Source organism: Impatiens glandulifera, chromosome 5 (assembly GCF_907164915.1).
Source record: "Impatiens glandulifera chromosome 5, dImpGla2.1, whole genome shotgun sequence".
NCBI lineage: Eukaryota > Viridiplantae > Streptophyta > Magnoliopsida > Ericales > Balsaminaceae > Impatiens > Impatiens glandulifera.
The window spans coordinates 52,357,448-52,475,099 of NC_061866.1; the positions used below are offsets into that span (position 1 = coordinate 52,357,448).

General features: G+C 31.6%; 18 protein-coding genes and 5 non-coding genes across 25 annotated transcripts; 9 read left to right on the forward strand and 14 right to left on the reverse strand.

Annotated features, from left to right (window-relative positions):
• The first annotated feature begins 2,459 nt into the window (after positions 1 to 2,459).
• Positions 2,460 to 3,959, forward strand: LOC124938265 (molybdate transporter 1-like). Its single transcript, XM_047478682.1, has one exon. The coding sequence runs from the start codon at positions 2,602 to 2,604 to the stop codon at positions 3,841 to 3,843; it is 1,242 nt and encodes a 413-aa protein (XP_047334638.1). The 5' UTR covers positions 2,460 to 2,601; the 3' UTR covers positions 3,844 to 3,959.
• A 2,714-nt stretch (positions 3,960 to 6,673) lies between these two features.
• On the forward strand, positions 6,674 to 9,944 carry LOC124938581 (ADP-ribosylation factor GTPase-activating protein AGD10-like). Of its 2 annotated transcripts, XM_047479048.1 has the most exons (7): positions 6,674 to 6,830; positions 6,984 to 7,102; positions 8,280 to 8,628; positions 8,721 to 8,897; positions 9,103 to 9,177; positions 9,466 to 9,561; positions 9,644 to 9,944. In XM_047479048.1, the coding sequence occupies exons 1-7, from the start codon at positions 6,759 to 6,761 to the stop codon at positions 9,767 to 9,769; spliced, it is 1,014 nt and encodes a 337-aa protein (XP_047335004.1). In that variant the 5' UTR covers positions 6,674 to 6,758; the 3' UTR covers positions 9,770 to 9,944. The 2 variants fall into 2 exon arrangements, with proteins under 2 accessions (XP_047335004.1, XP_047335005.1); XM_047479049.1 differs by lacking the exon at positions 9,103 to 9,177.
• A 3,692-nt stretch (positions 9,945 to 13,636) lies between these two features.
• Positions 13,637 to 19,995, reverse strand: LOC124938508 (protein SCAI). Its single transcript, XM_047478951.1, has 10 exons — positions 19,696 to 19,995; positions 19,038 to 19,425; positions 18,014 to 18,214; positions 17,703 to 17,924; positions 16,566 to 16,632; positions 16,418 to 16,480; positions 16,125 to 16,210; positions 14,741 to 14,926; positions 14,522 to 14,658; positions 13,637 to 14,035 (listed from the first exon to the last, which is right to left on the reverse strand). The coding sequence occupies exons 1-10, from the start codon at positions 19,803 to 19,805 to the stop codon at positions 13,798 to 13,800; spliced, it is 1,698 nt and encodes a 565-aa protein (XP_047334907.1). The 5' UTR covers positions 19,806 to 19,995; the 3' UTR covers positions 13,637 to 13,797.
• A 1,707-nt stretch (positions 19,996 to 21,702) lies between these two features.
• LOC124939673 (non-specific phospholipase C3-like) lies at positions 21,703 to 26,134 on the forward strand. Its single transcript, XM_047480127.1, has 6 exons — positions 21,703 to 22,022; positions 22,350 to 22,685; positions 24,024 to 24,433; positions 24,528 to 24,698; positions 24,795 to 25,093; positions 25,985 to 26,134. Exons 1-6 carry the CDS (start codon positions 21,703 to 21,705, stop codon positions 26,132 to 26,134), a joined length of 1,686 nt encoding a protein of 561 aa, XP_047336083.1.
• Positions 25,997 to 34,067, forward strand: LOC124937706 (protein transport protein SEC23). Its single transcript, XM_047478015.1, has 12 exons — positions 25,997 to 26,867; positions 27,526 to 27,699; positions 29,003 to 29,164; positions 29,715 to 29,857; positions 30,874 to 30,949; positions 31,029 to 31,204; positions 31,290 to 31,371; positions 31,712 to 31,789; positions 32,389 to 32,550; positions 32,660 to 32,923; positions 33,084 to 33,188; positions 33,726 to 34,067. Exons 1-12 carry the CDS (start codon positions 26,145 to 26,147, stop codon positions 33,864 to 33,866), a joined length of 2,286 nt encoding a protein of 761 aa, XP_047333971.1. The 5' UTR covers positions 25,997 to 26,144; the 3' UTR covers positions 33,867 to 34,067.
• Positions 34,068 to 35,273: 1,206 nt separating this feature from the next.
• On the reverse strand, positions 35,274 to 37,842 carry LOC124939674 (replication factor C subunit 5-like). Its single transcript, XM_047480128.1, has 10 exons — positions 37,690 to 37,842; positions 37,576 to 37,608; positions 37,225 to 37,396; positions 36,948 to 37,126; positions 36,634 to 36,770; positions 36,198 to 36,293; positions 36,028 to 36,097; positions 35,882 to 35,959; positions 35,704 to 35,779; positions 35,274 to 35,508 (listed from the first exon to the last, which is right to left on the reverse strand). Exons 1-10 carry the CDS (start codon positions 37,840 to 37,842, stop codon positions 35,450 to 35,452), a joined length of 1,053 nt encoding a protein of 350 aa, XP_047336084.1. The 3' UTR covers positions 35,274 to 35,449.
• Positions 37,843 to 39,695: 1,853 nt separating this feature from the next.
• On the reverse strand, positions 39,696 to 40,332 carry LOC124940374. The gene has a single exon (XM_047480887.1). The coding sequence runs from the start codon at positions 40,192 to 40,194 to the stop codon at positions 39,916 to 39,918; it is 279 nt and encodes a 92-aa protein (XP_047336843.1). The 5' UTR covers positions 40,195 to 40,332; the 3' UTR covers positions 39,696 to 39,915.
• A 2,209-nt stretch (positions 40,333 to 42,541) lies between these two features.
• On the reverse strand, positions 42,542 to 43,951 carry LOC124938828 (molybdate transporter 1-like). Its single transcript, XM_047479346.1, has one exon. The coding sequence runs from the start codon at positions 43,937 to 43,939 to the stop codon at positions 42,557 to 42,559; it is 1,383 nt and encodes a 460-aa protein (XP_047335302.1). The 5' UTR covers positions 43,940 to 43,951; the 3' UTR covers positions 42,542 to 42,556.
• A 2,722-nt stretch (positions 43,952 to 46,673) lies between these two features.
• LOC124939861 lies at positions 46,674 to 47,958 on the reverse strand. Its single transcript, XM_047480317.1, has 6 exons — positions 47,813 to 47,958; positions 47,513 to 47,701; positions 47,369 to 47,418; positions 47,188 to 47,293; positions 47,040 to 47,098; positions 46,674 to 46,947 (listed from the first exon to the last, which is right to left on the reverse strand). The coding sequence occupies exons 2-6, from the start codon at positions 47,636 to 47,638 to the stop codon at positions 46,896 to 46,898; spliced, it is 393 nt and encodes a 130-aa protein (XP_047336273.1). The 5' UTR covers positions 47,639 to 47,701; positions 47,813 to 47,958; the 3' UTR covers positions 46,674 to 46,895.
• A 2,367-nt stretch (positions 47,959 to 50,325) lies between these two features.
• Positions 50,326 to 51,699, forward strand: LOC124939675 (fasciclin-like arabinogalactan protein 21). Its single transcript, XM_047480129.1, has one exon. The coding sequence runs from the start codon at positions 50,326 to 50,328 to the stop codon at positions 51,697 to 51,699; it is 1,374 nt and encodes a 457-aa protein (XP_047336085.1).
• Positions 51,700 to 52,959: 1,260 nt separating this feature from the next.
• On the reverse strand, positions 52,960 to 59,010 carry LOC124940760 (protein EMBRYO SAC DEVELOPMENT ARREST 30-like). Its single transcript, XM_047481300.1, has 10 exons — positions 58,395 to 59,010; positions 58,208 to 58,292; positions 57,645 to 57,715; positions 57,477 to 57,565; positions 57,132 to 57,375; positions 56,601 to 56,713; positions 55,706 to 55,796; positions 55,433 to 55,558; positions 53,818 to 54,371; positions 52,960 to 53,748 (listed from the first exon to the last, which is right to left on the reverse strand). Exons 1-10 carry the CDS (start codon positions 58,563 to 58,565, stop codon positions 53,343 to 53,345), a joined length of 1,950 nt encoding a protein of 649 aa, XP_047337256.1. The 5' UTR covers positions 58,566 to 59,010; the 3' UTR covers positions 52,960 to 53,342.
• Positions 59,011 to 60,338: 1,328 nt separating this feature from the next.
• Positions 60,339 to 63,179, forward strand: LOC124937819 (RNA polymerase sigma factor sigB). Its single transcript, XM_047478149.1, has 6 exons — positions 60,339 to 60,603; positions 60,949 to 61,136; positions 61,252 to 61,815; positions 62,031 to 62,402; positions 62,497 to 62,697; positions 62,775 to 63,179. Exons 1-6 carry the CDS (start codon positions 60,516 to 60,518, stop codon positions 63,054 to 63,056), a joined length of 1,695 nt encoding a protein of 564 aa, XP_047334105.1. The 5' UTR covers positions 60,339 to 60,515; the 3' UTR covers positions 63,057 to 63,179.
• A 1,129-nt stretch (positions 63,180 to 64,308) lies between these two features.
• On the reverse strand, positions 64,309 to 72,817 carry LOC124937838 (UTP--glucose-1-phosphate uridylyltransferase-like). Of its 2 annotated transcripts, none has more exons than XM_047478167.1 (20): positions 72,014 to 72,817; positions 71,811 to 71,893; positions 71,591 to 71,681; positions 70,453 to 70,513; positions 70,125 to 70,202; positions 69,993 to 70,043; positions 69,431 to 69,477; positions 68,971 to 69,043; positions 68,681 to 68,738; positions 68,526 to 68,572; positions 68,391 to 68,453; positions 66,689 to 66,721; positions 66,553 to 66,590; positions 66,423 to 66,477; positions 65,524 to 65,583; positions 65,363 to 65,446; positions 65,172 to 65,270; positions 64,986 to 65,090; positions 64,665 to 64,736; positions 64,309 to 64,526 (listed from the first exon to the last, which is right to left on the reverse strand). In XM_047478167.1, exons 1-20 carry the CDS (start codon positions 72,643 to 72,645, stop codon positions 64,488 to 64,490), a joined length of 1,869 nt encoding a protein of 622 aa, XP_047334123.1. In that variant the 5' UTR covers positions 72,646 to 72,817; the 3' UTR covers positions 64,309 to 64,487. The 2 variants fall into 2 exon arrangements, with proteins under 2 accessions (XP_047334123.1, XP_047334122.1); XM_047478166.1 differs by having other exon boundaries at positions 71,591 to 71,693; positions 72,014 to 72,816.
• A 2,719-nt stretch (positions 72,818 to 75,536) lies between these two features.
• On the reverse strand, positions 75,537 to 75,698 carry LOC124940854. The gene has a single exon (XR_007099581.1). It is a non-coding gene; the product is annotated as a U1 spliceosomal RNA (small nuclear RNA).
• Positions 75,699 to 76,439: 741 nt separating this feature from the next.
• On the reverse strand, positions 76,440 to 76,601 carry LOC124940851. Its single transcript, XR_007099578.1, has one exon. It is a non-coding gene; the product is annotated as a U1 spliceosomal RNA (small nuclear RNA).
• A 2,062-nt stretch (positions 76,602 to 78,663) lies between these two features.
• LOC124940853 lies at positions 78,664 to 78,826 on the reverse strand. The gene has a single exon (XR_007099580.1). It is a non-coding gene; the product is annotated as a U1 spliceosomal RNA (small nuclear RNA).
• Positions 78,827 to 80,560: 1,734 nt separating this feature from the next.
• LOC124940850 lies at positions 80,561 to 80,722 on the reverse strand. The gene has a single exon (XR_007099577.1). It is a non-coding gene; the product is annotated as a U1 spliceosomal RNA (small nuclear RNA).
• Positions 80,723 to 80,837: 115 nt separating this feature from the next.
• TRNAS-GCU lies at positions 80,838 to 80,919 on the reverse strand. Its single transcript has one exon. It is a non-coding gene; the product is annotated as a tRNA-Ser (tRNA).
• A 1,581-nt stretch (positions 80,920 to 82,500) lies between these two features.
• On the forward strand, positions 82,501 to 83,027 carry LOC124938702. The gene has a single exon (XM_047479197.1). The coding sequence runs from the start codon at positions 82,570 to 82,572 to the stop codon at positions 82,900 to 82,902; it is 333 nt and encodes a 110-aa protein (XP_047335153.1). The 5' UTR covers positions 82,501 to 82,569; the 3' UTR covers positions 82,903 to 83,027.
• Positions 83,028 to 83,119: 92 nt separating this feature from the next.
• LOC124938701 (protein YLS7-like) lies at positions 83,120 to 86,646 on the reverse strand. Its single transcript, XM_047479196.1, has 4 exons — positions 86,507 to 86,646; positions 85,515 to 86,033; positions 84,449 to 84,723; positions 83,120 to 84,067 (listed from the first exon to the last, which is right to left on the reverse strand). The coding sequence occupies exons 2-4, from the start codon at positions 85,858 to 85,860 to the stop codon at positions 83,273 to 83,275; spliced, it is 1,416 nt and encodes a 471-aa protein (XP_047335152.1). The 5' UTR covers positions 85,861 to 86,033; positions 86,507 to 86,646; the 3' UTR covers positions 83,120 to 83,272.
• An 8,579-nt stretch (positions 86,647 to 95,225) lies between these two features.
• LOC124939676 (citrate synthase, mitochondrial-like) lies at positions 95,226 to 102,842 on the forward strand. Its single transcript, XM_047480130.1, has 19 exons — positions 95,226 to 95,276; positions 95,386 to 95,457; positions 96,070 to 96,111; positions 96,355 to 96,420; positions 96,515 to 96,580; positions 96,748 to 96,861; positions 96,963 to 97,026; positions 97,554 to 97,636; positions 98,363 to 98,412; positions 98,853 to 98,930; positions 99,055 to 99,183; positions 99,267 to 99,309; positions 99,477 to 99,563; positions 100,496 to 100,597; positions 101,247 to 101,354; positions 101,447 to 101,497; positions 102,193 to 102,266; positions 102,347 to 102,398; positions 102,479 to 102,842. Exons 1-19 carry the CDS (start codon positions 95,226 to 95,228, stop codon positions 102,569 to 102,571), a joined length of 1,425 nt encoding a protein of 474 aa, XP_047336086.1. The 3' UTR covers positions 102,572 to 102,842.
• A 1,372-nt stretch (positions 102,843 to 104,214) lies between these two features.
• LOC124940171 lies at positions 104,215 to 105,601 on the reverse strand. The gene is made up of 3 exons (XM_047480656.1): positions 105,447 to 105,601; positions 104,712 to 104,819; positions 104,215 to 104,633 (listed from the first exon to the last, which is right to left on the reverse strand). Exons 1-3 carry the CDS (start codon positions 105,516 to 105,518, stop codon positions 104,421 to 104,423), a joined length of 393 nt encoding a protein of 130 aa, XP_047336612.1. The 5' UTR covers positions 105,519 to 105,601; the 3' UTR covers positions 104,215 to 104,420.
• A 4,531-nt stretch (positions 105,602 to 110,132) lies between these two features.
• Positions 110,133 to 111,754, forward strand: LOC124939677. The gene is made up of 3 exons (XM_047480131.1): positions 110,133 to 110,282; positions 110,352 to 110,882; positions 111,083 to 111,754. The coding sequence occupies exons 1-3, from the start codon at positions 110,133 to 110,135 to the stop codon at positions 111,752 to 111,754; spliced, it is 1,353 nt and encodes a 450-aa protein (XP_047336087.1).
• Positions 111,755 to 117,652: the final 5,898 nt, after the last annotated feature.

Here is a 117,652-nt window from a genome sequence, read left to right on the forward strand (position 1 = left end):
ATTTTAAATATTAATAGCAGTTTTTTAATAATACAAATGCTATTTAATTGATGATGATGTGAGAAGTGTGAATTGGGTAATGAAATAGGAGAATGATAAGAAGAAATAATATTACGAAATATACCTTAAGAAAAATTAATATTTAAATTTAATAATAATTTTTTAAAATTAAAAAGAAACCCTACCATTATATAAGTACTGAATCGTCCCACACCATATTTCAATGTTTATTTCCTTCTTCAAAATATTTTGAAAGAAATATCAATTTTAAAATGTTTTGAAGAAGGAGACAGACATTTGAGACATGCACGGTGAGAAATAGATCCGGCCCTCAACCATAGGCCGAGGCGAATCTATGTAGAGAGTCGGGTGAACTTCAACCCACCTCGAAAAAAATAAAAATAAATTATTTCTTTTTCTTGACATTACCTCTAAATTTTTTAATTTTTTAATTTAATACAATATTTTTTTTATCTATTTTTTTTTTTAAAAAAAAGACAAAACCTACCTCTATCTATTATAGTTTTATTCATAATTTTCTCGTTATTCTTATAAGTTAACCCTATTTTTTTCAAACTCATCCCAATTTGAATTCCTGAATCCGTCTATGACCATGCCACCTCGCTTTCGTAAAGAGTCGAACACTTAACATTTTAACCTCTTATGTATACTCTTTTTAATCTAACTCAGTATTTAATAACATTTTTTATACCTCAACTTCATGTGTTTTCAATCACTATTATAAAAGGCATTAAAAAGATTAAATATATATATATATATATATATATATATATATATATATATATATTTAGATTTTCAAAGCTAAATCCGGTTTCACATCCGCGGGTTTCGGCCCAGTATTAATAGTTGTAGTGGGGCCCATAATAAAAAGGGCCTAAAACTATATATAGAAAAAGACTAAAAATTGGGCCTTTTAAAATTTCTAAAGGGCACAATCCCTTAAACTCCCATTAGTTATAAATTAATATTTTAAATTTATAATTCTTCCTTAATATTTAACATTATCTCTTTCAATCATAAATTAGTTATAATATCAAAAGAAATAATTATTAATAACTGTTACTAATAAATAAGTGTGAAAAAATATTTACAAAAAACAGGTTCTATATACCATGAGATTACAAACGGCTATCTAAACTTCTTGTTTAAATAATTTGGATAAATCAAAAACCCTAAAACCCAACACAAACTAAACATAATCCAATTATTAATTTCGGATTGATTAGAGTTTAAATTTGAATAAACTTATTATTTGCTCACACAAATGAATAACATATGCATAATAACACAAAAAATTAATTACAAATACATTAGTCCAAAATTAAAATGATCGTTAATCAATTTCATTCATATGCATAATAATAACATGAAATATTATTAATTAGGTTAGATTGACTTGAATTAATGGTTGGTTATTCTATAATTCTTTTCATGATTATAAAATATAATCACTTTTTAAAGCATTCAATTAAGCCTAGACTTTAGTCTATTCAAGCATTATTTGATACTAAATATTTTGGTTGTTCGATTTTATTCTTAATGAGGAACGGTCATTAATTAAACTAGACCTACATCTAGATTCTAATACCTAAGAAAAAGGTTGAAATAATTCCACCTGTTTTGTAATGTCAAATTACAACGTTATGTGGCGCACATTAAATGGCCCTGTTTTGCCCTCTTCTAACCGCCACTATTAATGTAAAGGAGGGCATCAATAAAAGCTTAAATGCAAGGTGTTTCATGACACAACCATTTTAATAAAATATTGTTAAATAAATGCATTGTGTTTCAGAAAACACGACACTTTTAATAAATATTGTTGTTAAGACATTGACTAAGACTGAATTTATCACTTTTAAACAATGGTGTCAATCAACTTATTTTTAATCAGTTTCAAGTACTTTATCGATGAAACTTCTTTGCCATAATAAAAATACATGCAAATTAAAAATTAAAAATTATAATAAGTTAAAAAAATGGGTTTAAAATAATTTGAGAATTATTTACAATATTGAAATAAAAAATAAAATACTCATCAATGAACATTTATGTCATTTTATGAACTTATCTACATGGTGTAAGATTAACACTTTTTTTATATAAATATATATTTTGTAAATAAACCTTTTATAATTCACATAATCTTAATAAAGTGATATGTCACTAATCATTATAATATATATAATAAATTTGAAAATTTTATTTATATTTATGTAATTTATTTATAATAAATAAAGATTGTTATATATATGGAAAAGTCAAATCAAATAGCTTTAATTTTACGAATTCAAAGTGAATCTTTCTTTTGTTATATTGTTAGAATTTATTTATTTATTTATTTAGAGTGGACGGACATAAATAACTCAAAATAAATTCCATTGCGTTATTTAAATCACCAACGACCGCTTCTTCAACAAATGAAACCTCAACAGTCTCATGGATCTCCAGACCAACCAAACCCTAAACCCATCTCCGGCGCCGGCGCCGGCAACGATTCCCGGCGGTTTCTTGACTACAATCCTAAGGAAAGTAAAAACCAATTTGACATTTCGATCGAAATGGGCCGAACTGAACGGTGCTATGGGCGACTTAGGCACGTACATTCCGATCATATTAGCTCTAACACTAGCCAAGGACTTGAATCTAGGAACCACACTCATCTTCACTGGCTTATACAACATCGTGACCGGAGTTATCTATGGTGTACCCATGCCGGTCCAACCCATGAAGTCAATAGCCGCAGTGGGTATTTCTGATGCTAGTTTTGGGATACCGGAGGTCATGGCGGCCGGAATCTGCACCGGAGCAATTGTGTTTATTCTGGGTGTGACAGGGTTGATGCAGTTGGTTTATAGGTTCATACCCATTTCGGTTGTTAGAGGGATTCAATTGGCTCAAGGGTTATCCTTTTCCATGACAGCAGTGAAATACATTAAGAATGAGCAGAACATTTCGAAATCGAAATCAATTGGGGAGAGGCATTGGTTAGGTCTTGATGGACTTCTCTTGGCTCTAATTTGCGGGTTTTTCATCTTATTAGTTAATGGAGCTGGAGATGATAACTATGATGGTGATGATGAGAAATGCGAATTGGGTAACGAAGGGAGAAGGATGATCAAAAGGAGGAGAATTAAGAAGATAATTTCTTCACTTCCTTCTGCTTTTATAATATTTGTAGTGGGTTTATTGTTAGCTATAATAAGAGTACCTCAAATTATCAAAGGGTTGAAAATTGGACCATCATCTATAGAGATGATTAAAATTTCAAAACATGCATGGAAAGAAGGGTTCATAAAGGGGACAATCCCTCAACTACCATTGTCCATACTAAACTCTGTGATTGCGGTTTGCAATTTATCATCGGATCTTTTTCCGGGTAAGGATTTTTCTGCAACATCATTGTCGGTTTCGGTTGGACTTATGAACTTGATTGGTTGTTGGTTTGGTGCCATGCCATGCTGTCATGGGGCGGGTGGGCTTGCGGGTCAATACAAGTTTGGGGGGAGGAGTGGCGGTTGTGTGGCTTTACTTGGGGCCATAAAACTTATATTGGGCCTGCTCTTTGGGAGTTCTTTAGTGAAGATTTTGGCCCAATTTCCAATTGGAGTGTTGGGGATTCTTCTATTGTTTGCTGGGATTGAATTGGCTATGTGTTCGAGAGATATGAACACCAAGGAACAGTCGTTTGTGATGCTCTTATGCACTACTGTGTCTCTTGTGGGCTCGAGTGCGACTTTGGGCTTTGTTTGTGGAATTGTGGCCCATTTTCTTCTCAAATTTCGTGAATTGGGCCGAGGTAGAGACCCTAGACCTAGAGTATAGAGACCATGTTAATAATTGACTTGTGTTTGTACTTTGGGAAATTAGCACTTGGGTATTGAATCATGGCTTGAGCTTGACCTTGTTTTATGCAAATTTATTTTCAGAATGTTTATTTACTTCCTAGTTCCTATATTATTAGTGGTTTGTACAATTTCCATTTTCTAAGTTAGAGGATTGGATCGTCTGTTCCCACATATATCTCTTGTTCCCTCGACAAGAACAGACAACCCCAAGTGCTAGGTTAAGAAACGGGTTAAGAATCGAAAATAGCTTCTATAATAGTTATTTAGGTGTTTATGTATATTGTCCATTCGGCTTAATAAAATTTATAGGAGTTCATGAATATAATGTTGCCTGACAAATTCAATAATATTAGTGTGTACCCATGGAATATATTTATCATGTCATGGAATTATTCTTGAGAAAATGCATTATTCATGACAATTGGTACAAATTGTACCAAAAAAAAAGAGAGTAAAGGATACTTACAAGAAGCTCTTATTCAATGAAACATTTTTAATGGATAACTCATGCATTCAACCTTTGAAATAATAAAAATCAATGTCAACCACAAATTAAATATCAATATTATTATAAAATCAAACAATTTTGAATCAACATCAGACAATTATATATATAATATAGCACCATCTAGAACACTAATTGTCATTGTCACTCTCAATTCTATTTTTTGTTTTTTATTGTTACAATAATTGTTCATTTCTTTACCACTCACTCTATTTTCTAACCTTTTTTTTTTTATTTTATCCCCTAAAACCCACTATATTTGTTTTATTATTAACATGTTTAAAATTAAATTCAATATTAGCTATAAATATTTATCAAGAGAAATATAAGATAAAGAATTTGGAAGAGAATCTGAAAAAATAAAAAATAAATTATCTCTCTTTTCTCTCGTTTTTATTTATATATTTTTTTTTCAACCAATGACACAATAATACAATATTATTTCTCATATTTTTTTCCCCAAATTCATTTATTTTAAATAAGTTGATTTTTAATAATAATTTTTTTTTTTTGAATAAGTATAAACGGGTCTAGAATATGATTAGTAGTTTTCAAATAAAATAGACAATACAATCTTTATGCAAAAAATTATATGGCCCTTAAAAACTTTTGTATTGGGAGATGACGAGATAAGCTTATAACTTGAACCTCTGTTTTTTTTCTGGCAGAACTTAAATGTATATATTTTGATAGAAATTTATATAAATTCAATGCAAATTGATAATCGATCATCTTTAACTCATTTTAAATGATAATAGTTTTAGTGTGAGTCTAGTTCACAATATTTTATAATTTCTCCTACCAATTTTAAGAGCTAGTTTGATGTAGGTTTTTCTAGATTATTTTAGGATGTTATTCGATTTTCTTTTATAAATTCTTTCAATCACATTACAATATTATAACTATTAAAACACTCATTTTATTAATTAAAATATTACTTACTTATTTAAATTTTAAATACAAAACAACATTAGAGTAATTTAACAAATTAAATTGTTTAATAACTTATTTTTCCATTAAAAAAATTTGCAGAAAATTCTAAAAAACACTCCAATAACCAATATTAAACAAGCGTTTATGAATAAAAATAATTAGAAATAAATAAATTCTATAACAAAGAATTTATTTTTTTCATAAATTTTAATATTTTGACATATTAAGGGCTTGTATATATTATAGAAATTTCTGGAAAAAATAAATATATGCTACTTCCAAGTTTGGTATTTAAGGATGAGATGATAAAGAATTGATCCACATATTAACTCGAAGAAAGACAAAATCATCAATCGATAAGAACACGTGGTTGGTTTATAAAATAAATTCACTATCCCCTAATTAAATTAAATAAAGTTTGAATTATTATATTATTATTTTGTGGTCTTTAAAATTAATATGTTCCAGACTTCTTGGTCCAAAAACCGACCAAATATGGTCCAACTTTAGCTCGTAATTGATTAGTTTATTTTTCTCAGTAACTTCCAACATATAAACAAAACTAATAAATTTGTAAAAAAATTATTGCGTAGACAAAATATGAATAGTTTCTACGTGTGCATTAATACGAGTTATTCGTTAAGATGATTACATATAATTTTTGTTGAGAAAAATTTTGGAAGTCAAAAATTTAATCTAAGATCTCGTTTTTTTGGATGAAGTGTTATTCATGGTGAAATTCTAATGGATGATATGTCATATGTGCATGAAAAAATGTTGTATTATAGTTAGTCGTTATCGTATTTGTCATGAAGAGATTGAATCGATAACTCACTTACTTTTTGCATCGTCGATGGTGACTAGTATCTTAAGTCTTTTGTGGAGTATTACTTGGATTCATTGGGTGATGTCCGAGTCTTTAGGTAATTGCTAGAAAGTTTAAATTGATACGGCTGATATGATAGTGCTACATATTTGGGTTACTATCCCAGTTATTTTTTTTTGGTGAATTATATAGTTTTAGAGAAATTGACCAACTTTCAATTATCGTAATCGTTCGATGCGTATCATTCATAGTGTTATTATTATCACGTTTTTTTTATATTCATTCAGGAAATACAGGAGAGTTAAATCGTTTTCTCGAGAATTTACGAGATCGATAACTTATTGATTACCATTTTTTTTAATTTTTAATTTTTTTCTTTTCATTTAATTTTTTCTTACTTTTTTATTTAAACAATTTTTTCATGTTTAATATTTATGGACCTTTCAAAACAAAAACTTGTAAAACGATTTTAATATTTTTTTTATTATTTATGAACAATTTAAAAGATATAGAATATGGATTTTTATAATAATTTTAGAGTAATATATATTTTAGATTGGTTCGTCCTGCTTGTGGCGCCATTTTCCTTCAACTCGCTTCGTAACAAACTCTCTCAGATCTCTCATTCATGGCGGATTCTGATAGCTTCACAGTTAAGGACTCTCTGCTTTCCAAGCTTACCTCCAAGCCGGAGAATCAGGTTATACTTCCCTTCCCTTTCTCTCTCTCTCTCTCTCTCTCACACACACACACACACACAACGGATGCACATACAGTCACTTTCGATCTCTCTTTTCAAGGATCTGAATTGATAAAATGATATCTGTTGATCTGTTGAACGCATATATATCAGGTTTGTTTCGATTGTAATGCTAAGAACCCTACATGGACGTCGGTTACGTACGGTGTGTTCGTCTGCACCGCTTGTTCTGCTCACCACCACAATTTCCGATCTCAGATCTGCTTCTACAGGTATCGCACTTCTAATTAGTTATCGGATCGGATTAATAGTCATTATGTATTTCGATTCTGTCAGAATCTGTATTTTAGCTAGGAGTATATGGAATCGATCATTCTGTTTTTTTGAAAAGCAGATCAACAAATTAATTTGATCTGCCATATTATAATTAAAGTGTTCTTCAAACCTTCTTTAAAGAGAAGAAGAAATTGAAGAAGCTTTGACGATGAGGTTTTGGCGTTCTTCTTTGTCTTCTCCTTCCAAATTTACATACAGAGCAAAATAAATAAATAATAATAATAAAATGTATATGATGAATAATTTATTTATTAAATTCAAATGGGTAAAAGTATTTGATTATTGCAAACAAGTCATATGTATGCATTTGATTTTATTTATTTTTCAAATAAGATTGTTAAGTATTTTGGTTCATAATTTAGTTGTAAAGCACAAATCTTTACAACGATCAAACTATTTAATAAAAAATAGAATGAATTAAACTTGAAAATAACAATTTAGTAAATTAATTGGTAGTGATAGTTTAATCTCATTAAGACTTATTTGTTATAGGTTTAGTTAAATAGGGTTGATATCATTACAATCTCAATTTAAGATTAATTCCTTTTTTAAACTTAGAAATATATATATATATATATATATATATATATATATATATATATTATAGATAAAGTGACTCGATAAATTAACCGGACAAATAAAATATTTGTTTGAAGTTCAGTCACACTTTTTTTTTTTTTTATTTAAGAACGTTGGTTGGGTTCCGCTTCTTTTATGGGATGCGACTAATTCCCGGATTAAACATATAACCCGTAGTTTGACACTCTTATGTTTTATTATTTGAGATTAAAAATCAAACGAGCTCTAACTGTTTAAAAAAATGAAAAAAGAAATTATGAATAGTTAGGTAGTCAATCATTTCTCCGTGTGTATTTTATATTTGTATTAAATTTTTTGACAGATCATAATAAATAATTTCTTTCTTGATTTTAACTCTAAATATAAGTATAGTGTCACCCTAAACTGGTTTGCAATCTACATTGCTTACTTAACACAATGTAAGTAAGGGTTAACCATATTATAGGAAATCTTTTATGTTTTAGAGAATATATGATCTTTCAAAACAGTAAAAATTCTCTGATCTTTCAATAATTATTGGGTGTTGGCATGCAGGTGTACAAACAGGGATCCATGGAGCGATGAGCAGCTGAAGAGGATGAGTTTGGGTGGAAACAAACGTGCAAAAGATTTCTTCAAGGAAAATGGATGGGTTAATAATGATGAAGGAGATTTTGAAGAGAAATACTCATCAAAAGCTGCTAAATTGTACAAGAACTTGCTGTCTGAAGAAGTAGCCAAATCCAAGGACAAGGATTTGTTTGATGTTGATGTTGGTAAACTCTCCTCTGCCTTTGCCTCTCTAAAGACTAAATCTGAAGCCAATTATGAACTAGTTCCAAATGGAAAGAATGATGAAACTCATGACACTTCAACTAATGGAGTGCACAAGCTTTCTGCAAAGGTTTAATTAGACATTCAACCTTCTTTGATTTTCTTCTTCTTCTTGAATTATTATTTATTATTTTATCTTGTGCATCTTTTTACCACAAACAGACAAATGGTACTGATATTTATGAAGATCAACCTCAAGAATCAGTAGTTAATTCAACCGAGAATGGAAATCAGAAAACTAAAGTTGGAACTGAAATCACCGAAGAAGAAGATATTGGTTTGGTGGGAGACAAGACAAACAAAATGGATGGGATTATTAACTTTGCTCTGAAAAAAAAGGTATTTTTTTTTTTACTGCTTTTGGGTATTGATCAGTAATCAAAATCATCATCAGTTCCTTTACCATGACTTTTTCCATCTTGGCCAAGACAATTTGCAATTCGTTATATCTATATGGATTTCGTATTCTAGGATATATATTGAAGGGTTTTTGTTGGTTGTTTTAGTTTGGTACTTGAGTAGTTGATTGTAAAATCCATATCAGGTATTTGAATATGGGAACAAGGAAAGGACCAATGCACAGTACATGAACGCACTTGAATTATTGCACAAGTATCGTGTATGTACAAACTAATTAGCCATTAATTGTTCTCTGTTTTTTTTCCTCTGTTTTTTTGAATGAACACTTAGTTTTCGAAAATATAGGAAATGGGTAGGAGAGGCGAAAACAAAGCTCACTTTACTCGAACTTTTATCTATATGTTTGTGTTTGCTTATTTATATATATATAGTGCAGTTGCATGTAGTTACAATTAATTATTAGTTGTGCAAGTATTTAATTTGTAATCTAGCTAACTCCATGTGTTATTAATTAGTTAATGTTTATGGTTTCATGTTTTTGATGAAGGAATCGTATGTGATTCGTAGTTCAGACATGTTCGGGGGAAATGATGTTGTTACGTTTAGGGACATGAATCATTTCATGGAAGTATTGCATGCCCAGGTAATTAATTATTAATTAGTGAGTTTGAAGAATTGATTAATTATGAGTAACGGGGAATCGGGGATATGAATTGATTATTTAGGCGTTGGAGGACATAAAAGGTCTGGTTTCGGGTGCATTTGGGGCGAAAAAACTATTGCGAAGAATGATATATGATATTATTATGTCGAATGCACTTATGGGCAGGTTCTTCTCTTTTAAAATGTGATGCATTTAAATGCAATTCAATTGTATTACATATGTATGTGCAATCAATTAATGACCAAACTATATAATGTTTGCTAATATGCTATATATATTGTTGAATTGTACTTGGAATAAATCGGTAATAGTTTGGTAGTTATATTCTATATTAATGACATTAAATATCAAATTGTAGTTTATTTTTCATGGATATTAAAGGATTTTATGGAGAAAATACACTATATATTTCCATTTATGCATGTAATTTTGTCTGTGAGGACGTATTAACTCGATAAAGACATGTGCTAACGTAGTTTTTGTCTTTAAGGAGAAGGACTTTGTACAATTTAGATTTTCCATCATAATTGACTTGTCTGTTTTTGTTCGTTTTTATATAATCATGATCTTTAATTTACTAGTATACAAGCACAATGATTCTACTTTAATTTATTAGCTAGCTTACATGCATTTTGATAAGGTTTTTTAGTTTCTTAGAAAGAAAGAAAAATTTATAAATACTTATATGGTAACTATTTGAATTGACGAAAATAGTAAATATTATTTGTAAATGTAGTTGAGTAATATAAGAGAGAAATGGAACTTGTAAATATTGATATGCCTTACTTCAATTGGACTATGGTATTATCCACATTCATGGTAATCTTGATGAAATAATGAAGGATGGATTTCCAATTCAAGACTATAACTAGGTATAGTTTTATATTGGTATTGCATAATTTGCATTAATGGGTGACTTTTATAAGAAACAACATTAAGTTTTTTTTTATGGGTGACTTACAATAAAAAAAAATATGTATTTATTTAAAAGTAATCTGAAAATTTTATATATTTGTCTATTTAAACCACTTATAATCATAATTCTCCACTTAAATTTAAAATATTTTAAGTTAATCAAATATATACATTTTTTTACTTTACTTAAATTTGAATGAAAAATATCAATAAATGTATTTGATTTTTTTCGTTAAGTATCTTATTCCATTGTTGATTTTAATAAAATAACTCTTTAAATTTTTTTTTTTGAGTTAGGTATAGACTTATGAAGTTCTTGTATAGTTGAATAGGTGAGGAGAAGATTAAGTAAGAGTATATAGTTACGAAAAATGGGTAAATTGATCGTATTGTAAAGAAATCATCTGATATGAATGACATAACGATCAAATATATTGAGAAAATTAAAAAATTCTAAAAAAAACGAAAGAAAAATAATAATAATAATAATAATAATGAAATAAATCCAACAAGAATTATGAAACTTGTAAAAAATGAAAGAAAATTATATATATTATATTAAATTAAATAATAAATTAATGAACAATAAATAATTATATTTGACATCCATTGTTTTGTTTTGCGTCCATCATGTTTTTTAGTTATCGGATCAGATTAATAGTCATTATGTATTTTAGCTAGGAGTATATGGAATCTTCTAGAAACACAGTAAGTTCTGTAGGAGGAGAAGGATGAGGTTTTGGCCTTCTTCTTCGTCATCTCCTTCTCTGAAAACATTCACTGACTTTTTTTCCTTTCTTACCCTTAGGGTGTGTTTGATAATCGGTATAAAGTGGTATAACATTATTGATATTATTGATATAGTATAAATTATACCAATAATATTTTAATATGGTGTTTTGTTAGAATTTTATTATTGATATAATTATACCTCTATATAATTTATACCTTATATTTAGTATAAAATTTTAATTAGTCCCTCTAAGTATAATATTTTTTTATATCACTTAATTTTTAATTTCTCATTATAAGCTTTATTAATATCATATATAACTTATTATTATATAATATATTAAATATATTTTATTTAGTTTTAATATTATTATTATATTTAATTATTTTTAATATATAATTTTAAATAGTTCAATATTTTAGTTAAAAAATATTTATTTATTTTTATAATGATAATTTTATTAATTATTAATTTATATATTTACTTATATTATAAATAATAATTTTATTTTATTACAAATTTTAATAATATTTAAATTAAATAAATATAATTTATCGTTTATATTATAATTAACTTTTTTATATGTTAATTAAATTTACATTAATTATTAAATAATAGTACAATAATTTCTAATAATAAACAATATTATTTATAATATAAATAAATATAAAATAATTAAAATAATAATAATAATTAAAATTTTAAATTAATATCTATACAATTTATACTACATTTTTATACTAGTATCCCGTGCATTTGCACGAGTAATAATATAAAAAATTGTGAAAAAATATTACGGTAAAAATTTTATGGGCGGGTCAACCCACAATCCGACCCAAGTATCAATTTACTCTCAAATATATTCAAATTAACTACAGCTCTCTCGACCCGGCAATCCCAGACACTTTAAAAATTAAGCATCATTATATATATATAGTTTAGTTAGTTAAAAAGTTGAACTTATATTGTTAAAATGTCACGCGTTTATCAAATTTTGGGTTGAATTAAAAATATAAAGTGTTATTAGCTTAGTTGGTTAAAAGGTTGTACTTGTTTTGTTAGGTTGCAAGATCGAATCATACATATAGTATTTTTAATTTTATTTTTAACCGTTTTAAGTTTATGGGCAAGTCAATCTACAATTCACCCAAGTATCCATTTACTCTCACATATATCCAAATTAACCACATCTCTCGACCCGGCAATCCGGACACTTTAAAAATTAAGCATCATTATATAGATACAAAACACAAAATTATAAAACATATAAAACTTATACTATTTCTTATAATTTATACCAAACATCAATAACCTATACAATTTATACTAACTTATATTATTTATACTTCGTTACAATTTATATTTCTATACAATTTATACTCTATAATATTTATATAGGGTAACAAACGCTACCTTAGAGTTTGTTTGTTTTTCGGTCTTATAACGGTACTACTAAATAAGTAAATAAGACTTCAATCTGATAATGGGTCTAATTCGAAAAATGACTCACACTATTCATAAACCTTGCAAAAATGAGACTTTTTTCATGCGAAATGTCCGTCGTCTTGTTTCTCTTGCACCCACTTACCTCATTAACAGGGACTTGGCAAAAATGACTTCTTCTTCTTCGTCATCTCCGTCTTGGCATGCAGGTGTACAGGGATCCATGGAGAGGTGAGCAGGTGAAGAGGATGAGTTTGGGTGGAAACAAACGTGCAAAAGATTTTTTCAAGGAAAATGGATGGGATAGTATTAATTATGAAGAGAAATACTCATCAAAAGCTGCTAAATTGTACAAGAACTTGCTATCTGAAGAAGTAGCCAGTTCCAATTCCAAGGACTTGTTTATTAATGAATGTTGATGATGATATAATCTCCTCTGCCTTTGCTGAATCCAATGAAATAGTTCCAAATGGTAAGAATGATCATATCACCACCACCACCACAGAGAAGAAGAAGAGATTGGTTTGGTGAATAACTTTGCTGTGAAAAAGAAGGTATATACCTACCCTATTGGCCAATAATGATTAATTTCTTTAACTATGATATGTATGATGATTATTATATATAATGATTTTGTGTTGATGAAGATATCGGAAGTGATTCGTAGTTCAGACATGTTAGGGGGGATTGATGTTGTTACCTTTAAGGACATGAATCACTTCATGGAATTATTGTATGCCCAGGTACTATATGATTCATGTTGTAATTAATGATCATCTGATGCATGTTCCATTAATTAATATAATGATGAAATTGAAGGCATTGGAAGGAATGCAAGATGTAGTAGGAGGCATGGTGAAATCATTATTAAGGATATTTGATATCATTATTATTATTATTATTATTATTATTATGTCAAATCCACTTTTAATAAAAATATATTGATTAACTTGTAAGGGAACAAGAGCAAATCAGACTATATATCATATCATCAATTCATCTTTTGCAAATACCTAGTTGTTTGTTTACACATCGCAATTTCAGACCCAAAATATTCAACAAGAAAAAGAAATGAAAAGGTAATTGACCATCATCTTACAACTTAAAACACAAATTCGACACGATCAGGAAGCTGGCACGGAGTCCTCTTCGGAGGATCTGACTTCACGAACTGTAAGACCTTGAGAGAAAATAAAACTATGAGTTACACCAAACACATCAGCTATCTTCTTAACCACAGATTGAACCGAATCAGCCATTGGTCGGACGCACTCTGGAAGCGCAGGTACACATTCAGGAATTACGTCATTCTTCTCGTAAGTCAATCCATATAGTGTAAGGATCGCCTCACAAAATATGTATCTGCCAACACATATATTCAGCCATCAACAACATATATTCTACCTATAACCAGATCAATGTTCTATTCTTTTCTTTTGATCTTTAATAGCATGTAAATTGTCTGATTAAAGAATTACCAACTGAATACAAACTATAAGAAAGCTTATTTTGATTGAAGCAAGATCAAAGTTAATCTCAATAAATGCTTATCTTATCAACAAACCACCTTCCTTCCGAAAAAAGTAGAGTAAACCCATATATAAGGACCTTCCAAGTATTCGTCGATTTTGAAATTATTGGTTTATGGTACCACCACTACATAATGAAAATGAATTCATAGGGCAGATCCAAAATTGGCATATTTATGGGTTTATTCAAAAGTAAATACTATTAAGCTAACTATGCTTGGGTACTTGTATGTTTTATCAACATTAAACTATTTTCATACATTATGTTGAATTTCATAACTTGAGATTTTTTATTTTTCGGTAAGAAGATAAATGGTACCTTAAAAGAAGCCGCCTCAAGAATGGATCAAATAAAACTTGAGCCCAAGCAGGATGAAGGGTGTTTGATGTAGTCAGCAATTCCCCCCACTCATTGAAAGATGAAGTGAGTATCTTCTCAGCCTTGTTGAACAAGTCCTAAAGAAGATTTTCTTACTTGTAAAAATTTGAACAACTGACGAAGAGAGAAATGAAAAAGAGAGGTCCCGATTTCACTCACCATGTCCATATTATTACCAGACATGCCAATCAAAAGACAGAAAGCCTGTAAAGGGGCAGTGAGGAAACAGGTGAACAAGCTTCTACTTATTTGCTGAGAAGAATCTACAGTTCCGTGCATAGGAGGTGAAGAAGAAGGAGATAACAGCATTGCCACCGGCTCTCCTTTCTCCGTTCCACTTATGGTCTGCAAAAATTATAAGAAATAAAACTAAGATTTCTAGAATTGAACCACAGGTAGCAGGAAAATAATAAATTCATATTTCTGAACAGAATTGGGTTGTTTTGTTATGCATTTTGTTTTATGTTGATGAAATCTACATTTGTTATGTTTGTCAAGAAAACTCACAATGGTTTAAGAAATAATATGGATCAGGATCCATAAAATAATCTCTATACCAAATTAAGAAAAAAATTACACAATATTTGGATCATGATATAAAAGAATTTGTATACCAGCAACAAAAATCACAATATAATCATCATCAAGAAAATAAATTGGATCATCATCCAGAATAAATCTTAAACCAAACAAAAAAATACCACCACTCATTCTATACTCCCTCTCAAAGATCTCAAACAACTTGAATTTGCAACATTAGCGTCCATTTCAAAGAGCTCGTGAATGCCAGCAACAAATTAAGGGTTAAAGGCCAACAAATGGAATAAATGGGACAAATCATTATCATTGCTGAGCTATGTTACATGGATACGGGTAATGTATCAAATACAATACAGAAAATTCAGTATACATGGAAATTCAAGCAAATTTGGTTTTTTTCTGATTTTTTATCCTTTAAACTTGAAGGGTTTTTCATATAAATTATATGGTTAGCATCGTCACAATTCATAATACCAAATGTGCTCAGGTGTCTGAACATTTATGTATAGTAAGATTATTATATGAGCTCCTAACATATTATAATCAACATATATTTTCACCATCGACACGAAATAGCACCAGCCACTCTTGAAGAGGCTAACCAAGAAAACCTAGATCACGATCTAAAGTTCTAATATCCAAAGAGACCTATTCTATTGACTGAAATTTGATTAGAGTGAGAATCATTTATAGGTTACATAATGATCTTAAATCGAATCAAATCCATGTATACTTAAGTGGGTCATTTATTCCAATATCTAACATTATTCATGCCTTGGGTATTTAGTAGTTCCTTTAAGTATTCAAGCAGAGAGTTTATTGTCTTCTATTCTAACCAGAAGTCTAAGCAAATAAATAGATCTATAATTTAGGGTAATCTGCTTCTCCATTTCTGCTAAAAAAGGACTTGAAAGAGAAAATCCAGATGAACAGAGTCAATGAAAACAATTATATATATAAAGAGAGAAAAGAAGAAAGAAAAGAGAGGCTAGCAGCCACTTGCCTTGAATGCTTTGCTACTATCACTGTCAATAATGAAAAACAGTGGCCTTCTAGTAAAAGGAATAAAATCACAAGGATATATGCAATCTGAAACAAAAGAAAGTCATGTTAGAGCATATGTGCAACTGAAGAAGGAAGAGACGAGAATGAAACAAGCATCAAAATTGTGAAGGCCGCATCATTACAAATGAATGCCTAAAACAAATAGCATCGGTTGGATCAGCAGCTGTTAGTAAATGTTTAACATACATCACTTCCTCATTTATTAACACTTCCATGCCTATCCATTGTTACCTCCAGTTCCACGGGTGCCAATATGCAAGCAACTATTCTGATAACTTAAGCCATCACCTTTACCTGGTTCAGAAAGGTTACTCAGTTCTAGAACAAATTATTCTGAAAATTCTTATGGAGAAATAGAAAAAAGGAATAGATAGATTACCCATAGCAGACAAATATACTAACAATATACCGTCAGGAGGGAGCTCCTCACATATGGTGGCAAGAACCTGTCATGAGAAGAAGTACATTTTATATCTGGAAGCTTTAAGATTTAATGATCTGCAGTCTGGTTAAGAAGGCATGTAAAATGACATAATAGCATATGGACCAACAGATATAAATAGAGTGGAAATGCGTCCCCATGTATATCCATGCAGAAATAATTTTTCTCTAAATTATGTTAGACCAGGATGATGTGCAACTGGAAACCGGGAAGATAATCGAAGCCACCCTTAATGAGTATAAGAATATGAAGAGCAAAAGTTAAATAAAACACAAAATCCAACACGAAAAAGGCTCGAATCGAAGATGAATGATGTTACACAATGAGGAAAAAGAACTCCACATGAAGGCCTTAGTAAGATATTGAGCGATGTTGAGATATAGAGGATTAGTGGGCTGCGAGTTTATGATCGTCAAGTCCGTTTTCAAACGAGATCTTCATTTTACTAATGACTGTGAACTGCTTGATTAGCGACTTTTATGAGAGGTGAAACCTATTTTAATGCTTACATATTGTTTACTGTAGTTGTATGAAACTTTCTTTTTCCAAGAGAAAAAAAGTTCTATCTGGTTAGAATATCTATCAGGCAAGAGGATGATCTTCTCAATGCTTTTCTAAAGACCAATCTCATCTAGATTTGGAAATCCAGGTTACTGATTTGTTACTGAAGTAGAAAAAAGGGCATTGACTACTTTAACATGAGATATAAACCAGCATCCCCAGCCTCCTAATTACCTAACGTAATTGTAGCTATGTAATTCACCTAGACAGAAGATAAACTTACAACCTCAAATATCAGGCTAGATTTTGACAGATTATGACATGTCTAACTTTATACAGAACAAATTTCAGCTTACTCATATGAGTTGCTTGGAAATAGTGGAAAAGTAAATCAAAAACACAGAAAGAATGGTGAAAGAATCATGAGGATCCTATTAAAGTGAATAACTGATAGAGATTATAAGCATTACTTGATAATTCCTAGAGTAGATATTTTAAAGGTCGCACGATTTTTTTGAGAAGTTAGATTATGATTAGGAAATCTTGCAAGTAATATAGCAGATAGGCACTCACAGCAATGAACTGTGTGATTGATGGACGATATAAGACCGCTTTGCGTGGGTTGGGTGGCAAAGTAGGATCAGTAATATCTTGCATATTAATACGACCAGGCCCGGGGGGCCCATTTGTGTTATATGAAAGATCACCATTTGGCTTGTAAAATGAGCCACTTGGATCCCATTCCAAAGACTGAAGCAATCTGAAAGTGTCAAGTGTAAGCTCTGAAAATTTGACCTGATTGTGGAAATACAAGGAAGAATGAATGAGACCGCATAGTGTTGCTAAACATCACTGAAGAAAAAAAAACAAAGAATAGTGAAAACCTCATTAGGATAACAGCTGGTCAGTATTGCATCTCTTAATCGTAGTTTTCTCTTGCTTGCAACAACTTGGGATAGTAAATCAGGATGAAGGTCCAAGACCAGACTATATCTCAAAGGCCTGATATTCATAAAAGGTGTGTCAGCTTTAAGAAACTTAACAATTTCCTGAACTACCAGCTTCCATTCTTTAAAGTCCGTTTCCTGAAAATAAGACCATTCAAGATCAATTAATCTGGCCAGAAAGTGAAACAATTCAAAATAAGTTTCACAAACACAGAAGCCACAATTTGAAATAACGCATTCAATAAAATGAAAATAAGTACACCACATTCTTAAGACATGACACTACAAATTCCAATAGTTGATTTATAGTAAAGCAGGCAACACATTCCAGAAGGTATTTGTGGGTGTATGATCTGGAGAGAACTCCAAGGAAATCATGTCACAACTTGATTTATAAATGATTTCATTTCCCCACGAAAAGTGTGACATTCGCGCCTATCGTGGACAAATGAAAAGTTCGCCACTATTCCAGAAAACAATGAACATCTAATTCATCTGTATCATGCTAATGAAAATACATGGGTTATACTTATGACTAACCTTCAAAACCGACTTTTAAATACAAGACGATTTGAGTTATGGTTTTATAGACTTTTGACAATAATGCAAATATCATTCATTAGTGTTATAACAACTGCTTAGTTTGCATCCATATGATAAAATTTTCAGTTACTATGTGATATTTTAGCCTACTTCCAGAAGCAATCCCCGTTCCAATTTCTCATGCAAGTTCAAAAGTATTTATCGTGTTACAAAACGTCCAAGCCCTGATTTGAATTTCTAATGCAAGTATACAAGCTCCAATTAGGTTAAGCCCCTCTTCCAGATGCACCAAAAACAATCACATATATTAGACAACCATTTAAAGTAGAGTAAATAAAATAATAAATCATAGTCATACATAAAGAACATAACAATCTAATCCCCATACTAAAGTCAAAGAACGGGTTAGCTAACTGACCACAAAATTCCTCTTGCATTCATCGATCAACATCTTAAGCTGATTTACCAATTGGTAGACCATTTCTCGCCTGTTCAAGACTAGACAAACCATCAGAAACCTTGCTAGAAATCTGAGCTGTTTGTTAGCAAGATTGACATCTTGAGCCAATCCATCCTTAAAATACTCTCTAGACAACACTGCTTCATAGAATATATATGATTCAGACAGATAACTGGCATCACTTGTCCTCATATACTGTCCAAAATAAAGTTGGCCAATTCGTGAAGCAATATCACCAATCTCCCATCTCTTCAGTCCAGCTTCCACAAGTTTCTGTCTATTCTCTTGCTGAAACTTCCATAGTTGTGTGTAGACCTTAAATACCTTGGAGAAGTATGTATCATACCTATAAAATAATCAAAATATACACATTTTTTAACATCGAGTACAAAACATTCACCTCCTATCTCCATCCATCTAAATTTTCCAGGAAAATGCAGTGAAAATGTAGCATAAAGCATCAATTAGCTTCAATAATTCAAATAGTGAGACCATAAGTAAACAATTTTTCTGTAATTCACTATAATTGAACTCCAAACTATATCAATTGGCAATTTCTACTTCCATTTCTAATTCAAATGTAGAAATGAGAGAGGAGGAGGCAAGTGTAGTTGACCTATTTCGTTCGTAGAAAGGCAAGTCTCTGATCTTCGAGAATTTCTTGTCTGCTTTGTCAACGAGAGACCAATAGACTTCGCTGACTGGAATGTTAGTCATCTGCGGCATAAGAAAGCTTTGAAAGCTCAAATTTCTTCGATATGACTACAGTTACGGCACAGCTCTATCCACGCAGTTGTTGTTCATGTAAAGGAAGATCGGTGATCGGAAAGACGTTCTCCGGTGATCGGAATGGTCAGAATCTCACAGATCCGAACGACATAAAAGCAAATGATACAAGAGAAAGTGAGCTGCTTCTTTGCAGTCAATACAAATGAGACTAATTTCAATGTTTTAATTCATTTATATATTATTATGGTTCTTTTGTAAGATAAATAAATAATATATTTAATTATTAAAAACATATTAAATATAAGTTTTTACTTATACTTAGTTTTTTTATAAGATTAAAATAATAAATATAATTCAGCTAAATATTACATAAAACAAAAATAAAATAAATAAAATTCATCAAAAAATTAGTTAATGAACTCCCAAACCATTTTTAGTATGCTTTTATATATATATATATATATATATATATATATATATATATATATATATATATATATATATATATATATATATATATATATATATATATATATATATATTTAAAGTTTATTCTTAAAAATAAACTAAACATAATATAAGATGTGACAGTAATATAAGCTGATAAAACAGTGACACTTGTCAAGATAATTAAGTAAAAAAATAGATTAAAATCTTAATATTTATTTCTATTGAAAAAATGTATAAATTAACGTGGAGACAATAAGGGTGAAATATTGCTTAAAAATCAATGAGTAAAATTATCTTTATACAATAAAAAAATATATATAAATATATAAATATATTTTTTTTTAAGTAATTACATTTTGAGGAATGGAAGATTTATTTTATAAAAAAAAATTATTAATATATAATAATTAAAAATAAATATTATTTTGATTAATAAATTAAAAAGTTAACTTATCATCGTAATAGTAAAATAATAATTAATATGATTATTTAAATAATTCCAACCTGTTTTTGCTAAATAATAATTAATTTGATTATTTAAATAAATTTAACCTGTTTTTGCTAGTTATATTTTTAAATAATTTAACATGAAGTTAACACTATTAATTTTAGCTATTAAAATATCCATCTTAAAAAATGATGGTTAACAAACTTTTGTTATTAATTAATGTTAGGAATAGGACTTAAATGGAATTAAGTTTATCTATTTTCTACTCAAGACCCTAGAGTAGACAATGATGGTTTTCTTTTTCTAGATTTGTCTATATCTCTAGCTTTTTACAATTTAATGAAGAATAGACAACTAACTGCAAATAATAATAAAATTATGCATCTAAACAATTTTTTTTATAAATAACTTCTATATATTTAATAAAAATATCATTTATCATATATTCTGATTTAAATAAAAAATAAATCAAATAAATTTAATTTAAAAAATTCCCAACTTGTAAAAGAAATTTTAAATTACTTAAATTAACCAAAACTAAATTACTTTCCGTCATTTTTTTTGGTTAGTATATCTCTAGTTTTTTAGAAATAAAATTATACATCCTCACTGTTATAATAATTAAACCAAATAAAAATAAAAATAATTTGTTTTTTATTAAATAAGTTTTTATTATTATATATTTTTTATTGAAAAAAACTTATTTGATAAATAAATACATTTATTTACATTTTTAAATAATTAAATTATTAAAATGAAATTTATATTTAAAATTAAAATTTAATAAAAATAAATTTAAAATGTTTTAGTGGACGAAATATTTTAATCATTAAAAGGATAACTATATAAAAAAAAAACTAATACAAATCTTGAAAGTAAAAAACAAAAACAAATCCAACTACTCTTTTGAATAATATATATAAATGATTCTAATCAGTGTTATGCTATTGTATTCTTCCTTTCTATTTCTTGGCCAAAGCATATCTCAACTTGGAAATGGCAATTGAAGAGACGACATCATCTTCAATGGCTAGCCCACCGTGCCCCATCAAAACGGTGGTGGTTCTGGTTCAAGAGAATCGTTCCTTCGACCACATGCTCGGCTGGATGAAATCCCTTAACCCGGAAATTAACGGAGTCACCGGAGCCGAATCCAACCTCATCTCCACCTCAGATCCATCCTCGGCCCGTCTCTTCTTTGGGGACAGGTCCGTCTACGTCGAGCCAGACCCGGGCCACTCCATTCAGGAGATCTATGAACAGGTCTTTGGTCAGCCTTGGAGCCAAGATTCCGCCACTACTGCCAGCCAGCTGAGGTAAGTAACTAGCAAGAGGCCAGCACCGTCAGGTCAGATCTGGGTCGGGTCAGCTCAGAGTCGTGTATTGACCCAGACTCGTGTCGCGACCCGACCTTTTGATGCATACAACATTTCATGTAAAAAATAAATCAACTATCTTATTTTTATTAATTTTAACATTAAACTATCATACAAATATATATATATATATATTTTATAAAATAAAATGGTTACATAAAATCCATGAATATCAATTTTCAATTGAGTCTTCATATTCTTATATTATTTTTGTATTTTGTTTAGTAGTAGATGATTAAGAATATGATCTTATAATGTTTGTTTAAGGCAACCCAATATGGGAGGTTTTGCTCAGGACGCAGAGGCGAAAATGAAAGGTATGTCGGAGGCAGTGATGAATGGATACAAACCAGATGCAGTGCCGGTGTACAAGGAGCTGGTGGAGGAGTTCGGAGTGTGCGACCGGTGGTTCGCTTCGGTTCCAGCGTCGACACAACCGAACCGACTGTTTGTGCACTCTGCCACCTCGCATGGCGCCACGGGCAATGACACAAAGTTGTTGATAAAAGGGTTTCCTCAGAAAACAATTTTTGAGTCATTGGATCAACATGGATATACCTTTGGCATATACTATCAATATCCTCCTGCCACTCTGTTCTACAGGTATTTTTTATTTTCAAATAAATCATCACACTTTTTGTTGTTGTTTTATATTCTTTTAGAGATAAATTATTGGTAGTTTATAATTTTGATATTTTGATATCACATGTGGAATTAAACCATTGACCTATCATATAGTTGATTTATCCAATCTTAATTAATTGGATTATAATATATATATATATATATATATATATATATATATATAAATGATAGATAATGATGTTGATTTTATATAAATTAATTAACTTTTTATTATGATTTTTTTGTTGTTTGTTTAAATATCTAAATCAAATTTCATTGATATATATAACCCATATTCTAACTTTTAAAAATATTATTTTTTTATCTATAAATATTCTTTTATTTTTGTGTTGTTCTTATAAGTGAGTTCAAATAAATTGTTATAACTTTCTTTTGATATTTGATAATATTTATGAGATTATTCTAATAACTTTCTAAGAATATTTATATAAATATTCAATTAAACCTAAAAAATGACTAATGAACTTATATTTTGTTCTGAACAGATCTTTTGGGTATAAGGTATATATGAATATTGTATGACTATTTTATTTTTCCTTTAACTAAAATTTTGTATAAATCTAACACACCCTTATATTTTTACTTTGTGGTTTTCTTGATGTAATTACTACTCTATCTTCTTGGTTGACCTTTAGACAACAATTATTTTAAATAGCTGTATATTATAAATATCATAATATAAAACAGTAGCACTATTTAAAATACATGAATAAAAAAAGTATGTAAAGACTTGTTGGGTCTTTAAATAATTCATTAATTTTATTTATTTATCTCCACGTTCATAAAATTATTAATTAAAAAATATTTTTTTTTTAAAACTCAAGAATTTCGATACTTTCATAATCATTTTAGGAGGTCTTACTAACTTTCACAAGAGTTTTTTTTAAAATAAATTAAAAATTCAGATTTATTTTTTATTAAAAATATCTTAAATTAAAGTGTTATAAAATGTTTTGGAGGTCTCGTTAACTTTGTTAAAATAATAATAATAATAATAATGATTTCATACTAATATATATATATATATATATATATATATATATATATATATATATATATATATCTAAATCAATATTCAGAAACTATTTATTAATTTCTCAATTAGATATAGAAACATTTAAACACTGTATTTAGTTTCTCAATTATATCCAAATTCTCAATTAATATTTAAACTAATTATTCAATTGCATAATTACATTTACACCTTACTATTGAACAAGTTTTGAAATGGACTAAATATATATTTTTTATACTACAAATTTAATTTTTATTGCTTATTAATTTATTTATGTATAGGAATCTAAGGAAATTGAAGTATATTAAGAACTTCCATGCATTTGACTTGCACTTCAAGCACCATTGCAAGGAAGGAAAGCTACCTAACTATGTGGTGATTGAACAAAGGTTTTACGACCTTCCTTTATTTCCTGGAAACGACGATCACCCATCTCACGACGTTTTCCAAGGCCAAAAGTTTATAAAGGAAGTGTACGAGGCATTAAGATCGAGTCCCCAATGGAACGAAATATTGTTCGTCATAATTTACGATGAGCATGGGGGATTTTATGATCACGTGCCAACACCAATGTCTGATGTGCCGAGCCCTGATGGTCTTGTTGGGCCCGAACCGTATAACTTTAAGTTCGATCGACTTGGAGTAAGAGTACCTGCTATCTTCATTTCTCCCTGGATTGAACGTGGTACAGGTACTATTGTCACACTTACATTTATTTTATTTTATTTAACAATTACATTTTGTATTAATCGACGAAACTTGTATCATGTGGTGCGGGTGCACAGTGATGCATGGACCTTCAGGGCCTTATTCTTCTTCTGAGTTTGAGCATTCATCCATTCCTGCTACTGTGAAGAAAATTTTCAACTTAAATGAGTTCTTGACCAAAAGAGATGCATGGGCTGGAACTTTTGATATTATCTTAAATAGGCAAACTCCAAGAACAGATTGCCCAGGTAATTTGTTCAATAATTTATGTAAAATTTTAAAATCATCCATTTTTCTATTGACCGATTTTCATTTGGTTGAAAATTTAAATATGTTCGATGTAGTTACACTATCTCAACCAGTTCCATTGAGACAAGCCGAAGCAAGAGATAATGCAAAATTGAATGATTTTCAAGCAGAAATGATACAAATGAGTGCAGTCTTGTGCGGAGATCATAGAAAGGATATTTACCCACATAAAATTGTGGAAGGTATGACGGTTTCTCAAGCTGTCGAGTATGTCAATTCTTCGTTCATGAAGTTCTTGAATGAATGTGAAAAGGCTGAGAAGAATGGTGCTGATGATTCACATATTTGCATTCTAGAAGATGATACACCATCATTGTCGTCGCACAAATCATTTGTTTCTAAGTTATTTTCTTACATAACTTGCAGTAAATAAATTTGTTTCGTAATAATGAATATTTTCGTATGGATTATAAGTTGATTTATTATGTTTTAATTAGTATTCTTGTCTGATTGTTAGTAATTTTAATTTGACAATAGTTGTATTGTTTTTTTAATCTTATTTGAATTATTTTTTAGTAAAAATGTTGACGAAAAAATGTGTCCATATTTTATTTAGTTTTTTTTTTTTTTATTCTCATTGTTTTTTCAATAGAGTTTAAATGACTAATATTTTTATTTCTTAAGTCATAAGCAAATTATTTCCAAAATAAAAAACTGAAATTCTTTGTTTCTTTATAAAAAAATAAATAAAAATATTTGTGCACCATCTTAATTCATTTTTAAATGTTTGAGAACTAATTTGAACACCTTTTAAAATATAAAGGACTTTTTTTATCAATAGTTTGTCATTACTATGTGCAGCTAGAGATTACATTGTAGTTTATATTGTTTGAATCAATTAAATATTTTATAAATATATGATGAATATGTAATAAATAGAAGATACAAATTATATAAAATATAAATAAATATATCCTATTTTATAATTTTTTTTGTTTAAATTATAAAAAATTACATAAATTATATATAATTTATAAATTTGAATAATTTATAATTTTTGTGTTTGAGGTAGGGTATAAGAATTAATATAAGAATAAAAAGGTATTTTTTATTATTTTATTTAATTAAAATAAAAATTTAAAATTATTTTTTATATTATTAATATTATTATCTTAATTTATTATATCATCATTATTTAATATTTTACTTAATAATAATTAATAAAATTTTAATTAAAATATAAAAATTATAAAAATGTTAAAATGGAAAGCTAAAACATTTACAGGGGAAATACAGAGGCCGATTTCACCAGTGCAGTGTAAACAGCAGTTGCCGATCTTCAAGGCAGCAATCCACCATTAGAGACGACGATCGTCAAGGCAGCAATCCGCCATTAGAGACGACGATCTTCTGCAGCAGCTGCAATTTCTTCTAGTGACACTTTCATGGCGGAATTCCTTGACCTGGAGGCCCAAGACTCCGTACGCATGCCATGGAACGTTATACCAGGAACCAAGCAAGAATCAGCCAACTGCGTCGTTCCCGTTGCCGCAATTTACACCGTTATAAAGTCATTCCCTTCGATGCCTGTCCTCCCTTACTCCCCTCTCCGTTGTCGTAATTGCCGATCGGTTCTCAATCCATTCTCCATCGTTGATTTCCCCGCTAAGATCTGGATCTGTCCTTTCTGTCTCCAACGTAATCATTTCCCTCCTCATTACCACTCAATCTCCGATGAAAACCTTCCCGCGGAGCTCTTCCCTCAGTACACCACGATCGAGTATGAATCCCCTTCGGAAAAAGCAACTGTCCCGCCGGTTTTTCTCTTTGTTGTGGATACATGTATGATCGAGGAGGAAATTGGGTTTCTCAAGTCTGCTTTGTCACAGGCAGTTGGACTTTTGCCAGAGAATTCGCTTCTCGGTCTGATAACATTCGGGGCTTATGTGTGTGTTCATGAATTGGGTTTTAGTCAGATTCCCAAAGTATATGTGTTTAGGGGGTCTAAGGAGATCACTAAAGATCAAGTGTTGGAACAGATGAATTTCTTTGTAAAGAAACCGAAGCCAGTGACTGGTGTGGTTGCTGGCGTGAGGGATGGGCTCTCGCCGGAGACAATTGCACGATTCTTGTTGCCTGCTTCCGAGAGTGAGTTCACCATCAATACGGTAGGTCTTATACCCTGATGAATTATTATAGCACCTCTTGGAAAATGTGTGATTTGTTGGGTATCAGTTTATTCTTTTTCAATTTGAGATGATGATGTCCCTAAATGTGAACTTCTCAGTTTCTCCAATGCAGTGTGCTCTATGTTGGTATTCTTGGTTTGGCAAGTGAATTATAATATTCTCGCTTTTATGTGGATATTATTAGCTCATTTGGTTAGTGAGTATCGACAAAGATTTTCTAAATAATAGTTGAACATTGATTTAATTGAGAACTTTTATGTTAATTCAATATGTGCAAGACAAATTTATTCGTTAGTTTTGATGCATGGCAGCTGATGAATAGTGAAAAATTGTGAATTAGTTTCATGGAGTTAGTTGAATATAGATTGCAATATGCTTGTTGGGTGTTGAACTTTTGGCATGCGGGGTCTTTTTTAACTCTGGTTCTAAACGAAGAAGTGTATTTTTTTGTTAGTTATTGCTGAACTATTGAAGAATTGTTAACTTTTGTTCATTGTTTGCTGTGGGATTATTGATAGAGCTAAGGTGAGAATAAATCCCAGTATGTGCCTTTTAGAGAATGAAAATAATGTATTCTGGTGATTCGTATCTTATTCTAGGTACACAGTCTTCATAATGACTTCTGTACTTTGTTTAGGTATTGGAAGAACTTCAGAAAGATCCTTGGCCTGTTCCAGCAGACCAGAGGGCCACAAGGTGCACTGGCACAGCATTAAGTGTGGCTGCACATTTGTTGGGGGCATGTGTCCCAGGTTCTGGGGCTAGAATAATGGCATTTGTGGGCGGTCCATCCACTGAGGGGCCTGGTTCTGTAAGTTTTTTAAACCATACTTGGATTATGTAAATATGTTTATATAATTTGTCTTGATGATAATAGTTCTACAGGTTTTAAATATGCAACCCTATTTGGTTACAATGATTATTACTTTGATTGCTATGTTGATATATGTAAGTGTTTTATATATAATTATATATTGATTGAAACATAATAATCATTGATGAGAAAAAACATAATAATCCTTGTTTATAATACGATAAGATCTTCATTTTTTTTAAAAGGTCACTCTTCATTAAAAAGAACACGCAAAATGCGTTTATTGATGGAAGGGAGAAGAGAAACAAAAGCAAAAGAATAGAAGAAGAGAAAAAATATTAAATGTCAATAAGATAAAAAAAAATTATCAACCCGTACAATAAGATCTTCATGCCCTCCAATGCAATGCAGTATTTAGGAAAATATTTTTGTTTGTTGGAAATTTGGGATATAATTAGCAGTCATAAGAACAGCTGATCGTAAGAACATGAGAGGCCCTGGCTTGCTTAAACCTAGTGACCTCTGGGACTTGCATTGGCTATTAATTTGCCAAGGGACCTAATTTGTACAGAGTTTGCTTTTAGTGATATTAAGGTCATTAATATGTTAAATCTATTTCTTTATTGGAATCTTCACTCCTTATCAATTGACCTCTATTGACACTTAACTAAGGCTAACATGGTTGTACTTTGTGGTGGGGATTCCATGAATTAAGTATTGGGCCTATTTGAAATATATATATATATATATATATATTTTTTTTTTTTCCAACATAGAAATACCCACAATATTTTTTAAATCAACATATCACACTATTATCCCTAATAGTAATCTAATCTGGATCTGTTTCTAGATGAGAACCAGAGAAAATACTCGTTTTCGTTTCTGGATTAGATATTTGCTTAGCCTTCAGCATTGGGAACAGGAAGCTTCATCCATCCATCCAGTACTTTACCTGACTATGTTCTATGAAGACATCCACCTCCCCTTGATTCTCTTTTCCTAAATCAAACATTATCTTATTGAGTTATAGCAAGATAAGGCTGCTTCTCAGTAAAAAATGAATAAGACCACGTTTCTTCTTTTGCATGATTAGGCCTGTTTTGGTTAGAACTGATGTTTCTGTGTGCTTTTCTTTGCTCTTGGATTTTGTAACTCCTATCTTGCATAAGGAGAGTCCAGATTCCCTTCTCCTCTCTTTGATTTTAAAAAAATTATCTTGCTGTAAAACATAACATTTCTTGTTATATTAGAGGATAACACACTTCACTGTCTCTTGTTTGCACCCTGAAATTGTCAGATTGTGTCAAAAAGTTTGTCTGAACCCATCCGATCGCACAAAGACCTTGATAAAGATTCTGCTCCCAACTATCACAAAGCTGTAAAGTTTTATGAAGGGCTTAGTAGACAGCTTGTACATCAAGGGCATGTATTGGATCTCTTTGCTTGTGCACTTGACCAGGTATTATTTTTTCCAACCATTTGTTGGTTTCTTATTGTTTAGTCATTTCATTTTTCAATATCTTCCACTTACTATTTATTTTTCATTTTCTTTTCTTTTTACATGCTAAAGATCGAAATGCTTTCGTTTCTCCTCGTCTACTGCTCATTTTGATATGTTTTAAGTAATATCTGTGGAGCTGTATAGGGAGAGTTAAAGGAGGATAGTGTTTGATATAGAATTTTGTTGAATATGTTTTCACTTGGTTAAATTATCTATGCACAAAGGAATAAAGTGATGTCACCAACAATTTTTACACAAAGCAACCAAATCACCTATATATAATTATAATTATATATTGAGGTCATCTGCAAAAAAAAAAGAAGAAAAATAAAAAGGAAGAGCAGACTTAGACATTGCCATCACACCAAGAGAAGAAATTTATGCAGCAAGGGAGATTTGAAATGAAATGATTTGTAACCCTGTCAGAAACATTCTTTCTTTTTCCTTTTACAAATTAATAACTTTTAGATCTATGCATGAGCATCCATACTTCTTTCTTGTTTCCTAGGTTGGGGTGGCCGAACTTAAGATAGCTGTAGAAAGAACTGGAGGATTAGTGGTGCTTGCAGAAAGCTTTGGCCATTCAGTCTTCAAGGATTCACTTAGACATGTTTTCCAAAGTGGTGATTATGATCTTGGTCTGTCATCAAAGTAAGGTTTGATTGATATTTTGCTCTACTTTTATTATAGCAGGCTATTAAACTGAACTTTATGAAGAAAAAATAACATGATACACAAAGCAGCTTTGTCTAGTTTCTTCAAAAGTTTGTCATTTGGTTTCTTATTAATTCCACGCTTCTATTAGTCTATTTTGGTGTAGCATAATTAACCTTCCATGAACTGACTTCTGGTGGTTTACTTTCACTGAGACATGTTTGTCATTCCATCTACAAGTAGGTAACTCAGAGATGAATAAGTAGCTCCAAAAGTACTGCTTGTTATTTTTGTAAAGTATTGCTCTCTTGTGCTTTGGATTTTGTTTCCCTTCCAAAGAAAAGTCAGATATGCCAAGTGAATTCATGCATATATGTTTTCTTGGGTGCTAGATGCTTAACATTGATTGTGCATGCCATATTATCATTGTTTGATCAAAATTCATTGATTCTATAAGAATTTTAGGTGAAAATATTGTTTAAGTTGGAATAGGCATAAATGGATTGGACGTTCTGCTTGTTGGCCCAATCTGAGGTTATCCAGCTTTCTTGAAATGCATAAAGGACCTTTAGAGGCGACTTACTAAGTTGTAGGTCTTTAGGGGGATAAAGTTTAAAGGGAAAAAATGCAAATTTCTTACATGAACCTTTTCATTTGGGGTAAAAATACCCATACGCTTGGTCTCCGTGACATCGGAGACTAATGGAAAAGCATCTCAATTTAAAATAAAATTAATACCCATATACTTAAATAAGAAAAATTACCCATGAACTTTATTAATAATGTACGCCTGTTTTTGGAATGGTAGACCTGTTGATTTAATAAAGCTTCATAGTGCTGTTGGATCTTGTGATTACCTGATCGTTTTGCTTCAATCTTCTCATATTTTCTCACAACTCTATGCTTGATATGATGTTTTACAATATGGTTGGGTTTCCCATGTACAATCATGTTTCAAACTTGAACTGTCTTACTTGCTGGCCTGGTTTTGTAATCACTATAACTTTTATCAGTGGTATTTTTGAGGTCAATTGCTCGAAGGATATCAAGATTCAAGGAGTTGTTGGTCCTTGTGCTTCTCTTGAAAAGGTACTATCAAGATATAAGGGAAAATCGTAGTTCTGCAATATTAAAAAAGGAATACAAATTGATATGCTGTAATGTGCAGAAGGGTTCTTTATCCTCTGAAACCGTCATTGGTCAAGGTAACACAACAGCATGGAAGATGTGTGGACTTGACAAAAGCACATCTTTGTGCCTATTCTTTGAGATTGTGAAAAAGGACAACCCAGATGTTACTGGCCAAGTTACAAGCAACCAGTTCTACTTCCAATTTCTAACATAGTAGGGACTCTTTGCTTTAGCTTCTTTGGAAATGCTTTTATTCTCTGGCCTTATTTGACGTTCTGACTTAGATATTCTACCATAGTTATCAGCATCCAAATGGTCTAATGCGACTTCGTGCCACTACACTTTCCAGAAGATGGGTTGCTGGGCCTGGAAGTACACAGGCAAGTGCATTATGATCTGTCATGAGCTTGTTTTCAGCTATGTAAAATTAGCTCTTTTTACTAGTTGCTACTTGGCTTCTGGAAGCATATATCTCTAATATCATTTGCCTATGTTATTTTTTGTTTCCATTTTGTATTTGACATTGGGTAGGAAGGATTTTTGATAAATGTCAAAGTATTATCTATCATTGCAAACTTGCATGTTTTCACTAGTTAATACTACTACTAGGTGTCTATTTGATGCCATTTTCTTTCTATTTTGTGTTTTATATTCCATATGTATTTGGTTGTTGCTTTGTTCTCAATTATGTGTAGCCAATAATTTTATTGTATGTTACAGGAGTTGATTGCTGGGTTTGATCAAGAAGCCGCTGCTGTAGTCATGGCACGTCTAGTTTCTTTCAAAATGGAATCTGAGGTAATCACAAATGCCTTTAGAAGTTATGATGATATAATAAACTATTTACATTGACATTCTTTTTATTATTATTATTTTTGGGTTGAATGTTATCACTAATGCATGACATAACCAACAGAGTTAAAAGAGCTAATAGATTAGCCAGCTATTTTCATTATGTGCATGGTTACTGTGTTTTGGAGTTATTGTGCTTTGGTGTGTTTATTGGAGTGCAAGTTTATTGAATATATAGGAAGGGTAATGTTCTTTAATTGGAATATATTTTTCCTGTCTCATTCTATCTGCTTTTGGTTTCCTAATCATATTATCTTCCTCTTTTTACTAAGTAACAACTTTTTTCTTCCCTGCACCTTGCCTGAATAACCAGGGTTATGTGCTACCAGTATGCTCAACAGGAAGCTTCCATCGGACCATTGTTGAGGCTGTCTCATCTGCTTACTTGATGTCATTATGTTCTTTCAGTATCTAGTCTAGGTCTAATTGTAGACCGCCTGATCTGTCTAGTTTATTTGACACTGAAGATGTCTATTGTCATATGTTCCTTTTCTTGTGAATGCTATACCTTCTATTGTCTTCTTACTGATATAGACTGTCTGCAGGCAGAGTTTGACCCAATTAGATGGCTGGATAAGTCATTGATACATTTATGTTCTCGATTTGGTGACTACCAAAAGGATCACCCATCTTCATTCAGCTTATCTCCCCGCTTTTCAATATATCCACAGTTTATGTTCCATTTGCGGCGTTCTCAGTTTGTGCAGGTACTATTAGTATTGATTATTTTGCTGATTTTTAACATTATTAAGAGGTATGTGCACTTTGCCACTTTTTCATTGGTCAATGTTCGTAATGCTTTATTTTGTTGACCAGGTTTTCAATAATAGCCCAGATGAGACGGCATACTTTAGGATAATTCTGAACCATGAAAATGTCACTAACTCGGTTGTGATGATTCAGCCTTCATTGATTTCATATTCTTTTCATTCTGGCCCTGAACCCGCTATGCTAGATGTCGCAGCCATTGCAGCAGACAGGATCCTACTTTTGGACTCTTATTTTACAGTAGTTGTATTTCATGGAGCAACTGTCGCCCAATGGCGAAAAGCAGGATATCATAATCAGCCGGAGCACGCGGTAATCCATTCTGGAGTACCTCACAGATGATGGGGGAAATATATACATTATTATAGATTCTTAGAAGTCACATTTATATAATGATCTTGTCAACTTTCAGTTTCTTGCTTTCTATAGTCCTTTTTTTCTTGCCTTTGTGACACATAACCTATTTTTGCAGCCATTTGCGCAATTGCTTCTGCTCCCTCTAGATGATGCAGATGCTATAATTAAGGAGAGATTTCCTGTACCTCGTCTCGTCATTTGTGATCAACATGGCTCACAGGTATTACTGATTAATTCCTTTTGTAATGAACTTGTCAAGGCATATGCGTGCTACATGTACTGCATAATTTACTCTCATTTTGTTTTTGGTAAAATTATAGAACTAACTCATATTACTGAATATAAGTTATGGAATTAAAGATTCTGAATATGTGAAGTACATTGACAGTAGTTTATATGTCAAGTATTAATGGATGACTTGGTCTGTAAAGAAATTAAATTAAATTATGTGAAGTACATTGACAATATGGAAGAAAAATGAATTTTGAACATTATTCACGAATTGTCCTGAAGATTGGGATATACTATTGCATTGAGTATCTACTCTTCATAGATGATCCCTCTGCCACCCCCACCCCACTTAACACACACACAAATGTATGTTTTGCATTTATTTTGTGGTTACATAGACAGTTCTTGAGCTCTTTTTTTGGGAAGTTAGTGGACGCGGTGTGCATGCCTCCAATTTTCCTCATTTAATTGCTGTAAGCAACATGAAAGATGCATAAATGTTTATATATTTACTTTATCTGTGCAGGCTCGTTTCCTGTTGGCAAAATTGAACCCTTCTGCTACATACACTTCTGACATGCCTTCTCATGAAAGGGAAATAATCTTCACGGATGATGTTAGCTTTGAGGTCTTTATGGATCATCTTCAGAGGTTAGCAGTTCAGTAGAGTTCTTCAGTGACCCTTCTCAGAGGTTAGCTGACAAATAGAGTACAACTTGGCCATGAATTTTGTAAAACTCGTGTTACCTAAATGGTTGTACAGTAATAGTCTATTTTATTTTGTTCTTTTGAGATTCTTTTTTATATTTTGGTTTGTATGCAAAAGCTATTGCTTTGATAATCAATAATTTGACATTGTTTCATACAATATTTTTTCACAGAATTTTCTTGACCTGGCCAAGCCAGATGTTAATGCTTTTTCTTGGACTCCAAATCATGAAGCTCTTGTTACATCATTGTTGAAATTATTGAAGCTCAATAAATTCAATTTGAATCTCATTTCTATGTAAAATTTGCTTATTTATCTATTGGAATTACACTCAAAGCAGTGTACTAGCATTAGGACTTCGTGAAGCTGCATTGTTGAATGATTATGATTCTAAACAATGAAGGGTCATTCTCTGACCAAGGTTATCTCTATTTTTTTTGTCATTCCAACATCTAGTTAGTGAAGAAGATCCCACAGCTAAAATTTGATTAATTTATTTATTGTGTTGAGGGAGGGATTATGGATGGGTGAGAGGTACATCATCTATTAACATTGAAATTTATTTGCTATGATGGGAAAATGTTCTAGAACTACCTCTCTTAAGTGACACGCACTTACAATTTTTGTTAAAAGATTAATTTTTGTTAGAAGATTAATTCATACATGTATGTTGTTCTATTATAAGAAACTTTTCTGGAGTCCTTTCTATTATGCCTCTTATGAAGTCATAGTACATGATGTGCTTAATTAGACATATATTAAGTTCATCCAGCCTAAAACATATATTCTATGAAGTGCCAATGAAAAGAATGTATGAGCTGCATAAGTTATGCCAAATTCTTTGTGTGAGGTTCTCCCCCTGAACTTATAGCTCAAGATCAAATAAGTCCCTAAATTTTCAAGAGGATCGTGTAAGACATCAATTATTTGTACATACTGGATTACATAAGCTCTCTGACACGTTATTATGTATTACATTTAAAAGTTGTCCATTTCAGCCATGTATACACTGCGGTCTTTTACATATGTGTCATTTCTAACATGATGACATATAACAGCTAGTTGACGGAAGGTTTGTTTGATCAGATATGTACAAGTTAAGAGCTTATTTGGTAACTTGGCCTAGTTGGCTACAAGTTTAGGGTGCTATTTTGATCTTCTTTTCAAAGGTGAAAGGTTCTTATGTCACCTGCGGTTTTTTCCTCTCTGATACCTTGGGGGATATCTAACTTTGTGTATTGTGGTCTTTCGTCTCCCTCCCTCTTTTGTCTTTTCCTTGCTTCTAGCTTGTATGTAATGACGAAAAAAACAGGTTTACAAGGCTATATGCATGGTTTTATTTGCAGAATGTAACAATAGAGAGTATTGATGAACATTTATTGTTATTTGACATTTATTATTGAGTTGGCTTTCCAAGTCACAAGGAGTAGCTTGACCAATCAAACGAAATAGTCCAATACTACTATATCATAAGTACTTTACTTCAAGAGTATTTTGAAGATACTGCAAGGAGTCTCTTTTAAAAGGAACAATCTAATCAATCAGATCCTTCTGTTCACTGCTGTAGCCTTGTACCAGCTCATGAATTTTGCTATGAACGCTGAAAGAAGTTGAGAAATAAATTAGTTTAGTTTGATTATGGAACATACAAAAAAAATGGATTGCTGGAGGATTTCTTATTAGCTGGTTATTCTTGTATCTTTCTTGAAGCTTATGTTGGTTGACTGAATCCTCATTTTATTTCTTGAACAGGATTTTAAAAACGATAAATACCATATGATATAATTATGTTTACCTTCAATCCTGAGGAAATGCTGAGCATTCCTTCTGATGGGATCTTTTTGTCTTTTGTTCATTTCCTCAAGTCGATCCTGGTACATGATAAAGTGGCTTGTCAATTATCTGGGTTACCTTGTGTTATAGTGGCATGCCAAAAAATAGATAAACTGAAGTTGAGAGTGTTGAATTTGTACAATATAATCTTTGTGCATTTTCTCCATTTGTGTTTGTAACTGGTCTGGCAAATGTTTCATCAGTTCTCTCATTAGAGTCTGCACATAAGAGACTTAAGTTAGCTAATAAGCACTTTTATCCATGTTAGAGAAGAATTACGTTTTACCATGAAGAAGAACTCCAGAGAAACATTGTGCTCCAAAATATTTTGTAGTTTCCTCCTTATGATATACAACCTATAGAGAATTATTAGCATCTGAGGAGTCTAGATTGTTTCGGGTATACTCTATTTGTATTGTAATTGTTATGCAAGATTGATTATACTGAAATACTTACTGTTTTGGGCTCTGCTCTTCTATTATGCTTCTTGCGATATCTTCAATATCATCTTCCCAACCCGTCTTAATTTCTTGGTCTTCCTTTAATTGAGGACTATAAGATGAATCAACACAAGCAAAGAAAGAAATATATCACAAGCAACAAAAAGCATGAAACATTTTTTCTTCTTCTTTAGAGCAAGGTTTATTTCCTGGAGTAGGCTAACACAACATCTTACTGTCATGAACCCACTCCAATCAAGGTGCTTTCAGTGAGATTTGAGCTTGAGACCTTACTTTTCAAGCCTTATCATGACCCCCACTTCAATCAAGGTGCTTTCAGTGAGATTTGAGTTTGAGACCTTATTTTTCAAGTTCAAGACTCTTTTCACTTGAGCTTTCATGGTGGGTGCATGCAAACTTATTATCTTAGTAATAGAATGGAAAATGGTTACCTGCAATTCCACGTGGCTTCAAATGAACGAATGGCTTGCCTTAGGTTGTTCTTTGAGTTATTAGCAATCCTTACAGCCAAATTGAGGGGCAAATCAATCCCTTCTTTCTTTGCTATGAATTTCAGAACATCAACTATCTGAAATTGCAAGAGAAAATGCTCAATTTTGTAGGGATGAAGTTTTAATAGATGTAATATAGGTTTGTACTTTGTGGGAAGTCATGGTGTTCATGAGTCACATATATCCCATATACATCTTTTGATCCAAAATATTAGTATCTCTGTGTTTCCAAATAGGGAGTAGCATGTTCTTACATTTTCAATGGAAGGTGCATTAAGTTGAACAACTGTACAAAGTGATGTTAGAGATTGAAGCTTTGAAGCTTTTGTGCAACAGAAAAACAAGGAATTGCGGCCTCTGTACTTCTCAAGTAGCCACCTGATATACGGTAGGACATCAGCAGAAATCTGATCTGCTTCATATAGGACAATAGCTGCACAGATGTTGGAAAAACAATTTTGTGGGTTTATTATACTGTCATACACACTAGTATTTCTTTGCTTTTTGAAAGTGGAAAAAAGACTATAATACCCCGGCGTTCTTCTCTCCTGCATTTCATTGATACATTTGGAAGCCTGTTGGAGTTCTCTTTGATAAGATCAATGATAACATGCTTTTCATATCCCTTCACTTTATCAATATTTACTTCAACATGTTGAGATGATACCTTTGCCTTTACTTCAATACTTCCTATGGCTTCCCCCTACAGCCAAAGGTTGGATATTGGTTTTCGCCACTAACTTATCTGAAGACTGTTAGTAGAATCTGTTTCTATTTTTGATTTTGCAATATCTTTTTTTAGTAAGATTTTATTCTTGTTATCTATGGTATTATAAGTTGCTAAACTGAACAAGTCAACTATCCTGGATTTATTTAACTTACCTTTAACAGAAATGTAATGGGTTGTTCGGTTGCCTGTAAGAAAAACGAGAAGAAGACATTAATAAACATGATTTGCTGTTATTTTACAGCTTGTTCATATGTGCTAGTTAGTACCTGTACTTTATCTTGGCCAAAAGTATCTCGAAGCAGGGCAGTGATCATGGTTCTCTTTCCCACTCCAGGTGGTCCTTCGAATATGAAATGACCACAATGATGTTCTTCTTTATTCTGTAATAAGAGAGATTGGTTGTTCAACAATACATTCATGAGATATACTCAATATTCCATTTTATACCATTGCCTGCAGAAGCTCCAAAGCTTTATCCCTGTTACAGATGAATTTTTCTAAAGTCTCTGGTCGATACTTGTCTGCCCAAAGAAAAACACTTCCAAGAGGTGCTTGCAAATTTTGCGGGGATGGTTTGGAAGTTTTTCCCGGGTATTGAGCTTGTAGGACTCCCTCGTCCCTTGATGGCTGTTTTTCGCTGTTGATGCGTATTTCTGGCATAATTATTTCTGTTGTTGCTGAAATTGGTAGTTGTGGCGGTTGTACAACGGATGGTTGCTGATCGGACGATGGAGGTGGTGGTTGTAATGATGGTGATGATGTTCTCTCCCTCAATGGCTTCCTCTTGTTGTTGGCTCCTGTTCCAAGTTTCCTATCTTTTCCAAGTTCTTGAGCTAATGTTGTTGTAGACGAGTTGAGTGCAAATATTTGTTGAGAATGTTGGATTGTAGTAGTTGTGGGTCTTTCTTTGACAAAAGACTTGAACCAAAAGGACCATTCGTTCAACCTAATAGCAGATTTAGATCTTGGCCTGGTGGTTGAGTCGCTTTCCATCCCATGGCTCGTGTCTAAATCCCTTAATCGTCTGTTGATGTCAAGAGAAGAGTCGGTTAGGCCTCTGTAGTAAGGGCTGTAGCCTCCACTGCCACTGCCACTCTTCTTCTTAATATAAATTGCTTCATTGACTCTTCTTTCGAATTCTAAACCTCGGAGACTTGGTGCGGTTAGGCCATGGTTTGAGGATAAAGCAGCTCTCTTTCTCGTCACATGGGCGTTGTTTAGCCATGGGGGATCCTTTAAGGACTCGTTTGGTGAAGAAGCCTGTGATCGAGATCTAGAGTGTCGAGTCTTGTATATTTGGATTGCAGGGCTCGGCATTCTCCCTCTTTTTTTGAAGGAGAAGAAATCCACCAACTAACTAATGGAATATAAACTTCTTCATTAATTCCCGTTTGATTTAACTTATTCCCAATGAATAAGTTTGTATATTAGCACTGTCGCAAATAAGCTGAATCAATCTAACCCTTTGCTGTGGGGTATATGGTATTATTATTAATTACCACAAATATCGGTAAGTACTATGAAAAGAAAGTGACAAATGGGAGAAGGAAACAATGTTGTGTGTTTGCTGTCTGACAGTGAGGTAAAATAACAGTCAAATAATTACAAAATTTGATAACAAAAAAAAAACACAATTGGGTTATATTTTGCTTATTTGAAAATTAATTATTTTTTGTCGAGAAATCATGAAACAATACTGAGTATCAAAACAGTCTTATATTCATTCATCTCAGTGAATACCTTCAAAATTCGAGACGATTACAAAAGGTATTAGTTTAAAAGGCTCTCGTTGGAATTGAGTAATGAATAAATAGTTTGATCCAGTTCCTATTCGAATTCCCCTCTTATTGTTTTATTTGAATAGTCTAGTATAATAAAATCAATCTTTGTATTCTATTAGTAGGTCATATCATCATCAGAAGAGACCAAAAAGTTAAAATTCTTTAATATCAACATGGCAATTCTTTACTTAAGTTTAACTTATAGGTCAAAAATATCTCTCAGGACAAAGTGTTTCTAGAATCATGATAAGTCCAAATATTGGTTTCTTTTTATTAACACAATTTTCTTTCTTTCTTTCTTTCTATTTCATCAATAATTGTATCATTAAGTTTAATTTTTGGTATTGAAAGAAAACTTGAAAGAATATGAAGTCAGTTCAATTGAAAGGAAGGAGCAAGATATCAAAATTTATAGATCCAATTCTCACTAAAATAAAAAAATACCCTAAATTGAATTGTGGGTCATTTTCAAATCAGACAAAAAAGTGAAATGAAAGTTTGGGAATTCTGAAAGATGCTCTCAATAACAACAAAAGGAACAACCAACAAGAACAAGTGACTCTCACAGATTTTGACATAAAACATGTTGCAAAATTCATGAGATAGAGATAACCCAGATAGATCCAAGATTAGAGAATGAAATTATTCAAGTTTTTGATTCAATCTGTAGTAGTAGTAGTAGATGATATACATTGTTATATTAAGAATTGATCAGAGATATTGTCTCCGTTTAGGGATTTGACCTTTCTTCAACACAGATAGCGAGTAATCTGCAGCATCAATGAGGTCTTTGATGTTGGAAAGGGATTGCTCCTCAGAACCCAGCATGAAAATGGCACGTACCTCAGCTTTCTTCGCAAGTCTTGCTGCCAAATTCAGATCCAAATCAGGATTGTTGAAGCTTCGCAGTAATTGGCGATACAGGGATAACACACGACCTCTGTTCTTTGCTAGATCTTCTGCCGATGCCCATATCAAACCTTTCCCCATTAAACAATCAATCCTATTGAGATTCGTTGCAGAGGAGGATGATGAAGAGGAAAGGGAGAGATCCTGTTCGTTTCGTCTTAGTCGCCGCTTTTCCGTTTGGGAGAGAAGGGGGAAGACGAAACAGAGTAAGGTTCTGCAATTAATCGGCACCGGGTCAGGCGACCCGCAAACTCATTAACCAAATTACCTCGTGACCCGACCCGGGTCTTTAATATCACACAACACAATCAAAAACTACATCTCATATTATTATTATTATTATTATTATATATTTAAATTAAATATTTATAGATCAAATGTCATTTTAAATTTGAATATTTGTTTAACATTAAAACTAACTTAAAGAATTTATTTAAATATTTATAATTTATAATATGTTTGTGTCCATGACTACCTGAGGTTGAGAAATTTGACGAAATATCCTAATAACTGCTTCAAATGAGCGGGTGATCGGCGCATAAATTATATTGAGCGGGTGATCACTTAAAATTTTTTGGATGAAATTGTCCCGTTGCAAGACACAAGTCCTTTCACGAATGCGTCTCGCAAATACATCTCGGGAATGCATCTCGCGAATGCATCACGCGATTGTGGACTTTTCAAAATAAAAATAAAAATTGTGTCTCGCGATTGTCGGTTGCTTCTTGCAACCGGGGTTGTATCTCACATGCCATATGGTTGCGTCTCGCGACATGGGTAATTTCGTCAAAAAAAAATATGAATTGGTCATCAACACATTTAAAATTATGCGCTGGTCATCAGCTCATTTACTCCTATTATGAGGGCCTCATTTCGTCAAATTTCTCTTTTTATTGGTTTTTTTTTAAAATTTGTTTGATAAACAAAGTAGGTTATTTAGGTTATTAATATATTTTTTATATTTTAAATTTATAAAAATAAAATAACAATTATTTTAATATTTTAATATTTTAATTAATAAATTAAATTATAAAATAATTAAAACAAATATAATATATTTGACCATTTTTATTTTTTAAAACCAATTATAGTTAGTTTGGTATATATATATATATATATATATATATATATATATATATATATATATATATATATATATATATATATATATATATATATATATATATATATATATATATATATATGATAGGTAAGGGAATTTGGTGAGGAAATTAGGTAAGGGAATTTGGTGAGGAAATTTGGTGATTGAATGACTTGGCATAATCTTATTATTCGCTAAAAAAATCAAATAATTTCTTTCTTTTCTCTCTTTCCTCCCACTTTTACATTTTCCAACCAACGCGATTCCAAGTCATTCCCTCTCTCTATCACTCATATATATATATATATAACAAATAATTAAAACAAATTAAATTTTATTGTATGGATTTTTTTTTAAATGAGTTCTTAAAATATAGATTGCACAAATAAATCAACTATAAATTTAATCAAATCAAAATAATAAATATATATATATATCAAATAACAAATAATTAAAACAAATTAAAATTATGTTCTTAAAATATATATTGTATGAATTTTTTTCAAAAAAATGTTCTTAAAATTTAGATTGCATAAATAAATAAACTATAAATCAAATCAAAATAATAAAAAAGAAAAATATAATTTCTTATTTCGGGGTTTGACATGTTTTTATTTCTTTTATGTTTGGAGGCAGAAAACCAAACAAGACCGAACGAACAAACAGGTTCTCTCCCTGTCGAGTGTTATAGGACTGCTCGCAATAACCTAATGGGGAAAGGTTTGATATGGGCATCAGCGGAAGATCTATCGAAGAACAGAGGACGCGTGCTCTCCCTGTATCGCCAATTACTGCGAAGCTTCAACAATCCTGATTTGGAACTGAATTTGGCAACAAGACTTGCGAAGAAAGCAGAGGTACGTGCCATTTTCATGTTGGGTTCTGAGGAGCAATCCCTTCCCAACATCAAAGACCTCATTCATGCTGCAGATTACTCGCTATCTCTGTTGAACAAAGGTCAAATCCCTAAACGGAGACAATATCTCTGATCGTTTCATTCTCTAATCTTGGATCTTTCTTCTGGGTTATATCTATCTCATGAATTTTGGGACATTTTTGGTCAATTTCTTGTAAAATGATTTGTTATTGAGCATCTTCTGAATGCCCAGTATTAACCCAATTAACACATTTACAATCATGGTCAATATTCATTGTAAGTGATCATCAACAATTTACTTGGTAGTGATTATCAGACTTCAATTTGAGCTTTTGTTTTAGGTAGCACGCCCACAATACATTTACATTCCTCAACAATGAGTTGAAGAACACATTTAATGAAAAAAAAAAGATCAAGCTGTATGCACTTTCACACGATAAAGAAACACAAGCAGTCTTCATTTGTTAGCATTGGCTAGGGACATCCCTACTACCTCGGCCCAATTCACGGAGTTTGAGAAGTAAATGGACCAACATTCCACAAACAAACCCCATAGCCGCACTCGAGCCCACAAGAGACACTGCAGTGCACATGAGCATCACAAACGACTGTTCCTTCGTGTTCATATCTCTCGAGCACATGGCCAATTCAATCCCAGCAAATAGTAAAAGTATCCCCAACAATCCAACCGGAAATTGAGACAAAATCTTAACCAACGAACTACCCAATACTAGACCCAATATAAGTTTTGCAGCCCCAAGTAGGGCCACACAACCGCCACTCCTTCCGCCAAACTTGTATTGACCCGCGAGCCCACCCGCTCCGTGGCAGCAAGGCATGGCCCCAAACCAACAACCCACCAAGTTCATAAGCCCAACTGAAATCGACAATGAAGTCGCGGAGAATTCCTTACCCGGGAAGAGATCAGACGATAGATTGCAAACAGCGATCACCGAGTTTAATATGGACAATGGGAGTTGAGGTATGGTCCCCTTTATGAACCCTTCTTTCCATTCATGTTTGGATATTTTAATGATCTCTATAGATGATGGACCAATTTTTATCCCTTTTAAAATCTTAGGCTCTCTTATTATGGCTAAGATTAAACCCAATATAAAGATTATAAAAGCAGAGGGAATTGAAGAAATTATCTTCCTAAATCGAACCCTCCTCCTCCTTTCATTACCCAATTCACAGTTCTGATTCACATCATCACCATTTTCATCTCCAGCTCCATTAACTAAGAGGATGAAACCAGCACAGATTAGTGCCAAGACAAGTCCATCAAGGCCTAACCAATGCCTTTGCCCAAGTGATTTCGACTTTGAAAGGTTCTGCTCATACCTAATATACTTCACGGCTGTCATGGAAAAAGATAATCCTTGCGCCAATTGAATCCCCCTAACAACCGAAATGGGTATGAGTTTATAAGCCAATTGCATCAACCCTGTCACACCCAAAACGAACAGAATTCCTCCGGTGCAGATTCCGGCCGCCATGACTTCAGGGATACCAAAGTTAGCATCGGAAATACCCACTGCGGCTATGGACTTCATGGGTTGAACCGGCATGGGTACACCATAGATGGCTCCGGTTATGATGTTGTAGATTCCAGTGAATATGAGTGTGGTGCCGAGGTTCAAGTCCTTGGCTAGCGTTAGAGCCAGTATGATCGGAATGTAGGTGCCTAAGTCACCCATTGCTCCGTTCAGTTCACCCCATTTTGACCGGAATGTTAGATTGTTTTTTGCTTTCCCGACTATTGTAGTCAAGAAACCACCTCTGGCCGCCTCCGCCGGCTTTGATTCGGTCGGGCTTAGAGTTTGGTTGGTCTGGAGATCCATCATGAGAATATCTAGTTAACGTTGTTGTTGGGTTTCAATTGTTGAGAATTAACTAGGCCTAAGGCTTTGCTTTAAATAAGCTAACCATTTTTTTTCTTATTTGACTTTTTGTTCAAATTCAACATTTTTTAAGAATAAACTGATTTATATATATATATAAAATAATTTACTTTTGTGTCTTTTTCAATCCAGGTCTAAAATGGATAAATTATCAAATTAAAATTTCAGAAATCTTTTTTCAAACATCACAATTTTGAACTTACAGTTAAAGTTATATCCTATTAAAATAATTTCATTAGAGTAGTTTAAGTAGTATGAGTTGGCTTAAGAGACCATAAAGTCATGAGTTCAATTCTAACCTGAAACGCTTTAAATGAAAATTCTAATTCTCTTTAATTAAAAAAAGTTTTATAACATTAATATTTTGTTTAATTATTTATAAATATCCTGTACATAATAAATTATTGGCGTTTGAAATCTTTAAGATAAAAATCGTTTAGTATAACTTTAATAATAAAAAGTTTCAAATTGTGAGTTTTGAAAAAAAATATGTATGCAATCCAAATTGACTTCTTAGGAGCCCCAAATTATGAATTTTGAAAAAAATCCTCCAAAACTCTAAATTTTCTCCGTAAAGAGTCTATTTGATAATTTGATCCAAACAAAATATATAATATGAAAACAACTATTTTTTCTAATTAGTTCACATTTCATTTGAATAAATATTATACAATATATATACAATATTAAATTAATTTATGTACCACTAATTCATTTGAAATAAATTTGTAGTATTGAAAAACAATTATAAACTTACTAGTATCAAAGAGTTACTATTTAAAAAATGTTTATTTCGTATCAAGATTTACTATTTAAAAAGATACTTACTTCATATAAAAAAAAATACTATTTTAAAATACTTGCTTCCTATCAAAGATTTAATATTAAAAAAGATGAATTGTTTCGTCTATTTTCTCGTCACTTTCTCTAATTCAATATGTTTTCTTTTAACTTCTTCCTTTTACAAATTTTCGACCATTATAATTTAAACTATGATGTGAGTTTTTATTTTATTTGAAATAAAAAATATTTAATATAATTATTTACTAGAAGAAAAGTTATTTTTCTAAAAGATAAACTAATTTTGATTGATTAATATTTTTACAAGAATAATTAAAGTTTTGTTAAGGAATCATAAAGATCACTCAACTTAATTACTATAAAAGATTGAAAACTTAATTTATAGCCCAAAACAAATTTGTCCTTATATGCCCTTTCCAGTAAGAAGGGGGCATTATAACTAGATATAGCAGTGAGCTTAATGTAAACAATATTACCTAAAATCATAAAATTTGTGGAATTATTCCACTATTAGATTACATAATTATTATTAGTTATAATGTCAAAGGTTGCTATCTAGGAGGACTAATTTTCTATCCTTTTAATTTCATTATATATTCTTATTATTTTGTATTGAGATCCAATTAAAGAAGGAGGTTTAACTTAGTGTATGATACTGGGGAAATGAATATCCAGTTATTTAAATCTTGTTTCTATTTCTAAGTTCATGAGAATTGGACTTTTTTTGTTATTGAGGTTGACTTTTGAATTATCTCCTAAAGAAAGCATAAAGCTTGGTGTATTGGTGTTTTAATCCTAACACATACAAACTTGTTTATATATTTTCTTATTGAAACTTGTTGGCATGGATATGATTATATATATTATATACATGGATGTGATTATATTAAAAATTATATAGTGTTAAATTTTTATTTTTTTTATTAAAACAATTTTAAAGTCATAACTTCTACTTCAATTTAAGGTTTTCTAAGGGAGAATTGAACCAGTAAATTTTGTTCTTTTAAAAACCATTTTATCCCTTAACTATCTTAATAAGTTTATATCAATCTTTCACCTTAACGAGTTTCCATATGTTTAATTTTAGAATGCTAGATATGCTTGTTATGTTTTTAGATAGCCAAATGGTCATATTGGAGTGTTTCTTATTGAATTATAATTGAGATTTTATACATATTTTTTTAAATCTCATAATTTTAAGCTTTTTATTATTTATATATGTTTAATTTTATACAAAAACAAACTTTTGTCTTTAACGATTTAAAATGTCGTTAACTTATTTTTTGGAGAAAAAAATAATAAGACAACAGATTAAGTATGTAGTCCGCAAACACATTTAACCATTTAACTAGACGCAGAACTTGCCGTAATGAAACAACATATTAAGTATGTAGCCCGCAAACATTTATATCACTAATTTAACTATCGAATTTCAGTGAATCGAAAGTTTTGACTACTAAATTTTAGAGAATCGATAGTCAAAACCTCGATTCGCTGAAATTCGATAGTTAAATTAGTGAAATTGATCTTTTATTTATTTATATATAAATACAATGTAAATAATAAATTAACGGCGTTTCAAATCGTTAAAAACTAAAATCTAATTTGTATAAATTTAACCATAAGAGTCAACTGGGATTCAAAATCTCAATTATTTGACTCGATCTCTGCAATAGCAATAGAAGAGCAAAGTCTAAGCTTAGAAAGTATTACAGCAAATATTAGTAGCATAACAAAAATACCTTCATATATTTTGTTTTTCAGAAATTGTGACCGCTTATGAGAATTTTTAATGGACTAGTTTGAAATAGCCTCAGGGCTATCTCTTAATGGTCAAACACAACAAAGAAGGAAGCTAAAATAGAGTACATATATGTAAACAAAGGCAAACAAAAACATACGCATAGCAGTAAATCGACAAGGTAACATAATATCATAAATAGTTAGGACTAAATACAATTTTGCGATTGTCCTAAAACGTTAACAAAGAAGAGGAATATAACCAACCAAATAACAAACCTCGTATCCAAATCCAAATCCAAAAGCATAAGTTATGAATAAATAACACCAATTTGATAATTACATGTTTTTACAAATCCTAGACGTCAAAAGAACCTTTGATGTTCTCCAGACTTTCTCCCAATGATAACCTGCAACAATACCAAACAAACTTAAATGATAACAGCAAAGAACTACTCACGATGAAGCAGCTTAAGCTAGCAAGTAGCAAAGACCTACTTACCGATGCATACAATACTTATACTCAGCACTTCTCGCAAAATCCTTCTCTCCTTCCTCCAGCTGATTCAGAGAAAAACAATCACAATTCACAAATAAGAAAATGCAAAACAAGCTTTTCCATATCTCAACTGATTCAAATCAATACTAACAGGATCAGTCTCATATATTAGCTCAAAACAGGTTGGTGAAAGACACTTTAAAGCACAATTTTCCTTTGCTATAGTGGAAGACTTGCAATCCCAACCCCATAATCCACTGTTTCATAATAAACACAACACATTAGAAAAAACCCTAAAGTCTGTTTTACATTTTCAAATTTGAACAAGAAACCTTTCTATATCTGCATAACACTGGTTCTTCAGTTCTCTAACTTCAGCTTCCTGTTAGTTGAATCATCATAACACAAGTGCAGCAATTATATAAAAGGTTGTAAACTGTATAGAGACTGACACAAATTGATTCCAAAAAACTTACAGAGATAGGCTGGCGAGACTTTGCAAGAACATCAAGAGGAGCAATCAAAAGGAAAAGTAGCATCCAAAATACACAATTGGGTAAAATTGCAATTAGGGTTTGATTCATTCTTCTGCAATCAGCCATCTGGTTCAAACCTATAGTAGCTAGACTGATGAAGAACGATACTGTACTAATTCAATATGAAACCTATTACCAAACAAATCAAGCATTGGTCTTTCTTAGATCTATCTCGAAATCAATCAAAATACGATGAAATTATGAATACCCAGATCAAATTAGCACTATAGTTTTACTTACCTTGGTTCAAAGCTATGATTTGATTCCGATTTCCGACACCGGAAACAGGCAGACGAAAGCGAAGGCGGCGAAGCTAACACACAGGTGAGAAAAGTAATTATCAGATTTATTTTCAACAAGAAAATATGTATATATATATTTTAATAATAAATAAATTTGTTTAATTAAAAAGAAATAAATTTGTTTGGAGTGAATGAAGGCAAACGAAAATAGGAAAAAAGGTTCCGTTTTTAACGGTTGAAATCTCTCTCTTCCTCGTACGAAGTTTCTACCATCCCGTTCATGGTAGGGAACCTGCAAATCCAGCCTCAATTCGACACCCACACAAATGAAAAATAGTCAAGAGAGAGAAAAGAATCAAAATTCCTTTCACCCACTGAGAAAAAAAAGGGACGAAACCGCCGGAGGGAGGCCAGAGAATCAATTCTTGCCGGAAAATCAAATTAACCAAATACCCACAAACCCAAAAAGGGAAGAAGTTATTAAGGAGAAAGGAAGGGAGGATAAAATCATCAATGGACGTCGGAGAGAGACAGGGGGATCCAAGGGTCCCACTAATCTCCGGCCTGTTCTTTCTCTTAACCCTCTCCGGCGGAATTCTTCTTTGTTTATGGGTGTTCGATTTCGTGGTGGTGGAATGGGCACCCGTGGCTGCTTTTACACTTATCGGACTTCCATGGTTCTTTTGGCTCATCGTTTACATCTACGCCCTAACTAAAGTTTGCTTCTGTCGCGACCCAGGTGGCTACGCCGCTGCTCCTCCCAACGATCGACAGGTTTCGAAGCGTTCGTCTGGAACCGCTGCATCTTCTTCTATTACTTAATAACAACGTTAATGGTAGCAATATTGAGAAAGAACGAAAGAAAACAAGATTCAGAAAAACTAATTGTTCTAATGTTCATGTAAAACTAATGATTATTGATCATGATTTTTATGTTTTTCTAATTTTTGTATTAAAGTTCATGTTTCTGTAATTAATTAACTTTATTATTATTATTATTAATAGGTAGTTTAATATTGTTTATTATTTAATCTTCAATTTGATTTTATTTATCAATCTATTTATCCTAGTATGTTCTATTTTCTTCTATTTTCTTTCTTTATATTGTCAATGTAAATTTTGGTGTTGCTCAAGATGAACTCAAAGGTCTTTAATTAGTTTACCAATAAATGTTTGATAAACAACATGTCATCCAATTTTTGAATTGGATTCTAAGATACTTAGACTTGTTTAATTTTATTTTAAATAGTTTCTATAGTAAGAAAAAAAAATGAGAGTAGAAAAAAAAAATTGAAATGATTCTTTATACATTTTTTTTTATTATTTTACCTAATAAATATTTAAAATATTTTTAGATAGGTAACCTGATAAATTTTATTTTTTTCTAAATTCTATTATCTCTAGTTCGAAATAACGATGTTGTCGACTAAAATGATAATGAGATTGTTGTTTATTTGGCTCCTCAATATTCTTTTGATTGTTTAGAGATAATTTTGAGAACTAAACAAAAATAAAACATTTAGATATGGAATAAACAAATAAACAACATTCTTGTCGTCATTTCAATATGTAACATCGTTAAATGAAGCGGAACAGTTACATCGTCGTTGAGAATAGAGTTGAAAATTTATTAAAATTACCTAAAGACGGAGGTGAGAAATTTATATGGTGTCAAAAATGAACTCGACCCGCCAACTTGAAAAATATTGGGTTAAGATTGAGGGTTTTCAGGTCTGGGTAAGGACGATTAAACCCAATATCTGACCTAAAAAAAAAAAATACCTGGTTGACCTAATTTGATAAACATAACCCTAACTAATATGTATATCTATATTTCTTTCATTTTGCTCCCATTTCTCATATCCTTCAATCTCCTATCTCTTCAACTCCATCAATAACTCCAAAGGTGGAATTGGCAAACTAAAAAGACCTTTCAAATCAAAGTGGTGACTTAAAATAGAGGTGGAAGATTATTATGGTCAGTTTTGTTATTTTGTTTTTAAATTAAATTATTATTATTATGTATTTTTATTTATTATATAATTATTTTATTAAATAATAAAAGAATAAATTTAATAGTAAAATAATCATTTCAGGTTGGTCAGGTTGTTCGAGTTCATGTTCGGGTTGGTTCGAATTGAGATTTTTTTTGTAATGCACCTACTTTAATCCCACCTGAATTGACACCCCTAAAAATTTGTTCTTATGATTAAAAAAAAATGTGTATATTTTCAACATAAATAAATAAATAAAAATGTCTCAATTTCAAACTAGATATATTTCACACTCTTAGATGGCCCAATGTACTTATTTAAAAAAAAATGAAATATTAAAATTCATCGAAATCAAGATTGCAAGAAAGAAAGTAAAGCCCAATAGAAAATGGGCTTCAAGCTTAACCCATTGTTCTGTATATATTAATAAGTTCAGTATAACAGTTAATCTCCCGCCAGATTTGATTCTCTCTTCTTCATTCTACTCTCTTGAAACCAAGAAACAGAGATTACAGAAATGACGATTTCCATTATCACCTTCTTCTTCAAGCAATTCACGTTTTCTGCCTTCATCTTCCTCTGCATCACCATTCACCCCTCCTCCTCTTCCATTTCCCCTTCTCCTTCACCTGCTGCCGCTCCGCCACCCTCAGCCATAGCCGCTTCAGAATTCCTAAAGAAACACGGTTATTCAATCTTCGCATCAATCATCTCTCTAACATCCAGTCTCAATTCAGATACCTGGAATACAACCGGAACAATCTTCGCACCGCCGGACTTCGCCTTCTCATTTACTACCGAGAAATTCACCGATCACCGTTGTTCATTACTCCCCCGTCCTTCTTCTTGGCTATTACTACTCCACACTCTGAAACAAACGCTCACCTGGAACACTCTCATCCGTCAACCAGTCGATGAAGTTCTCCATTCTTGGCTCGACGATCGGACTATCTTCTTGTACAGAGGAGTAAATGGAGAAACATTTATCGCTACAGATGGAAATCCTGTTTCATCTGTAAGAATCTTGCATCCAGATTTGTATATAAGCGATAACATCGTAATCCATGGCGTAGATGGAGTTTTAGATCCTGCATCTGTTTCTAACTGTTTATCTGTAAATCCGAATTCAGTTGTTAGATCTGAAATCGAGCGTTATTATCTCGATCATGCGGTTAGGGTTTTACGAAAGAAGGGATTCAGTGTTGTCGCTAATGCATTGAGTGCTAAACGGTTTAATCTAACTAGGTTTCCGGCGATTACAGTCTTCGCTCCATCCGATTCGAATTTCAACTCAGATACTGACGGATTGAACTACGATGTACTCCGTCATGTCGTGCCGAGAAGAATGCGATTGAAGGATATGGAGAAGATACCGCCGGGGACATCGATCGAGACAATGGCGACTGATAGAAAGATTGTTATAAGATCGGTTGAACATCATCGCGGTAGCTTGACTGCAAATGGATTTGCAATTGATGGATTGGAAGTTTATCATAATAAATGGGTGACGGTTTTAGGTATTTCACAGCGGCTAGATCAATGGAAGACGGATATTCTTACAGTTCAATCTCCGGGTACTGCCGCCATGAATTCTGACCAATCGTTGGTGAAGTCTCCGGCACCGGAATCGGAGCATGCTGGTTATAGTCCGGCAAGTTCGCCGAGGTCGAGTAACAGAGGGCGACGGGATATGGAGGCGATGGTGAAAGTGATTGTGGGTGAACGTTTACCGTCGGATTGGTATACAAAACTTTCAGAGAAGTTTGTTCAATCTGGACCATCACATGAATCTAATAGACCTCTTGCTGTTGCAGAGTCAAAAGTATCATCATCTAATGGTGATGATCGAATGGATCATCATCTTGCAGGTGATCTTTTCTTCTACACTTGAGAGATTTTGCTTTGCATTCTTCACTCTTGATTCTTACCCTTTTGGGTTTTGTAAAAATCTGAATTTTGTAAATGAAATTCCAATGTTCATCTTCATCTGTCATTTCTATGAATATTTCCTTCTTCTCACTACTTCAAAATACATAAGAAAAGAATTTAAATGATTGAAAATCAAAGAGATTAACAATTTGGTAGGTAGCAATAATGAAAACATAAACAAACATGAGTTCGTCCATCATCTCCACCGGTTTTTAAAAGGATCTCTCATATTGTCATAATAATAATATAATGGATTATATGCAATCGCGATCACTAGAAGTTTTACGGCTTCTTTCGAGCCAAAGAATCCACCATAAAATAATCCGGATAGGAACTCATCGACTCAATCCAACCGAACTCGCGATTTTTATCCAAACTTGAACTTTTTTTAAATTAGTAATTAGAGATCAACATTTATTTTTCCATGATTAATTTGGGCTTTTTAGTGTTTTTTTCTTCTAAGTAGCTAAATATAATCAGATTTTTGATGAGTTAATATCAAAATCCCTAATTAGTTAACATAATCAGATATTTTGTGACATTAATATTGAAATCCCACATATATGTATTTTATCTTCTTATTTTTGTAATTTTTATGTGAATGAACAATCTATTATCTATATAGTAAAAAGCTTAGGATTATAACAATTATTTTAATTATGTAATACTTACTTTTTATATAAATTTTCAGATTACTCTTTAAAGTATTAATAAATATATAAAATGAAATAATAATTGATATTTTGTGTCATTTCTCATATTACTTTTTTAAAGTATTAATAAATACATTTTATAAAATTTAGAAATTAATTTATTTTTTCTTTTTTTAAGTTATTTTCTTGTAGTTTTTTTCTAATTTATTTTTATTAAACTTTTTTTATTCAGTATTAAATTAAATAATTTTAAAAAGTATATAATTACTTTTATTTTTGGTTAAACAATAACATTATAAATTAAAATAATATAATAAATGTTAATTAATTAATTAAAATGTCAAAATTTTATCCTAAATAAACTAGCAAGATTAAGCAATTTAAACCCAACTATATAAACTTGATATGAAAGAAAATAAAATAAAAATAATAATAAATAACAATTATCCTTCTAATTAAACTATAAGAATTTGAATTCAATTTCAACAAAAATCTGTCATTCTAACAAGTGTGAATAACAGATTCTATACTATTATAATGTGTTCATTTTTTTTTTGTATACAATGAATAAATGAAATATAATTAAAACTCATCTTAAAATAAATTCAATTTCTATGATCTAAACCTCAAAGAAACTTGTACAAGTATTACATAAAAAAAAAGGTGTAAAACAAAAAGAACCTGTTTATAAACAAAACTTTTTACCAATCTCGGCTAGAAGAACCACAATGTGCTAGATCTCCTTCACGGTGTCTTTCTTCTCGGTTATACTCTCGTCTCAATTGTGCCGAAGATTCAAAGAATGATCCGTAGTATGATAAAATCGCTACTCGAATCATAAAAAAGATGAAACAGAAAACCTCCCTCGAGAATTTGCATGAACTAATCATAACAAATCGAAGAGGAGAACCAAAAAAATATTAAAAAATATTGTGATGTATTATATAATTTCCTAGTCATTGGGATCCATCTCCTCGTCTTCTTCGATGGATGGGATTGTTCCATTTCTAACATCCTCTTGTTCTGACTGCCCTTCCATAATATCTATGTTATCTTCTTCAACTTCATTATCTTCCCTTAAGTTTTGCTGAACTTTATTCTTGAAATCAGTTACCATCCATTTTGGGCACTCATCAACCCCTTCAAATGGAGCTTCATTTGATCTTTTCACCATTGTGCATGCACATTCAGGAATCGGGTGAGAAAGGAATGATTTCGGTTTCGATGATATAAATTCCCTTCTAAGCCCTTCCTCATCCATGCTTTTATTCAAATGAGCTCGAATTAACAGAGTCCAATTCCTCTTTGGATGATAAATACTATCTTTCGTACTATTGAGAAGCTCCACAAGATATTTCCTTTTAAAGAAGAATAATACCGATGTCAGATAGTTGAGATGGAAAATAAGTACAAACTACTTTTTTTACCTGTCTGGTCGATAAGTTCTAGCAGATGCCATCTCATAAAGACGATGTCCCATAATCATGCTCGAGAAATCAGGCCAACCACTTCCATCATTATTGAAACCGGGAAAGAAAGCATCTGCTTCAACTGAAACAATATAATCAACTGCAGCCCACAACAAGCGATGTGCTTCCATTCTTAATTCGTAAAGAGATGGATTAGCCTCAAACTCCTTTTCATTAACCCAACCATACCAGCCTTCTTTCTCGTGTTGATAAATAGGTCGGTCTGGAGGTGGACGAAGGGGTCTTGGACGTGGACCAGCCTTGTCCCATTCTTCTTTAAGTTGCTTTTCAGTTTTTGTTGGAGGAAATTGAAAATGGGTTTCGGGAAGGTCCAATTCTGGTCCAACTAAACTCATCAGCTCTTGTTTGCTGCATAAGGAGGTACAGTCAACTAAGTTTGTGAACATAGCACGTAATGGAATTAAAACCCTTTGGCCACCAAACATCTCGGAACCTGCCAAGTATATTCTGGTGTTAGGAGGATAACCCATTGCCCGAAGGAGGAGGCCTACCTACATATTTCAAAAGAAATTAATTAGTGGAAGATCAGATCAGATCAGATTCAGGATACTTAACTAGCTTCTATCATGTAAGAAATGAATACCTCCAAAGCTGCTACTTAAATCAGAATTGAATTGAACTATGTTTTTTGCAATTACATTAAAAAGGCTCAGAGAATACCACAAAAGACAGGAACAACAAAGAACTCAAACCGAAAACCAAATCACTGTCTAGGCCCTATTTGGAAACATGTAGGGGTTCTTTGATGTAGGGTTTCCTTGAAATAATCTGTTCTTTTGTAAAAAGAAATTATTATTTGGGGTTATTTGGGTTAAATGACTAAAATATGCAATTATTTAATGTTATAAAATATAAAGTAAGAGTATTTTAGTTAATGATTTGATTGATGAAGTGATTGGAGATAGAACAATGAGTTATTTGTATTAAATGCAAATAATGATTCATCAAATAAGACCTTGTTTTTGTTTTTGTATGTGGATCCGATTCCACGTACAGAAACAAAATAAATTTCTAAATGTGTTTCTCACTAAATTTAGTTTCCATACGCTTATGTATCTGGAAAAGGATCCAGATACGTGTTTTCAAATGGATCCCACACGGAGAAGGTTGCAGGTGAAAGTTTGTGCACTAAGGAAACTGCTCTGCAAATGTGATTATGAAAATATCAACCTAGGCCCATCCAAGGGCCATTTACTTCAATTGGTTAGAGTTGTTTGTCTTCCCAACAAAAGCTCTTTTGTTCTTATCTAGGAAAAGATTTTTGGACGACAAAAAAAAAACACTATGAAATAACAAGAACAAGCCTCATGTACCATAAAATATATAAAATAGGAACCTCATTGATTCATGGGCAGAGATTAACAAAGGATTAAATTTTTCGTATTGTGTTCAAATTAGACTAGTATAACCTGAAATTGATGTGCAAAATAAGAAAGTAAATCATCGCAATCTCTTGCCAAATGCCATTTTAACCTGACAGTAAATAGAAGTACTGGTCTTCTAAATGAAATGGAAACGCATACAGATAAAATAAGAGTATGACTAGTTATACCTCTTCAGGCATGAGGGGGCATGATCCATTTGCCTTTCTAACATGTGAATCAATATCCATTTCTTTAATTATTCCTTCCTTGATCATCTGTTTTCTTCGGTATTGTATAAGCTCGGTGTGGACATCCTATGAGAAATTAACAATGAGGATGTTGAAACAGAAAAGTACCAGAAATATAAAACTAAGCAGCAGTGCTATATTTATATATATATTTTTATTTACCACCAACCAGGGTACAAATACAGGTCACTGTTAAACTTTGTAGTAACTGACCTGAAAAATCTGAGCACAACCATGGTAAGCTAATGTATCTCGCACAAGACCAGGATGAAAAACAATGTAATGTTGGCCAGAAACTCTTAACCTGTGGAAGAGAGGTATACTTAGAATTTTATATTGCTCTAGAAGGCAACACAAAGAATATCTATGAATCAAAAGACAACTTGCGCCATAGACAAATCTTCGCTCTCCACCTTCACTAGAAATTATTTGGTACTCCACTCAACTTAGCACCAAATGAGCCTATTTGAAAACTATTACTTTGCCACAATCACGAATCCAATAAAATCACCTACGTGAAATTGAAAGTGATTTTTTTTGGGTATGTAATTGTTTTCTGGATCATGATCCATATATATTTTAATCAAGATTTTATAGTGTAATTTTTGTTTCATTTTCTATGAAAATCATGATCTACTTTATTTGCTACATGATTGTGATTTTTTGAAAAATATAACAAATGTATATTATTTTTGTATCATGATACTGAATAGTTTATCTGAGACTATTACGGGTCAACCTTTTGTTGCATTAAATATCTTTGAATAAGTTAGGTTGCAACTAAAATATAGCGGAACTGGAACTAAGAAGAAGAAATTGAAAACGTACATTTGACAACTGAGGGTCATTGATACTCGGGTAAGCCAATGTGAAGAAGCTGAATAAACCAAATTATTTTTCATAACTAAACACTTTGACAAGCAAAAAATGAGATATGTCTACTAATTTCTTAGATCTATCTGTAATCTGATCAAGGCATTAATCAATACATAATAAGATACTGAGTTTAGTTTCCAAATATAATCTCATCTAGATACAAAAACTTTGCTTCATGCATCATGAAATCCTATCATAAAATCCTAGATTGAGTAGTCAGAGATTGTCATACCTTTTAACCATCAGTTGTCCAAGAGCCAAAATTTCTGATCGGAATTGAAGTGCATGGAAGGCCACTCGACATCTAAGCCTCTGATATTCAGCCATGCTAGGAGGAAGAATAGCCTTGAGGGGTAAAAAAGAGACAACTTTAGAATTATATTTTTCAGAGTTCAGGCTGCATATTGAAATACCATATTTTATTTCCATTTTATAGTTCAGGTATGTTAAGAAGCATAAATATATTACAAGAAAAACAATTTTTTGTTCAACTTAGACATGCAATGATATCATCTCAAAATTCTAAACACACTCTCCCCAACCAACAATTGCAGTGAAACAAAGCAGTAATTAACCGGTTAAAGCTCTTGAGTACCATCAAATGAGTCAAATGACATAGCATGCCAGTTTAATTAATTCTAAAGGGAATAATGTAGCTCTACACCTTAAGCATGTAAGCGTAAAAGATGAATGTGTTGATGGATATGACACATTTTGCAGAAGCAGTTGCTTAAAAAAGATAAGCACGGAGAAAATAAATTACCTCCAGACAACTTCCGCCTCTAATCACAAATCCAATAACCTTTGATTTTTTTAACTTCGGCAAGACTTCTTTAATGTAGAAACTAACAGATGTTGAACCTTTCGGTCTAAAGATTGGAAACAGTTTTCTTTTTCTGGCTTTCTGAAATTCGGGAGGAAGGCTACTTATGATATTGATATCATTCTTTAGCCCATCTATGAACTGATCCACATCGTAGAGATATGAAAAACTCTTGAATTTTGAACTGCACAGAACATTCAATAGTTAAATATTAGTGCGGGAAAGCCAAAAATAAAAAAATACACAAGTACTGCAATGTCAACTTCATGGAAGAGTGAGCAAAACCTAATGCCTTTTGACTGGGTGCATTCTTGAATTTCAGGAATGACCAGGGTGGCATTAAGAAGCCTGGAAATGGCAACAAGATCACATATCTAACAAATTGAAACTCCGTTAGAACTTTTAGCAGGTAGTTATAACATGTAGAAACTCTTCTTGACAACTAGAATATACCGTCGTTCTTATTTTCTCAAATCCACCATACACTTTTGCATAAATGAAACCATTATTCTGCTCCACTGGAACTGAAACAAGCAAATGAAGATGAAAGTCATGATTTTAGCTTCGTCTAAAGCCAAATCACTCAATTCCTGTACAATCTCTAACTCAAAGAAAGAAAATAGACTGTACACTTCGAAGTGCAGGATGCAAACCCTAATCTGTTGCCTCCACCACCAACAAAATTTGAAAGTTAATAAAATAAACTGTCAGAACACTGTCTTACAAAGAATCTAGAATGACTGCTTGAGGTTTTCAGATCATTCCTGATATTCACCATTGTATAAGGTGTTTTGTGAAGTGAACTTTAAGCCAGGTGTAATTGTTTATCCAAGATTTAAGGCATAAATTTCATTATTCCAGTAGCTATGAATCATAGATACAACGATGATGTTTGATGAACAAACGAGATTAAAAATCATATGAGTTGCTACGTTCTATTGTCCTTTACCTAATTTTTGAAGTTAGAAAAAATAACCCAAAGATGATTAGAGATAAGCTATGTTCTAACACATCACCTGAATATTCGGTTCGAGGATTTGCATGAGGTTGCAATGCATCCAAAGATATAACATTTTTCCACAAATTCTTGTAGCCAGAGACCTGTATGAATTAAATGCAAAAACAAAAGTGAAGCATAAGGGCATTGATAATTGATCCCATAAAAAAAACTGTATCATAAGAAAGAAAAAACAAAAGTGTTACCTGCCTACCCTGAATATTAAGATTAAGATCTTCTGAAAAACCCGCAAGTGCACTATACAGAACTAGATCAGTACTTGAATATTTGGCAAGAAGTAAGTGAACAAACAAAGAGAAAAGGGACAAGATTAATCCTCCAAAGGCAGCCCATTTTATACTGGATTTGAAGATCATCTTGTTTCACACCAAAACATCCCTCTAGAGAGTAGTAGCATGCAACATTTACCCCCACCCAGCAATAAGATTCTAGCAGCTGAAACAACAACATATACTTTATTAATAACATGAGTATTTATATAAATAAATAAAATTGATTTCATAAACTCATGATAGATGATAGTACAATTATTTCTTCTATAAACTGATAATCTCCTTTACTAAAACCTAGAAGAATCCTAAAAGTGAACTGATTGGCAAATGGGTTCTCAGTAATTGAACAGTAGACCAACGATTGCCTAATTTGCACGCATACATTCATTGAGTATTCGAGAGATTGAGAGATACAGAATGGCACCTTAGAAATCAATACGAAGAACAAGGAGGAATTTAAAAGGTTTTCGACTGCTCCACCGACGTCCGTTGAGAAGCCGATGATCGTTAAAAATTTGATCTTTATGCTCGCTCGACCACTACAGACAAACTACGTACCAAAAGTGCAGATCTGGCATGTCTCTACTTTCAATTTATCAGTTTTATTCAGAAAAAAAAAATAATCAGTTATTTATTATTAACTTTCAAATTACTAGTTTTTTTGGTATTTTTTTCGATAACCTTTTGATTAATCCAAATAATCTAATTTCCATATATTATTAGTTGTGAAACCTTCAGATCATGTGGCAATAGAGAATAAAAATATTTAACAAGTTTTTACAAACAAGATCATTTGCAATTCTACATTTTAAAAGAAAAAATATTTACCTACTTAAAAATAAGAATAGGCATGACAAAATGTCTAAGGACAGATTAATTTGAATCTATCAAAAATTATACGAGTTTGTGTATCTCTTAAATAAGTAACGCTACTTATACAAAGAAAAAAAATGAAAAATAAGAAGGGTGATGCTTCACTTTTGTGTATAAGTGTCATTTTATGAGTAAGATACAAATCGTGATTATAAGGAATCGATAGTTGGGTGAATCATATTATAAAATTTATTTATTAGTTTTTTTTAATTTATATATAATTAAATATCATTATCAATACTTGGGTGAATCATATTACAAAATTTATTTATTAAAATATATTTTATTTATTTTTAATATATATATATATATTATTATTATTATTAAATATTAATATTTTATATTTTTTTTAATATTCTTAAAATCAACATTAATCAAGATTTTTTTAACTAATTTAATGTTTAATAAACAAAATTCTACTAAAATATTAGTTTTGATTCTCACTATAAATAATATATATTTAAGTTAAAGTTGGATAATAAATATATTATTTCAAGTCACTAAATAATTTGTAAAAATAATTCTCTAAGAATAAAATTTCACAAATTATTTAAAATGTATTAGGTTGAAAGGTAAGTCATGACTATGATTAAGAATCTCAATATGGCCAGATCTGGTTATTTTTCGTCTATTCTACTTTGGAGATTGTTTTATTATCATCTTTGTCCCGTTTGATTTTGGAGAATTATCGCGGGGCACCGTTATATCATCCTTACCCATCTCAATCAACTACCGATTAAGGGGATAAAAAACCGTCTCCGACAGAATAATTCAAATAAAAACCGCATAATAAAAAATTAAAATTATCATCATTGAGTTAGGCTAGTTCCAAACTTTCAAAAAATATATATATATAATTAAAAAAATGTAAATAAAAAAAAAAGAATGTTTTTCTCGAAATGGGCTTGAAGCCTTTAAACTTGGAAGCCCAAAACTAAATCTGTTCAGACAGACAATCTCTCTTATAGTTTCTCCATGTTTGACTCTCCTCCTCAGGATTCATGAACAGACCCTTATCCCCTTCATTATCGCAATCTCTCACTCTCTCTTAAGACTTTCCATTTCAATCCTATGAACCACTAAACAACTGTATAATTCTTTCTCGATCAATTCTATAGTCATACATAAATCTTTCTATGTCGGTTCGTAAATGATAGAGAAATGTCTTTCTTGCTTCCACCATTCAAATGTCCACCCGAAGCCTTCTCCATAACTCTCAGAACTCACCACAACCCCTGCACTCAATTATGTTAGTTCCTATCACTCCCTCAATTGCTTCATTCTATAAACTGATCTGTTAGTATGTAATTGACTCCTTATGAACGCAATGCAAGCTAAATGTATATCTGTTGAGATTCATTTTTCTGTTTAATGTTCATACTATGTGTTATCATTACCAGCTAGGGTATTTTTTAGTTGGGTTGGAGAAAAAACTGATCTTGCTTATTGATAGAAGTTTTATGGCGGTTTGGTTTAATTTTCCCTATTTTCATGTTGAACTAGATAAAGGGTGTCCATTTGTGGGATTCATTTGCATTAATATGAAAAGTTATCTTATATGTTCTTCTGATAATGTCTACAAAACAAATTGCAGCAAAAGGTAAAGAGCCTACATGTCTCCGAACACAATGTGTTTTCTCCACGGTAGCTCCAGTAGCATCAGCTACAATGACCTCGGTTCTTGATATGGAAAAGTTATGGGTTTCATTGGAAAGTCAGTCTCGCCATGTTGTTGCAGATAAACCTTTGACATACATTGGGATAACAGGGCCACCTTCTCAGGTAAGAAGTAATATCAGGATTTTATTGAGTTTTGCTTCATAGTATTCAAGCTAAATTCCAACAGTTGGTTCCTTTGGGGCCTTTGTTGAATCTGAGATTAGAGTATAATGTGCAGGTAAACCTTGATGCAACTCTTGCTAGTGAAGAAGCTACTATAGCAGCTGCAGCTGCAGAAGCAGTTGCTCTAGCGAAAGCGGCTCTTAGAGTTGCAAAAGATGCAGCTTTGATGGTTGGAAACAAATCCAAAATATCTGGAGAACATACTGTGGATTTTGATAGAGTTCATCCAAAAACAACACATGAAATTGCTGTTTTAGGTGATCCCATTTCATCTGAACATGTATGGTGGAAGGACAGTCTGCTTCAAATTCCCATTAAAGAATCTCACAATGGGTTGGAACCTACTGAAAAAGAGCTTGAACATCTTGAGGAGCAAATGTCTGAAAGCAAAACTGTCAGGTCCTCACGTCAAACTGAAAGAAAGGAAAGAAGAACTAGAGCAGTTGGAAAAGCGTCCGTTAATGTTGTGTCTGTAAAGAGCGGCTCTTCAAGCAGAAGAAAGCGTGCTCCAGCTCAAGAAATAGACTACTCTGACCCTTTACGTTACTTGAGAGCTACTACAGGTAGCTCTAAACTTCTAACAGCTACTGAAGAACACGATTTGTCAGAAGGAATTCAGGTACATGCCATTATTGTACAAAATAAAGGATCGATTAACGATTTGTGTATTTTTTGTTTGATCTTATTTCTTTTGTTGATTATAGACTTTATATTTACATAACAGAGATTTCATGATATATTTTATTGTTGGCTTTGGTTATATTTGAAAACACTTTCATTTTTTTCTCTCTGGTTAATGCTATACTTATGTTGTTTCCATGATATGATTTGTAGGTACTATTGAAATTGGAAAAACTGCAAGAAGAACTTGTAGAACGATTTGGGGGGCAACCCACATTTGCACAATGGGCTGCAGCAGCTGGCATTGATCAAAAAACATTGAGAGAGCGTTTAAGCTATGGTGTTCTTTGCAAAGATAAAATGATCAAAAGCAACATACGGCTCGTTATTTCCATTGCTAAAAACTATCAAGGAGTTGGGATGAATCTTCAAGATCTTGTTCAGGAAGGATGTCGAGGCCTTCTTAGAGGTGCAGAAAAATTCGATGCTTCAAGAGGTTTTAAGTTCTCTACCTATGCTCATTGGTGGATCAAACAAGCTGTTCGGAAATCCCTCTCCGATCAGTCCAGAACTATTCGCCTACCAGTAAGTTTGTTGCATCCGATTATCTGGATCTGTGTCCATATACAGAAACGTAAAAATAATAATAATTCATGTGTTTTTTTATGCGATTCTGCAGTTCCACATGGTTGAGGCAACTTACAGAGTGAAGGAAGCGCGAAAACAATTGTTTAGCGAAAATGGAAGATATCCTGCTAATGAAGAGGTTGCAGAAGCAACCGGCCTCTCAATGAAGAGGCTCGAAGCCGTACTAATGACCCCTAAAGCTCCAAGATCGCTTGACCAAAAGATAGGCATCAACATGGATCTCAAGCCTTCGGTCTGTCCATTTTTTTTTTCATTAATGTAACAAAAACTATTTATTAAATTTGCGTTAATGTATAAATTTGCTTTCAGGAAGTGATTTCAGATCCAGAGGCGGAAACATCTGAGGAAATATTGATAAAGCAGTTTATGAGGGAGGATCTGAAAAAAGTACTCGACACCCTGAACCCTAGGGAGAAGCAGGTGGTTAGATGGCGGTTTGGACTTGAAGATGGAAGGATGAAGACATTGCAGGAGATTGGGGAACTGATGGGGATAAGCAGAGAAAGAGTAAGACAAATAGAATCATGTGCATTCAGAAAGTTGAAGAACAAGAGGAGAACTAAACAATTGCAGCAATATTTGGTTTCATAAACTGTTGTTGTTTGCGCAAAGTTTATGCATTCATTCCTCCCCTATTAAATGTTATGGTTTACTTCTCAGGGTTAAAAAACAACACATTTTGTTTGTGCATAAAATACATTTTTTTTTACTTAATTGTATCATCTATGTAGTTAAGTTCTCAATTTTCCTATATCAAAGATAATAAATTATTCGAATTTGAGCCTATTTGAAAAACTGTATTGTGTTGGCAATAACTAAAATTTTGTTATTTTTTGTGGCAATACGAAGATAATCTTTCTATTAATTATAGAATTTTTCAAGAGAAAAAATATGACATTGTTAAGATCCGAAGTTTCATTTTCTTTTACTCTCGCAATTATCCAGAAGAAAGGAATATGCATAGTATGTTATTTTATTTGTTATAAAGATTATTTTTTGAATTATTATTCAGATTAATTTTTGAATTATTATATACATTATTTTTTAATGATTTGAACATTACATTTGTTTTTTGTTATAAGCAATTAATTATTTTTTTTCAACAATAAAAAGCATGATCCTAACACCTAATACATTTTTAAGTGAGAATTTTATAAGCAATTATTTTCTTTTAGATCAACTTTTTTTAAGCAAATATTTTTTTTTTAGAAGATGTTTTAACAATATCTCACATCACCTTAATTACATCATTTTAATAAAGGGAAAAATCAAACTTTAGATTAGGGGATACCTGTCAAGGCACATTGAACTTATAAGAATTGTTTTTTTTTCATATTTTGTTATGTCAATAAAATTAGACAATGGAACATATATTCTTCCATCTTAGACTAATCAGATAATCAAAACAACTAATATTGTAACTGACATGGTGTGTTTTCTTTTGCCCAAACTCCATAGTCTTATCCAAAACAAATATGTCCAGAAAAGAGAATAAAGATGCTTCTAGTGATTTCAGCCTGCACCCAAATACTCTAGTTTTGTTCTTATTATATGTGAATACTAGTATAAAAATCACTCAACTTCATAACAAATATTAATTAGAAAAAGAGAAGAAAATAGAAAATGGGAATTAGAAGAGATCATCCAACACCTCTTATTCCTTGTCTATTAATTGGAGTCCTCAGTTTGGTGATATTTGGGCCAACAATAATGTCCATTTTTGAAGTGGTTCTTCCTCTGTTTCAGTGGACATATGAACAAGGCATCCTCAGATTCATCTTGTCTCTTATCCCAATTGGCTTGCTACTGTTACTACATATTCTCACTAACAACAATTGTAGTGTATAGAGAGAATAAAAAACCCCTATCATTTCGGTTTGTTTGCTAAGCTTTCAATAACTCAACAATTCTGTCATAAGAGTAGGTTTTATTGCGATCTTTTGACTTGAAAACCAAAAATAAACATGTTCTTTGACTAAGTATTCCATACAAGAATTGCTATTTTAACAAATTCTCATGCCTTCAAGATTCCTCTTGAATATCCTTTAACTCGCGGATCACCTGATCACGGAAATAGAAATGCCAACAATGTGAAGGGGTTGTTATTGATAGATAATTTAGAAACTTGACTATAAAAAACATCTCCAAAGAAATTTCTTGAATACTAAAAGTATAATCAGAGGTTTTGTTCAATGTTACCTTGTTTTGAAGGACTGTTCCGTCAGGTATTTCGAGTCTCATCCCTGGCCTTGCAACAATTATCACTTTTCCCTACAAGGATGAAACCAACAAAGGATACGGTATGTCACATACATGTCATACAAAGAAAGTCTATCTGATACAGAAACAAAAAAAATAAGTGTTTCCGTATGGGGCTTTATAAGAAGAATTCTCAATCTGCGGTTGAGGTAGCTTTTTGAGAGTATTTAACAATAAACTATTTTTTTCACAATGAAGTCCTTTGTAATGAACTATCACAAGGATGGCATGTTCAAATGCAAAAAAAATAAAATATCCCACCTTAAGGATTATATCAGCCCCAAACCAAACATCACCCATCACTCTCAAACTATCCAGCTCGATGATACTTGGGATGGACTTGAAACGACTCTGAAAATCATCAAGCTGAAAAAGAAAAGGGAAGATATTTTGAGAGTAGTAAAAATCACAAGACACCCAGCTGTTATAAGAAAAATAAAAGTTAACCTTCTTGAATTCAGGCCCTAATACAATATGGGGATTAGCAGGATTCTTTCTATCAGTGTTCCGGACAAGAATCCCTTCAGAGTGAGTGTAGAGATCGGACTGCGAAGAAATAAAATACAGTAATATTAATACGATGTCTTAATTCAAACTAAGTGAACATGATATTAAGCTAAAAACAATAGTTAAGTAACCTGGACAAGAAGTAAATCTGATGTTTCAGTCAATGGTAAGAACCGAGATTGTGGAACATTAATGGCAAGGACACGGTCAAAAAGCTGGCAAGAAAAAGAGGTGAATATTGATCTTAATAGAGAGCCTACAAGAAGATTTTACAATAATGATTGTTAAATACCTTTATAGTTGAACTCAATCTAGTCCCATCTGCAAGCCTTTCATTATCACCAGCGTGCTTCTGAAATCAGGAAAAATTCCATTGACAATAGTATATACTTTTCATCTCTCTTTTTTTCTTTTTATTTCTGGAGGCGGCTAGCACAATATCCTATAAATATGACCTCCCACTTCAATCAAGGTGCTTTTAGTGGGAATCAAACTTGAGACATCAGCCTCTTAATTCAAGACTCTTACCATTTGAGCTACCATGAATGGGGGAAAGTGTATGTACTTATCATTTAACAAATTGTTCATATATTGGCACATAAGAGTTGTAAAGAAATGCAAAAGAGCTGAGAGCTCCAATGGGCTTCGTTTGTAATTCATGAATTTGAGACTTATCAAACCAGTCTTTTTCAAATCACCTCTCTTTAAAATAGGCTCGTGAGTTTGTTTTGGTTATACCATTTAAAGCAATTATATTAATGTTACAAAACTTATGGAAATTGGCTTCTTAAGTACACATTTATAAGATTAAACATATAACTAAATTCCCTCAAAGAATATTATATCAAAAATTACACATATTAATTGCCAGTATATTTTTTTAATCTAACAAAGTATCCTCTATTTAAGAAATATATATTTATATCCCTCATGTCTTTGTACTCACAAATAAATTAAAATAACGTGGTTTTTCATAGCCTACATCAAACGGGGTTATTTGAAAACGACCACCTGGTTATTCAAAGAAAAGTGGATCAAACAAGGCCTTGAAGGTTCAAACACTATTTAGGTAGATTGAGTATTCACCCGTGACCACTTCAGGTCACCAAAAAGTTGTACCCTCTCATTTTCAAACCAAAGGGGGAAAAAACCGTTTTAGAAAATGTATTACAATAGTATCAGGATACTTACTTCAGTTAATATACCAGAATCAACAATCTTCTTTAAAGACTTCAGATTCAGCCACCTATAAAAAATCAGCTATCTATAGTTTACCAATATTGGGATGATTGCACAAGGATGAGTAAATAAGAGAACTTACAAGCTCCTTGTATCAATGAGTTTGTACTTCTCCATAGACTTGAAATTATAAATGATGACAAAGAAAATTACTTCATTAGACCCCACTCAAACAACTAACTTTAAGTTCAATCACATTGAAGTCAACTGCATCTTACCTCTTTGGAAGGTAGATCTGCTATTTCCGAAAGCTGCATAATGCAAGGACAATCACATTCAAGCCCGTGAACAAATACAGAAAAAAGAAAAAAGCTATGAAGAGACTTGACAAAACGATCACCAACAGATTTCATTTAGATGGATAAACCTCGGATTTGGAAAAATGGATTCTATGACGATAATTTAAAAATAACTCTACATGGATTGAATTTTCGAAAGAGACCAAATCTGCTCTAGTGCTTTGACATATATTTTGTAGATATGCACTGTCAAACTCACTTTTACATCAGGTCCAAAAGATAGTAGCTTCCTTGTAAATATTGTTGAGAATTTATGTGTGTACTCTGAAACTAAGAGCCTATTTGAGAACAGTATTTTGTCACAATCTTTAGAGAATATCATGACCTTGAAAAATCGTCAAAGTTAAAACTGAAAGTGATCTTTTTTTTGGGTTATGATCCATGTGTGATTTTTTGGTTTCATTAGATATATAGAGATTGTTTTGGGATCATGATCCAAATATGTGATTTTTTGCTTTGATTGGTATAAAAATTATTTTATGGGATCATGATCCAGATTATTTTGTAAATTTTTTGGATCATGATTCGGATGATAAAATGTGATAGCAAATATACCCTTAGATGTTCTCAGTGTCTTGAAATTTCAAACAGAAAAACTCTACCTTTGTAATAGAATATGTGCTCACTAATAACAACATAAGAACTGTCAACAAAGAAAATATTTTTTTCTTTCATTTCCCAAATTAAAAATATATATATATATATAGAGAGAGAGAGAGAACAACATCTAAAACATATTAGAATTAGGAAAGTGAACCCATGTCCCATATAATAAAACCCTTGGACTCTAAACTAGAAAAAAGATAAATCACTAGGAACATCCTACAATAATATCCTTTATAGTCAATGCTGAAAGACACGATACTATTGTATCACAATAACCCCATTTTTCTCTTCTCAAAATGTGGTTTAATGAAATGTTTTATCCTTTCAAAAAAATAACCCCACTTTTCTCAATTGATACCTCAACTAAGAACAAATGAAATGTAACTAACTGTCCTTATAAACAACAAATACATCAAGAAAAACTTTGATGATACAGCAATAAAGGAAGAGTAAAGATACATTTAACCACATAATTCAGCACCTTGTTAATTTTCTTTTTGGATCACAAAGCAATATAAATTGGGTTGCCAACCTAACCCCAACCTTTATTAACAAATCCAATTTGTTTTTACAAAAAAGAAGCTACTCTAAAACAACGTTAATCACACATAGGTTACCGAGAATTAAAACTATGTTACCTCCGGGTTCAAGCAACACGTGAAAAGTATATTCAATTTATTGTCCGAGTCAAGATTCAACCATATAAAATTTATATTTATCATAGGAAATCAACAATATCTTCTTTGACATTACTTTGAATAATATTCTTCTATACATTCCCATCTATTTATTATTATCAAACCAAGTGTTAATAGATTTTATTAGATCAAATTGCTCGTATAGTTGAATAAAACAAAAAAAAAAATTGTATCCAAAGAGAGGCCAAAATATTATGAGAGGAAGAAAATGTTGTCTTAAAAGGTGATGATATATTAAAAAAGTATACACTTAGTTGATAAGTGTTATCATAAAAAAAAGTAAATGACACTGATAAATGTAAATAACCGTAAGTTACCTGAACCTTCTCTTCCTGAGAAGTACTTTTCTCACTAGAATCATAATGAACATTCGGCGTCACCTATAAAAAACCGTGATTTTTCAGAAACAACATGCAGTCACATGCAAGTGATTAGCAATAATGCTATGTTACCTCCAAACAGCATTGTATCCTGTTTTCAATAACATGATTTATGATTTCTAAGAGCCTTTTAAGGAGAACAATAAGTAGGAAAATGAAGAAGAAAACTGACAGGGAACTCCATTAATGTCAATTTCAAACTAAAATGCCCACTCAGAAAAGGATACTTGGGTCAAGAACTGAAGCAAGATTATCTGATCTCAATACAAGGATGTACTCCTTCCCCTGAAAATAAATCACGATAATATCATCACAAACCATGATAGAACTCGAAGCCGTAAAATATGAAACCCTCAATTATCATTAATTAGCAACTCTAGAATCAGATCAACATATTTTTCAATTAGCAAAGAATAGAATGTTGATTTAGGTTATTCAGGAGAAACATATATTTCCAATTATATACATTAAAGAAAGGAAATTGCAATTATCAAATAAAGGCAACAAAAATGTCTACCTGTGACAGCAATGCATCCAGTGTGCCACTGGTCTTCAAGGACAAAAATACCTCACGGTCTTCCAAATGATACCTTCACATTGAACAAGGTCAGAAAGGCATAAATTAGTATGAAATTTTAATTTCAGGATATCAGTTTGGATCAATTAGTTAAGAGACCGGACTTGGATCTCCAATCAAGATTCTAATATGGAGAAACAACTTTAGGCTCTCCCCAAAGCCTAAAAAAACTTCAAGATGACTGAGCGCATTTTATTATACTTGACAACCATACAACCACAGATCACCTTTTCACCTCTAGCCATTGTACACATTTAGGTTGAAATGCGTATATACTTAGAAGACAAAAAAATTAATAAATAATTATATATAATACACTAAAAGAGAACATGTCAGCTCTCAACATCGTCAATGCAGTTGATACATAGTATGAAGAATCATCCAGTTTCAGAGGGCATACCCTTCATCGTCATCGTCATCAGCTCTCCTTGCTGAATACTTTTGATTCTGCCAAAAACATATCAAGTTCTCTGAAGATATTCAGTGGAATATGTAATTGATGCCAATAAATCTTTCTACCAAATTATTTGAAGATGGCTATAAATAACAGTAGGAAATCTTAATTATAACTAGAAACGTGGATCAGATTAAAATTACCAAGTGCACACTCTTGCTTCTTAAGGCTTGATTATTTTAATTCAAAGGATAACACTATGCTTTTTGTGTTTCGAACTTCCATATTTTTAGACTAAGGCTTTTCTTATTCAAGGAGGCTAGCATAACTTCAATACTTTTAGTGGGAATTGAACCTGACACATTTGCCTCTTAGTTCAAGAATCTTAGTGTTTCGAACTTTTTGATGTTTATGGAAACTCATGTTAATATTTACATTGACATTAACTTAAAACTTCACTCTGAAATAAAATTACCTTGCTAATAAAAAGCTCATGTCAAACAAAACAAAACAAAACAAGAACGAAATTCTAGTAAAACACAATCTAACAAGGCTAGGGAGAGAGAACCTGGAACATTGTTTGGATATCAACGCTCTTCTTGTCATGTTTCTCAACAACCTTCACCAAGAAGGTGGCACATTTAGGCTCTGCAAAGATCTAATTTCCGTAACTCAGAAGTGAAAGGAAAACAAGCATTACCTTCATCATGGTGTCTTGGATTTGTAATGTGTTCATCAAAATCAAGGGAATATTGCACCCATGCTTGGAATTGATATTCTGAAAGCAATTGAATTGGTGGTTAAAGAGGAGTATTATATTGCAGTAAGACCCCATTGGAAACACCTACTATATTTGTCTTTGTATTTGGATCCGTTCCAAATACAGTAACGTTCCGGAAACTTTATTTCAGAGAGATTTAAATAAATGTTTTTATATAAATTCTGAATCTGGAACGGATCCAACAACAGAAACAATAAGTGTTTTCAAATGGGGCTTATAGTATGTTGCAAGAACAACCAAAGCACACCTCCAACTGATTAACAACCAAATCTAGGTATGTCACTCCATCAGTAACTTCCATACATGATCTGCATCACGATTGCAGTTTCATACAAGTAAGACCAGTGCAAAATAACAAAAACCAATACACTGGTCATAAAGACAGAGTCAGCTTAAGATATATACTGCAAACAGGATTCTGCTATGAAGAAACAGATTAGGCATAGATCACAAATTATACAATTTCCTGCTCAAGCAATTATCAACTCTTTTTTTTGAGAGCCCAACATTTTTTCCTGGAGGCTAGCACAACATCCAACTGCCGTTACTCCACTTCAATCAAGGTGCTTTCAGCACAAATCGAATACCTCAACCTCCAATTTCAAGACTGATACCACTTGAGCTACCCCGGGTGGATGCTCAAGCAATTATCTTATATCGCACAAAAAGTAAAATGTCAACTTAAATATTTAGATAATCCCTCAATTTTATTCTGAATTCAGCTACACAGCATATAGATTTGTTGCAAGCTTATAAAGAAGGCAACAACTAATGAAAAAGTTAAAGGATAAAGAAATAGACCACATAAGTTCCCTCAAATATTGGCAGAAAAATCAACCCTAACAAAAAAATGTCCGGTGTATATTGAAAAGTATAATAGAGTAATCAAATTATGAAAAAATAACAAAGCATAAGGGAAAGAAAGACCAATCAAACAACTTTGCCAGCGAGTACATAAAGTATGATTCTAGAGTTTCACTTAAGACATTATCACATCAAAGGAAAAACAATTTCCTTTACTGGATTACATGGAAAAGTACTTTCAAACAATCCCAACTAAAAGCTTAGGTTTTAGTATGATCAATTACACGAGAACCTTGATCTAGGATCTTGAGGAGCTTTTTCAGGTTTTTGAGTTCTTCATTTATGTTGATGATATTTGTATGTATGATTAACTCTTGCCAACTTATGGCACGACTTGTACTATTTGTGGTGTGGGTTTCTCACAGTTAATGCAACTTTCACGTTTACATTGGATCAATGAAAAATGATCTCACTTTTTCAAACTTTTGTACAAATCATATGTTACTTTTGGGAAATAAATATTGAAAAAATGGGTCCATATTCTATGCATGATAAACATCTTTAAGGTGTAAAAAAAATACTTGGGATCGTTGACTCCCATTGCTTTCCCAAATCCACTGATTATCTTTACCACCGCCAGCTTGTTCAGGAGTTCTTTGGTATCCAAAGTGTCTGCATCATGAACTGCCCAAAAACAACTCATAAGGATACCAGATCATTGAATAACTATTAAAATCTACAAACGTGAAAAGGAAATAATAAGAGAAATGGACATCACATCATGATCAAATAATTTATTACCATCAGAAGTTTGAGCCAGGCTTTCATATGGAATAACAGATACCACATTCTTAGAGCTTCCAAGCTTTTGTTGCAATTCATCTCTGCAATTCAAGTTCATAGAAAAGAAAATAGAGAATTGTTTTTAAAAAAATGAAAAGAGGGATTAACATAGGCACGAACTATGGAAGTATGAGTATATAGACAACAGAATTGTAGTATACCCAGTTTCAGTTTTAATAGCAGAAGATCCCATTGCAGCAGCAAGCTTTTTCTGCTCAAGTAGAAAAGTCTTGGTGATCAAATTACAGAACAAATATACGAATTCCACTGAATCATTTGCAGGAATAGGATAAGTAATGTCCTTGAATGTCTCCAAAGGCATACTCGAATCAACTAATCCCACTATCGGAATCTGCAACCGAGAAGCTTCATGAATTACTGAAGATTTCCTCTCTGAGTCCATAATCACGATACAATCCGGAGGCTGGATCGCCCCCAAATGTAGCTTCTTGTTACGAGACCGAAACTTCTTCGGACTGCTACTGTTTGTTAGAAACCCCCCAAGCTTCCACGAAGTATCCTTACCGCATCCAATCCGAGTAGTCATTTGCTCGACAATTTCGTCAAACAATGGATTGGTATTGACGAATAAGAATCGACCTTTCTGTCTAACGAGGTTACCTATGAAATCACAGGCGTTCCGGAGACATATCAGAGTCCTGTCTGAGTCGATAATGGACATGGCGTTTCTGGAACCATAAGTGTAGATTTTGAAATGGTGAGTGACGTTGCGTCGGCTTAAATGGGCGTTCGTACTGAGGAGTTTCTGGATGACCGCCGAATGGATCGTCATTTTGAGTTAGGTAGCTGTAGAAAATGGATCAAGAATGAAACCCTAATTCAATGGAATGCTCGAAATTCAAGGGTTTCTGAAGACGACGACGAACTAGAACCCCTGAAAATGAAGATTGCCGGCGGCGGAGATGGTGGCCGGCGATTAGCTATCGAAGTAAACTGCCGTCTCCCTTAAGCTTAAGCTGAAAAGTAAGATATGATTGGACCCTATAAGCCCAAAAGGAACCCAAAAAAATATTGAATAATATAATTGGGCCTTTATATTTTATCTTGACTCTTTCTCAAGTTCAACCCATTAATTTATATGGGCCTATCTATTAATTTTTTCCATTGTTTAAAATTTTACTATCTTATACCTAATAATTATAATTCAAATTTATACTTTCATTTTAATTCATTATTCTTTTTATTTTATTTTTATGAACAAGATCTATTTATGGGACAAGGTAGTATGATCTCATTTTTATGAATTCTTATTTAAATCAAATAATATTTTTATAGTGAAAACTAAATATTTGATTTTTTTTAGTGAGATTTATTATTATTATTATTAATTCCTACATTTATTCTTTATTTAGTGAAATTATTGTAATATTCTATTTCAAATGGGTCTAATTCAGTTTAAGCCAACATTCAAGACAGTTAAAATATCAAATGAATTTTTAATTTTTAAAATAGTATGATTTTACGATTTTAAATAAGGTCTAATTTTAAGTAAATTCTTACGATTTCAAATTTACGATTTTACGATTTCAAATAAAGTCAACGAATTTCGCATAAATCCCCTATTTTTTTTATCTTCCTACCCCAAAGTTGATATTGAAAAAATTCAGAATTATCTGATTATGATCAATATAACCCAATACATATTATGTGAGAGAATGAGGTGTTACCGAATGAGCTTGTCTGCTCAGGAAGATCTCTGACTAAATCTTCTAATTTTAAGTAAACTCAAATAAATAATTTTTTACGATTTAAATTTACAATAATAAGATTTTACAATTTTATATTATTTTACATTAAAAATTATTATATTAAATAATATTACATTAAAAAAAAATCATAACTCAACTCATAAGATATTTATTACACAATATTACATAATTTATTAAATATATATACTAATAATAATAATAGGAGTGGGGTCGAGTCCGAATAGTCTTATTATAAAAACATGCTATAAATTAATTAAATAGGACTCCAATTTCTGCATCATTTTGAAGCTCAAGTGATCCTGCAATGAGTAACATAGATAAATTAATTAATTAATTATTAAAATAAACGTAAAAGGGCATACAAATGACCTATGACTACTTAATTAATTAATTGCTTACTTGGTGCAGTCTATAGTGGGAGAGATGGAAATGGGCAATTTGATTCCACAGTTTCTTGGAAGTGACTTGGCTAGGTCCTGTTTGACATTCAAATTCTTGGAAACGGACTTGAGGCAGTTACATGCCGCCTGCCTATCCGCGGTGGTGGCAGCCGCCGACTGAAGAGCCTTGGCTCCAGTGCAGCAGCCAGAAGAAGGCAATCCACTACCGTTTCTCAAATAATCCAAACAGGGCCTTAAGTTCCTCACTACGTCGTTGCAGGTTATGGCGGCCATTGAACGAGTTGAGGAATTTGCAAGCAAGAGAAGAACCATGCAGGAGAAGAAAAAGGTTGTCATATTGAAAGAGACAAACCTCATTTTGGTTGAAGAAGTCATGTTTTTTGGTTGAAGATTTACATATTTGTGGCCTTTTTATAATGAGTGTTTTGGACACTACACAATGGCTTGATTATTTAAGTCAATGATTGTACAATTTTAAAACAATTTTCATTGTGGTGTAAAACATTATATGCATGCATACATACATCAAAGGGTTAAAACAAGTTAAGTCTGCAATTTTAAATTCAATGTGGGTGTCACTTAACATATATTATTGTAAGGGATTATAAGTGTTTCGTGTTGCATGGAGTAAGGCTGGAAAGTCAAGGTTTGGTTGAGAATTGAGATTGCCCACTACATAATATATCATCATTAGTTAATTAGTTGTCAATTGTAATTAAGGTAACTTATAAGATTTTGTATTTATGAATTATGGGTGGATGACACACCAATGTTTTCAATCCATTTAGATCATATCACTAAAACTATATTTAGTTTATACCTCTTAATTTGGTTTACACCGATTGTCGTCGGTTCAATAACCTATCATTAAACGATTGACATTTTTCAATAACAACAGGTAACATTGATTGTTATATTGTTCAACGCCAACTGAAAAAATCACGATAACACAGTTTTTAAATATTTCGTTATTGTGTATTTGCTAAGCTATGGTATATTATGTTTTCAATATATTTAGATTTTTTATTTATTTATTTTATAAGTTTTTGATTAACTTGCTATGAAATTATCATTATTAAAAAATATATATGTCCATAGATTTTTATAAATTTTTTGATAAAAGGCATCTGAGTTTATTCTAGTTGTAAACAAATTACTTGATTTTTTTCATGAAATATAAACTTTATGTAACATAGTGATTTAATTGTTAATGATATAAATCATGAATGATATTACTCTTTGAGCAACCCCATTTCTTAGTATTTTCTCTTGTGTGATGTGGGAGGATTAATTAATCAAATATAAATAATTGGACATCTCAACCATATACCATTGAATTTAATAACTTAATTCAATTGAAAGAAGCACAATTATTTATATATTGATCTTATATCAAAGACAACTTAATAAGTTTTAGTATATATATATATTATTGGATATCAATAATATCTATTTCATGAATAATAATGATTTTTACAATATTTAATAGAAAGACTAATTTATTATAGATATGTACAGTTAAAATAATATAAGATACATTTAAACTATAATTGAAAGGGGCCGCGCGGACGCAGGCCCCAACTGCCACAAATTATGACTTAGGTTCAACTACAATGAGTTGACCTTAGGCTAACACAACAACAAAGTGCAATGAAGTCTGCTAACCTAAGCCATAGGTCTTATTGATCACCTATAGACTCAGTCCAGGTAAGTAATTTTTAAGTTTGCCAAGTACCAATATTTTATACATTCATTCCTTTCTTCCCTTACTTCTTTCTTTCGATGTGGGATAATAAATTTCTATTAATTAATATATATTTTTGACATTTTTCATTTTTAATTACTACATTACGAGGATAAATTCAAACAAATAATCTAAATGTGCATTGATTAAAAATTAAAATTGATTGTTGTTTGTTAGTATATTTAAAACTAAACTCAATATGTAGTTTGTTTGAGATTAAAAAAAAAATATTATGAAAAATATAATGCATAAAAAATCCAATATCTATAAGATTCTAAATATGGGGTAACATGTGAAATTTGCATAGTCACAATGCCTTAATCAAACTACAGCATTATTAGATGTTGTAATAGGTTATAACTTAGAAGTGAATTAATTGTTAAAATATGTATTCTTATTTTTATTTTTCATTTTATTATATTTATAAAATAACCATTATTAAAACATTTATACAAAATCATTTAAAATTTTAGTAACATTTATACAAAATCATTTAAAATTTTAGTAACATTTATACAAAATCATTTAAAATTTTAGTAACATTTAATAATTATCCAAATAATTAATCATTTATAGTATCTTAAGACATTATTATTAATATTTAAGTTGTTACATTTTTATTAAAAAAATAAATATTATATTTATTAAGCTAAAAGTAAATTATTAGATATTATATGATATTTATGACTAAAATATATCTAAACTTGAATTGGAAGGGGCCGCGCGAACGCAGGCCCCCACTGCCACAAATTATGACGTAGGATCATCCACAATGGGGTGACCTTAGGCGAGCGCAACATCAAAGTGCAATGAAGTCCGCTAACCTAAGCCATAGGTCTACTTGATCACCTATAGACTCCGTCCAGGTAAGTAATTTTTAAGCTGGCCCAGTACGTTTAATTTATACATCCATTCTCTTCTTACCTTGCTTCTTTCTTCCAATGTGGGATCGTAGATTTCTATTAATTAATATTTATTATATTTCATATACAAATTATATAATCAAATAATAAATATAATATCCTTATAATGTATTTGGTTGCATTTAACTAATTTTAAAACATGACTATATTGAAATTTATTTTTTATATATATTTTTATTTGAAATTACTATTTATATATTATTATTTTTTTGAATATATATTTAAATTAATTTAAATATTATAAAATAATTAATGTGTTAAAAATATAAATAAAATTATCTTATATATTGTATATTCATTTTTTTTTAAGTTGACTATGAGAAAAACATTCATTTTTGTTTTTATATGAGTTTTAAATTTTTTTTCTTAAACGACAATGCATATTTTTTATTCCATTTACAGATAACGATGTTGCACATTAAGTCGATGACGAAATTGTTAATCATTCGTCTTCTCCGTATTTAAATAATTTGTGTTTGTGTTGTACCATCAAAATTATCTCTAATTAACAAATAATATTGATGTTGGGAATAGTTTGATAATCATAAAATTAAAATATAATTAATATGATAGAAATTTACTAAATATGATACTGTAATAATATCAATATATGTTTAAATTAGTTGGCTATATAGAACTCAAACCAAACAGACAATTATCTCTACTTATCTCTATGTATTAATGAATTGAGAATGGTAATAGATATAATTTAAATAAATAAATTTTATTAGTTAAAATAAATTTTAATCAAAATAAAAATTAAAACACAACTATTTGAAACCTTAAACGATAAATTATTTAATTAGTTATCGAGAGTTCAAATTTCGACTAAATAATAAAAATTATTTATATTTTGAATTATATTATTCATTTTTTAGTGTTTGAAATAGTCTAAATATTTTAAAAAAAATTATGAATAAGATATATTTAAATTTTAGTTAAATATAAGTATTATACCTATTACACAATTAAAATGTACATTGTAGTGAAAAAAATTCATCACAAATATTACAAAATAAAATTGGTGGTTAAATAGTTTGTTTAGGGACTCTTAGGATAAACTTGTTTATTACAATAATGAATATATGGTAAATTAAAATTTTCAAATTTTAAGAGATTCGAAATCTCACCATAACATATGTAATTAGGAAAGCTACAATGTCTTTATCCCTGAGCTTCCATGGTTAAATGTTGTAATACGTTAAAAAGTGTCTTAATTGTAAAATTTCGTGATGTTAATATATATATATATATTATTATTTTGATTTTTCATTTTATTATTATTATAAAATGATCATTGTTAAAAGAAAAATAGACAGAATAATTTTAAAATTTTAATATCAAATTAAATAATTATCTAGATAACTAATAATTTATATTATCTAAAGTCATTGTTGTCAATATTTTTCTATATTTAAGCTGCTTCAACTTTATTAAGTAAAATAAACATTATATTTGTTAAGCTATAATTATAAAATAAATTTAACAATTAAGTTAACCAATTTTTTATATATATATATCTAAAAAAACTAAAATATAACTTTATTATTTATTCAATAACATTTATTGGGTAAACCATATTATTCTCCATAATTTTATTTTAAACTCTTTAAAAAATGCAGATAAAAGAGAATAATAAAATGACTTGAAGACTTATGCAATGAACACAAAATGAATAAAATTATTTATATTACATACTTTTTTTTTTTTTTTTAATAAACGCTCAACTTAAAAGATTATAGTTTTAATTCATGTGGACCTGACGTCTTACATATTTTTCTAACATTTATGATCTCCTGTGCCAACTAATGTAAAATTAAAATTCCTTAATTTTTTTGAGAAAAAATTAAATTAGCACAATTTAATATTTAATGATAAATCAAAAGTGCATGAATTTTATAATATTTAATAATTAAAATGATCTGATAAATAATTTCTTTAATTTTAAGTGTGATTATTATTTAAAATTTACTAATAATTCAGAAGAATTAAATTAATTTGAACTATAATTGGGAAGGGGCTGCGCGAACGCAAGCCCCCACTGCCACAAATTATGACGTAGGCTCAAACCACAACGGGCTGACCTTAGACGAGCGCCACTACAAAGTGCAATGTAGCCCACTAACCTAAGCCATAGGACTTCTTGATCACCTATAGACTCCGTCCAGGTAAGTAACTTTTAATTGAGCCCAGTACCCTTGTTTTATATTATCATTACCTTTTCCTCTTTCTTATTTTTTTCGATGTGGGATTAATATATATTTCTTTATTTTTTTCAATTTCTATTTAATTGTTTAAGAATAAGTGTTTAATTGATCATTTGAAATAAACAATCTTCTAATTGTGTCTAGATTATACAAATTAAAATGTTGAAACTTTAATTGTTTATGCAATATATTCATGTTCCTTAATTATTCATCAACTTATATTCACGTTCCTAATTATTCAGCCAAATCCTCATCAACTTTAATTACTTGTTACAAATTTTCAGGGTAAAGTCTCATTAACATTAATTATTTGTTACAAATCCTCGCGGTAAAGTTACAAACCTTAATTACACAGCCAAATTCTCGTCAACTTTAATTACTTGTTACAAATCATCGGAGTAAAGTCACAAACCTTAATTACTCAGCCAAATCCTAATAAACTTTAATTACTTGTTACAAATCTTGAGGGTAAAGTTACAAACCTCAATTACTCAGCCAAATCCTTATCAACTTTAATTATTTGTTACAAATTCTCGGGGGGTAAAATCACACCTTAATTACTCAGCCAAAAGAACTTCATTGTTAAATGTTATAAGGGTTAAAAATGACTTAATTGTTCATATATATATATATATTTTTATTTATTTATTGGTCCTCATCTTATTAAAAGTATAAAGCCATCAATATTAAAAAATAATATTTTATAAATTTTAATATCAAATTGATTAATTATGTTTACATAATTATTAACTTATATTATGCAGACATTAAAACAAAAAATTAAGTTGTTTTAATTTTCATTCAGTAAAATAACTATTGTGAAAAATCATAGCTCACTCTATAAAAAGTAACTAATGTTAATGAGTTGATGATTTTTTTTAAAAGTAGATAAAAAAAAAATGTATTAAGCGTTGTCTAATGCAAAACTCAAATTCCTTTGAAGGAATAAACTTATTATATTGTAATATTTAATGATAACTCAATAATGATTTTACTCTTTGATCAACCCTTTTAGCATTTCAATTATATAAAAAAAAAATGAGATCAAGACGGCTCAAACCCAGGATGAGGAAGGGTTGTTAGTATTCCTCTCTAATTATCGCTAGGCTATAAGAAGTGCATTCTAATCGTTACCATTGAATTTAATAACTTAATTCAATTGAAAGAACACAGTTATTTGTATATTGATCATCTTTTGAAATTGAGGACATCTTAATATGTTGTTGGGTATTACTAAAAAAAAAACTAAAGGATAAATTTTGATAGTATCTCATAGAGACTCATACTAAGTAGTACAAATAGAATGATAAAAAACTTTATATCTAGTTGATAAAAAACAAATAAAACTGATACAATATAATGATAAAAGATTATTATTGTCACTAGAGCTTTTTATTAAACCTAAAATATTGGTGATTAATATAGTTTTTTCTATTACTTTGCTCTCATTATAAGAGGATGTATTAAAAGTTCTCTTATAGGGTTCACTAAATAAACATAAATTGGAATTTGATATTTTTGTAGCATAATAAAAGAAATTACAGTTTAATTTTTAATTAAATAAAACAAAATGATTGGCAAATATGGTTAATCTATTTTAATCTCAGAATAAATACATTTATTTATTAATATTTACTCAATTAATAAATAATTCACTGAACAAATAATATTAAGAAAAGGCATAGAAAACAATTGTACTTTTAGGAGGGGCCGCGCGAACGCAGGCCCCAACTGCCACAAATTATGACGTAGGCTCAACCACTATGGGCTGACCTTAGGCGAGCGCAAGACCCAAGTGCAATGGAATCCGCTAACCTAAGCCATAGGTCTTATTGATCACCTATAGACTCCGTCCAGGTAAGTATGTTTTTCGGTAGCCCAGTGCCTTTAATTTATACATCTTTTCCCTCCTTTCCTCTCTTCTTCCTTCCGATGTGGGATCAAAGTATTTTAGAATAATATAATAAAATTCCAAAATTTCGTCGCCTGAGAGATTCGAACTCTCGCGGGGAAACCCCATGTACTTAGCAGGCACACGCCTTAACCACTCGGCCAAAGCGACTTAGTTGTTGAATTTTGTAATGTTAAAATACTTTTTCTCATCTTAACCTCTAACAGTAAAACATTCATACAAACTAGTACACTAATGAAGAGAAATAAAACTCAAATATTGAGTGGGATCAAAGAAAATGGATCATTTGTTTTTTTTCTTATTATTATTCTTAATATCAATGTTCTGTTAGAAAATATCACAAAAACAAATTATTTGACAAATAAGTATTGTTTATTAAGATCTCATTTGAAAATAAATGTCATCTTAAAATATAGTATTCAATTAAACAAGAAAAAGCTCTAATTAAAAAAAAGTATATGTATACATTCTAATAACTAGCTTCTTAAGTACATAACTTAGTGCTCTATTTTTGTTAAACTTATTGTCTTGAACTGCATAAAATGTATATCTTTATAAAGTTACAAATAAACTATTGATACAATTTTTTATGTTTGTGCTGAAATTTTTCGTTGACGGTGGCTCTTTGAGTACAACGAAACCTTTAATAATTTAGAAAAATAAACAGAATAACAATGAATTTGACAAATATCTGAATTACAATATAGAGAATAATATTTTGAATGAAATTTAAAAGTTGTTCATAAGAGAACAGTAATCATGAAACTTATTGTTTGCAATAGTTATAAAGACAGAGATGAATAACGAAATACACAAATGTGAACTGTAGGTACTTAATTTAATTACTTTTGGCTAACCCCGGTTCAGGTAGATTCATGTTCCCCTCCCTATGAGGGTCTAAATGATATTAAAAAATATATATTTTCAAATGACTATTTTGTCCCCTCCATGTGAGGGAACATAGAAGGATCCTATCCCAACAACTAAATGGCATATGCCTATCCATCTAATAAGAATTGCTTGCACACATTCTTGTAAACTCTTGTTTATAGTTGAGTTAATTCTATGTGTTAATTTTAATAAATCTAGATAAATGGTCTTCCCATTTGGGTGCATTCCTTAAGTGATGTACTTTGTTTCATTGAATTGGTCAATTTTAATGAAATCAATCTCTAGAAAAATTGCATTACAAGTACAAATTAGTCACGTGGATGACTTGGTGTACTGCCTAAGCCAATCGGATAACGTGGAAACGTTACATAGAAATTAATATATAATATAGTCGTGCAAGTCTCTATTTCCTTTTGGGGCCTTTCCAAATCAACTCCCTTCCGTCACGTCAAGTAACGGCCAAATTCTAGGTAATTAACACTTAATCTTTGTTTGTTTGGTCAATTAAAATAACATTATTTTACAATTTTATCATTTTAAGAGAAAAAAAAACAATTATAATATACCAACTGTTTGGCTACTGGATAATCTAACTGTTCTTAGATATTTTGGTTACATCTCATCTTAAAATGTTTAATTAATTTTGACACATGATTTATTATTTTATTATTTAAATATCAAACAAGCCGTTAAATTTGAAGGCGTACCTATTACTCTTGACCAAAACTTAATAAAGAAGACAATTCAAATATGTCGGCTTGCATGGTGAAAAACGAGTCTTACGTAGTACATATAATAAAGCATCATCCATCTGCCTAAACATGTGTTCTATATAACAAACTCTGGTCTCTTTCTATAAATTAATATCAATCATTTGATCACTTGAAATATTATTATTGTGTTCTTATTATGATTATGGAATTATTAAGCTTCATGGAAGACGGTGGTGTTTTGCTCAAGGTGGGATTGTTCATCATTGTGCAGGCTCTGGTTTACATGATTCTTTCCAAATCCTCCTTCATCTTCAACTCCGGCAATCAGCTCGCCAAATCGTTCAGTTTCAGCCGTGTTCGTTCCATCAATGTCCGCCAGATGATGGCGGTTCTGGCGGACATGCCGGCCGGAGGAGAGTATTCGTCTTCCGCCTCCTCCTCTGCCGGGACGTCGTCTAAGAACCTCTTTAGATCATCAACATATAATAAGGTCGACGACGCTGATGATAATCATCATCACGCTTCTTAATTAAACCCTAATTCATTATAATTTGTATGTTTCATTTTATCAATTGGGATTTTTTTATTCTTGTCCAATGAAATTTCCATGTATTGTAAATTTATCCATTGCGTGGTTTCATTTATATGTAATTATTATTATACATTTATCAATGAGATTATTTGATAACCAATAAACTAGCCTAACATAGTAAAATATCAATTTTTATTTGTAATTGTGGCAATTTTTCAATAATATTAGGAATGTTACAAAAATAATTGTATCAAGAATAGTCTCGATATAAACAAATTCTAACACATTACAGTATTTCTAGACAATATGTAAGTTTCTAATCCAAATGTCTAAATTGCAAGAAGATAAAAAAAAAACAAAAAACTACTTACTTGGTCTCAAATTTTCTCCTTATGGTTTCAAAAACCATTTCATTCCATGTATCAACAGGACCGGGCATGCACCAATGCAAGCAATCCTGAGGAGGAGGTCGCCCGTCAGGTCCGCGTTTGGTAATCTTGTTAGGGTCCGGGCTCCTATACGGGCCAGGGTGTCCATCGTGTCGGTATGCAAAGATCTTAGTAATATCCAACAACTCCAATCTAGATTTATTTCCTGCCTTCTCAGTTGCCTTGTTAAAACCGCCAACTTGCTTCTCATGCATTATGTTTGTGAACCCGTTATCCACAATTTCACTATCTAAAGCGGGTTTAGTTTTTCCTGTGCATGACCCGCCCGTATTCCATGTCCCGCCTTCGTAATGATCGGGTGAAAACGAACGAACTATAGTCAAACCAGTGTATTTCGGATGTGTAACCATGGCAGTTAGAATGGTTTCAGTAGAGATTCCAAATGCTTCAATGTTGTTGAGTTTCATCTCACGGGATTTATCTGGCCACCATAGTTGTCCCCCCACGATCTCGTTGTTTAGTATATAGACAGATTGCTTTGCAAACCAGTGGCCGGAAGCAAGAACAACTACATCAAAATCGGGGATGAACTGCATGAATGTCTCATCTGGTAAATCAAGATGGAGTTTGGTTACACCTTCTGGGGCAAAATCAAATGGTTGGGACGTTTGATGAACTAGCCATGATGACCATATTCTGACTATCATTGTTGATGTCGATCTGAAATAAAATCGCTGCATTTTTTTGTTTCCTCGGTTTTTGGGAACCTCAACCTGAAAAAAAAAAAGTCCAATAACTTGTCAACTACAGAATCCCACAACTTATAACATCATGTTCAACAGGCAAAATGCTACAATATGAACTAGTAAACAAAGTTGAGAAAGGAATATTTCAGGAATAATTGATTTTGGTTCACCCGCAGTGAAGACATTTCAAAACATATTAAAGGCAGACGAAAGGAAACAGAACAAATTCACTTGGTAAATTTGTACGAGCAAAGAACTCTATCAAGAGAGGTATATTGAGGTTGAATTTGACATTGGTGTAACTTTTAGGAACTGTACAGTTGTTTGTAATATAAATTAAGACTTTGGTAATCCCATTTTGTTAAAACCTGTGACAGCAGATGAAAATTTCAAAGTCATATTACTTGCCTGCCAAAGGATGCACATAAGTGATTCCATTTGATTACGAGCCACTGAGTCGCCGATAAAAGCCAATGTCTTCCCTCTCATTAATTCCAAAAACTTCTTTGCATCAAAACGAGGAAGGTCACATTTAGTAGGTTTCCATCGCCAATTTTCGTAATCTTTGTCAGGCCTTCCATTTCCTTGGCAGTTCTGCATTTGTGTCAAGACAGGACATGAATTGTTGGTGTATAATGGTCCTTTTGAATCGTATACCCATTCTCCATGGAACAAATCACAACCTAACCAAAAATATCAAAGAAACCCATCTATTGTTTGTCAAACGAATAAACAAATGAAAAATAAATTGTCATGTTCATCTCTACAGGAGTATTTAATTCATACAAAAGAGAACACTTCAGATTCCATGCTCTATAGAAATTTTGAACCATGCATTGAATGAAAAGATAAATACATTTAATTTACTGGAAGAATAGGCAACTAAAACATTGTCAAAAAATTGCCCAAGTATCAAGCCTGCATTAATGTTTCAGGTAGCCTTCATGTTTTCCGAAAGCAAATTCACAAAGTTTCCTAGGCAAAAGACTCTTTGATAAAAGTGAGAAACAAATGGTTCTTTGAGTTCAGTTCAAATAAAAGCATTTTCTGGTTCTTGTCTCAGTTTTTTCCTAATTGCATCATTGCACATTTTCACAGTTGAAATGCAGCTAGAAATCAGGAATTTAACCTTAGGTATGTTTGGCATTCACAACTAGAAAGCAGGAGTTTTACCTTAGCAAGGCAATTTCAGAGAAATGTACAAAAATCTGAATCTGTTTTAAGTTCAAATTTCTTAAAAATAATTACCAAAAGAGGGCAATGTAACCGCGAAAAGTGTATTTCTAAACCAAAACAATATTTTCTGCAGGAAATGTAGAGTAGAAGGATGCTACACCATAAAGATCTGAATCTGTTTTAAGTTCAATTCTTAAAAATAATTACCAGAAGAGGGGAATGTAACTACAAAAAGTGTATTTCTACACCAAAACAATATTCACTGTAGGTAATATAGAGGAGAAGTATGCTACACTACCTGTATCCATTGAATTATTATCTGTCATAACATCAGGTATGAAATCTGAGGGGACAACGAGTTCTGACTGCACAATATTGGTACTATTCCGCAAACTAGGACCAACAAATAGATCATTCTCTACACCATTTGGAGCATCTGCGGTACCATCAACTGTATCAATTTTCTTTGAATGATCAACATCATAGAAGTACCCACGAACAGTTGAGCCTATTGGGTGTGAAACCAGAAGCAACGAGGCAGCCACTAAGAACACTGCTAGTCCACATATTACAAAAACTATTGACGTAAATGTCTTCGGATAGGAAGTCATTGTGGAACTTCCCTTAGACAAAACCGTGGTCATTCCAGTTTCACCAGTCAATATCAAGTTGACTTAGCAAATCCTTGCATAACATATGTGGTGCTACCAAATGCGAAAACTTCTTATAATGTTATTCCTCAGTATTTTAGATTCCTGCTTCGAAATTGAAAGCAGAACAGGAAATCATACACCTATTCCTTCTGTGCTATTTTCTTCTGCATCCAACAAATATGCTACTTGATTTAGCTAAATAATACATTAATTCCATCAAAACACTTGATTTAGCTAAATAATACATTAATTCAATCAAAACACTTGATTTAGCTAAATAATACATTAATTCAATCAAAACTGATTTGTTTGGAATGGAAACTGCTCCTAGATTTTGATAGAATCAATGAGCAAGAGTAATCAAGGCTAAACTTACTTGTTTTAAGTGATTAGAACGCATCTAGTGTTTTCAGATCAGCTATTAGGAAACATTTCAGAATTTGGTGAGATTTGTAAGCAATAGTGATCTATGAATCAATGTAATTGAAGAAATCGTTCTGCATAAACTAGTATTAACATAATTTTAAGCAAGATGTATGAAATCAAACATGAATCTCAACCGTTTGACATGATATTGAAGGCACAAATGCGTTTATGAGAGAGAGTGAGAGTAAAAGAGAGTCGTTGCTACACTGACCTTGCTTGTGCGACGAATTGGTGCAGATAAAGACGGCGATCTATGAAGATCTCCCCAAGAAGAAAGCTTCGCCTGGATTTCTAACTGCTTTGTTTCTTAATTTGAGCTTGTTTGGAAGAGAGAGAGTAAATAGAGAGATTAAAAGGGAAATTATAATATAAGAAAAAGTTCTTTTTTATATCTCAAACTACTAACTTGCATTAATGATTAGCCACATATAATTTTTTTATTTTTATTTTTATTTTATCACATTTATAGTATTATTCTTTCTCATAAAACAAAATAGTCCGAGTATTATATCTTATTTTGAGAATATATATTTTAAAAATATAGAGGATTTAAATTTTGATGAAAATTCATTATTATTATTATTATTATTATTAAACTAAATGGTTATATTTGTTATAATATAATATAATATATTTATAAGATATTATTACAATATTATAAATTGTGATAATATCAATATTATATTATTTAGTTTTTTTATATGTCAATTATAAATATAACCATGAATAATAATTAAATACAATATTTTTCTCTTTAGTTTAACATGGTATCCGAGCTTTGTTATCGTTTTTTAGTCAATCAAGTGATACTCTTCAACTGTTTCTATCAATGGTTACCTTGGCCATTGATGGAGGGCTCTAATCATTTAGTATTAATTTTATTTTCTGTCGGTGGTCTTAAGCAGCTTATTTGGGGTTTTTGATTTCATTTAAGTAGTTTTGTTTACGTTTAGTTAGATTGGGGATTTTGGTAGCTTGGTGAAAATGAGTTTGGTTGTTTTGTTCTTAAGTGAGGAGAGTAACTTGGATGGATCGAATGTTGATTTGGTTGAATTGACTGATTTAAAAAAATGTTGGTTTTATTATTAGTCTTGGATGAGAGAAAATCGGAAGTGAGTTTTTGAAGCTTGGTTTGATTGGTCTTTGTATGATTGGTTTTGGTTTAGTTGTTTTGTTTAGTATAGGAAGCTTGGTTTGGTGTTTCCTTATGTTTGTGGAACTTGGTTTTATTGGTTTGGTTTGGGTTTTTTCTAAGTTTGTAAAGTTTGGTTTGATTGGTTTTTGTGGGTTGTTGATTTTAGTTTGTTTTTTTTGAGAAGTTTGTGAAACTTGATTTGATTGGTTTTAGTTGCTAATTTTGGTTGATCTGAAACGAAGGAGAGTTTTTTTTTTTTTTTTGGATGGTCAATGGATTTGACAGAAGAGAAAAGAGAATGAAAAGAAGAAGATTAAGAATGATGCGTAATTTTTTTATTGATTGTGCTTTCATTTTATGATTGTCAAACTCTCAATGTTTGTTGTTGTTGCATCTGAGTTTGAGGGAAGATGTTATAGTATAATATAATATATTTGTAAGATATTATCACAATATCTATATATATCTAATAATGCTTAAGAAATAAAATGTAGGGTGATATTCACGCTCTCACCACATATCACATAGACTTATTATATTTTATAACTGTTTCTCTCTCTTGTCATAATTACCTATTCATAATTACTAATTTATCTCTCGTACCATAATTATTAATTTATCTTTTCTAATTAATTTTTATTTTATTTTACTAATTTTTCTTTCCTAATTATACATATTATTTTTCTTCTTAATTTTATATAAACTTATATTTAATATTATATATATATATATATAATATACATAATAATACTATATATAATATATAATAAGTTTAAATAATTTATTAAACTTAAAATAAAATTACAAATTTTACTTTTATATTCATTTCTCTCTCATATTCTTAATATACCTTCTTAATTAATTTCAGTTTTGTAACCCTAATAATTAATTAATTTTTTTATTTTTTCCTCATTTATATATATATATATATATATATATATATATATATATATATATTTTATATTTTCTTATACATCATTTTTATAATTTTTTTCATAAAATAATAATCATAAATATTTTAATTTATTAAAAAATTAATATTAAGCGTTTCTCTCTGCTAAAATTTATATATAGTATATTTTATCATTAATTTTATATAAATATTTTTTTTTCTTCCTATTATCCTTCTATGCATATTTATTATTTATATACTTAATTAATTAATTTTCTTTTATTCATTATATATTTTATCTATTATTAATTAATAAGGATTAAATATTTATACATACATAAAATTTTAAATTCAATTTAAAAAATACAAGTGGTAATGGTTAAACTGTTCACATATTTATTATTTATATAATTAATTAATTAATTTTCTTTTATTCATTATATATTTGATCTATTATTAATTAACAAGGATTAAATATTTATACATACATAAAATTTTAAATTAAATTCAAAAAACACAAGTGGTCTAATGGTTAAAGTGTTCATATTTTATATTAGAGACCAGAGTTCGAGTCTCAATTTACGCGAATTTATAAATGATTGTGCATGTGGGTATGAGTGAGTGAATTTATGGTCGATATGGATGGCATATGTGAGTCCCTACGTAGTGGATATGAGTGGGTGAATTTGTGGTCTATGTGGATGGCATGTGTGAGTCCCTACGTAAATGCGTATGTGAATTTGTGATTGATGGGGAAGGCCAAAATTAAGGGTAAGATTGCATGTGTAAGTCCCTACACATAAGTCCCTACGTAAATGCGGGTATGAGTGGATGACATTTGTGGTCGATGTGGATGGCATGTGTGAGTTCCTACATAGTGGATATGAGTGGGTGAATTTGTGGTCTATGTGTATGGCATGTGTGAGTCCCTACGTAAATGCGTATGTGAATTTGTGATTGATGGGGAAGGCCAAAATTAAGGGTAATATGGCATGTGTGAGTCCCTACGTAAATGCGTATGTGAATTTGTGATTGATGGGGAAGACCAAAAGTAAGGGTAAGATTGCATGTTTGAGTCCCTACGTAAACGAAGATAATATATATAATAATGTTTAAAACAAAAAATTTAGGGTGATATTTACCAAAATTTTACACATTTTATATGAATTTCTCATCAAATTTTCGCAGTACAATTATCTCTCTTTTCTCCTTAGGAGGTGGGTGTCGACAACGGAAGAAAGACCAGAGAAAAATATTCGATCTTAATTTGAAGAAAAAACGGGAAGCGAATGAATACGAGAATTCGAAATTAAAAGGAAATCGAGGATTTCTCTACCTCCGTGGATTCTGATATTTTTTTAAAAAAATTTAAAATTAATTAATTTTTTTATTTTTACACATTTTATATGATTTTCTAATCAAATTCTCACGGTTTATCAAATTTTCGCGTTACATTTGTCTCTCCTTTCTCCTTAGGTTTAAGTCTTTCTTAAATCTACACTCCTTTCTCTTTAGGTATATGTAGCATGAGAAGAGGAGGAGGGCGACACCGACGTGATGGAGAAGAGTGACGATGATGCAACGGAGGAGGGCGACGATGACGCAAGAGTGACAGAGGAAAATATTCGATCTTCATTTGAAAAAAAATGAGAAGCGAATGAAGACGAAGATTCAAAATCAAGAGGAAGACGAGTATTCTCTGTCTCCGTAGATTTAGAAAAGAAAATAATTTTTTTTTAAACATTTTATATGAATTTCTCATCAAATTCGTCTCTCCTTTCTTCTTAGGTCTAGATATTTCTTAAATTGACTCTCATTTCTCCTTAGGTATAAGTAGCACGAGAAGTGGAGGTGGACAACGACGACGCGACGAAGGAGGGCGACGAGGCAAAAGAAGACGATGATTTTATATGAATTTCTCATCAAATTCGTCTCTCCTTTCTTCTTAGGTCTAGGTATTTCTTAAATTGACTCTTATTTCTCCTTAGGTATAAGTAGCACGAGAAGTGGAGGTGGGCAACGACGACGCGACGAAGGAGGGCGACGACGACGTAAGAGAGACCTAGAAGAAAAAATTCGATCTTGATTTGAAGAAAAATGGGAATCAAAAGAAGACGATGATTTGAAATCAAGAGGAACCCGATAATTCTCTTTCTCCAAAGATTTAGATTTTTTTTTATTATTAATTTTTTTCTATAACAAAACCTAATAAGATGTTTTATAAGAAAATTATAAATAAAATTGTATTTTAATGAATAATATTAATATTTTAATTATTTATATATATATATAATACAAAAATATAATAAATATATTATATATATATAAATAATACAAAATATATTTAACTCTATATTTTGATATGTTTTAAATAATTGATAAATATTTATTAATTTAATTTATAATATTATTATAAATATATATTTTTATACAAAAATATTATAAAATTGAATTATTTTTTTTAATAAAAATAATAATTAATGATATTGTTTAACCAAAATAAAATTATATATATATAATAACATTTATATATATATATATATATATATATAGTTTTGAAACAAGAGTTTTATGGCGTTGACATAAAAAAGATGGTTCAATATTATTTTTTAATAGACATTTCACATATATTTTAATTAATATTTTGACTTTTAATGTATAATAAACTGTTTTCGAAATTTTTGAGAGGATATAATGAAGCTAAAATAATTATGTACAAAAGAGAAAAAAAAATACAAACATATTTTCCTCAAATATTATTTTCGCCAATTTAAGATAGTGTGATAATTCACGTTAATTTTTTTTTAATTAAATTAATAAAACAAAAAAAAAACTAAATTTTTGAATAAATGACCATATTTGTATTATTTTATTTTAGTTGTATTTAAAAAAAAAAAATCTATAAAGAAAAATTATAATAAATTTGAGATTAGATAACTTCACAAAATATTAATAAAAATGGAAATGTGAAAGAATATATACACAATATGAAAACCGTTAATATAGTATATAGTGTGATTAAATTATTTTAATATAGAAATTTTGATTTTTTTTTATAAATTTGTCCGTTTGCATCGCACGGAAATCATGCTAGTTATAAATAGTGATAATATAAATATTATATTATTTAGTTTTTTAATATGTCAATTATAATGTTTATATAATATACATAATTTATGTAACCATTAATAACAATTCAATACAATATTTATTTATTTAGTTTAACACTATTTAATGAGATAGAGATCCTAATTGATGATAGATGTATAATGTATTTTGATCTTAATTAGTCGATGTTGTTTGTGTCTTAAGAAGGTGAAAACAATCTTAAAAGTTAGTGTTTTGATAGAAGTTGACTACGATTAATAAGGTTAAATATATGTTAAAGTATTATCGACGGAGTTATATGATTAGATAAAACAAAATAATTGTTAATTATTAATAAGTATATATTATATTATTAATAATAGATATATTATTTATTTATAAAATCAAATAATATATAATTAAAAAAATTAATTATATAATTAAAATTTTAAAATATATTATTTATTTATAAAATCAAATAGTATATAATTAAAAGTTAATTAAAGAAAAAATTACAATATTTTTTTTATTTTATTTTTCTTAAATATTTTACAGTTGGCTTATATGATTTATATAATATGAAGTTTCAAGGATGGATGACCCATTTTTCTTTTTCTTTTTTACTCGTTAAACCAAGTATCTTACTTTTTTTAATTTATTTACATTTAAATATTAAAACTCATTATTAAATATGTATATATATTTAAATTATTATTTTTATTAAAATTATTATTTTTATTAAAATTATTATTTTTATTAAAATATTAAAATTATTATTTTCATAAATATAATTATTTATATTTTAATATATATATATAAATTATTATTTTTTTATAAATTTGATTATTTATATTTTAATGTATATGTTTCAATTATTATTTTATATTTAAAAAAGAAAAATCATCTAAGGTCTTGTTTGAGGAAAGGGTTTTTTGGTTTTTATTTAGGTTTTATTCAAAAAAATCCCAATGCGATAAAAAGTAGGAAAAAACTAGTTTTTAATTTTTGAAGACTAATTTGCACTTTGACTTTAGAGGGTATGTTGCAAGTGAGAATGATGGTTTAGAGAGAGAGGATAAAATTAAAGAGTAATTTTAGTATTAAAGTAATAAAATTATTTGATTCGATGATTAATAAGATGTTTGGGTTTTGGAATAAAAACTGTGTTTTATTCCAAAAACTTTTTCATCAAACGAGGCCTTAATAATAGTTAAACGCGAAAACATTAAAAAACAAAATTAACTATTTAAAAAATAACATAAAACATAAGCTTCAACTTTTTTCTTTTTCAGTTTTTCTTCGGGTTAATATATGTATTAGAGTCTGTTTGGTTAAATAGTAATCTAAAGTTAAAAACATAATATTAAAGAAATATGTACTGAACATATTAGATATTATGAAAACAGTTTGTATATTTGTAGCAATATTATCCATATTAATAGTTTTTACTTTAAATATTACATTCTTTATAAATATTTCAAATCAAATAACTTTTTATATCAATTATTCTTGGCTTAGTATGACTAGTGTGATTTGTGTTGGTCTATAGTAATAGTGAAGTGAGTAATTTATTGGCAAACAAAATCGTTAATTTGATTAGCGAATAAATTGATCTATATTAAACTTAATTGTGTTTTGTAAATTATATGATGAGATATGAGGATAAGATGATTTTTTTTTTTTAAATATGGTAAATGCTTGAAATCATAACATTGAGCTAGACAAACTTAAATGATAAAAAAATTCTTTATTTAAATAGCATAAATTGAGTTGAAGATTTAGTTGACTATTTTAAGATAAATGACTATAGAATGAAACTTGAGAAATAAAATTTAAGAGTGAATTACGCGCAAGATTCATTGAAAAATTAACAAATTTTTTATCTATTTTTTCTCTCCTTACCCTTTATTATTTTTAAGCTAGTGATGTGATAATATGTCATTCTCTAGTATTTTAAATTTATTTTATGTTAAATAAACAAGTAAATATAATATTAAACATGTATAGAGTATAGATTTAAAGACATATATACCAAACATAATTAATTTATGCAATCAGATATTTAAAATAGATTAAATTTTATGTATTAGTATTACTTAAAAAAAATGTAAACTTTTATTAAAAATAAAGTTACAAAATAAGAATTTTATCTGTCAATAAAATAAAAAGTTATCATCTCATACAAGCTACTTTTTTAAATTGTCAATAAGATAGAAAAATAAGATAAAAAAAATTATAATTTCATATAAATTATTTTTCGGGATTGAAACAAACAAATGTAATATAAATTATTTAAGACAATTATTCTCATCATTTTTTCTTTTGAAAACTTTTATATTGTTTTATTTCAAGACAAAATGATTTTAATATGATTAGAACTCCATTCAAACCATTAAAAGTCATTTGACCCAAAGAAGAACAAGACAACCAAACATGGGAATGGGAAATGTATATGTATCTACCAAATCTTCAAACAAAATTAGTTAGATTCTCATTAAACATTTATTTATTACTTTTCGATCAAACTTATTAAGCAACAAAATGATCTTATTTAAAAAAAAATATATTTTAAATTTTCCACAACAATTTTTTTTTATTTAATTTAAAGAATTCAAAGTTTTTTTGTTTATTTGTTTTAATTAGTTTTTTTTAAAAAAAAAAACTCAATTCAATTAAATTTTAAAAAATAGGAATTTGTTTAATTGAGGTTATCGAAACAATTTAAAAAGGGAAAAAAGAATGATAGATGATTTTGAGAAGGTGATGATATTTTTTTTAAAAAAATTTAAATTATATTAATATATAAATAAAATTTAAAATAATTAATATTTTAATATTTTGATTAAGGAGTTAATTAATTTAATGGATGAAAGAGGAAGTGAACTAGTGTTTGATATTTTTGGATTATTTAAATAATAAAAAACTCAAAACCTATAATAGTTTAGAAGGAGAAAATAAATAATAATTATTAATAATTTTAAAAATGTGAAAATATTTTTAATAAATTTATTGATATATAATAATAAAATAATAATTTAAAACAGAGAATATTTTAGTATTTTGATTAATGAATTAATGAAGGATAGGATAAGAAAAAGAGTAAGATGGTGTTCGAGTGAGTTGAGTTATTTAAATAAACCAAACCCAACACGGTCTAAACAAATTCCAATAACCCTAGATCAAACAAGGCCTACTCATCCCAAAAAACAATTTTCAGTCAATTTTATTTTCTACAGAATTTGTTATCAATCACAATTTGTTTTTGTAAATGACTTTCTAATTTTTTTATTTTTTTATACAAGGCCCAATGTATAAAAAAACTGTAGTTGACATTGACCCATTCAATGCTTTGGACAAAAAAAACAAACAGGCCTCAAATAACGGTGTTTTAGTTAAATACAAAATGAAATTGACTTTATTATAGGGCATTTGGAATTTTCAGTAAGGAAGAGCCACGTTTTGCATTGCAGGAAAGGTCGGAAGAGCTACTACAAAACTATTTCTCTCTCACAGAGATTGTCAGATCGATCGTAGGCTTACTGGCCAAGGTACGTTTCTTCGTTAAAGCTCGATACATTTCTATTGATGATGATGATGATGATGATCTTACCTGTTAGATCACATCATTGATTTCTGTTCCGCCATCCAATTGCAGTTGTTTGCATATATAGGTTTCCAATCGGCGTTTCTCAATTATTTCTAGTCTTTTTACCTGTATAACTGCCTACATATGTAAATCTGCTTGAGTTTTTGCGCTATGGTTGATTTGACGTCAGTTATTGATGGATTGATGCAGTGAAATTCGATATATAAGATATGGTCTTCTTCCGGAGCGTTTCTGCACTTTCTAAGTTGCATTCTCGTGTTGTAAGTTCCATATATGTGTGTATATATTCATTTATTTGGAGGTTATGTTTTATCAATTTCATGTGGTTGTCTCTTCCTGAATTAATTATGTATCTGATTTATTTGTTCTTGTTGGCAGGCTCAGAGGCCAAGTCTTACCAGCTCTGTGCGATGGATTCAAATTCAGAAATCCTCTGATACTGTAAATATCGATGATCTTTCTAAACTTATATGTAGATTGCTGTCCTATAACTTGTATATTGGGATTTTATATTGACAATGTGTTGCTAGTTGTTTCTTCACTCAACATTTGTTCCACTTCTGAGTTTTCTGTGCTTATTTGGGCTGAGAGAGGATTGGTAGGGAGGTATTCTTACGGAGAAGTTTCATGCTAAGATCATATACTGAGAATAGTGTCCCAGCTCAAATAGTTATTTGTGTTATTTAAGGCATTGTTATTATTTCTGGTTGTCCAATGAAACCTATAATTTACTGGCTGTATTGCTCCAGATTATGATAAACTTAGGTAACAAGGAAAATAAACTTTTTGAAAATGCAGATAATCATTTTTTTTTTGTAAATAAATGTGATTATGATAAAATTCAGCATGATGTTTTTTTTTGAAAGTTCATTTATTTTTACCCCAACAAAACACAATTAACAAAAATCATGGACTCATTTCTAGATGTACATTAGAGAAATTAGTTATATGCATGTTTTTTGTATCAGTTTATCTTGTGGTTTTATCACCTCCAAAACTATCATATATGATTGTTTTTAGCCAATCTTTAACACATTAATTTTCTCTGTGTAGGACCTTCAAGCTCAGCTAAAGGAATTGATTCCAGAGCAACAGGTACATGATTAGGCTCATCACATAATTTTTAATCGATCTTCATTATTGTGGGTTGAAGTCAACTAGAAATAGTATTCCGTTTCTGTTATTTTCACCATCTTTAGATACGAGATCCACAACATTGAAAAATGGCATGTAATAATAATCTCTATCAATTGATCTCATTTCAAAGCTTCCTCTTTTCTGCTTATCTCACAACTAATCCAATTTATTGACATCTAACTGGTGTTATGTTTTTTACAGGAGCGCCTCAAGAAATTTAAGTCAGAATATGGAAAAGTCCAACTGGGTAACATTACTGTGGACATGGTATGCATGCCCTCCATTCACTGTTCTCTGTGTGGTCTTCTTCAGTTTTAGTCTATCTTTTTTAAAAATGGTCTGCTATATTATCATTAAACAGGTACTTGGGGGGATGAGAGGAATGACTGGCTTACTGTGGGAAACTTCATTACTTGATGCTGATGAGGTATGCGAATCATTCATATAATAGAACTTTAATCTGCTTGATGATTTAGTGTTCACACATATAATTTTTTTCTTATTTGCATGATAATATCCATCATGAGGGTGTGAAAAGAAAGCTTATTATTTGCTTTTCCGTTATATATTTTATCAATTTATTTATTCATGTAGGGCATTCGCTTCCGAGGTTTGTCAATACCTGAGTGTCAGAAGGTATTGCCAGCTGCAAAACCTGGTGGCGAGCCATTGCCTGAAGGACTTCTTTGGCTTCTCCTAACAGGAAAGGTGTGTTCTCTTAGAATTTTGTCAACTCTCTGTGATATATCTGGATGACATACCGAGTCACTTTCTCATGTTGCTAAGTTTATTCTTTTTCCCTTGTGCAGGTTCCATCTAAAGAGCAAGTAGATGCATTATCCAGCGAATTACGTAGCCGGGCTGCAGTTCCGGGTATTTTTTTTGTTTCACCTTTCTCTGGAATAAGTAAAATTCACTTTTTATGCTTGCTCAATGTCTGTGTATGTGTAGAAAACTTTAGAGAAAATGTATTATTGAGAATAATTCCCCATTTATTGGATATCATACATGCAACATAAGATAATAATATTCTAATGAAATCTAATTATTCTCAATCATATCATATTAATATTATATTATGAGATATTATTATCATCTAATAATATAATATATAGCACTGTTTACATGTTACATCAAATATTTTATTTAGTTATTTTCTTTGAATCAATTCACTTTCTTGATGTTTTGTTGTTTCATCAATTTTGGGCACTTGTTGACAACACATTAGATTGCAATCCTCTTCTTTGGATGGCTACTTTTTGACTTATGATTAAAAAATACCAAAAAGATAAACTTCTGTTTTTACTTGTTTATCTTATTTGCTGTAACATTTGCATGCTTATCCATTGGTCTAGTCTGTATTCAAGAGTATTATCTTGAGGCTTCAATTGTGCTTGCAGATCACGTGTTCAACACAATTGATGCTCTTCCAATTTCAGCTCATCCAATGACTCAGTTCACAACTGGTGTTATGGCTCTCCAGGTTGATACATCCTTCATTTTTTTGCTTTGTTTTGTTCATGCATGACCACAATGCTTCTCTTTTTTATCTTTTATTTTTTACAAAATGGAATTTTGTGGATGGTGAATTATGTTATGTATATCCACTGGTGGATCAGGTGTTAAACTGTATCCATTAATCAGCCCAAATAGCTGGCAAAACCTTCTGTATTTTATAGCTTCGGAAAAAAAGATAACATAACTGCACCAAACTTACCTTGTCTCCAAATAGAGCTAAAGGGGAAAGCTTGTATGGGAAGAGAACATAAATTAGCATAAGAGCTGCAAGTGCGAAATGGTTTATCACTGATGTTTTAATGACGCCTTAAGTGAATGGAGTTTCCATATATCGTTTGATCCGTGTTTCGCATCCCAAGCGTTTGAGAGTTCGGTTAAAGATTTGTGCATTACACATTCATATGCGATCATAACTTCTGAATGCTGTGTTTGCTTGCATAATAATGTTATTAGTTGAAAGATTCCCCCCTTTTACTTTTTGTTATGCGTTGTTCTGTTTCCACTCTCACCTATGGTATGAAGAATTTATTGGCCAAATCTCATTCCTTAGAGTCCTTGCGCACGTGGAATAACTAACTAGACATGATTGGATTATTTCCGCATTATTTGGAGACTTTCCTTTTGTTTAGCTCAATAAATAAAATTCTTTTGAGTGGATTGAATATCCTCGTGACCCAATTTCTGTTTCCAGGTTCAAAGTGAATTTCAGAAGGCCTATGAGAAGGGTATTCACAAATCAAAGTAAGTTTCATACTGGAGTGTGTTTCATGGAAATGTCAATACTGTAGGAAAGAAAGGCATCTTTATGCTTGAACTTTCTGAAAAGGGACAATATACCCATGAACGCTTAAATTGGAATTATATACCTGCTAACTTCTCCTGGATGCAACATTACCCAACCATTATAATTGCTCTTCTTTCCATTGATTTCATTTATGCTGGTACAAATTCTTCCGTGATTTAAAATTTTGTTACGGTGTAAATGAAATAACATAAAGAAGATAAATTTTATGGCTGGGCAATGTTGTACCCAATGGAAGAATTTAGCGGGGTATATTTGCCCCTTTAAGCATTCATGGATATATCCGTATATTTGCCCATTTTGGGGAAGTTTATCTATAAATATGTCCTTTCCCCCCTATACTTAATATGCATGTACTTATAAACTTGCCTCTTTGTAGGTATTGGGAACCAACATATGAGGACTCCCTTAATTTAATTGCCCGATTGCCAGCTGTTGCTGCTTATGTTTACCGTAGGTAAAGTGGTGGATCATAGCTATGTCTGTGTGTGGTTATTGTTGATAGAGCTGAATCACAATTTATTTTTACATCTTAATGTTTATTAGTCTTATTTTTATCCAACTGATTTTTATGGCTATAGAATCTACAAGGGTGGACAAGTTATACCTCAAGACGACTCCCTAGATTATGGTGCGAATTTTGCTAAAATGCTAGGATTTGATAATTCCGAAATGCATGAACTTATGAGGCTTTATGTTACCATCCACAGGTATTTGTGCTGTTATTTTTTTCTATGAAATTCTCATTTGGTAAAGATTGATAGTTCTAACAAATTTCTTGCACCTGATGCAGTGATCATGAAGGTGGAAATGTTAGTGCCCATACTGGTCACCTAGTAAGTGAAAACTCTCCATCTTTACTTTCTTTGAATAAAAATGTTCCATTTTTTTAGTTTTCTATCCTGATCTCTGAATATCCTTTGTCTATTCCCGTCTGTTTTACGCATAATTACATTGAATCACAGTGGGTGCCCATGATCATTTTCCTGTTCTTTTTATTCAGGTCGCTAGTGCCCTTTCAGATCCTTACCTTTCATTTTCTGCTGCACTAAATGGTTTGGCTGGACCTCTCCATGGGTTGGCGAATCAGGTATAACACCTTTTTAGATGTTTTCTCGTGGCTTTTAATCTGAATATTTACTGATTATAGTTAGCTTATGCAAGTTTGATACATGATTTGAAATTGGTTGTTAGATGTTGACATTAATCAGATGTGTCTTATTTTACATATGATGTCTTGCACTTCACCTAGCATTTGTTGATTTGATCTCGCAGATTGGTAATGTAAATTTGAATTCACTATTAGACTGAAGTTATCTAGCTCCCGAAGTAACATGCCTTTCTCTAGTTGACGTTCAAATGATTGAATTACTGTGCATATTATTCTATCGAGGTGCCATTTCCACCCACAATAATTATGCGATACAAGTTAGAAATAGATATTTTAGTTACAATGTTACCGATCTTGTATGCTTCCAAATATGAAAGAGGAACAGGACTCACAAGTACAACTAACAAAAGAAAAGTTCTAGTATCACCTGTTTCTAACATCTATTTGGCCATTTCTGGTGCATATGACCTTCTTCTGATATCTTTTACCTATAAAGGTCATCCCATCATAGGGTTCAGTTTGTGCTGATATATGTTTGTTCTATTTCCTTTTCTGAAGTTCATATTCTGAACTTCATCCGACCACAATGGGTATCCAAAGTGTAAATAAGTTATTTGTCACGACCAAAATGCCTTCTCATTTCTTTTACAATACAAAACCTCTATACAACATTATTGAGATTCCAACTGTCTTGCAATGTAATTTCATAAGTGTTGAGGGTTATTAAATACTCTTGAGAGTGTTGGACTATTTGCATTATGGAAAAATGTATCTTTGACTGCAATATGTAGTTATATTCAGTCTGGTAATAGTGTTGACAGGTCTCACTTTTGCCAACTATGCAGAGGAAAGGGAGACTATTATTTTCTCCTCCATCTAAAATTATTATTGTTGAATATATATTTTTTCAGGAAGTCTTGCTCTGGATAAAACATGTGGTAGATGAGTGTGGTGAGAACATAACAAAAGAGCAATTGAAAGAATTTGTCTGGAATACACTGAATAGTGGCAAGGTATGAAAATAGATTTCATGGATACTTTGAGCCTATTTGCAAACTTGTATTTGTCACTGTCAATCACAATCCCCAAAACTGCCAAAGTTCAAATTTGAATTTTGCAAGTGATTTTTGTTTTCGTTTGATGTAAGATTTTTTCCATATCATGATTCGATTTATATTGTGATTATTATTGTCATTTGGTATGCAAATTATTTAAGATCATGATCCAAGTTAAGAGTGTAATTTTTTTTTCATTTGGTATAGAGATTTTTTCTGGATCATAATGAATTATTTTTTTAGATCATGAAAAAATTACTTTTTAGACATGTGATTCTTGGCAAATATAACAAATGTAGACTTTTAAGAGGATTATGATCAACATTAAAAAATGGTATGCCAAAACAGCCCAATTAAGTGACAAGCTCCATCATAAAATTCGCTCTTTCTGGTTACAAGTTGGTATGGCTGATGCAGCTTCAATGTTGCCATTGTGATTTCTGTTCCATTTTTCTAGCTTTCAAGATCATTCCTCATTGAACTATTAAATTTTAACTTTGTTTATCTAAATAACCTGTAAGCAATATTCATTAAAAAAAATCTCTAGCAGTTTAAACTGATGGGGTTTGAGTTATAATGATTTGTTTGACAATCAATTAATATTCAGGTCGTCCCTGGATTTGGACATGGAGTTCTGCGTAAAACAGATCCAAGATATATGTGCCAGAGGGAGTTTGCACTGAAGCACTTACCTGATGATCCACTCTTTCAACTGGTTATAACTTTTGACCTATATTACCAGAATGCTTATATTTTGAGGTTGTTGATGAAATCACTCATTTTTTCTTCTTCTTATTCTTGTTAAAGGTTTCCAAGCTGTATGATGTAGTGCCCCCTATTCTCACAGAGCTTGGCAAGGTAAATCCTAACTGCCTCTTAGTGGCCACTTTTTGTGCTTCTGATTATAGTTTTGCATCAGGACAATTATAATTTCTTTACTCCCGCACATTATCCATAAGCTAAGACAATAGTGAGCCTATTTGAAAATTAATATTTTGTCACAATCACGATCTCATTGAAAATTCACCGAAGTTAAAACCGGAAGCGATCATCATGAGCCAAATTATTTTATGAATCATAATTCAGATTATAGTTCTATTTTATTGCTTCATTTGGTAAACATATTATTTTCTGATCCAAATTATTGTCAGATCTTTTTCTACGTCATGAGCATATTTTTTTGTTTTTGTTTTTTTGCAAGCATAAAAATGTAGATTTTTTCGGATCATGATTCGCATGAAAAAAATGTATAACAAAACAGTTCTAGAGTTTTATATATCAATTACCCTATGAAATTGATATGTTCCTCAATTTTTTGGCCATATCTCACACTCCATTGGAAAGTTGGAAAAGTAGTTGATTTTTTTTTTGTTCATTTGGCAAATAAAATTGCGTTTGAATTATTATCCCAAGCTTTTGGGAGACAAATAAATTTCCATTTGTAGATGATTGTCCCTAACAAAGATAAACAAAAAACAAGTATAACCTAATAAGCTCATATCTCTAAGTAATTACTTAAAAGGATGATATTTATGCATTGTGATTAAATGTAGGTAAAAAACCCTTGGCCAAATGTGGATGCCCACAGTGGTGTATTGTTGAACTATTATGGTTTAACTGAAGCAAGGTATGTATTTTTTTCACACCTCATTTCCAATTGCGAAAAACCCTTTATTATCTGAAATAAAATGAAAATAATTTGTGCAGATATTACACTGTTCTTTTCGGTGTGTCGAGGTCCATTGGTATATGCTCTCAGGTAAATAATTTGTCTCATTTATGTTAACCCTTTTGTTAGACCGACTATATATCCTTATTTGTTTAATGTCGTGCTTTTAGCTAATATGGGATCGTGCTCTTGGTTTGCCTTTGGAGAGACCAAAAAGTGTTACAATGGACTGGATTGAGGCTCACTGCAAGAAATCAGCTTAACTGCATATTGAATGATTATTCTTTCAAACAATTAATAATGGATGGTTTTGCATCCGCCCGGTTGGTGCTCATATTATTTTTTTGGCACGGTTTAGCTTTGCCTCATCCTCCAGATATTGGAGTTTATTTTGTTATTGTATCTATTATTATTATTATTATTGATAATAACAATGACCATTGGATTCCAATGGAGTTATACCATTTTTATTTTACAATAATGAGTAATAAATTTGAATAAAGAGAGTTCTAAATTTATTTGTGTGTTGCGTGTGTACTATAAAAAAGAGAATTATTAGGGTTTCTAAAATAGAAATAGTCTTGTTTACAAAGTATATATCTTATGTTTAATTTTTTCTTTAAATGCATTAAATTGAAGTGAAGTTATGCTTGTAGAGTTTTTTTCAGAATAATTCAATTTAAGGTTATTTTGAAATAATTTAGGGCTTCATTCAATATTGATTGGTGTTTGGATAAAGTTATTTCAGTAAAATATATGGGATATGAGAATCAAAATCTAAAAATGTATTCCAAACAAGGCGTAATCCCCGTACATATGAACACTAAAATCACCAATAAAGATTGTCCAGTTATTCACTCACTATTCCTCATTTCATCTCTTTCTCTCTCTAAGGGAAAAGATCAGTACAACAATGGCGGCACCTGTGAATTGTACTGGGCAGATACCTCAAATCAATTTAGGGTTTCGTCGGCCAAAACCGAGAAGCCTCACAACACTATTATACACTTCTTCTTCATTGGTTAGACTTGATAACAAATTCCAACAACTATCTACTCCTTCAATCTTGAGGTAACTTCAATGTTTAGATAATTTTTTTCTTGAGAGTTTGAATTTTGAGGACCCATTACTGTAACATAGTAGTTTAGTGGGATCCGGATATGATATGTAATTATTGTATACTATTGATTTAGGGTTATCTTGATCTGGTCAGTCATTGATATATAATTGGATGGATTGTTCAGGGTCCGAAATGCTTTGAGATTGCAAGTAAGGGATAAGAAGTTTGTGTTTGCTTCTTCAACAAGTGGTGGGGATTCTTCAAAAGATGAAACGGATAAGATCAAAGATGGGAAGAACTTGGGACAAAACCCTCCATTCCTCACTATTTTGGCTGGTTTTTTGGTGGTATTTGTTGTTGTTTGGATCATCAAGTCCATTCTTATGTCCTTGATTGGATTACTCTTCGCCTTCCCCACATCCAAATGAACACCATCCAATGTAATTGCAGAAGAAAACAAAAATACTATGATGTAGAAAAGTTGAGGGATGTTTTTTCAATGAATGTTCAACAATGTCTGTTCTTCATGATCCATGATTTCTTTTATGATGTCACAAATGGCATCAAGTTTCATTTCATGATTTAATTATAGAAATTGAAGAACTTTAACTGGTCATTTTAATTATTGACTTGTTATTATCAACTAAAATGGTGTTATATTTAATGCATCTAAATTTGTTATCTATAAAATAATCTAACAATAACTTGAATCATGATCTTTTAAATTAAGACTAGAATTTATATTATTATGTATCATGATTCAAAAAGCAAATTACTTTTTAAATTTGGATTTATTCAAAACAAACAACTTATTCCAATAAAAATAACAGTTTCAAATAGGCTCAAATGCTTAAAGAGACCATCATAATCATCATCATCCTATGCTATTCAAAAGGAAAACATATTGTCTCAATTCATCAAATCTTATCACAAACATACATAAATTTCAGATAATCATTATCGAGCAAAGTATATATAATGTTTAGCAGGCATACATAAGTAAACCTGGTTGTTATCTCTTCATGCCCATTTGTTGAGGGAAGAAGAAGAAGTTATGAATTAGATTCGCGTTTCTCATCACCACTGACCGATGTAGTGAAATTGCGCCTTTGTTCAGAGGTGGCAGTGATCACTGGCATCCAAACATCAGCCGTGCTGCTTAAAAGACATTTAACTTGAGGATCAGCAGCCATCGAAGAAGAAATCATCTGATCTACATCGTCTAGTTTTGACGATAGCCTATCCAGTTCCTTTGCTATTTCCATCTATACATAGATTACATGAATCTGAATTCAGTATAAAATCTATAATGCCTAAAATCATTGATAATGAAAGATAACTACCTCATCTAGAGTTTTTGCAGACTTTGAAGGAACTTTTGTAACTTCAACCCCAAGGGCTTCGATCTTGGCTCGTAGTTCAACTTCTTCATGGTTGCTCAATGCTTCTACCTGAGAAGAAAGAACTGAATGCTGAACAATTGTTGACTTCCTCCATTAATTGGTAGTGTGGAACCTAAGGTTGCTCAAGAACAATGGAGTCAAATTGTGTTTAGAGTGATGACCCACTAATTGGTATCATAAAACTTCAGAATCCCAGTGAAAAAATAGCACCTTGATTCATCTGTTCCTATCAATTTCCAGAAGAATTACAGAAAAAGTGTTGATTGTAAAGAAATTGATACATTTTCATCTTGAGCAGGACAGGAAACACAGGAGGAAGAAAAGAAAAGAAAAGTATTTTCACAACTATCATTCAATCGATGCTTCAATACTTCTTATAGAGATACATACAACAATTCCAATTCCATAGATTTAATGTCCAAATCTTACTTTAGGCCAATAAAGTAGCTAATTTTCCCTGAACAAATTCTGTAACTATAATCCATCTCAATCAATCACATTATAATGAAAGAGGAGAATCATATGTTAAATCATTAATTTGATTCTTATCTTCAATCGGGCTAATGGGTATGTAGATAAATTCAGGTTCTGAAATAAACTTACAGAATGGTCATGAAAAAACCTAACTTTCCTTAGCTTACAGGCTTACAGACATGAAAGGGAGAGAGGGCATACCTGTTGGAGGAGGCCAGATAGAAGAGCAAAGAGCTGAGTATCTGGAGAAGCGTTTATTCCTTCTTCCGCCATTAGAGAGATCTTGATTCTTTACAGCTTCTGTTAATTGGGATTGCTTACCGATCGCGCTTTTCTCTTATGCTGGTTCAACGGACTCTTCCTTTACCGATTTAGGAAGCTTTTTTTTTTTTTTCATTTACTATTAAGAAGAAATCTACAAAGATAAACAGAACAATAAATTAATTAAAAAGTTATTAATTAATATTTAAAGGCTAAAATGTCAAATTTACTAATCACAACACCCTTTAATTATTAGTTTTTTTTTTTTTTTATCTTTATATATTTGAAGTCATTTTATAAAAAATAATTCACCAACTTAAAATTATTATCAATTAATTTTTTAAAAATAAATCAAAAGTTTATTTAAATAACTTCTTTTCAATTAAAATTATTATTATGTATATCACTTTTAATTTCCTATCCCATTCTCAACGGGAAATTTGACGAGATGACCTTGCAAACGTGTTTATTTGACCTGGTGAAATTTTATAATTTTTTTTGCGCTCGTGGTGTTCTAATTTTTTTTATACGATTTTGCCCTTGTCGCGAAACGCTAAGTCACTTAGCGTTTCGCGAAGTGGATTAGAGGTTTGTATAAATACCCAAATAATTTCATTTCACTAAATTTTTTTCTCTCTCTTCCTCCAATACTCTCCTTCACTCACGGTGGCCGGCGACGACGGCGGCCGGCGGCGACGACATCTCCGTTTCCTCCAATATCCATACAAATCAAACCCGATCAGAGCTCTTCTAACCTAACTAATTCATTTATGTTTATCTATTGCCGATTTCTAACCCTAGATCTATTTTGCATGCAGGTTTCTTATACTAGGGTTTATGTGAGTTCTCCGATTCTAACTATTTGAACGGCGTCGAGGTAGATCTTCATTCTAACAGTTATGTTCTTGTTTACATTTTCTTCATTTCAAAAACTTTTTCATATTTCCTTTATGTCCATCATTTTCTCCGTTTTGGTTGATTCTTATTTCTTATATGGTTCATATTGGTTCATTGAGCATTTCGTTAGGTTATTATTTGTTATCTGTTCATATTTGCAGAAAATCTCTGTCTGATAAGAGCGTATGTGTTTCCGTTTCAGATCTGCTTACCGTTTCGCTACGGACTTACCGTTTCGCTACGGACTTACCGTTTCGCTACGGACTTACCGTTTCTCTACGGACTTACCGTTTCGCTAAGTATACCTCGCGATTCGCTAAGTATCAAGATTTTTTGTTATTTATAGTTAATCATGAACTTCATTTGACAAGGTATTTACATCACTTCATGGTTATGAAGAGAACATGTGTTAACAAAACAAACTTTCTAATTTTACATTGGAAACATTTAGATTCTTCAGAAAATGCCTTTGAAGAATCTATCATTGACCTCCAGATAAGAAAAGATTGGCTGACTTTGATTTCGTTAGTCGTTAAGCTAAAGAAATAAATTTCAAACAATTTTCTCTTATCTGGAGTTCAACGATCGCTTCTTCAAAGATTTTTTCTGAAGAATCTAAATGTTTCCATGTAAAATTATAGGGTTTGTTTTGCTAACACATGTTCTTTTCAAAACCATGACTTTGTTGTTGATACCTTGTCAAACGAGATAGATTACCTATGAAACCAATAAAAAATTTTATACTTGACGATTCGCTAAGTACTACGAGCTCCAGCTAGGAGAATGGTTTGAATTCGATTTCGTTATTAAAATATAGTAGCGAAAACGTATTCAAACCATCTTCTCTTAGCTGGAGCTCGTTGACCTCTCGATTCGCTAAGTCCCTCCCGATTCGCTAAGTCCCTCCCGATTCGCTAAGTCCCTCCCGATTCGCTAAGTCCCTCCCGATTCGCTAAGTGCCTCCCGTTTCGCTAAGTGCCTCCCGTTTCGCTAAGTGCCTCCCGATTCGCTAAGTGCCTCCCGACTCGCTACGGAAGTTGAAGAGACGCGCGTACTCACACGCGCTAGACCTTATATATTCAAAAAATTCAGAACATTTCATTTCAACCGCCCGACTCTCTCTCTCTAACCCATTTTCTCTTCACTGAATCTTGTCAAGCCCGATCATTTCTGCTTTCTTCTCGTTCGTCATTAAGGTTAGTTCATTATCATTTTCTGCTTTTTTGTTCATTGGTGGTTTTTGCATGTTAGTGTAATGTTGTTTCTGTTCAGTATATATTTTTTTGCCAGTTGGGTTTCTGTTCAGTATATTTTTGTTGCCATTAGGGTTTCATCAGGGTTTCGCGAGGTACCTTCCGATTCGGTAAGTACCTTCCGATTCGGTAAGGACCTAGCGATTCGCTAAATACCAAGTTGTGGTCGATCATTTTCTGGTTTTTTGCTTATGGATTTTGGTCTTTGCATGTTAAGTTTAAGTGTTTGTTTCAGATTTTTTGTTTAGGGTTTTTGCATGTTAAGTTTATTGTTTGTTTCTGATTAGTTTCGTATTGTTTCCGATTCGGTAATGCTGTCTTATGTTCAGTTAACGGTTTCGCTCGGTACCTCTCGATTCGCTATCTGCCTCCCGATTCGCTAAGTGCCTAGCGATTCGCTAAGTGCCTCCCGATTCGCGAAGTACTTAGCGAATCGGGAGGCACTTAGCGAATCGATAGGTTCCTCCCGATTCGCTAAGTTCTTACGTTTGTATGTGTTTGTTCTAATATTTTTGATGATGTTGTTTCCTTTTGTAGATGGCAGAAACAACTGTTACCGAGTTTCCCGGTCGGATTTCGTGGAAAAGTGCCCTCACCCTGAAGAAGATTGTGAATAAGTTCGAGGAAATGGATCTTCTGGAGAGTGTGTACAATACCCAGTTCAGATCATTATTCACAGCCCCCCTCTTGCAGTTCTCAGGAAGTATTGTACATCAAATGTTGATGAGGAGGTTAAGCTCAAACTCCAAGGAGATAACTTTCATGGTGAATGGGCAAAAGCTTGTATTTGGTATGAAGGAGTATGCGTTAGTTACCGGCCTATGTTTCGGCGTTTATCCTGAGTTGGACCAAGAAAAATTGCGCTGTTGTCCACCTCTCTCGGTTAAATACTTTAAAGGGAGCATGAGTGTGAAAATGTGCGACTTCGAGAAGGCTTTTTTCAAATGCAAAGACAAGGAAGATGCATTCAAGATGGGGCTGGTAGTACTGATTTGCCAGTACCTATTCACATTTGACCCAAAAAGAGTTATATTTCCAAAAATACTCAACATGGTGGAAGACAAGGACACTTTCCTCAAATATCCATGGGGTAAGGTCACCTTTAGAGCCACCCTCAAGGGTTTAAACAAGAACATGAAACATCTCTGTACCTCATTTTTTGACAAGAAGGAGAAGGCTGAACAACCTTATGCTCCTTTTGCATATAACATCTATGGGTTCGCATTGGCACTTCAAGTGTGGACGTATGAGGTCATCGAAAACTTTATCCCTAAATTCGCCAGAAGGAATCAGATTAATGACCCTCTACGCCCAATGTTGTTACTCTATCATTCCAACAGGAAAAACACATCGATGGAGGTAAAGACTGCCCTAGAGACCACGGATGTGACTGAGATGGAAGAGTCCTCCATGGAGAAGAGGTTATACAGTGGTGATGTATTTGAGCAAATCGACGAGACAGCTGGTGATTTTTTTGAGGGATTTACTGATGGGAAGGTAATAAAAGATGATTTTGATGAAGATGATGAAAGTGAAGATGAAGAAGTTACTCCGATTCCCCCCAAACCTGCCACGAGGAAGAGAAAGGCTGATGCTACTCTTAAAGAAGCAGCCAACTTGAAGAAGAAGCTTGCTTATGAATCGATTCCGGCCCGCATTCTTACTCCCCCATCCGCGACCTCAAGTCCTCGGGCTGACACACCTTCTCCTCGGGCTGACACACCTTCTCCTCGGGCTCCAACACCTACTGTTGGATGTGATTTTAATGAGATGAAGGAGGAGCTGAAAATAGAGTTGAAAGAGGAGATGAAAAAGATGAAAACAGAGCTCATCAAAGAGCTAAAAATCACAATCCAAGAAACTCAACAAACTCACGTTGAGTCGTTCAAGAAGATGGTTTTTAATATGTCCACACAGTTGTTAGAAAAATCCAACAAAAGGATGTCCATATTATTAACCAGATTAGATGATATGGAGGATAATATAAAGAAGAAGAAGAGTAAGAAGAAGGATTCTAAGAAGGCTGTGAAGGTTGAAGAGGAAAAGACTACTGAGGTATGGAGATATTGAATTTTGCACTTTACATTTTATTTCGCTAAGTACATATCTGATCTAACCAGTACATATTTTGCAGGTTAAGGATTCTAAGAAGGATGTCGAAGTTGAGAAGAGCAAGGTTGAACAGGAGGAGGAGAAGAAAGAGGTATTCTGCGAACTTTTCGTTTCGCAAAGTAGTTTCCGTTTCGCTAAGTTAGTATTTTTCGATTCGCAAAGTAGTTTCCGTTTCGCTAAGTTAGTATTTTTCGTTTCGCAAAGTAGTTTCCGTTTCGCTAAGTTAGTATTTTTCGTTTCGCAAAGTAGTTTCCGTTTCGCTAAGTTAGTATTTTTCGTTTCGCAAAGTAGTTTCCGTTTCGCAAATTATTTGTTGTCGATTCGCTAAGTGTGAATTTTGTCTATTTTGTAGGAGATGATAGCGATGCAGGAGACTGTGGGGGATGATGAGAAGGTGAATGATGGGACTGATGGGAAAGACGATGTAATGGAGGACAATGAGAAGGTGGAGGATGAAAAAAAAGAGGACGTTGAGAAGGTGGAGGACGCACAGAAGGTGGAGACCGATGAGAAGGTGGATGATGATGAAAAGATGGATGAGGATAAGGTGGAGAACGATGAGAAGGTCGATGATGAAGAGAAGGTGGAGGATGAAAGAAAAGACAACGATGAGAAGGTAGATGATGATGAGAAGGTGGAGGATGCGAAGGTGGAGGACGTAAAGATAGAGGTTGAGGCTAAATTGGAGGACGGTGAGAAGCTGGATGGTGTGGCTAGGGTGGATGATGTGGAGGTTGATCTGAAACTGAAGGATTTGAAAGTGAAGGTGAAGGATGAGAAGACTGTGGGGGATGTGAAGGCAAATGATGACAATGATGACAATGACGATTTCCAGTTATACAATACTCCTCCTAAAGGAAATTATGGGAGGAGAGTGAGGAAGCCGAAAAAAGATGACTCGTACACCAACCCTTCCTTGTCAAAAATGCCCAAGACAAAGGATCCTATGAAAGTGAATCACCTTCAAAAATTTGATGATGAGCTACTTCATAAAGTAAAGGCGTGGTTGGATGATCCAAAAACCGATAATTCGACAACGGATTTACATACGGTTCAAGCAAAGAAGGAAGTGTTGGTTAGAGTTGTAACAAGGCTTACATGGATTGAAGACGAGGTAAGTCGTTCAAATCAATTCATTAATCTTCGTTTCGCAAAGTACTCTTCGTTTCGCAAAGTACTCTTCGTTTCGCAAAGTACTCTTCGTTTCGCAAAGTACTCTTCGTTTCGCAAAGTACTCTTCGTTTCGCAAAGTACTTACTTAGTCAATGTTGTTTGATATGTACTCAATGTATGTTGTATGCTCCCATTGTGCAGGAAATCGATGCATTCTGCCATCTTCTGCGGAAAAGGATTTCCTGCTATCCCAAGACATATAAAAATACACATGCGGCAATTGGGGATTGCGTATTGTCGGATAGAATCAGGCGACTGCACAAGGATTTTATTAAGGATCCTGCCAAATTTCCAGTCGACGAATTCAAAGACTATTATATGGGCGCACCACATAGATATATGCCAGAGTGGTCAACAATTGACGACGTCTACATGCCAGTGAACATTAACCAGAAACACTGGATTTTATGTGTAGCACGTCTTCAAAAGTACCGCATTGACGTGTACGACTGTGACGCCTATCTTTATAAGAATCTGGATCCTTATTTGAAACCCTTCTGCGACATGATTCCATTTATATTCACCAAAACAATCACTCCCGGTGAGAGGGTAAGGTATCCTAATTTCAACTTCAAAGGCCCCCTCCAACCAATGACATACAAACGGTTTCCACACCCCAAAGTGAAAACCGCTGCTGCTAAGGTTGGAGAAGTCCCGCGGGCAACAGAGAGCGGGGACTGTGGGGTCTTCACGCTAATGTACATGGAACACTTGACCGCTAATCAACCCGTGCATAATGTGACCTCAGAAAATATGGGATTTTTTAGGCAGAAGATGGCGGTCCGGTTATTCCATCAGATTATGGAACCTTAAACATTATTATTTGTAAATTGGATAACTTATTTTGATGTATTGTAAACCTTGATGAATATGTTGGAAGTTGGATTATGTATTGTAAATTATTTTGTGTAAATTGATGTATTGTAAATTCGCAAAGTACTCTTCGTTTCGCAAAGTACTCTTCGTTTCGCTAAGTCCCTCCCGTTTCGTTAAGTCCATCCCGTTTCGCCAAGTCCCTCCCGTTTCGCAAAGTACTCTTCGTTTCGCTAAGTGCCCTCCCATCAGATTGATTATATTTTCCATCTGTTTCTTTAGCAACCTTAATTCATTTCTCAATTGAGATTGGTTTGGTCGGTGGATGGATATATTTGAAATCAAGATTGAACAATTTTGTAATTTGTTAAGGTTGAATTCAAAGATTTATAACGATGGGATTAAGTAGAACAAGGATTATATAATGCCAATTGACAATATTTTAAACAAGCATTAAACCTCAATTAACAACATACCAGTACCATAGTTCAATTAACAACATATATTACAACATAGTATCTATCAAGCTAAAGGTTCATATTGTTGAGATGATGAGTCATGCTGCTTAGATGATGAGTCATGCTGCTTAGATGATGAAGCTCGTGCAGTAGATGGTGCAGGCATCACTGCTTTGCATGTTGCCCTATTATGTCCAAGCCCATCACATGAGCTGCATCGTCTCGGGATCTTACGGACCTCACCCTGGGATGACCTACGCTTTGTTTGTGGCCTGCCTTTCTTAACCTTCACATTTGGTTTAAGACATGAACGTTGCTTGATATTTTCGGGAACATCCCAATTTTCTTCATCACCGGGAGGATAACATGTCTCGGCATATGAATTTATCCAACACTCAGTTGTGTAATACCTGTGTGTAGGGAAAATATAACGAATTATTAATTGGTTAAACAGAATGAACACGTGAGCTAGATATTAATACCTTGAACAGAAGTCATAAGAAACCAAATTCCGACTACGGGCAGCAGCCATTGCATGCGTACAAGGAAGACCCGAAACTTCGAATACTCTACAAGTGCAGTTCATGTCTTTCAAATTGACTTTGAAATGGGACTGATTGTCATGCACATAAAACTCGAATCGGTTAAGCGATTGGACTGTATAGAATCTGGCCTTCTCGAATCCCTCACGTAACACCTTCTCATAATTTGGAGATAAAACTTCTTCGTGATTAGACGCTCTTTCTCTTCTATCGTTAAACCATTGTTGTATTGTGAATCTTAAATACTCAGCCATTTCTGAAATGGGATACTTTCTGGCTTCCCTGCTCTGACTATTGAAACTCTCAGCATAATTGCTTGTCAGTTGATTGTATCGCTTACCGGGAAAAAATGCTCTACTCCATCTTGGGAACCCAATTTCTTCCAAATAGGCAGCAATCCTGTGATCTTTAACCTTGATTTTCTCAAACCACCGATTAAATTCGTGGACAGTGTATGCCCTTGAAGCCGAATCAAACTCCGCATGACACTTATCACTTTTAAATTTGGCCACAATATTCATCTTTATGTGATATGTGCACGCACCGTGGTCTGCTTCTGGGAAAACAGCGCACAAGGCATTAGCGATGCTTGGGTGTCTGTCGGATACGAAGACGAGATCATCAACTAATCCAATTGCGTCTCTCAGTTTTTGCATGAAATAAGTCCAGGAGTTATTATTCTCTAAATCAACAACGCCGAATGCGACAGGATATAGTTGCTCATTCGCATCCAATGCAATAGCCACCAATAATTGACCACCCACCTTGTGCTTAAGAAAACTAGCATCAACACATAATACAGGACGGCAAAAGGATTTGAAACCCCTAATTGAGAGGCCTAGGGACATGAACATATACTTGAAGTGACCGAGCTCGTCTGTCTGTATGTCGGTTATGGTACCAGGATTACACTTCTCCAACATGTAAAGGTATGATGGCAGTATTCCATAAGAATCCTCTACCGTTCCTCGCACCGCTATTAAAGCATTTTCCCTTGCCCTCCATGCCTTATTATAAGTCAAAAATATCCCATAAGTTGTCTGCATGTCTTCAATTATTTTCTTAGGCAAGTGGTTATGATGATGGTCCATGTACTTGCTCTTCACGCACTGCCCAATAACCCATGCTGGTGTTTGCATTTTTTTCTTGGGCCTCGACAAAGTTGAGCATGAGTGTTGATGCTCAAATGTCCGGATCTCAAACATCTCAGAAAACTTACCTTTCACAGCCCGCAAGCTCCACTTGCATGTCTCATCCAAACATTTGAGTTCCCAAAGATTTTTCTTTGACTTCTCCACTTTGAATTCAAAATGATTGGTCATCGCATATTTATATAGAGCAAGTTGAAGTTCTTTTTTATTTTCAAACAACGAACCGACTTCCAATACGGTTTCACTAGTTAATGCCATCGCAAATGTGGGGTCTGGCGGTGATGTGTCTGTCGGGTCTGTCGATGGTGTACCCATTGAAGATCGTCTTGCACTAGATGGTGTACCCATTGATGATCTTCTTGCACTTGTTGGTGTACCATTTGATGCCTTTCTTGCACTAGTTGGTGTACCCAATGATGATCTTCTTGCACTTGGTTGTATAGGTATTGATGCTTTCTCACCACTATTAACATGCAAGTCCTGAGTAAGTGGGATGTGAGGCAAAGAGGTTTCTCCGGCTTCATTTTGACTTTCAACAAAGAATTCCAAGGGTACAACAGGTGGAACAAATTTCTGAGTAAGTTGTGGTGGTAGTATACTTTCTTGAGTTGGGTATGTAAGTAGTGGTATCTTTTCTTTAGTAAACGCTGACTTCTCCACTACAGATACACACAATGGTGACACTGTTCGACCCAAAATCAAGCGTGATAGATATGTGTTCAAATCCCCATCATTATCAATAAAAACAGGTTTTGGATTTCTGATATTCGGAATATCATACTTCACTTGGAGCACTAAATCGTATGCTGATAACTGGAGATTAAGTCTATCGTAGAGTATATCAAGTAATTCAGCATAACGAGTACTTTGGGGTAGATCAAATGTTTTGATTGAAGATGCATCAAAATACAGTATTCCATCAGCATCAAGTTTCCACTCTCCATTATAGAAAACGAAAACTTCAGCTGCAATATAAAAACATGATTTGATTTAGAGACGTATAATTAATACTTCGCGAATCGAAAGGCACTTAGCGAAACGGGACGTCCTTCGCGAATCGTAAGGCACTTAGCGAAACGGGAAGGGCTTCGCGAATCGTAAGGCACTTAGCGAAACGGGAAGTCCTTCGTGAATCGCCAGGCACTTAGCGAAACGGGAAGTAAACCCTAACCAATCTCAGAAACCGAACATCAATAAAACATGCTTCAAATAGACGTACCTATTGGAACAGTGCTCGTGCACGTCGTCGAGCTCATAGTGGATTTCGAATGAACTTCGCCGCCGAGATCTCCGCCGAGTTCGTCGCCGCCGCCGGAGTTTAGAGAGAAGGAGGAGAAGAGCGGGAAGAGAGAGAAGGAGAAGAAAAGAAATGAAAAAAAAGTACGGAGGTTATATTAAATAGTAAGGGCAATCTGGACATTTCACATATCGTCACTTCGCGAAACGCTAAGTGACTTAGCGTTTCGCGACGAGGGCAAAATCGTCCAAAAAAAATAAAATCACCACGAGCGCAATTAAATTATCAAAATTCCACCAGGTCAAATAACCCGGTTTGCAAGGTCATTTCGTCAAATTCCTTCTCAACTCTCAACCATCCACCTCTTTTTGGATTTAGAGTTAATTAATTATAAAAAATCTTGAGAAGAAAAAAGTGATTAAAAATCATTTAGTATTTGAATTTAGATCATTCTACATTAAGTTTTTGTTAGTGTAGATTTGGATAGTTAACAAGATGTTGTAAAGCTATCCGGGTATTATAAATTTTTCACGAATAAATTTTAATGATTAAATAAAATTTAATTATTAACTTTATTTATAACACATGATAATATTACAAAAATACAGTACCCAAATCCTCTTGGTACCACTATGAGTGTAACATTTATTTCACGTTTATATTTTTAATAAAATAAATTAAGAGTGAACGAGGAGTATGATAGGGATAAATAATTTGGGAGAGAGAATGAAAGTTAATTCGATATTACTCATACAGGTAGTGCTTGTATTCACTAAGACAACCGTCCCACCTGTATAAAGAGAAAAAAAATCAACAAATGAGAAGGATGATGTTTCACTTTTGTCTATAAGTGTTATTTTATGAGTGTGATATATGCATTGTCTGAATGAGTAAAAATAACCGGGAATGAAATAAGGAATGGCGTGACATCACCTCATTGGTTAGAAAAAAGAAAAAGTGAAAGAAAAAAGATAAGAGAAATAAATTATTTAATTTTTCAGTCAATCAAATTACGTCACTCTGTTTCCTCTCAAATTCCTTATCCAAATCCTTTCTCAATATAAATACCTCACTGAGTACCTACCCTCAATTTAGTTTTAGTTTGTAGTATATAATAATGATCAACTAATTAATTATTCACCATATTTGTCCTCTTTCTTTTTTTCACCAGTTATTCCCTTCCCCTCCATCTCATATAAATTTGTTTCTTTGAAGTAGTCTATCTTAGAAATTTAGAATTAGTACACATGTATTATTTTTATTTTATTTATTGGTAGTCAATTGAGCTGCAGGCCAATTTATTTAATTTTCAATCCATACTATTACTTGTTCTTTTCCTTTTGTATTTATTGTTACCAAGTCCATTTCATATCTAACCACCCTGCATAATTGCAGAGTACAATTAATCTCGGTAGGTTTTTGACCAAACTAATTAATACATATTACTATTTTTATATAAGAAAAAAGAGACAATAATTACCCTCTCTACCCCCTCCTTAGGTTAAATTTATTTTAAGTAACGCAATAAATTAAAAAATTTAACCGGCATCTTAACCTAGAACCATATATAGATCACTAACAATAAAATCAAATTCACAAGAGTGATAAAAAACAAAAAAAATCACTTTTCTTAATACAAAACTGCATATAAGGAATAACTATAGTAAATCTTTTCTCAAGCGATAAAAAGTGATTTAAAAAAAAAAAAACTCATACAAAATACCTTAAGTTAAAATGGATGTACGTATCAGTAGAATAAAATAATAAACAATAATATTTTTGAATGGACAAATTGTATTTGGGATCTAGAAAGATAAATAAGAAAAGGATTTTCTATTTTAATTAATATTTTAAGTAAAAGAAATATAATATTTTATTAATTACTTGTTTGTTAATGTTTATTGGGATAAAATTCAATTTTTATTCTAAAACTCAATCAAATTCATTTTTAAACTTATTTGGGTGTAAATGTCATATTAGTCATTATTCTTCAATTGAAAAACTCATTCTTAAGCTTTAAAGAATATTCTTATAATATTATTCTTTATTTAAACTTTTATAACTTTTTAATATCACCTTATATATTTTACAATGTTATAAATTAAATTAAAGTATTTTATTATCACTCTAATATTTTAAATTTGATTATAAATTATTTATATAAATTTCTTAAAAATTAAAAAATTAAAATACACAAACTAAAAATTATAATTTTAATATTATTATAATTTTTTTTAACATTATTATCAATTTTTAATATTATTATAAATTTATATTATATAAATAAATTAAAATAATAAATTATATAAATAAGTTTAATGTATAAAATATACTTAAATTAAGTTTAGGGGTTGAATTAGAAATATTTTTTTTAGTTTATGAACTGAGAAAAATGATAAAAAAACACATTTGTGTTTGGGTATCGATTGAAAAAAAAAGTGGTTTGGGTTTGAGTTTGGGTATCGGTTAGAGATGCTCTAATCAATCTATTTATCTCTTAAAATATCAAA

What these genes read in the sequence shown, in the direction of transcription:
- LOC124938701 (XM_047479196.1), bottom strand. Translation starts at nt 85,860, where the DNA reads ATGACCACGGTTTTGTCTAAGGGAAGTTCCACAATGACTTCCTATCCG. An exon ending in TAATAATTCAATGGATACAG is followed by an intron (nt 84,724 to 85,514) that starts GTAGTGTAGCAT and finishes ATTTTTGGTTAG; the next exon opens with GTTGTGATTTGTTCCATGGA. An exon ending in TTATGTGCATCCTTTGGCAG is followed by an intron (nt 84,068 to 84,448) that starts GCAAGTAATATG and finishes TTTTTTTTTCAG; the next exon opens with GTTGAGGTTCCCAAAAACCG.
- LOC124939675 (XM_047480129.1), top strand. Translation starts at nt 50,326, where the DNA reads ATGACGATTTCCATTATCACCTTCTTCTTCAAGCAATTCACGTTTTCT.
- LOC124937838 (XM_047478166.1), bottom strand. Translation starts at nt 72,645, where the DNA reads ATGACGATCCATTCGGCGGTCATCCAGAAACTCCTCAGTACGAACGCC. An exon ending in TCCAAGACACCATGATGAAG is followed by an intron (nt 70,044 to 70,124) that starts GTAATGCTTGTT and finishes TTCTTGGTGAAG; the next exon opens with GTTGTTGAGAAACATGACAA. An exon ending in GGGCTGATATAATCCTTAAG is followed by an intron (nt 64,737 to 64,985) that starts GTGGGATATTTT and finishes TCATCCTTGTAG; the next exon opens with GGAAAAGTGATAATTGTTGC.
- LOC124938508 (XM_047478951.1), bottom strand. Translation starts at nt 19,805, where the DNA reads ATGCCGCAGATGACTAACATTCCAGTCAGCGAAGTCTATTGGTCTCTC. An exon ending in CAATCACACAGTTCATTGCT is followed by an intron (nt 16,633 to 17,702) that starts GTGAGTGCCTAT and finishes TTCTCATGACAG; the next exon opens with GTTCTTGCCACCATATGTGA. An exon ending in TGGCACCCGTGGAACTGGAG is followed by an intron (nt 16,211 to 16,417) that starts GTAACAATGGAT and finishes CTTTTGTTTCAG; the next exon opens with ATTGCATATATCCTTGTGAT.
- LOC124940760 (XM_047481300.1), bottom strand. Translation starts at nt 58,565, where the DNA reads ATGATCTTCAAATCCAGTATAAAATGGGCTGCCTTTGGAGGATTAATC. An exon ending in TCCTCGAACCGAATATTCAG is followed by an intron (nt 57,716 to 58,207) that starts GTGATGTGTTAG and finishes TGCTTGTTTCAG; the next exon opens with TTCCAGTGGAGCAGAATAAT. An exon ending in GTTGTGCTCAGATTTTTCAG is followed by an intron (nt 55,559 to 55,705) that starts GTCAGTTACTAC and finishes AATTTCTCATAG; the next exon opens with GATGTCCACACCGAGCTTAT.
- LOC124938265 (XM_047478682.1), top strand. Translation starts at nt 2,602, where the DNA reads ATGGGCGACTTAGGCACGTACATTCCGATCATATTAGCTCTAACACTA.
- LOC124939676 (XM_047480130.1), top strand. Translation starts at nt 95,226, where the DNA reads ATGGTCTTCTTCCGGAGCGTTTCTGCACTTTCTAAGTTGCATTCTCGT. An exon ending in CTAAGTTGCATTCTCGTGTT is followed by an intron (nt 95,277 to 95,385) that starts GTAAGTTCCATA and finishes TTTATTTGTTCT; the next exon opens with TGTTGGCAGGCTCAGAGGCC. An exon ending in GGCTTCTCCTAACAGGAAAG is followed by an intron (nt 96,862 to 96,962) that starts GTGTGTTCTCTT and finishes TCCCTTGTGCAG; the next exon opens with GTTCCATCTAAAGAGCAAGT.
- LOC124939861 (XM_047480317.1), bottom strand. Translation starts at nt 47,638, where the DNA reads ATGGCTGATTGCAGAAGAATGAATCAAACCCTAATTGCAATTTTACCC. An exon ending in TGTTATGCAGATATAGAAAG is followed by an intron (nt 47,294 to 47,368) that starts GTTTCTTGTTCA and finishes ATTATGAAACAG; the next exon opens with TGGATTATGGGGTTGGGATT. An exon ending in TAATATATGAGACTGATCCT is followed by an intron (nt 47,099 to 47,187) that starts GTTAGTATTGAT and finishes TCTCTGAATCAG; the next exon opens with CTGGAGGAAGGAGAGAAGGA.
- LOC124938581 (XM_047479048.1), top strand. Translation starts at nt 6,759, where the DNA reads ATGGCGGATTCTGATAGCTTCACAGTTAAGGACTCTCTGCTTTCCAAG. An exon ending in ACTTTGCTCTGAAAAAAAAG is followed by an intron (nt 8,898 to 9,102) that starts GTATTTTTTTTT and finishes AATCCATATCAG; the next exon opens with GTATTTGAATATGGGAACAA. An exon ending in TGGAAGTATTGCATGCCCAG is followed by an intron (nt 9,562 to 9,643) that starts GTAATTAATTAT and finishes TTGATTATTTAG; the next exon opens with GCGTTGGAGGACATAAAAGG.
- LOC124939674 (XM_047480128.1), bottom strand. Translation starts at nt 37,842, where the DNA reads ATGAATGTATTGTTGAACAACCAATCTCTCTTATTACAGAATAAAGAA. An exon ending in CCATTACATTTCTGTTAAAG is followed by an intron (nt 37,397 to 37,575) that starts GTAAGTTAAATA and finishes CTTTGGCTGTAG; the next exon opens with GGGGAAGCCATAGGAAGTAT. An exon ending in GAAGCCACGTGGAATTGCAG is followed by an intron (nt 36,294 to 36,633) that starts GTAACCATTTTC and finishes TTCATCTTATAG; the next exon opens with TCCTCAATTAAAGGAAGACC.
- LOC124939673 (XM_047480127.1), top strand. Translation starts at nt 21,703, where the DNA reads ATGGCAATTGAAGAGACGACATCATCTTCAATGGCTAGCCCACCGTGC. An exon ending in ACTACTGCCAGCCAGCTGAG is followed by an intron (nt 22,023 to 22,349) that starts GTAAGTAACTAG and finishes TGTTTGTTTAAG; the next exon opens with GCAACCCAATATGGGAGGTT. An exon ending in CCTGCCACTCTGTTCTACAG is followed by an intron (nt 22,686 to 24,023) that starts GTATTTTTTATT and finishes ATTTATGTATAG; the next exon opens with GAATCTAAGGAAATTGAAGT.
- LOC124938828 (XM_047479346.1), bottom strand. Translation starts at nt 43,939, where the DNA reads ATGATGGATCTCCAGACCAACCAAACTCTAAGCCCGACCGAATCAAAG.
- LOC124940374 (XM_047480887.1), bottom strand. Translation starts at nt 40,194, where the DNA reads ATGGGGAAAGGTTTGATATGGGCATCGGCAGAAGATCTAGCAAAGAAC.
- LOC124938702 (XM_047479197.1), top strand. Translation starts at nt 82,570, where the DNA reads ATGATTATGGAATTATTAAGCTTCATGGAAGACGGTGGTGTTTTGCTC.
- LOC124939677 (XM_047480131.1), top strand. Translation starts at nt 110,133, where the DNA reads ATGCAGGAGACTGTGGGGGATGATGAGAAGGTGAATGATGGGACTGAT. An exon ending in AGGTGGAGACCGATGAGAAG is followed by an intron (nt 110,283 to 110,351) that starts GTGGATGATGAT and finishes GATGAAGAGAAG; the next exon opens with GTGGAGGATGAAAGAAAAGA. An exon ending in TTACATGGATTGAAGACGAG is followed by an intron (nt 110,883 to 111,082) that starts GTAAGTCGTTCA and finishes CCCATTGTGCAG; the next exon opens with GAAATCGATGCATTCTGCCA.
- LOC124937706 (XM_047478015.1), top strand. Translation starts at nt 26,145, where the DNA reads ATGGCGGAATTCCTTGACCTGGAGGCCCAAGACTCCGTACGCATGCCA. An exon ending in GGCGTTCTCAGTTTGTGCAG is followed by an intron (nt 32,551 to 32,659) that starts GTACTATTAGTA and finishes TTTGTTGACCAG; the next exon opens with GTTTTCAATAATAGCCCAGA. An exon ending in ATAATCAGCCGGAGCACGCG is followed by an intron (nt 32,924 to 33,083) that starts GTAATCCATTCT and finishes CTATTTTTGCAG; the next exon opens with CCATTTGCGCAATTGCTTCT.
- LOC124940171 (XM_047480656.1), bottom strand. Translation starts at nt 105,518, where the DNA reads ATGGCGGAAGAAGGAATAAACGCTTCTCCAGATACTCAGCTCTTTGCT. An exon ending in TATCTGGCCTCCTCCAACAG is followed by an intron (nt 104,820 to 105,446) that starts GTATGCCCTCTC and finishes CTTTCTTCTCAG; the next exon opens with GTAGAAGCATTGAGCAACCA. An exon ending in CTGCAAAAACTCTAGATGAG is followed by an intron (nt 104,634 to 104,711) that starts GTAGTTATCTTT and finishes ATCTATGTATAG; the next exon opens with ATGGAAATAGCAAAGGAACT.
- LOC124937819 (XM_047478149.1), top strand. Translation starts at nt 60,516, where the DNA reads ATGTCTTTCTTGCTTCCACCATTCAAATGTCCACCCGAAGCCTTCTCC. An exon ending in CAACCCCTGCACTCAATTAT is followed by an intron (nt 60,604 to 60,948) that starts GTTAGTTCCTAT and finishes AACAAATTGCAG; the next exon opens with CAAAAGGTAAAGAGCCTACA. An exon ending in ACATGGATCTCAAGCCTTCG is followed by an intron (nt 62,698 to 62,774) that starts GTCTGTCCATTT and finishes ATTTGCTTTCAG; the next exon opens with GAAGTGATTTCAGATCCAGA.